General features: G+C 35.5%; 7 protein-coding genes, 2 long non-coding RNA genes and 2 pseudogenes across 11 annotated transcripts; 5 read left to right on the forward strand and 6 right to left on the reverse strand.

Moving 5' to 3' along the window:
• Positions 1 to 10947: 10947 nt before the first annotated feature.
• LOC120180690 lies at positions 10948 to 15161 on the reverse strand. 2 transcript variants are annotated; one of them, XM_039185987.1, is made up of 8 exons: positions 14886 to 15161; positions 13560 to 14057; positions 13108 to 13270; positions 12422 to 12704; positions 12238 to 12310; positions 12062 to 12152; positions 11598 to 11677; positions 10948 to 11344 (listed from the first exon to the last, which is right to left on the reverse strand). In XM_039185987.1, the coding sequence occupies exons 1-8, from the start codon at positions 14967 to 14969 to the stop codon at positions 11087 to 11089; spliced, it is 1530 nt and encodes a 509-aa protein (XP_039041918.1). In that variant the 5' UTR covers positions 14970 to 15161; the 3' UTR covers positions 10948 to 11086. The 2 variants fall into 2 exon arrangements, with proteins under 2 accessions (XP_039041918.1, XP_039041909.1); XM_039185978.1 differs by having other exon boundaries at positions 12416 to 12704; positions 14886 to 15159.
• A 4923-nt stretch (positions 15162 to 20084) lies between these two features.
• On the reverse strand, positions 20085 to 23080 carry LOC120180702 (SNF1-related protein kinase regulatory subunit beta-1-like). Of its 2 annotated transcripts, XM_039185994.1 has the most exons (5): positions 22620 to 23080; positions 21408 to 21586; positions 21137 to 21299; positions 20470 to 20783; positions 20085 to 20126 (listed from the first exon to the last, which is right to left on the reverse strand). In XM_039185994.1, the coding sequence occupies exons 1-5, from the start codon at positions 22812 to 22814 to the stop codon at positions 20111 to 20113; spliced, it is 867 nt and encodes a 288-aa protein (XP_039041925.1). In that variant the 5' UTR covers positions 22815 to 23080; the 3' UTR covers positions 20085 to 20110. The 2 variants fall into 2 exon arrangements, with proteins under 2 accessions (XP_039041925.1, XP_039041932.1); XM_039186001.1 differs by lacking the exon at positions 20085 to 20126 and having other exon boundaries at positions 20466 to 20783; positions 22620 to 23079.
• A 7773-nt stretch (positions 23081 to 30853) lies between these two features.
• On the forward strand, positions 30854 to 51700 carry LOC120180716. The gene is made up of 3 exons (XR_005521704.1): positions 30854 to 31746; positions 46790 to 46797; positions 51688 to 51700. It is a non-coding gene; the product is annotated as an uncharacterized LOC120180716 (long non-coding RNA).
• Positions 51701 to 57232: 5532 nt separating this feature from the next.
• Positions 57233 to 59012, forward strand: LOC120181241 (lamin-like protein). Its single transcript, XM_039186410.1, has 3 exons — positions 57233 to 57289; positions 58385 to 58586; positions 58678 to 59012. Exons 1-3 carry the CDS (start codon positions 57233 to 57235, stop codon positions 59010 to 59012), a joined length of 594 nt encoding a protein of 197 aa, XP_039042341.1.
• An 11436-nt stretch (positions 59013 to 70448) lies between these two features.
• On the forward strand, positions 70449 to 73824 carry LOC120180723 (protein ETHYLENE INSENSITIVE 3-like). The gene is made up of 2 exons (XM_039186021.1): positions 70449 to 70746; positions 71553 to 73824. Exon 2 carries the CDS (start codon positions 71685 to 71687, stop codon positions 73521 to 73523), a length of 1839 nt encoding a protein of 612 aa, XP_039041952.1. The 5' UTR covers positions 70449 to 70746; positions 71553 to 71684; the 3' UTR covers positions 73524 to 73824.
• A 5078-nt stretch (positions 73825 to 78902) lies between these two features.
• LOC120180735 (NDR1/HIN1-like protein 13) lies at positions 78903 to 80228 on the reverse strand. Its single transcript, XM_039186028.1, has 2 exons — positions 80142 to 80228; positions 78903 to 79750 (listed from the first exon to the last, which is right to left on the reverse strand). Exon 2 carries the CDS (start codon positions 79724 to 79726, stop codon positions 78944 to 78946), a length of 783 nt encoding a protein of 260 aa, XP_039041959.1. The 5' UTR covers positions 79727 to 79750; positions 80142 to 80228; the 3' UTR covers positions 78903 to 78943.
• An 18830-nt stretch (positions 80229 to 99058) lies between these two features.
• LOC120179721 lies at positions 99059 to 104942 on the reverse strand (annotated as a pseudogene).
• On the forward strand, positions 102470 to 103931 carry LOC120179735. Its single transcript, XR_005521641.1, has 3 exons — positions 102470 to 102790; positions 102994 to 103068; positions 103153 to 103931. It is a non-coding gene; the product is annotated as an uncharacterized LOC120179735 (long non-coding RNA).
• A 1845-nt stretch (positions 104943 to 106787) lies between the features above and the next one.
• Positions 106788 to 108936, reverse strand: LOC120180745. Its single transcript, XM_039186035.1, has 3 exons — positions 108643 to 108936; positions 107981 to 108308; positions 106788 to 107169 (listed from the first exon to the last, which is right to left on the reverse strand). The coding sequence occupies exons 1-3, from the start codon at positions 108788 to 108790 to the stop codon at positions 106965 to 106967; spliced, it is 681 nt and encodes a 226-aa protein (XP_039041966.1). The 5' UTR covers positions 108791 to 108936; the 3' UTR covers positions 106788 to 106964.
• Positions 108937 to 123238: 14302 nt separating this feature from the next.
• LOC120180770 (60S ribosomal protein L30-like) lies at positions 123239 to 124867 on the reverse strand. The gene is made up of 5 exons (XM_039186069.1): positions 124750 to 124867; positions 124537 to 124642; positions 124165 to 124266; positions 123613 to 123681; positions 123239 to 123520 (listed from the first exon to the last, which is right to left on the reverse strand). Exons 1-5 carry the CDS (start codon positions 124768 to 124770, stop codon positions 123480 to 123482), a joined length of 339 nt encoding a protein of 112 aa, XP_039042000.1. The 5' UTR covers positions 124771 to 124867; the 3' UTR covers positions 123239 to 123479.
• A 5724-nt stretch (positions 124868 to 130591) lies between these two features.
• Positions 130592 to 137401, forward strand: LOC120181249 (annotated as a pseudogene).
• The last annotated feature ends 6778 nt before the right edge of the window (positions 137402 to 144179 follow it).

Genomic DNA, 144179 nt, shown 5'->3' on the forward strand with positions numbered 1-144179 from the left:
CTAATGATTTCAGCTTCCCGAACTTTTTTCATCTAAAGGCTCTATGCCCAATACTGCATATGCCTAGCAAGTAGCCTTCGGGATTCATATACCTTATGTCTTCGTGTGAATTTATTCTCCGCATAGACATAAGGGAATGTGTCCTCTCGAGTTTAACTTAGTCCACGCAAGCCTGTGATGGGTTTAGGACTAAGGGTCTGGTAAGCCCAAGGGGGCGCCAGCAAGGAGAACTCGGGTACCGTTTTTAGAACCTAAACCGAGAGACTTTAAAGAAATAGAGCCTACCCCAAAACCACATTCCAAAACCTAGGACATTTCTTTCCTAACCATGTTTTTTTTTTGCCATTTTTTTTTATTTTTTTATTTGTTTTTATTTTACTAACTGTTTGCCTTTGTATTTGTTTTTTAGCATTTGCATCATAACAAGAGGTCATTGATCCCTAAAAGGTGTTTGTTACACATAATAATCTGAATTAATGGATAAAGATGTTGTAATACAAGAGATTAAAAACCCCGAGGTACGACTATGGTCCGAGAAGACTCAGAAGGAAAAGGGAGACAGTCTTCAAGGAAGCTATGTGTCAGAACTGGTTAGCTACGCCTCTATTAACCTAAAGCAGAATGACGTGCAAGAGCTTCGGGACATCTGGGGCAGTTGGAAGAATGATCAGAAACAGAAGTTCAACCAACGGTACGGTGACATCGCATTGTTGCTTCATATCAAGACTGATGAGCCCTTGATCAGAGCCTTGGTTCAGTTCTGGAACCCGGGATACAGTTACTTTACGTTTAATCAGGAGGACATGGTACCCACCATTGAAGAGTACACTACACTGTTGCACTGTGAAAATATCAAACTGGAGCGAGCTTATATTAAACACATCAAGAGTCAGTCTTTCAAGATTGCACTAGCCAAGGTTGCCGGGGTTGACGAAAGATGGGTAACAGACCGAGCTCGGTGTAAAGGCAGTGGGGAAGGAATTGACTGGCTTCATATCAAGCAACTGATGAAGGACCATCCCGATGAGTGGAAGGCAATAGACCTGTTTGCACTGGGTCTGTATGGTCTGATTATATTCCCGAAGACTTTGGGATACATTGATGCTGCTGTGGTAGAACTATTTGAGCAAATTCCGAAGCGAGTAAACCCATCACCTGCCATCTTAGCTGAGACATTTCGTTCTCTTAATCATTGCAGAAGAACTGGTAGAGGAAGGCTCATTTGGTGTGTTCAGCTCCTTCAAGTCTGGATTCACAGCCACTTCTGGAAGATTAACGGGGTTGCTTACCGCCTATTTAGCACCACCTATTCACCTTTGGGAGAGTTCACCACCATGAAATGGCATGAAAGTGCTATAAAGGAAAAATGGATGAAGGTCTTCACGCATCTTCAGGACCAGGATATTACCTGGAGAGCCCCCTGGTTGTTCTTCAGTGATATTCTTTTCAAGTGTGGGAATTCTGACACTATGACCCTATTTGGACTTTGGGGTACAATTGGGTATACTCCGTTGTTGGCACTTAGACAGTATGGGGCACGTCAGTTTGTCCCAGCAACATATGGATTATCTACATCAGAGTTTGTGTATCACAGTGACAGTTATAAGAAGTTGATCAAAGAAGCAGCCGAGTCATGGAAGAAAGTATCTCGGATGGATGTCTAGAAGATTTAGTTCGAACATACCTTTGATTGTTTTTATGTCTCTTACAAGATAAAATATTTTTGTCTGAATAAGGATTATTTATAATAATGGACACTTTTCTGGATCAATGCCTATAAATTACATACATCACACATTACATACTTTGCATTTTTATTTTCATATTTTACATATTTTTACAAGAGAAAGTGCAAACACCAAGTTTACCACCGCAAGCATTAAATACGTATCACCCGCACAATACTCGAGCAAAGAAGAGATAAATGGAGGCCAGAATGAAAAAACTCAAGGAGAACATGACAAAACTGCAAAAAAAACTAAAAGATAAGATGGCTCAAAACAGTCAGAGCACCCTAGAGTCCATCAAGAAAAACCAGGAGTCCTTGGTCGACCAAATCGTGGCCAAGTTATCGGGTTTGCAGCAAGCTAGTGCAGTAGGGGGAAGTCCCTCCGAGGGGGAAACCACATCACCAACCCCACATGTGGTTATTTCACCTGGAATTCTACCCAAACCACAAGAAAATTCTTCTGATGTCAAAGGAAAAGCATCATCTGCTATTTAGGTGCAAATTGAGGTGCCATTAACGAATGGGGCCTTAGTAATTATCAATGCTGAGGAAGATATTGTGGCAAGTGTGACCACGGAGGCCCCATACATCGAAGTAGACGAGGAAGCTGTGGAGTGTTCATTCCACTCCTTGGAATTTGTGAATGCCACCTTTTTGGCAGAAGGAAGAAGGATTCCTAAACCCCGACTTTTTAAGTATACTAGAATAGAGATCATGCAGACTTTGGAAAAATACGCCAGAACTAGAAGAGGGTTTGGGAAGTCTCTGCAAGGGAGGATTAATGCAGTCATTCCTATTTCAAAGCTAGATCAGTTTGGGCTCGATTTTCAGCCCAATTACCATGAAAAGAGAAAGGAAGTTCAGAAGAACCGAGAGAAAAGACTAGCCAGGTTGACTGGAAGTGAACTTCAATGGGAACCTATGACATTCCCGCCTCTCTACCACACATTCCAGTCAGCTGGTTATGTATTTGAGACCACCTTGTCAGATTTAGAAGCAGCTTTGAAGGATTTGAGCATCAATGCCGTAACCACTGGAAATGCTGACAACGAGGATAGATCTGGGATATGCCCTCTACCACCTGGGTTCGTGCCTAGTAGTTGGTCGGTCGAAGAACTACCTGTGGTTTACAAGAGTCTTTCAGAGTAATATTCGAACCGTCCCTATTTGCCTATACCCAGGGCAATAGGTGATCTTTTGTAAGGGTGAATAAACATTATGTTTAGGTTCAATAAAAGATGCATTTTTTTCTTTCCTTTTCCCATGACAAACAAATTTTCCTTTTTTCCCTTTTTGAATTCATCGTCTATCTTCTTCATTTTGATACTTTATTTCCACTTTCTCTTGAATTTAATTCTTGACTATTTCATGTAGGGGATTTTCCTCTCACGCATGCACATTTTTCCTCCTTTCAGATCCCCAGATAACAATAATGTAGGCACTAATGATCCTGATCAGTAGGTAGATTTTGAATCGGCCATTTGTCTCGGGGAATTTGATGAATGCGATATTGAAGAGGAGTGCAACTTGCCAACCGAATTTTTGAGAATGATAGAAATAGAAGATAAACAAATATTGCCCCATAAAGAGACAATCGAAATCTTGAATCTAGGTATTGAAGAAGATCGAAATGCGGTTAAAATCGGCACAACTCTTTCGACTGGAGCAAGACACAACCTGATAGTCTTACTTCGAGAATACAGAGAGGTGTTCGCCTGGTCGTATCAAGACATGCCAGGATTAGACACAGATATGGTAGTCCACAAACTGTCTATCAAACCAGAATGCAAACCAGTGCAGAAGAATCTAAGAAGGATGCGACCAGAAATGCTCTTTAAGATCAAGGAAGAAGTCAAGAAACAATTTGATGTTGGTTTTCTTCAAGTGGCCAAATATCCGGAGTGGGTGGCCAACATAGTACCTGTGCCGAAGAAGGACGGGAAAGTACGCATGTGTGTCGATTACCGGGACCTTAACAAGCCAAGTCCCAAAGACAACTTTCCTCTGCCACACATAGACACTCTAGTGGATAATACAGCCGGGAACAACTACTTTTCATTCATGGATGGATTTTCGGGATACAATCAAATCAAGATGCACCCTGAAGACATGGAGAAGACCACTTTCGTCACAATGTGGGGAACTTTCTATTACAAAGTGATGCCTTTCGGATTAAAGAATGTTAGGGCAACATATCAGAGAGCTATGGTGATCTTGTTCCATGACATGATGCATAAAGAAATCGAGGTTTATGTCGACGACATGATTGTCAAGGCACAGACCGAGAATGAACATATCGAGCATTTGAGAAAGCACTTCCAGAGATTGAGGAAGTTCCAGTTACGACTGAACCCTAACAAGTATACATTCGGGGTAACATCCGGAAAACAGTTAGGCTTCCTGGTCAGCAGAAGAGGCATTGAGGTTGATCCTGACTAAGTTAAGGCTATCCAGAATCTACCACCACTTCGAACACAAAAAGAGGTCCGAGGTTTTCTGGGTAGATTGAATTACATAGCTCAGTTCATATCTCAGTTAACCGATAAATGTGATCCAATCTTTCGCCTTCTCCGAAAGAACAACCCTGGAGTATGGGATAAAAACTGTCAGACTGTATTCGAGAAGGTGAAGTAGTACCTGTCTAATTCTCCAATCTTAATGTCTCCCATCCCAGGCAAACCTCTATTCTTGTATCTATCCATATTCGAGAACTCAATGGGGTGTGTCCTGGGTCAACATGACAAATCTGGAAGAAAGGAAAGAGCCATCTAATATCTGAACAAGAAGTTCACCGATTGCGAGGTCAGATATCCTCCTATTGAGAAGGTTTGTTGTGCTTTAGTCTAGGCTACGGAAATACTTAGACAATACATGTTGTATCACACCACTTGGTTGATTTCCAAGCTAGATCCACTAAAATACATGATGGGTGTACCCACTCTATCTGGAAGGTTAGCTCGATGGCAGATGCTATTGTCTGAATTCGACATCGAGTACGTGAATCAGAAAACAATCAAAAGAAGTGCCATATCAGATTTCTTGGATGAAGACTAGATGACTTTATCCTTAGAAGAAGCAAATACTTCAACAGATAGTTCCTGGAGAATGTATTTCGGTGGGGCATCAAATGCACTTGGACATAACATCGGGGCAATACTGATCTCTCCAGAAGGGAGTCATTACCCATTTACCAGCAGACTGAACTTCGATTGCACCAACAACATGGCAGAGTATGAGGCCTGTGTTTTGGGAATTCGAGCTGCACTGGGGCAAAATGTAAAGACCTTGCGGATATATGGAGATTCAGCATTAGTAATCTATCAGCTCCGTGGAGAATGGGAAACCAAAGATACAAAACTGATGGAATACCGGAAGCTAATATTGGATCTGCTCGAGGAATTTGATGAAGTCACCTTCCACTATGTGCCAAGAGAAGAAAATCAAATGGCTGACGCTTTGGCTACCTTGGCAGCCGCATTCAAAGTTGGCGGGGAATCTGAAATGATGCCAATTGACATGTAGTCGTATGAGTACCGACTCATTGCTACCAGATTGAAGAAGTGAAAGACACCAAGCCTTGGTACTACGATATTTTGCAATATATCAGGCATCGAAGTTATCCAGAGGAAACCACTGAGACCGATAAAAGAACCATTAGAAGGATGGTAGCTGGATACGTCCTTGATGGGGAGATCTTGTACAAGAAAAGCTATAACCAAGTTATGTTAAGGTACGTCGATGCTGAAGAGGAAAAAATGATAATGGAAGAAGTACATGATGGAGTTTGTGGAGCACATGCAAATGGACAAATGATGTCGAGACAAATAATGAGATGCATATATTTCTGGTCCACACTGGAAATTGATTGCATCAACTACGCTAGAAAATGTCATAAATGTCAGATTTACGGAGATAAAATAAATGTTCCACCTCATCCGCTTCATGTCATGACGTCACCATGGTCTTTCTCTATGTGGGGCATGGATGTTATTGGGCAAATCCATCTGAAGGCTTCGAATGGTCATCGTTTCATCCTTGTAGCTATCGATTATTTCACTAAGTGGGTAGAGGCTGTTTCCTATGTCAATGTCACTCAATCTGTTATTTGCAAGTTTTTGAAGAAAGAGTCATATGTCGGTATGGTTTACCTGAAAGGATCATTACCGATAATACTACAAACTTGAACAATAAAATGATGAAGGCTGCTTGCGAGCAATTCAACATAAAGCATCACAATTCTACTACCTACAGACTAAAGATGAATGGTGCAGTAGAAGCAGCAAACAAAAACATTAAAAAGATAGTGGAGAAGACGACCGAGACCTACAAAGACTGACATGAGAAGTTGCCCTTTGTCTTGTTCGCTTACTGAACCTCGGTACGAACTTCTACTGGGGCAACTCCATTTTCACTAGCTTATGGAATGGAAGCAGTGCTGCCCATTGAAGTAGAAATTCTGTCACTATGGGTCCTGACAGAAGTCAAACTGGATGATGCAGAATGGGCCCAATCCAGATACGATCAGCTTAATCTGATAGATGAAAAGAGACTGAAAGCCATTCACCATGGTCAAATCTATCATAAACGAATAATTCGAGCACATGGCAAGAAGGTACGCCCGAGAATATTACGTGAAGGAGATCTAGTGCTAAAGATAATTCTGCCATTTCAGAAAGATTTCCGAGGAAAATGGACGCCAAATTGGGAAGGACCCTATGTCGTGAAAAAGGCCTTTTCCGGAGGGGCCCTTGTCCTGGCTGAAATGGACGGGCCCGAACTGCCACATCCCATCAATTCGGATACAATCAAGAAATACTTCGCTTAGGATGAAAACCCGAAAGGGCGTCCTAAGTTAATGAAAAAAAAACAAAAAAGAACAAAAAGTGAAAAACGTTTAGGGTGAAAACCCGAAAGGGCGCCATAAATTGAAAAAGAGAAAAAAGAACAAAATAAGGTGGGTTCAAGATGAAAACCCGCAAAGGGCGTCTTGCAACCAAGGATGAGTCCAAGTTGAAAACTTGAAAGGGCGATTTGGACAATTCAAGAAATCCAGACAGTTGAAACTCCCCGACATCTAAATTTTCCACAGAATCAACGAGTCGGAGAAAGGTTGCACTCTCCTGAATGTTGTCGCATTCTCAAAGATCCTTTGGTAAAGGCCGTATTCAAGGTCACCTAACGGCTTTTCACCTCAAAAGTTCCCACATTATTGAAATCTAAGACGTTCATTTACACCCCATCATGTCTTCATCTTCCAGAATATTTGCCATGTATTATTTGTTCCTTTTTTCCTCATGAATAAAAGACAATTTTTTTTCTACTCCAATTCCTTTTGAGCATCTTGGATTGAGCTTAAACTTAATGATTTATTTACTTATACAAAAGATATTCGCATATTATTGTACAAAGTTTCATTGAAAAGTACAGGTACTCGGAAGCCGATCGAGGCTCATGCATATAGTTGAGATGGTCGAGAAGCATTTCCCATATCAAGGATATAAAAAAACAAACATCAGATTTGAAAATTGAAGAATTCAAGACTAGGGATTGAAACTTCAAGATTCCAGAATCAAGATTTCAGACAAGCAACCGGAGTTCGAGTTTTCTCTCCAGAGCCCAAAAAAACATATATGCATAACTTTTTCAGATTTTAGCTAGAGTCAATTTCAACTTCGCGACACAATTTGCTCGAGAGATGATTTCAACTTCACGACGAATGATATCTAGCTCGAAGCCGAATTTCACAATAAAGAGGTCATCCACGGTTTCAACTTCACAGCAAAGGGAATCGTGTCCATTCACAACATATGATACTTGGATTTCAACTTCACGACGAAGGATATTCAAGTCAAAGCTCAACTTCACGACGAATGGGGCATCAACGATTTCAACTCCACGACGGAGGATATCGCGCCACTCGAGACAACACAAGTTCAACTTCACAACGAAGGGACGGCTGGTTGTTAACAAACCACTTTTCAGTTTCATTCAGAGCCAATTTCAACTTCACAGCGAAGGATATTGGACTCGGGACAACACAAGTTCAACTTCACAACGAAGGGACGGCTGGTTGTCAACAAACAATTTCCCAATTTCAGAGCCAATTTCAACTTCACATCGAAGGATGTTGGACTCGGGACAACACAAGTACAACGAAGGGACGACTGGTTGTCAACAAACAATTTCCCAATTTCAGAGTCAATTTTAACTTCACAGCGAAGGATATTGGACTCAAGACAACATAAGTTCAACTTCACAACGAAGGGACGGCTGGTTGTCAACAAACAATCTCCCAATTTCAGAGCCAATAGCGAAGGATATTGGACTCGAGATGACACAAGTTCAACTTCACAACAAAGGGACGGCTGGTTGTCAACAAACAATTTCCCAATTTCATGGTCAATTTCAACTTCACATCGAAGGATATTGAACTCAAGACACAAGTTCAACTTCACAATGAAGGGACGGTTGGTTTTCAACAAATAATTTCCCAATTTCAGAGCCAATTTCAACTTCACAGCGAAGGATATTGGATTCGAGACGACACAAGTTCAACTTCACAACGAAGTGACAGCTGGTTGTTAACAAATAATTTCCCAATTTCAGGGTCAATTTCAACTTCACATCGAAGGATATTAGACTCAAGACAACACAAGCTCAACTTCACAGCAAAGGGGTGGTTAGCTATCAACAAACAATTTTCTAGTTCCAAAGCCAATTTCAACTTCACAGCGGAGGATATTGGACTCGAAACAATACAACCTACTTGGATTTCAACTTCACGACGAAGGATATCCAATTCTCATGCTCAACTTCACGACAAAGGGGCCATATACATATACAACTTCACAACGAAGGGTATCATACCCCAACGGATTGACTCAACTTCACGATGAAGGGGTCATCTGTAACATCACAACACCAAAGTCTTCAGGTCAAGTTCCACCTTCACGACGAAGTATCTTGAGCCAGAAGACGATTCAGAGGCCACTTGTCAAAAGCTTTGAGCTCATTTTCAACTTCACGATGAAGGGTTTCGTGCTCAGAATTTTCCAATTTTGACTCAACCTCACAATGATTTCAACTCTACGACAGTGGATATTCGATATGGACAAAATTTGTGTCTTGTAATCTTTGCTCCATTTTTGTTACACGATAATGAGCAAAGAGGGGCAGTTGAAGACACCATATTTTGTTCTGCCAACCGAGGAGTCTTCATTTAACCAAAAAAGAAGAGTTGAATTAGGACTCAAATACTAGTCTAAAATAGAGTTGGATTAGGACTCAAATACTAGTCTAAAATAGGTTTTTTTTAGTACTATAAATAAGCCTTGTAATTATCACACCAGGGGACACGATTATCATATGGGATTACGCACACAAAACAATATCCAAAGAAAATATGCAATAAGCCCCAAAGATTCGCTTGTAATTTTCAACAGAGAAATAAAAGAGGTATTTTTACCTATATTGCTTCGATTCTCGCTTGCATGTGGCTTGTTTCACTTCTTCTTTTACGTTTTTACTTTGAAAGGGCCGATGAACACAAGGGAACCGAGATCTTTTCTCTTAGATCTACGCTTCCCCGAGGCTTATTTTGAAAAACCAGTTTGATTTTCGGTTAAAGGAGGGGAAGAGCTTTTTAAAAATCTATATTAGTCCATTTATTTATTATATGAATATTTTATTCATTTATTTTTATTATTCATGTTATTATTATACGTATATATATATATATATATATATATATATATATATTAAATGATTTTCATTTGATTTTTTTACTTCATTTTATTATATATATATATATATATATTTCTTTAATATTTTACTTATAAGTCTATTATTACTATATATATTGTAATTATCTTTATCTAGTTATATATTTTTTTTATACTTTTAATAGTTTATTTATATACATATTATTAATATATATATATTCTTAATTATTTTTATTTGATTATTTCTTTTTTTACGTAATATATCTTATAACTTTATATATATATATATATATATATTATTTTTTATTATTTTCGTTTTTTATTAATTATTATATTATTTTTTTTAAAATCTTGTGTCTTTATCATTATTATTATTAAACATTATATTATATACTACTAACTTAGAGGGCTCATTTTTTTGTTTTATTTCTAACTAAAATCTCTTCCACTTTTTTCTTTTTGTCTTATTTCTGACTAAAGCCCCCCATTTTCGGTGAAGTGAGAGAGTAGCTTTTCTATTTTTAAATATTTGTTGTATATATATATATAGCTTATTTATTTTATTAATACTTTGATGTATATATATATATATATATATATTCCTTTTTTCAAATATTACTATATATAATTATTACTTTACTATTTTTTCCTTATCTTATTTATTTATTTTATTTTTTCCCTTTTATTTTATTCTCTTTATCTTATTTGTTTTCTTTACCTTGTTTATCTAACATATTTCTCGATTTTTTAAGGATATTTTCAAATCAATCTAAGGTAAGTAATCAGGATCAAATTTTACCTTTTTATTTAAAATTACAATTTTCTTAATTTAAGACAACTGAAAATTATGTGGTACCGAAAAGGCGGTTCAAGGGTGCTAATCCTTCCTTGACCGTAACCGACTCCCGAACTCGACACGTTTCTGGTACAACACAGATCAGGTAAAATGGTGTCCGACCCACCTAAATTCGTTTTAAAGTGGTCGGTGGCGACTCCAATCCACATTTTCCTAAGTCGAAACTCAATTCCGGGACCCAACCGAAAGACGGTTGCGACAATTATCAAATGTTTCATTTTTCTTCGTATTTTCGGATTTAATATTTTATTTTTTGTATGATTTTTTTGTGATTATAGTTCCCATTTTTTTATGTGCTTGTGATTTTGATTCCTTTGTTTCTATTAATGAATTCAAGTTGTCATTGTTAAAAAATACTAATGCAATACTTTTTTTCAATTAATAACACATTTTATAAAACAAATAACATAAAGATATATTTTTTAACCATTCAATATAAAATTTACGAAAACAACCTTGTTTGTTTGTTCAGTTGGGCTTAATTAAGCAGGCAGCAGCCATAGAAATTAGAAAAGAAGAAACTGCATTAAAAAAAACAATGTAAAATTGCACACGCACACGTGTACTCCGTTTGGCAAAGCACACTATAACCTAATTCATGAAAGTCTACTGGGAGATCAAAACATAAATTCGCGGAGCATGTTCGTTTCCGGTCTCTGAACCGATCTCTTTCATGTATGAGAGAGCCTATTTGATTTACATTACAGAAGCAACGATCGTATAAATAACTTAATATAGTGCTAGAACCTCCACCGTCGGGTTTTCGAGTAATCAACCAATTCAGCTCCCCGTGGAAGCTTCTGCATTTTGCTGATTTACAGTAGGACCCCGTTGAGTCTGAGGTGCATTAACACCTTCAGGGGATTGGGATTGAACCTGCGGTTGAGTCATCGTTTGCGGACTATTTTGCTGTTGCGACCAAGCCTGCCATCTTATTCTCCATCGACGGATCTCGACAATGATAGAAGTCCCGCTCATCACAATACCGAATCCCGTAAATGTTGACAGCAGAACTGATAGAATCGTTTGTACTTTCACCTGCAGGTAACAAACATTGTAGATGAATGGATATGAGTCAACTCTGTTCTTTCAAACATAATTTACTTTCAGAATGTTCATAACCGGGGTTTGTATACAAGGATGAACATTGAATTTAACTATGGAATTATCATAACATATTTGTATATATTATCTAGGACTGAAAAATTCTGGCTCAACCATTTACAATCTTACAGTCAAGTTGTTTCAAATCCAAGAAAATCGGTGCTAAAATATGTAGACAATCACATACCAAATTATAAAATATATGAGCAAAGATAACCACCAAAGAAAACTGAACCGATGCGTAAACCCAGACAAATCTCCGCTGCACTGAATACGAATGATCAACAAGTTTAAGTCGGGAAATATTGAGAATAATTTGCAGGAATTTCCCGTAAAATTTCACAGTAGTAACTGTAGTCAGTGTGACAGCATTTTGCAGCCTAATCAACTATGGTTTCTCCTTATCAATTGCAAGTGCCTGCTATATATATGCAAGCATGTGTATGCATGAAACTAGAGTGCAGTTCGGCTTCTAACCTGAAACAGAAAATGGTGAAACCGAAATGGTGCTTCTGAATATAAAATCTAAAACAATTGCTGCTGGCCATGTTCCTACGTTGGATGGACCTAGACAGATGCATCCCGCCCAAAGGAAAAATGAACAGATAAAACATGATGAATTGTATAACCGAAGGATGTTTCCGAGCTTACCCATTGTTGATGAAGTCATGGATGAAAGGAGGCCTAGCATACATGAAAATGGAAGAGATATAGCAATTGCTCCAGTTCCCATTTTTCCAACCTGTAGGTAAACAAATATAAATATATGTGAAGGATATAAAGTAATAAAACGAAGACTATCCAAAAAAAGAAACAGCTTATCCTACCAGAAGCTGCTCAAGAAAACAAAAATATGCAAGCATGCTGACAATAACAAGAACAGGGACCTCCTGCCAAACCCTGCAAACATCAAGCTAATAAGTTCAGCAATCATATTTTTATCGGTATCCTAGAAGCTTAGCAATCATAGGTATATAATTCCATCCATTAATAACGGCCTATTACCTATACCCAGGAGCGTCAGCCTGAAGACCTCTACTTATTCCACCATGAATACTTTGGAATCGTAAAAGTGTGACAGGTAGGTTCTGAACCTCTTGCTTGCACACATCACAGGTCTTGTTGCCTTTGATGCTGAACCATTTCACGACACAGTCTTTGTGCGCCAAAGCGAGCTCGCCTTTGCAGCTGCATTCCATCTTCAGTGTTTCACCTCCTTCGCATAATTCAACCAGACAAATCCTACAAACAGCATCTTCTTCAGGTATGTCCTCACCATCAGGATCACTGTTATCTGAATAATAAGTTTTCAATAAGACCTTGGCTTGTGATGATAGTTAATAGATCCCAAAAGTACATTGTAATTATCTCAGAAAACGATTACTGACAGAAGTTCAAGGTTGAGAATCTTTAAATGTTTTATTTTCTTGCTAAATGTGTTGATAGATATGAGTTATTAGTCAAATCATAAAGGGTTTATCCAACGGTTTAAGATTCCATTTCCGATGCCATTGGCATCTTTGAAACCGAAAGGACTTGAGGGAAAAAGGAGTTTACATTTCTCGACAACAAACTTACAGATGTTAACAAACCTGTATGGATTAAAATAGAGCAACTACTTCAAAACTTACAGTATGCCTTATAACGACTTTCAAGAGAATGAAAATATGAAAATAAAGATAAAGACAATGGAATACCAGCATCAGGCTCCATAGAAGCATTTGAACTAATTTCTCCTTCCTTCACTCGTGGTGTTGAGGGGATCACTCGAAAAAATGAATCCATTTTCCTTAATTTTTCTTCTCTGTCATCTACAGGAACAGAAAACGAGCGAGATATCTGCAACACACTTCCTTTTTTCTGCAAAGGAACTAATAACATCAACCAGTATGCTCGTAACTGCCTAACTTTTGAAAGGAGAAACACAAAATATTTATAGACAAGTTCCACTTCACATTAACACAGTTTCAGATGCCCTTCATTTAACATTAAGCCCATCACTTGGTCAGGTCAATAGATTATGTAAATAATACATTATGCAATGACTAGCAATTAGATACTACGACTTTGCATTAAAGTGAGAACTGCACGCCCAACTAGGCATGATGATGTTCGTTTTCTCGTAGAGAGTAAATATCACAAAACTCACATTAGAATTTACAGAGCCACTCAGGCTTCCACTGCTCGTAGGCTCCAGGTTCGAATTAGTAATACGAGTTACAGGCAACGATGACGTCCTTTTTATCCTAGGAGTAAATATCTTTGAAATTGACAATGTCCTTGAGATGGAGGGCTTCTCTCTTTGTAAAGTAGAAGAAGATGCTAGAGCAATGGCTGCAGCCTTTTCAATATCTAAATTAGCATTTCTCTGCTTGAAGCTTAGTTTTGGTAAGAGATTTTTCAAGGATGATTTGGCTCTAGATGAGGAGGGACCTGGTGAGCTACTTGTTCTTGAATCAGATGGAGTCGGTGTCAACAGAAAGTTCACTTTCCTGGGAGTCGGACTAGGTGTTGGGGGCATCTTTACTACGACAGACTCTTGAGAGGAGTCTTGGATAGTTCTTGAGGGTATCTCTAGAGAGAGATTGTTTCGCCTCCAATGACGAGAACGAGCTGTATCTTCAGCTATTCTTGTTGAATCTTCAACCTGAAAAGCAACCAATAACAATTTATCATCATGCAAGAAAAACATACAAAGATACACTGCCCTTGGCAGTTTGTAACTAAGACAAGCCAACCGGCTTTCTTCTTCAAAGTGTTCCAATACAAGAAATGTTACAAATACTTTGCAATTGTCACATGGAAAAGCTCTGTGGTATAGATTCTTGGACTCACAGAAGTAAAACGTAGAATTCATCAAAAATAGTTCATATTTTCTGGGTAAATGAACCTAAAATCTCTATACAAACCTTCATCCAGCTATGATCTAAGGGGCTAATGTCCCAAGAGAAACTACTTTCATACCAGAAGAAGGCATGGCGGAGTTATTCGGCTCATGTTTAACTTCTTTTCTCAGATTAGTTGTGCAATTTCAAATTCAGCAGTACAAGTATTCCTCTTAAACATTAGAAGATCATAACACAGCTCAGTTGGCCAGTCTAAAGCTAACAAAGTTATGGGACACAATCATTCATAGCAGTACCACATGCAGCAGGTACTGAGATTACTTTGTTATAAAATTAGACTGTATAAGATTAACCAGAGCTCAGCTGGTATGGAGAAAGAGCCAAAACATCACCCAAAACATTAAAAAAAAACTAAATCAAAAGTTGTCAGAAGCCATGCAGAGCACAAAAAGGATGGCTAAACAATCATTTGTTCAAAAAGAAGAGAATCCAAAAATCAAAAACAATCATTTGGTAGCATTAAAAAACTATGAAAATTCTCTTCAATTCTCCGCAACAGCATTCCTACTCGATCCAAAAAAAGAAAATAGAAATGAAAACTTTGAAACAAAGAAGCTGGAAAAAGATACCTGTTGAACTGGAAAAGTTGGACCACCACCAAAACCAGGTTCCTCAGTCACAAGTTTCTCCTGATTCCCCATTTTTCTCACCATAAAAAAGAAAATCCCACAAAAAACCAATAGCCCAAATTAAACAGTCTTTTAAACAAATTTCTTTGCACAACTTTTAAAAGGATACAAACAAATGAAAGGGGCGATAACTGATAAGAAAGGAAGTAGATGTAGGCTTGTGGGTTTATCTTTAAAAGTGTGTGAAACTAAGAAGTAAAGTCAGGAGGAAGAAGTTGAGAAGAACGTTTCCCATTTAAGGCAGCAAAACAAAAAGATTGTGGGCTAGCTAAACAACGGATTGCTTACTCTCTCTCTTTCCCCACCACAACAACATCAACAAATGCCACAAATTAACACACTTTTCACTCCATCAACTTGTCTAATTTCTTGCATCCAATGTGCTTATGGACCAAAACACAAAAACCAAAAATTTTCCCAATTATTGGCTCAATCAAAAGAGACCTTTTTTATACATCTACAAGACTGCTTGTATCCATTGCTCCACATTTTTCTTCTGTTAAAAGCAGCTGAAGATCAGTGTGCCTTAGTAAAGTTGCGTATTGTTCTTGTGTTTTACAGGTGTTTTTATATCTCGAATCTCTCCTTGAGCATCAACTTATTTTTCCTTTTGCGTGAGAATTTTCAATTTTGACCTATACATGGAAATTCTCATATTCCATACATCTATCTGGAAATAGAAACATGTTGCCTTCTTAATACTGTCCATTCATTGGAAACTTGGAAGGTTTATTATTAATGCAAATTGCTAGCTTATTGGTTTCATGCACCCCTCAATACAATTTTTCTTTTCTTAAGCAAAACTTTTATATATCAAATTTTAGTCCTTCGGTTATAATTTTATTCCAATGATAATCTAAAAATAATAGTAACCAACACGAACAAAGTGATTTCGTAATTAAAAGATTGTTGTTATGTCTAGAAATTTCGAATTTAAATATAATGTCTGTAAAAATATTTACACATTCATTATCAAATAAACTAATATTTCCAATAAATTTTAAACTTTCATCTCATTATAATCTTAATCTTAATCTACTTTCCACCAAATAAATTTCACTATGAACTTTTTTAAAAAATAAATTATAACTCGAAAGTGGGTTGAAGTTGAGTCCTCGGTTCTTAAGTTTTAGCCACGATTCGTCGTCTTTAACTTTCTTTTTCTTTTAGAAAGAGCGAAGCATCGAAATAAGAGTGAACACCAGACACTCTTGTTTTGGGCCTTTTTATATTGTTCAAAAGAAGAAAGAAAGATGTCTGCTTTATTTTAAAAATGGTGTGTCACTATCGTTTCAACTCATCCCTTCATCTTTAACCTTAACCTAATCTAATCATACATTGATCAATCCACGTAAGGTTTAACGCTAAAAATAAAAACATGTCAGAAATGGCAATTTGACAGATTTGCTAAAGGCAGATTATACACTAATTCGAAAATTTAAGGGGTGTTTGGATGGTGAAATCCCACATTCTCCCGTTTAGTTAGTCCGAGAATCTCATTTCCGGTAATGTAAGATTACTAATAGTAGATTTTTTGAGGTATATTACCGAGAATGTCATTATCTCCATTTGTATTGTTGGATTTTCGGCGTTTTGGACTAAAATACCCTTAATTTTTTTTAAATATCATTTTTCTTTCATTAAATAATAAAAATTCTACGAATGTTAAATTACAAATTTATCCTTAAACTATTTTAGATTTACAAAAAAGTCTATAATTAAAATTTTATATGAAGTTTAGGGATTAAAATAAAATTTTACCCTTTCATTAAATCTTTTTATATTTTTCAATTTTGTAAAAAAAATTATATAAATTTTATAAATTTAAATTTTTTAAAGAAAATATTTAAATATTTTCCAACTTGTTAAAAAAACAAATATATAATAAGGACAATTTGGTCAAATATACATTCTAATAATCTTTTATTCCTTTAACCAAACACGATAATCTTACATTTCTGCTAAGCCAACCAAATACAAAATACAATATTCACAGTAATTCTATTTCCTGGTAATCTTATATTCTATGAACCAAACGCACCCTAAATGGTATAGTTTCATTTTAATCCTTTCAAAAACTATAAAAAAATTATTTTAGCATAATACTAAAATCATACTCTGACCCTTCCAAAAATTAATTATTCAATTTTGACCACAATTTCTGCCTTTGCTGCGCTTCGCATAACTGATTTTGATGTTTAACTAAATACATTATAGATTTTATCAACAACTCCGTTTTGGGGAGCTAGAGTTTCGGACCAAAACTGAAAATGTGTGTGTTACAACAACAGCAAAACACAATTCTCATATGCAATGGGGTAAGGGGAGGTAGGGTAGTAAGCTGCCCCTAACGTCAGGTTAAGAGTAGCTTCCGTGGAAGACCTCCGGCAGTCAAAAAATCAAAAATATAGATAAAAATGCAATGCATGTATAAATAAATACATAAATACATAGTTGAACAATATTTATATGTAGTCATTAATATCATACGCGCGTCTTTAATGGGAAGTAATCTCTGTAAATAAAATCCTGTGAAAAAATCTTTGCATATAGACAGTAACATCAGATCCGACTAAATTTAAAAGAGGAAATATAAAGAGAATGATACACAGAAAATGTGTGTTTAAATACCTTAAATTTAATTATTAATTTATTGTGATATACTATTGTTTCCTCACTCAGTTAAGGGGTTGATAGGGATTAAAAATGCAATTATACCATTAGCAGAGTACCCTCGTAGCCCTCAGCCAAACGTGGTGAGTGGAAAGACTGGTTGAGACAAGAATGAGGGAAGGGGTTAAATTATTGAAGCTGCAACTAAGGCCATGAGAATCCAAAGGGCAGGAATGAAGGGAAGGGGCCCTACAAAGGGTGAAGTTGACATTACCTTTCTAAGGCTTTTAATGGACTGTTTGACAGGAGGAGGAGGAAACGCCACATCCACTAGCTACGGTTTTGCAATTATTTATTCTTTGATAACATGGTTTTCAGAATTAGACCGGTTAGCGAACCGATCATACAATCAGTTTATTGGTTCAATCGATTAAATCGGTTTGATCGGTCAAAAGAACCAGACGACGTCATAATTATTTAAAAAACTAAATAAAAATATCAAAAATATTTAATAAAAAATAATTTTTATATCACAAGTCATATTCAAAACAAGTCATAACATATATAAGTTAAAAACCATAAAACCAAGTGAAACAAAATGATTCAAATTAACTACAACATAATATTTAATGTAAAACACATTAAATAATAAATATAATTATATAACTATAATTAAAAAATAAATTTAGGGCTAAAAAAATCATAACAAAATGATATTTGTTTGGTTTAATTTAAAAAAAAAACAATCTCACATGGCTAAGAAACATAGAAGAGCATCCCAAAAGTCTAAAGAGTAAAAATATGAGAACAAAACAATCTCACATGACTAAGAAACATAGAAGAGCATCACAACTAACTTCTATAAATAATAGAGGTAATTTGGTATTCAAAATCATGGAACCTTTTGGTGAGCATTGAGTGAACTATTCTTTCACTTCAATCAAGCTTGAATTTTAGGCTTCATTCGAGCTTCTAAATATTTTTTGAGTTCAAGTCTTTTTGAGTTCAAGTTTCAATATTATATTTCGAGTTTGAGTTGAACTTGATAATTTTTAGCTCGTGAGTTTGAGTCGAGTTGAGCTTACTTTTAAAGTTTTCAAGTTCGAGTCGAGCTCAGCAATACTCGAGTTCGACTTGGCTTGTTTAACAAATGACGTCGTTTGGTTTAATTTAAAAAACAAAAACAAAATTGACGATTTTTTCAGTTTTTTTCGATTTTCAGCCGGTCCGGTTCGAACGGTTCTGACCGGTTCACTAGTAACGTTTCAACCGGTGTGGATTGAACCGGACTAGATAACGATTTCCTATTGAACCGATTGGTCCGATCCGATTTTCAAAACACTGCTGGATAGTATTATGAGTATTGCAGGGTGACGATGAAAACATGAAAGTGACATCACCATCCCTCTTATATTTTTCCATATGAATTAAATTCATGATGTTATGGTTTAGCTGCATGATTGATTCCTAAGTTAACACAAACCTAACAAAGCGAGTGGGTTCACCAAAATGACATAAAGCTAAGCCCCACGGAGGGAGGGAGGGGATTTTTGGTAAAAATAATGAAACAAAAGCAATTAGCAGTGTGGAGAAATAAAAAAAAAGTGCTGGACAAAGGTAAAGGCAATAAGATGCTGAGTCTCTGCCAATACTGTATTACACCAAATCCATCGTCCATTCAACTCTTGGAGTCTGTCCACTATATCTCCTCAATGTGATGTGACAATGTTAACCCAATTATTCACTTCCCTTTGCAAGGGGCAGGACTGAATTACCTAGGGATCGCTAGGAGCTATGGTTTTCTAAAATCAGGTTAAATTATCATTAATTCTTTTAAATTTTATTTTATTTTTAAAAATATGCATACTAATTTACTAGATATTTTAAAAACCTCTTTCATTAACTGACTTTTAAAATATAATATTTAGAAAAGATAAAACATTAGAGAAGATAATTATTTTCTTAATATAAAATAATTTTAACTTAAAAATTAAAAGAACACATATTTTACTTAACTAATAATATTCAGGCATAAATATAACAAACAAATATTTTTACATTTTTAAATTCAAAAATTAAATATATTGTCATATTGTATACTTATGTTTTGGCTTCCTCGCCCATATAAGTTGTGGCCCATATAGGTTATGAGAAAAATAATTTATTCATATAAAGCATATATCATATTATTTATTAAAATAGGATTTTCTTATTAGTGTAAAGACGTCGTGCATTCTTAGAGTCTTCTTCATTTACTTGAAGACGTCATTCAATCGTAAAATCTTCTTCATTTGCCTGAAGATGTGTGGAACACCAAGTGTCTTTAAATTAATATTGTGCAATTCACCCTAGATGAAAAAATAATCTCTAGGTTGAATTATATTGAGAATTAAAAAATCTCACATTATCTCAGCTATTTTGCCCGTATGTTTTATATATTATATATACAGCCCAATTCTATATTCATATCTGAAAAAAAACTCAATTTCTCAAAATTTTCCAAGGCTTGCAGAAGGGTCAATCAAGAATTATTGAAAAGTTGGATCATGGGCTTAAACTTTCCAAGTTTTCCAGAAAAATCAACCAAGAATTATTGTAGCCAATCCAAAGGAGCCCGAAGGCTTACTAATCCAAGAAAGCCACGAATTACCATAAAATACAATCAAGATAGACTTACGTTCTATTCTTTCTGGTTTATTAAAGCTTTAGAAGAGCCAGACGAAGCAAAATTAGGATAGCAGTTGCTTAACTTTCAAGCGCTAATAAAATGGCACAATTTACAAACAACGTTAATGTTGTTCACGTTAAAAAGTGTAGAAGCAAAGTCTATAAAACAAGGTACTTTCTTCACCAACAAATGTGAAAGTTACTATGGTTTCTTTACAGTCAGGCATGGGGAAGTACATATTACCTTTTAAGTGGCTTGTAGAGTACAACAGTCACGTATTTGGACTCGAACCTATGGGTCAATCCAAGGGCAACCACAGACTGTGATGCCCATCCTTTCTCTATGAAAAGGTGGTTAAGTACAACATGTTGAGGCTTCGAGGATGATGCTCCATCTTGGTTATCTGAACCGAGGACGGTTACATGTAGCTGGGATGGAACTACAGCAGGCTCCTTCGCGAAATCTTCTTCGGTTGGAAGTGCCTGACCATAACTGGAATTTGGAGATGCTGGAGCCTCAAACTCAGTTACACTATCTAGATTTTCAGGTACATAATCCTACGAGGAACAGTGAGAAGTCATTAAAAATACAAAAGCAATAAAAATTAATTATTGAGATCTTAGTTAAGGCCATAGAACGCGGGGGAAGTAATAAAACTATTATTGATTGTTTTAGACAAGAACCTAAGTAACATACATCTTAGCTATTCCTACTCGTGTGCCTAAAACAATATACCTTAAACCACTCTTTTTAGTTTTTAAGCAACAACATATGTTAAATTTGTAAATGCACAGTTTTGAATGCCAATCATCCATGGAAAGCAGCCCAAGAAGCACCATTAAAAGAAGTAAAATAAACGTAAAAGATTCGAAAGTGAGCAAGAGAGCATATAAGGAGATATGTTACATACATGAACATCAAGAAGATTACAAACATTGCCCATATCATCAGATACAAAAGGCAGATCAGGTGTATATCTCCATTCACCATCAACAATGAACTTATAATGGTATATGCCAGATGGAAGGACCAAAAGAATAGAGTGGTCCTTACCTGCCTTCTGCAGTGTCTTCCTGCAGAAGAATAACAATAGACTCTATTATATGATGTCAATGGTTGGGTTTTGGATGAAAAGAGGAACAACAGATTTCTCATGCATGAAAATGTGACTATAGACCTACCTTGATCTCCAATTGTCCCAAGAACCTTCCACGGACACATCGTTACCACCATAATTCCATGTAATAATGACAGGGATTCCTTTCTCGGATGGACTGTCGGGAACCACAAGAAACTCATGCTGCCAAGTTTGGTTGAAAAAGGAATGACCATCAGCTCTTGGTAAGGGAGCTACAGGAACCTGAAAATGCACACCAACCTATCAGTTGAAAGGCCACTACTCGGACAAAACTCTCTAATTATAGGTGAACCATCAGCATACTTCTCCCTCGCCTCACTTGGCAATCCAAACAACAGACCACGGCATAAGCTGATGAATAAGCGTCAATAAAATATGGCCAAGAGCCCGAATAACATTTAAGAAATAGAAATGACCATCTGACTGGGACATAAGACTAACAAATTAAAAGAAACTTATTGAAATAACAATTTACACAATCAGAACTTGCAAGCAGTGCAGACAATCACCCCTAAAATATTTAAGCGACTAAAGCTCCACACGTAAAAGGGAAACAATTCTCATGGGCAAAAACCAATGTAAACGGAAATGAGATTGGATATTCCAACAACAAAGAAGATTCTGTCCAAAAGTTTAATACTTTAGGGTATCAGCATCGGTTAGTCTTATCATTCACTATTCCTCCTCCTCACCATTTGCCATATAAGTGTTTAGATTAGTTCAAACCAATCATCAGCTCAAACGATGATCATAAAGAATTAGTAACCTCTCTAAAGGGTTACAACATTTGCAAACACAAACTTTCTCAAACATTTTTTTTAAAAAGCAATGAACTGAACTAAATCAAATCATGTTATGCTAAAAGGATCCTACATAAGTAATAGCTTTTAGTTCCATTTTTAAGTACAAGTCACTTTTCTTCTCAAGCTTTTAACAATTTCTCAAAAAACAACAAGCTTAAACTGCTTTTAAAAAAATATCAACACCCTCATTGACCAAATTTTGCAGAATTGCCCAAATATTAACCAAAATACACGCTCAAACGCCATCTACCATGTCTCATTCAATGAAAGCGGAACTATTCACAACTTTTAATTTGTTCTTCAGTTAGTTGTTTCCCATTTACAACGAAAGCTCAGATCTTCCTAATTCAAATATCTTTATTTTACTTTCAGATATTTGACTAATTTAAAATACTGAAAAATACAATAAGTTCAAAGTCCTGAAACGATCATTAAAAATTGAAGACGCCAACCTGAGGAGCGAACAAAAGAGGAGACTGAGACCGGCGAGGACTCTGCGGCGGCGTATTCACCATTGAATCAGACGATGGCACGCGAACTCCCACTGCAGCGGCTCCTCGACCTACGGGGTCGCCGCCATTGGATCTTCCGGATAGATCGTCGACACCGCCGTTGGCCCCGTCTTCTCTTCCGTTTGCATTCCCCATATCTTCAACTTTTTAATATGTAAATTGTCAAAGATATCCAAAGAGAGGACGAGATTAGATTAAAAAGAGAATAAAGGAAGAGAAAAACTTGTTCTGGTAGTTGAATGAAGACAGGGATTAAAAGAACACTGGCTTTGGGTTTATTTACGGAGATTGACACTAGGAACGTGTTCAAATGCAAGTCTGCAATTGCCGGGACACGGTAGTTCTGATCAAAACCTTGTTCTCTCCCTCTCTCTCTCTCTCTCTTTAATTTGTCTTCACTATTTGGATAAAATAAAACCATTCCTATTTCTGTCTCGTGCACCCTCTTATATTTAACGTTAAAAATGACCGACGGATCAGATCAAGGAGATTTTTTGTTGAAAAAAGTCACCTAATTTCTTTTCCTAAATCACTAAAAATAATAACTTGGATGAAAATAAAACTTAAAGCGAAAACAAATGGATATGATTACTTAGGATAATATATAGTTCTATATTAAAAAGCACTGGTTAAAGTGTTGACAACCTATTTTTTTTAAAATATATTATTTATGAATAATCTTTTAATTTAATTAATTAATTTTGTAATTCACCGACGAATCTGTCTTAGTTTAGATATGGATGTATAGGATAAGGGATAATGTCGTTGAATACGCATTCCGTCAGATGATCGTGACATGATGTGTTGAACTTATCATCTTTTTTTTTTACTTTTGGGCCTTTTATTCTTATCTTCTCCCTACTCTTTAGTCCATAACTAACGACAGTAACAATAAACTGCTGGCCTCGGGATTAAACTAGGTTAAATTATCTTTAGTGATTATTCAATCCTTTCTTTGATGACTAAATATTTGTTTAATTTAAAAAGTTTTGCAATCATTTAAAAAGTTTTAAAATATTTAAATTTTATTTAATTATCTTAAAGTTGCAATTTTTATTTATATAATTCTAAATTTTATCATAATCTGAATATTTAAATATCAAAAATAATATCGTTTATAAAAAATATTAAAATAAAATAAGATCGTTTCTAAAAATAAATTAAGATGAATATGTACGTTTAATAAAACTTATCAATTACTTGTTGTCTATAGATACATTTTATGATTAAAACAATGCTAAATAATAATTTTTTAAATTATTATTTTTAATTTAAACCATCAAATGATTTTAGTTATAAAATATAATATTACTCTTTTTAAAATTTTAATTTTAATATGAGTATGGTGTCGATTAGTTAAAAATAAACAGAGACTATTCCGTGTTATTAATTAATTAATATAACTAATATGTTATAAATGTATTGTTTCTATGAATAAAAAATATATTTGAAGATAACTTATTATTTCAATTAATAAGATACTTTTTTATGGGAAAATTAAATTGAAACATATTATAAAAACGTACAAAAACATTTAACGTCTTTATAAAAATATTTTTTTTTATTTTGAAAAACAAATCCTTATCAGATAAGGAAGAGAGGAATGATTACCACTTTTTTTTTTTTTTTTGCCAATAGGGCTTTTAGATTAAAAATTTAGGATTTTATCTATCTTCAAATTTTAATTAAGGATCTATGGTATTTGTTACAGTGTCGGGTGAATTCGTCACCTCGAGATGACGAGTTCATTGAAATATTATTTTTTAATGGACTCAGATGAATGGGTCTCACATGGGCCATTAATCTATTGTTTTTAAGCAAACTCATCATATCGAGTTGATGAGTTCATTATTACTATTAAAAAAATAAAAATAAAAAATACCTCGAGGTGACGAGTTCCTTCGAACTCAAAAAACTATTTGTTGAACAACGGGAAATTGTGCAACGATCACAATATAACCCATCACGTTGATGTGACGAGTTTGCCCGAATTAAATTTAAAAAATAGTTAAAAATAATAATAAATTTTTATTAAAATAACATTGTTTACAAACTAATAAAATTTATTTATATTTTCTAAGTTCTTAACGTTGCCGATGAGTGGTCGAATAATAATAGTGCGGGGCTCGTCGAGTACGTCAGGGTCGTCGGCCTTGATCATCACCGTCGTCTTCATCTTGCCGAGGAGGTGTACTTAACACAGTCTGAGATTCACCTTCGAAAAACGGTGATAGGCTTATGGTATTTGACGTCATCATTGTCGTTACTGAATCAACTTGGTGGCTATGTTGTTGACTATATACGAAATAATCACATTCACCCTCACCCTCATGTTTTGTCGAAGATGTTTGAGTGTGTTGCATTGTATCCCATGAACCTCCAACGCAAGTAGACTGCCTCGGTTGAAGTATGATATGTAGGATAGATATTGAAACTAGCTTGAGATGCATAATAGTAATCTTCAGCTGCAAATGCTGAAGTAGAAGAAGAAGACGTCGATGATTTCTTCTTGGACTTGGAGAATTTATCCTGATGTTGTTCTCATTCTCCACTCTATTGTGGTGTTGTGAGATATGATTTGTCATTTGCTTCGTAATTTCGGAGATAGAGAGAAAGGTTAAAATCTAGGTCCAGCAGTGTAATCTCGTACCGCTGGGGAACGATAGGTGTCGTTGATTCTATAGCTCGATGTAATAAGCGTGCTTCACCGGTCAATTTTCGGTATGTTTCCCATGAGTGTCAATTCTATAGAGCGCGTTCATCTGAACGATTTGTGTAGGAATCGATTGATGCAACGTATATTGTCGTAGCACTCTATCGCGGAGCTCAACAATCGTAAAATATAATAACGAAGTTGTAGCAAACCATAAATCGAACCTCAAAAAATTACGATGGCAATAATCGGTAGATATCGTCGTCAGCATATGGAATCAAAAAAAATATAAATATTAAATATCAAAGTTAATATATATAAAGTTTAATTTTTAAAAATAATAATAATAAAAGAACAAATATATACTGCATATCAACCAGCGATGTCGATCCTCATCCGTATATCTTTTACAGTGACACCTAAAAACTTCGTCTCGGTTATTTTATGGTGCCATCTAAAATATTTAAGAATAGAAAAAGATTAAAAACAAATAAAAATTAATTAAGTTAATTAAATTTTAAAAAAAAGTTAATAAAATTACTTTTCAACAAGAGGAAACTCTATCGCGGCTGTTGTAATTGTCATAAAAAAGGGGAACTGATACTGATAATTTCGTAAAAAGACTATATTTAAGGTCTTTTTACTTAAGTGGTTGATTATCTTAAGGTACATATAGGTTCATTTAGATGCATTTAGGAGCATGTAGTTGCATTTGGTAGATTTATTTTGTCTTAACACTTTATTTTCTGAATGGTGTTATTTTACGGGAAAGGTTTGATTTGGATGTTGATGTGCAGGTTCTAGAAGCAAGGGTGTGTAAGGAGAATTACTATGGTAAACTAGGATGCTAAAGCAGAATGAAAATGTCGTTGCATTGCTGAGCACAGAAAAAAGACAAAGGAGTTGGAGATATTTTCACACAAAGACAACTGTCAATTCATCACGTGTTCTTTGCTGCCAGTCACCCATGAGGGGCCCACTGCCACCTATTATACTACCCCTCACATGTAGGGAATGTACCTTAGGGTACCATTGTAATTTTGGAATAAAATCCTAGGTATATTCCATTGGTATATATATATTATGACACCACAAATGAAGAGAGAGATCTTGGCGGGGGGAAATGAGTTGAATAAGAAAAGAAATGCGGCATCAAGCTTCCAACTTTCTTTCTTTCTTTTTCTCATCTCTTTCATGTTGTTCCTCTATTTTCAAGTTTGAGGGAGCGGCGAACTAGGTGTCCGAGAGGAGCTAGCACCGCTAAAGGTAGTTCATGGTGGTTGAGAGAGCTCCAACAGTGCACGTCATGAGTCTTTCCTCCACCCTTATGCTTTCATTTTATTCACATTTTATGGGTTGTAAGGAACGAATAACTGTTATGGATTATTCGAATCCCACCATAAACTAAACTTTATTTGATGGGGTTCATCACAGATGATTAAGTGTTTTTCTTTAATGAATGGTTAATACTTTCATGTTTATTGCTTTTTGCTTATTGTTTTTAATTACTTAACATTGTAGGAGCTATGAAAGTAGTTTTTCTTAAGTATACTACTTAATGTTCGAGAGAAACTAAGTTATTAATATTTAGTGTTCGAGAGAAACTAAAGGAAGATAGACGTAAGCAATGGGTTTTAGCTGATAACTAGAGCCTAATCCACCGTTAGAGATGAGGTTAGGATTTGAACGACTAAAAGGAGTAGTTGTGAATCGATAGGTTAGATGTTGCTGCTCAGGCCAAGAGAATTTGTCGTGGCATTCTCATTTATCAAATCCCATGACTAGAGATAGCGTAGGAACACTCGTAGTAAACTCGATTGAGTAAGTAAGACATAGAAATTTAGATCATCTTAAAATATAAGACTTAAGATCCCTAAGTGGCCCCATCATTCATTCTCATAATAGCTTGTTGTGTGAGGATTATCAAGTCATCTTACTTAATTTTAATGTTATCAATATGTTTTGCCTTAGCATTTTTATTTGATTGCACTTTAAACAAGTACTTTTTCCACAACATTCTCATTTGTTTAGTCTTCCCGTTATTGTTGAGGTAATTTCAATATTGAGTTCGTATAAAAATAATTTTTTGAGTATATAATGAAATTTTTTTACACTGAATAGTTGGTCATGTATAAGGAAAGATCATCGTGATATACCAGACGAATTGGAAGAAATTTCATTACTCATTGATCAAAATGCTGGTACATTGGTATGTATTTAAATTTTAGGGTAAAGTATAGTAATGGTCACTGAACATTTCTGAAGCTTGCATTTAGGTCCCCCAACTTTTAAAACTTACAATATAGTCCCCCCAACATTTATTCCGTTTGCAATATGGTCCCCCAGCTTAAATCACTGTTAGAAAATTAGGGTAAATTATATAAACGATCATTGAACTTTTTAGGCACTTGAATTTAGGTCCCCAACTTTTAAAACTTGCAAAACAGTCCCCCAATAATTTTATTTTCTTATTAAATATAGATGTATAGAAAATATAAATGATTCAATTTATATTTAAATGTATGAATCATTTATATTTTTGATATATTTTATTTTTCTTGTATAAACTAGTATTTAAAATATGTTTATATTTTAATCAAAATATTTCAATATACGAATACAAATATATTTATATAAATGTATATTTATATTTAGATGTATAAATAAAAAAATATATTCATATATTAATGTATGAATCATTTATATTTTTTGAATATTTTATTTTTAATAAGAAATTAAAATTATTAATTATATTAGAAATACTAAACTTAAGATTATATATATAATCATGAATTATAAATATGAAAAATATAATTATTAAATTTAGTTTAAAAATATATAAATTTTAAATTTATTCTTTTAAAATATTGTATCAACTAATATTTAAAAAATATATTAAATCTAACAAACAATTTATCAAATATAATATTTTTTATTGTAAAAAAATATAATATTTTCCCATCATTTATTGCTTTCAAATTTTTTGCCGAAGTTCAAATCTCATTATTTTCATTTTCCATTATATTCTTTTTTTTTCTGGCATTGGTCATACTATTAGTATATGTATTATTGTATATCTCTTAACACAAACGATGGTGTTAGCTTAGTGGCTCCACCCTGTATCTTTCATTTGCGTGACTGAGGTTTGAGTTTGCCCAAGACCCAAATTTTACTTCTTTGTAACTTAATTTTTCTTCTAATTAGGTGGTGACATGTGTCACCAATAACATATATCATGATCATGTGTTAACACATGTCAGATCCTGGTTAAATGATTAATTTATTAAATTTTATTTAATTTAGGACCAAATTGATAGCATATATAAATAATTAGGTGGTGACATGTGTCACCAATGACACGTGTCATGATCATGTGCTAACACATGTCAGATCCTAATTAAATGATTAATTTATTAAATTCTATTTAATTTAGGACCAAATTGATTATATAAATAATAAAGACTGAATGTATAATAATGTCAATTCCTTTTAACTGCCACTTCATCATTTGTATCAATTGGTAACGACTAGTGGCTTAGTTGAAACAGTTAAATAATTATGTTATATGATTGATAAATTTAAAAGATCGATGACAAAAGTAAAAAGGGCTAGATAGTTAAGTTGTCAACCTAGTAGTTTACACTTTTATTTATACGTCAAAATAACATTTTATAAATTTAAAATTCGAATTATTTTCAACCTCTTCTATATCCTAACTACTTTTTTTAATTAAAAAATTTCTTCAACAGATAAGAATTATACTATTATATTTATATATAAAAAATATGTATCACATGAAATAAGATGAAATTAAATAATAATAAAATCTGACATAATTGAATTGAATTGAATTATTTTGGAATTTAGGGTTTAGAATGAAATTGAATTACTTTGGAAATTGGGGTTTAGAATGAAATTGAGGACTGTTTTGCAAGTTTTAAAAGTTGGGGGACCAAAATTCAAGTGTCTGAAAAGTTTCAATAACCTTTTATATAATTTACCCTAATTTCTAACGGTGGTTTAAGTTGGGGGACCATATTGCAAACGGAATAAATGTTGGGGGACTGTATTACAAGTTTTAAAAGTTGAGGGACCTAAATGCAAGCTTCAAAAATGTTCAGTGACCATTACTATACTTTGCCCTAAATTTTATTACTTACTTTTAATTATCGTTATATAATTAAAATATTTTTTTTGATAAAAATTATATGTATTTATTTTAGTTTCAATGGGCTCCTTATGCTACTGAACAAATTAGGCATTGCATCGCATCTCACTTGAGTGGCCCATTAGTTATATGGATCACGGTGGTCCCTCTAATATATTATGCTATTGTCGAGTGGCATACTACAGATCGCGTGCTCTGCCAATTTGGTTTCGTACAATATATTCCTGAAGCACCTAGAAATATCGACAATTTGTATGTCATCGATAGACTGGGCAAAAAAGAAGTCAACTAGATGATGAATTACAACGAGTGGGTAATGATCTGGAAAGATCAACATGGACGTATTCCCCGTATGGAGCCTATTTATGTGGATCGTTATTCAGTTACAGATGATTATTATTAATGTTTTAACACAAACGGGAAATCGTTCCTACTTTTCGAGGAAACACGAGGTAGGAGCATTCATCAACATTTAGAAAAGAATCAACTGTCACAGCATCATCATTCCCCAACTCATGGACGGAGAGCATGCGCTTCTGGTTCATTCTCAGCTGCAGTACCGAAACCATCATAGCATCCATCATCTACACCAATTTACATTCCGTAACCGTTTCAGATGGGGATGCAACTATTTTAGATGGCACCACAGATGTTTTAGATACCATCGTAGTAGGCCATATGCCACCGAAACCATTTTAGATGCCATCATAGCCTGTTTAGATGCCACCGTTGCAGGGTTTTATGACACCTCCTAGCGGATATTATAGTTCCATACTTGTAGATCCAGCGTGGGCTTCATATGCTGCTTATTTGGCAGGTGATACTTCACCATAGACTCAGCCACATCTGCCCCAGTTTTTGCAGTCATCGATGTCGATTTTTTCGCAGTTTTCACATTTTTCTATGAGCGGTGGGATGGTTAGTCATACACTTCCAGGGTCCTTATTTTATAGAGGTGCTACATCGTTATTCATCCCCCATCAATAAAATATAGCTGCTACTAATGATGATGATAACGATGAAAGTGGGGAGGAAGAACAACTTATACGACGAAACCCTCATCGAAATAAACATCCACCGCCCTGTGAAACACATTCAAGACACAAACATCGATATACTTGTTTAGTTTGTAATTTTTTATTTAATTTTCTTTATTTATCATCAAATGTAATGTTTTTATATAATTGTGGACTTTTTATTTTTTTGTTAATGTTTTTATTATTTAATTATTTGAATTGTATCATTTGTATTTAAGTATTTTTATTGTTTTTATTATTTAGTTTGTAATGTTTTTACTTAATTTTCAATTGTGTAGTCCATTACTTAGTGATGCTAAAATGACATTAATTGAAAGTAAGGTTTTTTGTTAAGTGTCAACAGCATCTAGCAGTTGGCTTGTAATTATTTTCATAACAAGGGCTTTTTAAATGCAGCACAATTGAAAGACAACAGCTCCTAGCATGTTTTACTTTGAAGTTGATTGTTTAATAGTACTGTTTTACAAGCTGGCTATTGTGTTGAGATAGATTAACTCTCTTAAGATGGACGGTGGACATATTTGAGTCTTGACTCATCTATTTTCTGATGACACATAAAGCTTATTACCAAACTTTTGTAACTACTTATATTTTGTTAAGTTCTATTTTTAATTTTAGTTACCTCATTCCTAAAATTATGAAACTCTTGCTTTCATTGCACTATTTTTTGTAGTTTCTCAATGCCAAACTTCAAATTTTAGTTGGTTAAATTATGGTAACAAAAATCTTATTTTGTTTTGCCAAAGGTATAAGAATTCATTTAATAATCTTTCTCATGGATCTTTTTCCATAAATCTTCTGTTTTTGAATTTTTTTTATGATTTTATTCGTTGTGCAGATTCTCTCATAGATGCATCAATCATTTTGTTTTCGACTCTGGTGATTCTGAAGTTCAGGAACTCATGCAAAAGTGGTCTTTAACATTGTATCCAAAAGTTGTTATTATCTGCCCACTTTTAAGATCAGATATCTCAAACCTGTATTTTCATTTCTATTTAAGTAGTGCCCCCTTCACTTGTTTTAAAAAAGATGTACCATTTTGGCTTGAAGACTTGTTTCTTGAAAATTGTGGCGAACAGGTAGAATTTCCTGGCAGAGGACATAATGCCTTTTCAGGTTTTCAACAGTGTTATCCAATAATATTTTCTTACTTTTTTCTTAAATCGATTGATGTTTTATGATGACTATTTCTTATTAATCTAGGTTTATGTCAGGCTGCCTTTTTTTTCTGGGTGTTGTTATTTTTTCTTGACTTGTGATTGTTTTATCTTTTATTAATTGCCTGGAATCTTTTTCCACTTGTATGGTTCCCCCTTGTTTAACTTCATATAGAATAGAGTGTTGTGCTGTTACTTCTGTGATATGCCCTTTAGCATAACAGATTATGGAGTCATTAACTACAAATATTGGATGAGATGAGATTTCAAAATGCAGGTTCAATGGGTATATTGTCTCAACTGCTGCTTTCATGCTTAATGTATTCTTAATGGAAGCGTCTACTAACCTCCCATCCCTAACCCCCTTTTCCTGTATCTGATCCCGTGTCCTTGCGGTGTTTCTATCATTGATCGAGAACCTTTGCCTTAGGAAGGGGAACAAATGGAGTTGTCGGTGTACTTCTTCATTGAAATGGTTTCTCTGTCTTCAATGATAACATTTGTCTGAGTTATTTGTGATGGGAGATGGGATCAACGTGACAGGGAAGGTCCGAGATATTGTTTTGCGTATAAATAACCGGTTGTTTATGTATATATGAAGTTATTTGTCAGGTCCCAACATGATGTCCAGAAACCCCCTCGTCTTGTTTGTGGGACTTGCATTCATGGGGGGAAGAACTTGCTGGTAGTTGAATTGATGGGACTGTCGGACTGGTGAAGCCGAAGAATGTTAGTTGCCGGTCGACTTTCTTGCGTAACTGAAATAACAGCTTCTGATTATTATTGCCCATGATGCATGTAAATCAAGAATCCTGGATAGTTGTTCCTGCATTCGATTTCAAAGAGAACGTTCTACGGTTCTCTGCAAACCTATGTATATTTATTTATAACCATGGTGCAACGTTATACAGATACTACAAAAGTTTTGGATAACTAAGGTATACTATATGTTTTCAAGGGGAATATTTCCATTTAGGGGAATGTGGAGATGGAGATCAAAGTTATTGATTGCATGAGGTGGGAATTAAATTATTGCAAAACACAATTAGACTAATAATTGAAACATATTTTATTAAGAAAACAATTGTTTCTAACCAACGGGTTAATATAAGTGGTTAGGAATTTGATATCGTTTGGGTAAACATCGAGTTCGAGTCCTATGTATGTAAAAAATTCTTGTTGGGAGATTCGTCTTTTAAAGTCGGGTATAAACGATTAATCAAGGTAAAATCCTGATAATAGGGTAAAATCTTGAGAATCGGGTGGTAAATAAATTTATTTTGACACATGATAATTTTATGCGCGTATGATTTATTTTGTTGGTACTAAATGGATAGTGTAATTGTGCTATTTTGTTAGAAAATCGATTCAAAGAACAATTTATATGCTAATACGTTACGTTTTCATTCATAACCTATTTTACATCTTTTATTTAAATTTTGACACATGCATTTGAATTATAATTATTTTGTTATTTGGTATCACAATTTAATTGTTTTTAATATTTTGTGTTGTTTAGTTTATTCTATAAAATTGTAAAATTTTAACTTTGATTTTTTTTTAAATAATTATAATATTTGTCATATGTTAAAAAAGAAAACGATTTTATTAGACGAGTATGTTTTAGTTAATATTTCTGTAATTATAAACTTGTGATATGTATATTTTTAAGATTGTAAATAAATTAGAGATGGTTTTTGAAATAAAATTTTATTTTTTTTAAGATGTATAGTTTCTGTAACAAAAGATGTATAGTTTAGATGAAAATGTCTTTTAACATTTTAAAAATTATAAAACAGTTTTAATTGGATCTATGAATTTTTTTTATACTAAGTAATTCTTTTTTAAGTTTTGATGGGATAAAATTCAGAACTTATACCATATGTTATGTCATCAAAATTTGAAGGGGGAAAAGATAGAAGTATTAAGCTGAAAAGTACTTTTTTTAAACCGTGAAAACTATCAGGCCTAGTTAAATGGCGTTTTTCCCGAAATATTATCAGTGATCAGTATATTTATCGACACCGGTCAGATTATATTTCTCGATCTAACACATGTAGCAGTAAAGTGCCCTCTGACTCGCTTTATACGTTGATTTGGCGCCGCGTGAGGTATAGCGCGCCCCTTGCACCGCGCTATTTGCTGACTGGGTTACACGTGTGGTATAGTGCTCCCCTGAACCACACTATATTTGTGTATTTAGACAATTATATTTAGCGCGGACCCTGATCCGCGTTATACCATTATTACATATACCGTGGTGCAGGTACCGCGCCTTGTATGGCTATATATACCTTTCTCCCTCTGTTATGTTTCTCACATCTATCCTCTCAACTTATAAATTAATACAATAATTTCGTCAATGAGTTAATAATTTTGGCAATATTCTCATATTTAATTTAGAAGTTCGTGCGATTTTTCGTTATAAGGTAATTTTGTTATAAATTTTTTTATTATACTTATTATTTAATCTGTGTCATTTGAAAAAATATTATACTAATTATTTTCAATTATATTATTTAAATTATTTACGTTGATGTGTAAAAATTTATTATGTTATATTTTCGTTCATATATAATTTATTTAATCAGGTTTGTTTCTGTTATTTTTTTGCAGATATAATATTGCTGCACTTTTAAACTCAAAGAATGGCGCGACTTTCAGCTATTGTTTATTATGATAGTGAAATTCAAGAAGATGAAACCGACGTTGTTTTCGTATCAAATGAGCGTGTTAAAATATCATTCAAGATAAACATAACTCTTGAGGAGCTGATAACGAAGATTTCGAGGAAGATTCATATTGTTCGAACTTTCGAACAATGATGATGTTGAAATGATGGTTGAAGCTCGCCGCTATTGAGATGTATGCACATTTTGTTCAAGTGCGTGCTGTTCGGAGTCAATCATTAAGCTCCCACTATGGGCTGGCTGAACAAGTTGATCAAGTTGACAGCCCGACTACAATAATGTGTAATGATTTTAATGCCATAATGGGGAGACATTCATCCGCAACTCCTTACGATATGTACCGAGGTGGGTCCACGAACAATCCGTATGGCAACACCGCGTCCAGTTCAAGGAGAAGGCATTCATCTGCAAATTTCTTTGACCATATGGAGATGCCATCGACGCAACCATCTGTGTAGTTTCCATTTGACACGATGGCTTCAAGCTCCAGGGGGAGGCATTCGACTGCGAGCTTTTTTGATCTCAATGTCGATATGCCTTCCAGTTCAAGGGGAAGGCGTGCAAGAAGTATGTTCTTTGACCTAAATGTGGAGAGCATGCCCAAGACTACAGCAGTAGGAGACATCCGCCGATAGCATTACGCCTGTAGTCAGTGGCTCTACACATCTCCCTGTTCAGTAAAGCCAAAACTGTCGAGCTCCAACTGAATGATCCGGCGAGACGAAAGTCGCTAAGATGTCGCAACCACATGCAGTGAACTAGGTTGCGCGATTTGTCCGGCATCAACAACCCTCCTATCAACTGCAATATGCATGCACGTGCATATATCTTAACCTCATCCTCAGAGGCGTCTGCGCTCAACTCCCGAAAATTGGCATTTAACCAATTTAACGGTATCCTACCTCCGATAAAACTTTCCGGGACACGTCCTAGATTTTACCAGGACAAAGTAGTCCAAGAACCGGAAGCTATCCCTGATATCACATCTCCATCCACCGGAAGCCCCAGGTAAATAGAAACATCCTCAAGTGTGATCGTGAACTCTCCGCACGGAAGATGGAATGTGTGGGTCTCCAGCCTCCACCGCTCTACTAAGGCAGAAATAAGGTCTGGTTCTATCTTACAGTGACCCTGATATTTACCTATGTAACCAAATTCAGCCTTTACTAAATACGGCAAGACACGGCTATGTATCACTAACTTAAGATTCCTAATAAAAGGATCTAATATACGGTCCTTTTCCTAAAAATAAATAATTACAAAAATTAATTCTTAATCTAATAATCATGCATTAAATAAATCAACAAATTATTACTAATAATTTAAATTAAATTAAAACGTTAAAATGTTACCGTATCAGCAAAGTGTCGAGATATATGATTTCCATCTAAGCGAAGTAGATCGCCTTCTATTATATATCTGTAAAAAATTTATATTAGTAAAATATTAAATAAAGTAAAATACTTAAATAAATTAAATATAAAATATTAAAAATATTATAAAATATATCTTAAACGAGAGATTATTTGAGAGAATTTGAGAGAATTTAGTGTGATGAAAGTGATTGAGGATGAGATATTTATAGGGAAGGGTGAGGGTGTGAACGACCGGGTAATTAAAGCTATAGTGCGCCCCCTGCACCGCGTTATACCCCACGTGTCAGATAAATAGGTATAGCGCGGAGCAGGGGGCGCTATAGCCACGTGTTACCCAGTCAACGTATAGCGCGGTGCAAGGGGCGCGCTATACCCCACGTGGCGCCAAATCAGCATATAGCGCGGGTCAGGGGGCATGCTTTACTGCTATGGGTGTTAGATCGGGAAATATAATCTGACCGGTGTTAGATCGATAAATATACCGATCACCGATGATATTTTGAAAAAAACGTCTCGTTAAACACTCTAAGCCTAGTTGGATAAAAAGACATTTGATAGTATTACAAAACAAAGAACGAGAAAACTTCGACAAGACAGACCATAAACAAAAACAGAACCACCCAAAGATTAGTAAGGGCAAATCAACTTCCACAAGTTCCTAATTTATACTCGTTGATTCACCATAAGCAGCATCAATATATAACATCGAATGCACCACTTGAGGAGGCTGGAGATACGTGACCGTATTCAAATTGTCAAAAACCTGTAAGTTTCGTAAGTTGATCCGCAACTTAATTTCCTGAACGCCGAACATGAGTAAATTTTAGTTCCAATTGCTTCTTCTGTAATTCTTTGATAAAATGCAGAATTGTTGGAGCATCGAGACATTCTTTTGAGCTACTCACCATTTGAACGCCTCTCAAACTATCCGTTTCAATGACTAGTGACGATAGCCCAAATCTCAAGCTAAACACATACCAACATACATCCCCCATAATTTCGCTTCTAGAATCGAACAAACCCATATAAATTTATAGAATCCCACACACCATTGCCCGGTATAACCACAATTCACACCTCCACAAGAAGCATTGTCATTTGCAAGATTAACCGCACCATCCGTGTTTAATTTAAACCAATCGACCTCAGGCGGATTTCATCAGTTAGGACTTAGACGAACCCTTGTTGCCATGTTCCTGTTTGTAAGCTGGACATTTAAAGCTGCTTGCATGGTAGTGTGAAGCTGCTTGTTGCGTTCTAAAATAGAGCCATTCTGCCTGTCCTCGTCGTTAAAAACCGCATCATTCCTAGAACGCCATAGCTCCCATAGAACAGCCCCAGAAAGGTCACAATCGTGTGTGTCAACCGCAAAATCAGATACCATGGAAATGTTCGCTCCTACCCAATCGTTCAACTCCATGTTCAGAAAATCAGAAAGTTTATCAGCCTTTATGAGACTAGTCCAAATGGTAATGGCCTTGGGACAAAAACGAAGCACATGGTCAATCGTTTCGTTAGCCGTTTTACAAATCGGACATCGGGAATCCATTGTAAAATGCTTGCGCGCTTTTTTCCTCATCGGTGATGATCTTCTAGCAAACAAGCCACATAAATATCTTAATTCGTTGTATATCACGATACTTATTTATGCGCTTCTAAATCAGCTCATTCGACTCATCCGATAAACCCATCCGAATAGTGTATGCTGATTTAACAGTGAAATTTTTATCATCACTCCTCCAGCCAAGACAATCCGATCGAATGGTTTCTTTAGGCAATTTGAGTGCAGCTATGCGAAGCAAAACATTCCAAGACGACATATATTGAAATAAATTCCATCTCCAACTTCCATCTGCTTCATCCATGTCAGACACACATGCTTTAGGGAGATTACTAGCAAGAGAAGGCGGAATGTAAGCAGCAAGTTTACCCATGTTCGACACCCAATCATCCATCCAAAAGTCGATATCTCTCCCATTACCAACTAACCAGAAAATGTTACTCTGGACATCATTCCAAACAATTCCCACTCCTTTCCATAGTCTCGAGCAACTTCCAGAGCGCAATTGAACCGGGATATGTTCCACGCATTTATATTTAGCGCGAAGGAATCGAACCCATAAGGCCTTACGGAAAACAATTAAATTGAAAGCAAGTTTCATAAGAAACGCTTCATTTTGCGAAGCCAACTTACAGAATCCCAAGTCACCCTGAGAAATAGGAAAACAAACTTTATCCCAACGGACAAGATGAGTACCTTTGTTATCCTCCGCAATACCCCAAATAAATTGTCGAATCACACGTTCCAATTCCATGCAAATCTTCTTTGGTAAAACCGTTGTCTGCATAACATACGTCGGAATAGCTGACAGAACAGCTTTAACAAGGGTGATTCTCCCCACAAGAGTAAGAGTTTTAGCCTTCCACCCACTCAATTTCCTCTGGACCATTTGAATTAAAAAATCATATGAAGTTGCGGTAACCCGAGAATGGAGTAAAGGAAAACCAAGATATCTCCTAAGATCAACGACTTCAGTAAATCCAAATGAAGTGTTAATATGTCCACGGAGGGCTTGCAGGATATTCTTCGAGAAGTAGATTGTCGTCTTTGCAATATTAACTTTATGCCCTGATGCTTTACAATACTCCTCCAAGATTCTCTGTATAGTCATAAATTGTTCTTGGGAGGCTTCGGCAAGCAAGATGATATCAATTACAAAAAAATGTGGGATATAGCTGGATTTTGTTTAGATGGCAGAAATGGTTTCCAGTGCTCAACTTGAATTTTATGAGCTAATCTCTCCATACATAGAATAAAGAGATATGGCGATAAAAGCTTACCTTGTCTAATACCTCGGGTAGGCCGAAAAGATTTGGAAGCTGGAAGGTATTAAATGTAGAAATTAAATATTATTTTGTCCCTTAAAAGAAACCCTTTCTATGAATGCATCCTAATCTTGATTGAAATAAAACTGTTAAAATACAATTAAATAAATATATAAATATGTAAATAAGAGTTATAGAGAATCCGGGTAATTTTTCCAATAAATCACCAGTGATCGGTATATTTACCGATTTAACATCGGTCAGATTATATTTCTCGATCTAACATCCGTAGCAGTAAAGCGCCCCCGAACCGCGCTATACGCTGATTTGGCGTCACGTGGGTATAGCGCTCCCCCTGCCCCGTGATATACGGTGATTTGGCGTCACTTGGGTATAACGAGCCCCCTGATCCGCGTTATACCTGCGTATCTGACACGTGGGGTATAGCGCGGTGCAGGGGGCGCGCTATACCCCTAAATACCCGACCCCTCACATCCCAATCCTCCTTATAAATATCCCCTTCCTCAAATACTTTTATCACACCAAATTCTCTCAAATTCTCTAAATTTCTCTCAAATACTCTCTCTTTTTAAGGTATATTTTATAATATTTTTACTATTATGTATTTACTTTATTTAATATTTTACTAATATAATTCTTTTGCAGATATATAATGGAAGACAGTCTACTTCGCTCGGATGGAAATCATATATCTCTACACTTTGCTGATACGGTAACATTTTAACGTTTTAATTTAATTTAAATTATTAGTAATATTTAGTTGATTTATTTAATGCATGATTATTAGATTAAGAATTAAATATCTCGACATTTTGCTGATACGGTAATATTTTAACGTTTTAATTTAATTTAAATTATTAGTAATAATTAGTTGATTTATTTAATGCATGATTATTAGATTAAGAATTAAATATCTCGACACTTTGCTGATACGATAACATTTTAACGTTTTAATTTAATTTAAATTATTAGTAATAATTAGTTGATTTATTTAATGCATGATTATTAGATTAAGAATTAATTTTTGTAATTATTTATTTTTAGGAGAATGACCGTGTATTAGATCTTTTTATTAGGAATCTTAAGTTAGTGTTACCCAACCGTGTCTTGCCGTATTTAGTAGAGGCTGGATTCAGTTACATAGGTAGATATCAGGGTCACTGTAAGATAGAGTCATACCTGATTTCTGCCTTAGTAGAGCGGTGGAGGCCGGAGACCCACACATTCTATCTTCCGTGCGGAGAGTACACGATCATGCTTGAGGATGTTTCTATGCACCTGGGGCTTCCAGTGGATAGAGATGTGATATCGGGGATAGCTTCCGGTTCTTGGACTACTTTGTGTCGGGATAATTTAGTACGTGTCTCGGAAAATTTTATCGGAGGTAGGATACCGTTAAATTGGTTAGATGCCAATTTTCGGGAGTTGAGCACAGACGCCTCTGAGGATGAGGTTAAGATGTATGCACGGGCATGCATACTGCAGCTGATAGGAGGGTTGCTGATGCCGGACAAATCGCGCAACCTAGTTCACTGCATGTGGTTGCGACATCTTAGCGATTTTCGTCTAGCCAGATCATTTAGTTGGGGCTCGGCAGTTTTGCCTTTACTGTACAGGGAGATGTGTGGAGCCACTGACTACAGACGTAATGCTATCGGCGGATGTCTCCTGCTGCTGCAGTCTTGGGCATGGTATCGATTGCCCTTTTTATGTCCCGTTGTGAAGAACCCATTCGTATTTCCACTACTTCTGAGGTAATTATAAAACTGATTTTGTATATTAATAATTTTATACAGCGTATAACAAATTTTTTCCTTGAATAGGTGGTCTACTGATAGGAAAAATCATCAAGAGCTACCTGATGATTTAGAAAAAATTAGGGTGCTAATCGATCAGAAGGCTGGCACACATGTATGAATTTTAATGTTTAAAAATTGATTTTAGATTATAGTTATATAATTAGATTATTATTTTGATAAAAATTATATATTATTTGTTTTAGTTTGAATGGGTGCCATATTCTACTGATGATGTGAAGGCGGTGATCCCACCTGAGTTGAGGGGTCCATCAGATGTTTGGATGGCGATGGTCCCTCTTATCTGTTATGCGATCGTCGAGTGGCACTCCACTGATCGCGTGCTCCAGCAGTTTGGTTGTTTTTAACCAATTCCGGAAGAACCTCGTAATATGGACGAGTTGCATAGCTTATATAGATGCGGCAAGACAGATACAGATTGGCTGGTGAGACATCATGAGTGGTTCGTGTTGTGGGAGGATCGACATCGGCGTCTTCCACGTAGAGAGCCCATTTTTACTGACTTCTTGATGTATGTTGAGAATTATTATGAGTGGTTCAACAGTAACGGGAAACCGTTTCTACTTCCCGAGGATGCACGAGGGCAGACCTTTCCACGACGTAGACAGAGACGTTTACCGACACAGCATCATCATCCCCCGACTCGTGGACGGAGAGTAGGTGCTTCCGGTTCATCCTCAGCTGCACCAGCAGGACCTTCCCAACAGCCACCGCAGCCATATATGATGTCGCAGCAATATATGATGCCGCCATCGCCTTTCCATTACCAGATGTCGCCGCCACCGCCTTCACCTGGTTTTATGACCCCACCACCGTCACCGTCACAGATGACCCCTCCTGGAGGCTATTATGGGTCTGTATTTTCATATCCGACTTGGGGTTCATATACTGGATATTTGGCGGGTTCAGCCTCATCACCCATGGCCGCAGCACAGACACCTCCTATACAGTTTTCACACTCAGCGATGTCTGGGTTTTCCCAGTTTTCGTAGGCCGGTGGGATAGTCAGTTATACACCTCCAGGGTCCTTATTCTATGGAGGTGCTTCATCGTCATCAACTCCTCATCAACCTAATGTACCTGCTCAGTACGACGACGACGACGATGACGACGATGGTGACAACGACGACGACGACGATGATGACAGCGAGGAGTCAGAACCAGTGATACGAAGAAATTCTCCTCGAGATCGACAGCCACCGCCCTGCGGAACACATTCGCGACACAGGCATCGATAGATTTTTTTTATTATATTTGTATTTACTTTATTTTGTTTAATTGTAATTTTTTATTATTTCTCATTTAATACTTACTTTATTTTGTTGGATTTTTTTTAATAAATTCCAGTTAATTTTGTTTATTACCATTTAATATCAGTTATTATAATTTAGTTATCATTTACCATTTAATTCTTATTGTAATTTTATTGTATTTAAATACCAAATTGTTATTAGTTTGATAAAATTTAATGATTGTGTTCGTTTTTTTAATTTTCATCAGCGATTATCGAATGGCATTAACTTGAAGTAAATGCAAATTAAAATACAAGAATTATTATTTGATAAACAAATACATCATTTCCTCATCAATTGTTACTTGATGACAACAGAAGTAGACATGTTTTTCTAGTGTGTCCTGGGTTTCTACAATAGCCACATCTTCTGTCTTGTCTAGATCTTTCTCGAATATCCATATCGCAATGAATTCGGTTGGATTTTGGACGACCACACTCCCTCAATAAACTCGGATTTGGTACAATCGGAAGTCAATCTTGAACCTCATCAGGGTCTTTGTCATTACCTATGGGGGGAAACTCAAATTCGTATACCTTAAAAACTTCAAATAGTAGGTATACAGGATCCACAAAATGGTTATAGTCTTGACGTGTATACAAGCAAGATGTTATCACATGAGAGCATGGATACTTCAGAGCTTGAAAAAACCCGCAGTCGCACGTTCTGTCCCTTAGATTTACTCTTAACGACACAGCTTCAATCCCTTGAAGAGGTCGCGGCAACTCTGTGACACGAAATATTTCATGCCTTCTAGAGAAGCTTGTTACAGACATTTCATTTGATGCAGCAATTTTTTTCTGTAGATCTGTAACTAATCTAGGGTGATAGACATGACCGCCTTGCATCCAGGTTTGAGCTTGTCCCCCGAGCTTCGCAAAAAGCGCCCCCAAACAAAAATATGTAGTTTTTACCAAAGCCGCTACAGGTAAGTGACGTGCACCCTTTAAGGTTGAATTAATTGCCTCAGCTAAGTTGGTCGTCATGTGTCCATATCGATATCCACCATCATATGCGTTCGTCCACATTTCTTTATCGATGAGGCTGATATAATCGTATCCTTCCTCGTTCTTCGTCCGTAAATCTTGAAGCATTGATTCAAATGTTCGAGGAAGTAATTCGTAACCTGATCAAAAAATGTATAACTTACTAACTTGCTTTCTTTGCAAAATTAAAATGATCAAAAAATGTATAACTTACTAACTTGCTTTCACTTACCCATGCGCACAATTAATTGACGCTCATCATTCTTCTTGTACCTTCCATGATAGTTCGCAGCAATGTGTCAGAGACAATACCTATGTTGGACAAATGGTGGTTGCCACATTGGACCCAAAGACTCCATTGTTGCTTTGATCCCAGCTCCGCGATCTGAAATGACACAAATTTTTTCCCTCGTGATAACATGTGCACGTAAATTTTAGAGGGAAAAAGCCCAATAATCTGTATCTTCTCCTTCGACAAGAGCAAAAACAACTGGAAGAATGTTGCGATTGCCATCTTGGACAACTGCCAATAATAAAACTTGCTTGTATTTTCCATACAAGAAAGTCTCGTCGATATGGACCACAGGCTTGCAGTATTTGGCAGCATTAACGCACTGTGGGTAACTCCAAAAAACCCGGTAGAATTTGCATCGATCATGAAGAACTCGATCATTATGGTATGTATAGGAGGTTTCGAAGTCCACAATTATCCCAGGATTCAACGTCCGCACCAGCCTAAACCAACCTGGAAGTTCGTTGTAAGATGCATCCCATTCGCCATGAAGTTTGACAATGACATTTTGTTTTGCCAACCAAGCTTTTTTTATAGGAGACGGTGTACCTATACTGCGATTGTATAGCTGAAATCAACACTGCAACAACTATATGAGAGCTTGCTTTTACCATGGGCATGATGACTTGGCATATCACTTCAGAGTCCAAGTTGGGATGATCTTGGTTGACCCCTCCAGCACAACATGTGTGAGGACCGTTGTATACTGTTAGTTCCCATATGTTGTTTTTCCTCTTTATTTTCGATACGCGAACCATCCAATTGTATCCGTTTTCGCGTCGGGTACAATAGCATACATATTTTTTTGTCGTGGATCGGTTGACTCTGGACTGAACAGAATTACGGATATTGTAATTTTTTATAGCCATCATCGCTTCTTCTTTGCTTGAAAACTCCATGCCTAAAGATAACTCACCATTATTTATTGATGAGTAATATCCATAGTCACCGAGATGAGGCATATCCGCAAATTTTGGCCCGTACATTGCACCATAATCAGCTTCATACATGTGTGCAGGAGGGTCAGTTTGTGCCACATTTCTTGGAACTTCATCATCATCGGAGTTGAATTGCAGTGATTCTGGTGGAGATGATGGTTCCTCCATGCTCTCCACATTTAGGTCGAAGAACCTACTACTTGCACGCCTTTCCCTTGAACTGGAAGGCATATCGACATTGAGATCGAAAAAGCTCGCAGTCGAATACCTCCCCCTGGAGCTTGAAGCCATCATGTCAAATGGAAATTGCACAGATGGTTGCGTCGATGGCATCTCCATATGGTCAAAGAAATTTGCAGATGAATGCCTTCCCCTTGAACTAGATGCGGTGTTGCCATACGGATAGTTCGTGGACCCACCTCGGTACATATCGTAAGGAGTTGCGGATGAATGTCTCCCCATTATGACATTAACATCATTACACATTACTGTAGTCGGGCTGTCAACTTGTTCAGCCAGCCCATAATGTGAGCTTAAAGATTGACCCCGAACAGCACACACTTGAACAAAATGTGCATACATCTCAATAGCGGCGTCTGAATAATTACTTTGAGCTTCAACCATCATTTGAACATCATCATTGTTCGAAAGTTCGAACGCTGTATAAGTTAATGGCAACAATGATGTTGGAAATCTGTATTGCAACGACGACATTCTTCTATTACTTCCAACATGAATCTTCCTCGAAATCTTCGTTATCAGCTCCTCAAGAGTTATGTTTCTCTTGAATGATATTTTAACACGCTCATTTGATACGAAAACAACGCCGGTTTCATCTTCTCGAATTTCACCATCATAATAAACAATAGCTGAAAGTCGCGCTGTTCTTTGAGTTTAAAAGTGCGGCAATATTATATCTTCCAAAAAAATAACTTAAAAAAACCTAATTAAATAAATTATATATAAACAAAAATATAACACAAAAAATATTTTACACATCAACGTAAATAATTTAAATAATATAATTTTATATTATTACCTGCACCGCAAAACTATTTCGACATATGCTCCCGCTTTTCAATTTTACAAACATAAAAATTAATTAAAAATAATTAGTATAATATTTTTTCAAATAATGATAATAAACAATAAATATAATTAAAAAATTATAACAAAATTACCTTATAACGAAAAATCGCACGAAGTTCTAAATCAAATATGAGAAGATTGCCAGAATTATTACTCGTTGACGGAATTGTTGTATTAATTTATAAGAGAGAAGAGATGTAGGAGATGTGAGGAGAGATGCGGTATTTATAAACATATAAGGCGCGGTACTGGCACCGCGTTATATGTAATTATTATATAGCGCGGATCAGGGACCGCGTTAAATATAATTTTGGTACGGCGTATAGCGCGGCCCCTGATCCGTGCTATACCCCTACGTGGCGTATAGCGCGGAGCAGGGGGCGAGCTATACCCACGTGTAACCAAGTCAGCGTATAGCGCAGTACAGGACGCACGTTATACTCCACGTGGCGCCAAATCAGCATATAGCGCGATTCAGGGGCGCACTTTACTGCTACGGGCGTTAGATCATAAAATATAATCTGACCGATATTAGATTGATAAATATACCGATCACCGATGATTTTTGGGAAAAATCGCCGAGAATCCGGGCCATTTTAAATATGAAAATAATCTAGGGTTTTTGACAGTTACAGATCGTCGTAAACGCACATGAAAACTACTTGTAGCTACTTTCGGTCTCCAAACGCAAATACATTGTCTTTAAGCTTCCTCCTTAATATACACAAGCTTTTGGTCTATTTTATTATCAGGAATATGGCCAATAGAATTTTGCTTTCTATTTGTCGTGTTTTTTTTTTTTGGCGGCTGGTGAGAGATCATGGTGATGGCCGAGAATGAAGCAGGGAGTGATCGTAAGGAGATCAAGTCACCGTGGAAGACTCCGGTGATTGACGCCCAGAAAGTGGCTGATGCTACTATTATGGGGACCGAATCTTGGCCTGATCTTGGAGGGACCCAACAAACACCCGACAAACCCTCCGTCGTTGCTGATGAATCTGCTAGAGCTCCATCAGTAGAGCAGGTTAGTTATTGTCCTTCTTTATTTTGGTTTTGGGTTTTTTATTTAATAGGTGATCAATCATATGAGTGTAAAATTTGGTTAATGTTAAAAACATTTAGGAGTAATCTGAGTTGGTTTACGAAAATTAATCTCAAATGGACGACTTGAGTATGTTGAGAACCGATGGTTTATTGCTTTTTTTGGTTTCTATTCTTTGATCATTCTGTGCTAGTAAAAATTTTCAGGAGAGAGTAAGCTCTATTGATCCCTTCCCATCTTAGAATATTATAATGATTATTGTAGTTTTTGTTTTGAAATAACAGGAAGAATTTAAACATAATATCAGATGAAAATTTGTAATTTACCTTAATGGAATGTAATTTCTCTATGAACCTCCCCCCCCCCCCCGCGTAATTTAACCATCTGTGAATCTGGGTCCTGTTGAGTGGGGATGTTTTTTTATTGTTGGTAATTTACTTTTCTTTGTTTCATCCTTTTGTATCTGTATCTTGAGAGTGCTAGTTTAAGGCATTTTTATGGTTTTAACATTATGAGTCAGGTTAAGAGAATGTGTACAGACATACAATTCATCTTTGATGCGCTGCTGGGTTATGGATGTAAAAAGGATAGGTCCGAGAGTTGTCATGAGATTTTTTTTTTTTTTTTGACAAATGAAACAAGTCATTCTTAGAGTAGTTTTTTTGTATTAGATACATTTTGTGATCAAAATTAGTTATTGTTCATATTTAAAATAATATTTTATAGTCAAGACTGTGAAACAAATGGAAGTTATAATTTTTTTAATTTAGAGACATCAAGGTGAAACAAAGATCATGCCAAGCTAGAGGCAGCAAACGGCTCATTCGGTCTAGATTGGGTTTGGGTTTGGGTCGGGTCATTTCGAGACGGAACAGATCTTGTTCGGATTTAGTTTGGGTATAAGGTAAATCGGGTCATATCGGATCAAATTTTTTGATGGGTCAGTTTTCCGGTCGGGTGATTATCGAATCAGTTTTTTTGGTTTGAATTAATATCGGATATGTTGACTTTTGGTTCGGGTCAATATCTTATCAATTAGAGTTTAGGTCGAGTCAATATCGGATCGGATGATTTTTGGATTGGGTCAATATCAGATTGGTTAGATTTTGGGTCGAGTCAATATCAAACTGTTGATTTTCGGTTTGAGTCAACCTTTGAATTAGGTCAATTCAAGTTGAATTTGTTATGAGTCTAATCAAGTATATATAGAATTATTGATATATTATTGTAAAAAAATATGTATTCTTGTTTGTTAATCTTATCGCTTAGGCTTAATTCGGTTATAAGTCTAATCAAGTATATAGATTTTCGATTTGGATTGCTTTCAGTTAGGATTAATTTCGGTTTGGATTACTTTCGGATCAGGTTAAATTCAATTTAGGTTAAATTCAATTCAGTTTGCTTTCGATTCAGGTTATTTTCGGTTCAGGTTAATTTCTGTTCGGGACAATTTCGGTTCAGGTCAAATTGGATATGGATCCATATTGGGTCAGCTAAAATTTTGGATCGAGTATGACTCTGGTCGGGTATGGTTTGGGTTTCAGATTAAATTTGATCATCATGTTCAGGTTAATATCAAGTATTGGATCCGATAAATCAATTCGGGTAATCAAGTTCGGACCAAGTTTACCAGAGAAAAGAGTAATAAAATTCATTAATAAACTATTCTTATGTTTAACATTTTATAAACAAGAATCACAAAATATTCACCAGATACTGTAGACACTCATTTTCGTCCATATTTTTAATTTTTATTTTATACATATATATCTATATATATATATATATATATATATATATATATATATATATTATAGTTTTTAAAAAAACGTTTTTTGAAATACATACAATATATAGATTTGAAAAATATTTTTCCAAAACTATATATTATATGGTTTTAAAACATTTATTTATTTATTTATTTATTATTACTATTATTATTAATTTATATATTACAATTATTTTGTAGGCCGATGTGGAACCCCCACCGTCTGATCTTCCCAAATGTTAATTTTGATAATTGTTCTTGGTTCCAGTTTCGAGTGTTCCCGAATCTTTTGCAATTCTTTTGTTGCATCCTTTTGGTGATGTACAATTCATCGATGTATGAACGGATGATTTGTTGGGTCGAAGGAGTGAATGTACAGCAGTTGAGGTGTTAATGGAGCACATGAGATGAAAACCAAGATAAGGACCAATGTGGCCACGTGAGTTTCCGAGTGGTGATGCCATGCATAAGGCACATGTGGAACCCTACACATCTTAACCGTTTCTCTTCGTGGGAAACTCGTTGCACCCATTATCTCCTCACCTGACATCTTTTGCTGAGGACGTGGGGTCTTATTTTTGGAATATAAACAAAATTCTGGAAGTGTTTCAAAGGGGGGAGCAATAACAAAGAAAAAAAGAATTGAAGAGAGAGAGGTGCTATGGCCTCTCATAGCACGAAACCATCCAGCAGTATACTCATGCCACCAGCTTCCTCAACCTTGTTAGCCTCCTCTGAGAAAATCTACATCCACGGCGTCAACGCCCTTAACCAACCCACACACCCCTCTCCTTCAGAAGACTAATCAAAGCCATGCCTTTCTCAAACCCAAAACCACCTTCCATTATGGAACCTCACCCATGCCCTTCTCCATCTCTTGTTCATCCACCATACAACCTTCCCTTCAATCCCAATCTCAAGAGCGGGTTTTTAATTTCGCCGCTGGTCCCGCCACCTTGCCCGAGAACGTCCTCCTCAAGGCCCACGCCGAGCTTTTCAATTGGCGCGGATCTGGAACAAGCGTCATCGAAATGAGCCACCGCGGGAAGGATTTCTGAGGCCGATCTATGTGCGCCTCTCGACATATCCGAAGACTCCGCCGTTTTGTTCCTCCAAGGTGGGGTGACAACCCAGTTCGATTCTGTCCCTTTGAATCTGTCAGCCTGATGACACCGTTGATAATCTTGTTACTGGTTCGTGGGGAGACAAGGCTTTCAAAGAAGCTAAGAAATACTGCAAACCCAAAGTTGTTTGGAATGGGAAATCGGAGAATTACGTGAAGGTTCCCTCGTTTGATGGGTTGGAACTAAGCCCGAATGCCAAGTATTTGCATATATATGCGCCAATGAGACTATTTATGGGGTCAAAGCATCAGAAAATTTGTATACACAGGAGTATAAAGGCGACACAAACACAAACAAAAAGGCAGGGAGGAAGAGAAGGAAAGACAGTCCATTCACCTGCACTCACGGGTTGCAAGGGTTTATGGTGTTTAATGCTGTCGGTGGTGGTACTGGATCTGGTCTGGGATCTTTGTTGGAGCGTCCGTCAGTTGATTATTGGAAAAATTTGAAGCTCGGGCTCAGTCTGCAAGAACTGCTATAAAAGTAAATGAGATGGTGGGAAATGTCTACACTAGTAGTGCTTTGTCTTTGAGAAGATGGAAGAGTAAGTTTTAGCAATGGAGTCTGACGTTGAAGCTCTTGGGCGGTTGTCCACCAATGATCTTGACGGGAAGGTATTGACTACCCTGCTTTTAGTTTTACAATCTTTCAATCCAATATACACTTTCCATGGCCAAATTTCCATTGTCGGATGTAATCATTTGCATTAATTGTTGGCAATGGCCATTATAGGGCCAATTTTAACAATGTTAATGGGTTTTTGTGGGCGTAACCATGAAATGCCAACTTAGCTTTTGGCTCGGTTATACTGAATTGAATTATTTTGAAATCGAAGCCTACTTTCTGAAATATTTTCTGTGAGTTTATCCAAGAATATGAAATATGGACCAAAGAACGCTCCTGCTCTATTGATTTACTTGTTGTCATTTGCTAACATCAGACTTTTTGAAATTCAACAGCGTTTTGGTGTTGTAAGTTCTATGAGTTCAGTTGTTTAAATGTATGATAGCCTAGAATACATTTTAACACTTGTAGTATTCCATGATCATAATTCCCAACAGGAAGGCCATTGGAACCAAATTGTTATTGTTGAACCGATAGTCTTCAAATTACTTACCCTTGTTGGACCACATTGTTAATAGTCTTCGTATTTATTTATTTGTTTATTTTGATTCTTAATCTAACATTCTTTTTGACTTTTTTTTTTCCAACTCAATCAAAGGTAAGTAATTTGAATTTAATTTTTAATTTTTAATTTAAATTTCAATTTTTCGCAACTAAGACAGTCGTTAAATTAATTGGTACCGAAAGGGCGGTGCAAGGGTGCTAATCCTTCCTTGACCGTAACCGACTCCCGAGCCCGACACATTTCTGGTAAAATGCAGATCAGGTAAGATGGTGTCCGATCTACCTAAATATCATTTTAAAATGATCGGTGGCGACTCTAACCCAATTCATCAATCCAAGTCGAAGCCCAATTCCGGTTGTCAACCGAAAGACGGTTCCGACAGCTTGGCGACTCTGCTGGGGACAGGTAAGTGAGTCAGGCCAGAATTAACTTTCGGTTGTCTTTTTAGGCGAAAATGGTAAATTTAAATTTTAATTTATTTATTCGATTCCAATTATTTACCTTTGATTATTTTTTTCAAATAAATAGTTGTACTGACATTTTTTTCAATGGTTTCAGATTTTTGAAAAGTTTCTATCGTTGGCTCTATACCCGAGCTCCAAACCCTTTTAAGTGGGGGCGAAAGCGACGCCTTCGTGTGAATTTATTCACCGTATGGGCCTAGCAAGTAACCTTCGGGATTCATATACCTTATGTCTTCGTGTGAATTTATTCTCCATATGGGCATAAGGGAATGTTTCCTCTCGAGTTTAACTTAGTCTACATAAGCGTGTAATGGGCTTAGGACTAAGGGTCTGGCAAGCCCAAGGGGGCACCGGCAAGGAGAACTCGAGTACCGTTTTTTTAGAACCTAAACCGGGAGAGTGCAGGGAATTAGAGCCCACCCCAAAACCTCATTCCAAACCTTAGGCTATTTTATTTCCTACTTTATTTTCTGCTCAAAAGCATGTGAACTAGACAAATATGCGGTTGGGATTTGTTTGAAATTAGCATGCGGGATAGAGATCATGTCCGGGTAGGAATTAAAGCATGTGGGGTAGATATCATGTGGGGTAGGATTTTTTCATTTTTATTATTGTTTTGATTTACCTCACTAACTCTTTTATTTTTTGTTTTCTTTTATTCTGTTTTCATCATTCGCATCATTTAAAACGGGGTGTTGATCCACCAAAAATGTGTTTGTTAAACATGAATAATCAGCATTAATGGACAAAAGGGTTGTAATACAAGAGATGAAAATGCAGAAGACAGTCTACAAGGCGACTATGTGTCACCTTCAATCCAGAGGATGTGGTGCCCACAATTGAAGGGTATATCATCATACTGCATTATAAAGGACTCAATGAACCGGGTCTACATCAAGCGCAATGAAAGTCCATCTTTGAAGAATTGACTGCCAAAGGTTGCAGAGCAAAACGAGGAAAAGGTTACAGACCCGGACGCTCCTTTCAAAAACTACGAGAACAAGACAGCGAAACCCTAGCTGAGCTGAATGTCATTGCTGACGAATTCAAGAAGAAAACTTTGATAGAGGGTTCCAATGGTGTTGCTGCTAAGGAACAGACTCGGCAGGGAGTGAAAGTCGGAGATGCAGTCCTTCGAGACCTTTTTTGGGGCAAGCAGCTCGCTATTTGCACATTTTAGCCAAAGGAGCCGGAACGGTTTGACAGGGTATTCAACCGGTGACAGACGAAGGCAGAAGACTAGTCAACCTATCAGAAGCTGTTCGGGGTCTATGCCTTCAAGATATTTTTGTCTCTTAAGACGTAACACTTTTGTCCCAATAAGGATTATTTATAATAACAGATACATTTTTTTGGATCAATGCCTCGAACATTTCATGCATCATGCATTCCGACATATTGTGCATTTTGTTATTTTTCTTTACATTCGCATTATTTTTTCCCTTTTTTTATTACATTCACATGTCTCATAAAAAATGAGAACATTTCGATCCTATGACATATAAGGAGCTTTACCAACAGTTGTTTGACGACACGTGGTGTCACCATATCCAGAAAAATCCATGAAGCCCCGTACCCCAAGTAGTATGATGAGAACACTCATTGCAAAAATCATAGCGGAGTCTCAGGGCGCACTATCGAGAATTACTCCACAATCAAGAGAATCATACAGAAAATACGTTACAAGAATCGGATCGACTTCAACAACTTGGGGGTATCCAAGTGGAGAAGATCATTTCATCATTTGAGGTATTCTGTTTGAATCTGTTTTTTCATTATTTCTCAAGTTTTTGTAAGGACTTTTAAATAAATTTATGTTGCTTTAATAGACTTCAACAACTTGGGGGCATCCAAGTGGAGAAGATCATTTCATCATTTGAGACATTCTGTTTGAATCTGTTTTTTCATTATTTCTCAAGTTTTTGTAAGGACTTTTAAATAAATTTATGTTGCTTTAATGATGGCGAGCAATGAATCACATTTGCAAACTTGCAATTCTTTGAATATCATCTGAATTAAGAAACTCTATAAATGGTTCAAAGTTACAGATCTTTGACAAGTAACATAATCTGAAATAAGGACTTTAACCTTACCCAGAATATACACTCAAACACCATACCATGCTCTTGCAATTAACCAATGTAACCTTTTCCTTTCATAAGGTGCGAACAACATGGGGCATCATTTGCATATGACCATTACTATGCTTTTTATTTAGGACGTTCAGTGATGATAATGATCTTCACAGATGGAATAGTCGAGTAAATGAATCTAGTTTAGGGCAGTTGCTTGAAAATTGAACTCTAAAGATGAAATTTTTTACTTTCAACAAACACCTAGACTATAATAGGTTCTTCTTGACAATCTTAGGAAATTAAATCCGTAAAAACTGAGCTATTCCGCTAAGGCAATTGGTTATAAAGGAAACTTGAAAGCCCTGGCCTTATGAGTAGATTACGTTCAAACCATGACATTGCTCGGACACTTGGCAATTCGGTGTTTGCTCCACTGCTCGTGTCAGGCTGAAGACTCTGTGATGAGATGAACCCTTCAGTTAACTTGATAACTGTGATTATAATATTAAGTTGTCCCTCTAAAGCAATTGGTTAAACGCCCTGGCTTTATGGATTCAACTAGCCAGATAATGACAAGTTAAATCAAATTTATCTAAGCAAGAAATTTTCGGTAAAATGGACTAAGGGAGTTAAGAAACACCTGTTATAGTCAACTACACACGAGCACTCAAGAATTTCGTTTTTAGACCGATGTTTTTGCACTGCCTTTGTTAGAGGAGCCTACAAGGCTTGAACAAATAGAAGATTTCAGAGGACTGAAATAAAAGGTCTAGTAAGTGATCATGCTAGTTGCGTCTTTTTGTCCGCACCCAATTGAAGTGCCAAAGCATGTTGCGATATTTAAAAAAAATGACATTTTTTTTCCAAAACCTTAGAAAGGAGGTCAAGCTAAAGCCAACCCATCCATTTGAACATTTGTCAAAGAGCTGTAACTCTGAAAACGTTAAAAGAGCTATTGATTCCTTTGATATTCTTTGAACTCACGTTTATAACTTGATTCAATTGCGAATAATATTTTACAGCATTTTTATCATTTTCTCTCCTGAAACAAGAAAAATGAGAAAAACATTTTCAAACAGAATAATCTCAGATATGAAATGTCTGTAAAGCCCAAGCTCGAGAAGCAAATGGGACACGATCGATTCCATGGACCAGATTGGTAGACAAAGCACGAAGAGATAACACATAATTCATTCATGTTGCATGCATCTTAGACATACTTAGGTGCATCACATTCCTCATTTTAGCATACATGATTTTGCAGCTTTTAGAGTCAAGGATACTTGATTCGTAAGCGTCTTTAAAGAACGATGGTGGTTGCTTAGCTCGGCAGCAAGAAGCTACACTTCGACCAACTCGACAGATTGAAAATTTTCTCTCAAACTCACAATTTGCTCGAGAGTAAATTTCAACTTCACAACGAAGGATATTGGACTCCAGACAATGCAAGTTCAACTTCACGACGAAGGGACCGCTGGTTGTCAACAAACATTTCTCAATTTCAGAGCCAATTTCAACTTCACAACGAAGGATATTGGACTCCAGACAACTCAAGTTCAACTTCACGACGAAGGGACCGCTGGTTGTCAATAAACATTTCTCAATTTCAGAGCCAATTTCAACTTCACAACGAAGGATTTTGGACTCCAGACAACGCAAGTTCAACTTCACGACGAAGGGACCGCTGGTTGTCAACAAATAATTTCCTAATTTCAGAGCCAATTTCAACTTCACAACGAAGGATATTGGACTCCAGACAACGCAAGTTCAACTTCACGACGAAGGGACCGCTGGTTGTCAACAAATAATTTCCTAATTTCAGAGCCAATTTCAACTTCACAGCGAAGGGTATTGGACTCCAGACAACGCAAGTTCATCTTCACGACGAAGGGACCGCTGGTTGTCAATAAAAAATTCCCAATTTCAGAGCCAATTTCAACTTCACAGCGAAGGATATTGGACTCCAGACAACGCAAGTTCAACTTCACGACGAAGGGACCGCTGGTTGTCAATAAACAATTTCCCAATTTCAACTTCACAACGAAGGATATTGGACTCCAGACAACGCAAGTTCATCTTCACGACGAAGTGACCGCTGGTTGTCAATAAACCTTTCCCAATTTCAACTTCACAACGAAGAATATTGGACTCCAGACAACGCAAGTTCAACTTCACGACGAAGGGACCGTTGGTTGTCAATAAACAATTTCCACGGTTTCAACTTCACGACGAAGGGAATCGTGCCAACCAAAGACCTTCGAGTTCGACTACGCTCAGCTCCAAGGCACATCATTTACAGCATAGCTTAAGTCGAGAAGGGTTATCTGTCAAACAAAGACCTTCAAGTTCGATTACAATCAGCTCAGAGGCAAACCAGATTTACAGCATAGCTTAATGCAAGAAGGGTTATTTGTCAAAAAAAAATTGTCGAGTTCGGTTCCATTCAGCTCGATGACACCTCAATCACACTACTGTCCGGTTACAATCGAGGTTTTCAAGACGAGAAGAAGACCCAGGTTAACCGTGTCTCAGTAACAAAAAAACATTTCCCGACAACATTGCTATCTGTCAACGAAGACTTTTTCGAGTTCGATTTCATTCAGCTCGAAGGCCTATCAACCGCACGGAGGAGTCAAAGAACTATTTTCCAATCGAATTTTCCCAAACAAGGTCTTTAAACCGAGAAGAAGACCGAAAGACAACGAGAAGTCGCATCCCGATTCAAATCTCGAACTGCGACTTCAATTCTATATCATTTCAAGATGGACTCGACTTCGCGACGGAGGAGCCATCCGGAACTCAATTCCACAAGTTATTCTTTAACTCCACCGAACGAAAATTTGTGTCTTTTTATCTTTGTCCTATTTTTCGTTTCACGAAAAAGAACAAAGAGGGGCAGCTGTAGACACTCATTTTCGTCCATATTTTTAATTTTTATTTTATACATATATATATCTATATATATATATATTATAGCTTTTAAAAAAACGTTTTTTGAAATACATACAATATATAGATTTGAAAAATATTTTTCCAAAACTATATATTATATGGTTTTAAAACATTTATTTATTTATTTATTTATTATTACTATTATTATTAATTTATATATTACAATTATTTTGTAGGCCGATGTGGAACCCCCACCGTCTGATCTTCCCAAATGTTAATTTTGATAATTGTTCTTGGTTCCAGTTTCGAGTGTTCCCGAATCTTTTGCAATTCTTTTGTTGCATCCTTTTGGTGATGTACAATTCATCGATGTATGAACGGATGATTTGTTGGGTCGAAGGAGTGAATGTACAGCAGTTGAGGTGTTAATGGAGCACGTGAGATGAAAACCAAGATAAGGACCAATGTGGCCACGTGAGTTTCCGAGTGGTGATGCCATGCATAAGGCACATGTGGAACCCTACACATCTTAACCGTTTCTCTTCGTGGGAAACTCGTTGCACCCATTATCTCCTCACCTGACATCTTTTGCTGAGGACGTGGGGTCTTATTTTTGGAATATAAACAAAATTCTGGAAGTGTTTCAAAGGGGGGGAGCAATAACAAAGAAAAAAAGAATTGAAGAGAGAGAGGTGCTATGGCCTCTCATAGCACGAAACCATCCAGCAGTATACTCATGCCACCAGCTTCCTCAACCTTGTTAGCCTCCTCTGAGAAAATCTACATCCACGGCGTCAACGCCCTTAACCAACCCACACACCCCTCTCCTTCAGAAGACTAATCAAAGCCATGCCTTTCTCAAACCCAAAACCACCTTCCATTATGGAACCTCACCCATGCCCTTCTCCATCTCTTGTTCATCCACCATACAACCTTCCCTTCAATCCCAATCTCAAGAGCGGGTTTTTAATTTCGCCGCTGGTCCCGCCACCTTGCCCGAGAACGTCCTCCTCAAGGCCCACGCCGAGCTTTTCAATTGGCGCGGATCTGGAACAAGCGTCATCGAAATGAGCCACCGCGGGAAGGATTTCCGAGGCCGATCTATGTGCGCCTCTCGACATATCCGAAGACTCCGCCGTTTTGTTCCTCCAAGGTGGGGCGACAACCCAGTTCGATTCTGTCCCTTTGAATCTGTCAGCCTGATGACACCGTTGATAATCTTGTTACTGGTTCGTGGGGAGACAAGGCTTTCAAAGAAGCTAAGAAATAATGCAAACCCAAAGTTGTTTGGAATGGGAAATCGGAGAATTACGTGAAGGTTCCCTCGTTTGATGGGTTGGAACTAAGCCCGAATGCCAAGTATTTGCATATATATGCGCCAATGAGACTATTTATGGGGTCAAAGCATCAGAAAATCTGTATGCACAGGAGTATAAAGGCGACACAAACACAAACAAAAAGGCAGGGAGGAAGAGAAGGAAAGACAGTCCATTCACCTGCACTCACGGGTTGCAAGGGTTTATGGTGTTTAATGCTGTCGGTGGTGGTACTGGATCTGGTCTGGGATCTTTGTTGGAGCGTCCGTCAGTTGATTATTGGAAAAATTTGAAGCTCGGGCTCAGTCTGCAAGAACTGCTACAAAAGTAAATGAGATGGTGGGAAATGTCTACACTAGTAGTGCTTTGTCTTTGAGAAGATGGAAGAGTAAGTTTTAGCAATGGAGTCTGACGTTGAAGCTCTTGGGCGGTTGTCCACCAATGATCTTGACGGGAAGGTATTGACTACCCTGCTTTTAGTTTTACAATCTTTCAATCCAATATACACTTTCCATGGCCAAATTTCCATTGTCGGATGTAATCATTTGCATTAATTGTTGGCAATGGCCATTATAGGGCCAATTTTAACAATGTTAATGGGTTTTTGTGGGCGTAACCATGAAATGCCAACTTAGCTTTTGGCTCGGTTATACTGAATTGAATTATTTTGAAATCGAAGCGTACTTTCTGAAATATTTTCTGTGAGTTTATCCAAGAATATGAAATATGGACCAAAGAACGCTCCTGCTCTATTGATTTACTTGTTGTCATTTGCTAACATCAGACTTTTTGAAATTCAACAGCGTTTTGGTGTTGTAAGTTCTATGAGTTCAGTTGTTTAAATGTATGATAGCCTAGAATACATTTTAACACTTGTAGTATTCCATGATTATAATTCCCAACAGGAAGGCCATTGGAACCAAATTGTTATTGTTGAACCGATAGTCTTCAAATTACTTACCCTTGTTGGACCACATTGTTAATAGTCTTCGTATTTATTTATTTGTTTATTTTGATTCTTAATCTAACATTCTTTTTGACTTTTTTTTTTCCAACTCAATCAAAGGTAAGTAATTTGAATTTAATTTTTAATTTTTAATTTAAATTTCAATTTTTCGCAACTAAGACAGTCGTTAAATTAATTGGTACCGAAAGGGCGGTGCAAGGGTGCTAATCCTTCCTTGACCGTAACCGACTCTCGAGCCCGACACATTTCTGGTAAAATGCAGATCAGGTAAGATGGTGTCCGATCTACCTAAATATCATTTTAAAATGATCGGTGGCGACTCTAACCCAATTCATCAATCCAAGTCGAAGCCCAATTCCGGTTGTCAACCGAAAGACGGTTCCGACAGATACTAGTGTGATTATTGGACCATGAAAATTTTATTAGCTTTGATAGTTGGTCTGGCCATGCCAAAATGTGCTCTGCTTATAACCGTCAATTAATTTCTTGAGAGTTCTGTGATAATATTTATGAATGCAAATGTGAAATGCATGCGTTCGTGATTTTCTTTAGCCTTAGATATCACCAATTGCAATTGAGTGTCAAGCTTTTGGAAGAGCTGTTAAACAAAATGAAGGGATTTCTCATAAAGTCAACCTGCCTGGTGCTGCTGATGGTAACAGTAGAAAAAACAGAGAGCAGGGAGCCAGTTCTACATAGGGTTGGAGGTGGAAGGTTTTCTTGGAAGCCAAATGTTAACTTCACGGATTGGGCAATTCATGAGCAATTCTTTGTTGGTGATTGGCTTTGTGAGTTTTCTCTTTAGAACACTTGATCAGTGCCCTGTTAGAACCTTTGTTGCAATTGGAAATTTTGAAAATTGATTTGTTTTCTAGGTAGATTTTGGATTCAACAAGCAGTTATACAGCGTCCTACAAGTGAACCAGACAAGTTATGACAATTGCATCGAACAAGATTCCATCAAGAACATAACAAAGGGAGGAAGGGATGTGTTTAATCTCACAGAAGCAAAACCATATTACTTCATAAGCGGCGGAGGCCACTGTTCGATGGGAGGAATGAAAGTTGCCCTCATCGTCCAAGACTACATTTCTGTACCATCACCTCTTACAAATGCTTCCTTCCCTATTACTGTCAGCTCTGCTTCAGAATTCCCTGAAAAACTGTATCACTTTGTTTTGGCTGCAGTGTTTCTTGCATGCGTAATGCTATGATAAAAAAGCAGTTGCTTTGACATTGTCATGGATTTACTTTACAAGCGATATCAAAACAAGGATTTAAAATCTTACTTACAATAATAAAAAATATTTAAGAAATAAAGATTAGAAAATTAAACAAAAGGGTACAAGTTAATCATTTTAACTGATAAATCTTAAACAAGACAGCCATAAGACACTAGATAAGTGGGCCTTGGTTAGTCAACAAAAACCATTTCATGTTGAGATAAGGCACTAGAAACAACATCCAAAAGCACAGGCCTAGTTGAAAAATAACTTAAAACGTCTTAGGATGGGTATATCCAGAAGCCTGTACAAAATGATGGGAGCCGAGGTTCTTTCTCAGCAGAAGAACATGAAGCTGCTGACATTTCCATGCAATCCGGTAAGTTGGGGGATGACAATGGCTCCAGTAGCAGTCACACTGCCAGGGCTCGAAGATGTCTCTGAAGCATCCTCCAACTTCATGAATTGCCCCAACTGAGAAGCTGCCGAGTGAGCGTAGCAAATAGGAGCAACTGCACCAAATGGATGTACATGGTCGGATTAGAAACAACTACTTTTTATGAATCGGAATTACAAAATCAAGCGAATAGCAAGATTTCGGCAGAGTTATTTACATTGACGATAGTAAATAGTTTCAAGAGTGGGAGAAGCGAAAGAGTCTCAAGTGCAACTTTCCACCGGCGACGCTACAGGAGGCAACGTGAGATCTTCGACCGGCAACGAATGGATAGCTTTCGTCGACAACTTAAGCAAACGAGTATCTAGATGAGCATTATGGGAGTTGTTCAGCCATCATGGAAGGGTTATCAAGGTGTTCATTCCTCACATCAATAGAAGACCGAAATACAAGTTTTTGACCTTTGAGTTCATTCACTTCGCGAATCAAAACGATCAACAAAATGCCATTGATAAGGTCAACGACACTCAGATTGACGAAAGGAAGGTAATGGTGCAAAAAGCTAGATATCAGAGGACTAACAAAAACCAGCAGAAGATGTCGTTCAAGGAAGGGTGAGCAGAAAACAGGTCTTGGAGCCCAGGCTCCAGCAAGAGTTTTCTCTCAGTTGAGAGATGGCAGGTCATATAAGGGAGGCAATAGAAAATAACATTCAGAACAGCTTACCTAATGACAAGCAAGAGTCTAAGGAAGAACTTATTGGCGAAGAGCAGGGGAAAAGGGACTCGATGAACCTTCCCGTTCCAGCGAAAGAAACTGAATGGAACCTTCCCGTTCCAAGTATTTGGAGTAAAAATCATAACTTTAACCAAGTACACATCAGCATTACCTGGATTAAGCGAAAAAATATCGAAAAGTCACTACCTTTAGCACATCAAGAGCCAGCCAGACAGTATAGACTAACAATTGCAAACGAAAAGTGAATGTAGATAGTAAAACCATGCAAACGAAGCTAAAAAAAATAGATGAAATAAAAATATGAACTTTTACAAACGTAGAACAAAACTCATAAGGATGACAAAAAACACCTATTTTAACCTTTAAAAACAAGTAAACAAATAAAATAAGATATCAAGGTCTACTAAAGTAAACAATATTACGTTGAGCTAACCTTTTTATTAATTATTTTCCGCGCGTCTCTTGTATACTCAATGGGAAATCATGTATAATTTTTTGTTAATATAGGACGATTATAAATAGTAATATATATTTTAAAGAATTTTAATTATTTAACGATGAATATTTAAATATTTTATAATTATTAGTGTTCAAACATATAACTTTTAGGATAATTATTATTTTCTTAACCATTGAAGTAATTTGATTTGTGTAATAATATACAGATCTTTTAAGATAGCGGTCAAGCTTATACAAATTGAAATTAATTATAATGAGTCTATCAAAAACGTGGATTTAGACTAAACTATTACGTTAGATTGAAAATCACGTCTTTGATTTTATCTTGATAATTGATGGGATTGCTTGCATACGATTACGGGGTAAAAGAGGAAAAAGTAGTGTGGAGACTGTGTAGTGGTGATAAAGGAATTTAAATATTTTGAATCCAAGGTATTTCATACGTGTGTGACAAATTTTGGTGGAAGTGATATCATACTTTTATATGTTAAAAAATTAAATATGAATAATTATTTTATGCTAATCGCCATAAACTTGGTAGAAGATTGATTCTTATAATGATTTTAAATATTTTATACTTTTATATGTTAAAATTTAAATATGAATAATTTAATACATATCAATAATAGAATAAAATACATGTCTAATTGATAGGTTTTTCTTTAAATTATATTATTTATTTTAGTATCTATTTTTATATTAAAAATGTTAATTTATATTTTCAAAAATTAAAAAATTTATAATTATTTTAGTATCTATTTTTCTTCTAGTGATGTCTCAAACCATGATTTGTGTGGAACGATTCCTACCAATGGATCATTTGAGCACGTTCCTTTGAATAACTAAGCTTACCCTCATTTCTTCCCACTCTTTATTCATTTTAAATCGGGTTATATGTCATCGTCATCGGTTATATTAATAACATATATTATTTAAGGTAAATTAGGAATTTAGTATTTAAAATTATTAGTTTTGATTTATTTTAGTACTTAAATTTTTTATTTTAAAATTATACCTAACGTTTAGTTTTTATTTCATTTTAGTACCTCACCGTTAAAAACTTGACATGTTTAGTACATAAACTTTCAATTTTTCCAAAACTTAAAGTTAAATTTTGAACGGGATACTAAGATGAAACAAAAACTAAAGTTTCTAACGGTGGAGTACTAAAATAAAACAAAAACTAAATTTTAGGTATGATTTTAAAAAATTAAAAGTTTAGATGTAAAACATATTAAAATTGATAGTTTAAATAATAAACGCGTAATTTATCTTAATATTCATACGAGATAAGAAAAAAATAAAATTTTAGATGAATATGATAAAAATAATTAATTAACTGAAAAATTTTAAGTTTAAATGTGAGCACGTACTTAATTTAAGCCTGTTATATATGCCACTGTCAGTTACTACCGTATTGATTTAAGCTGGTCTGGATAATCTGAGGCATATATATCTAGACTCCGCAGGGCTGTACGTGCCATTCAAATTCAATGCCCAATAACATCAAATCCTAGTTGATTACGTGTGTATATATATAATAATATAATTTAAAGCTGTCATATCAATTTTCGTTCTACTAAATTTTAATATCTATGGCGACGTTAGATTTATAGCTTTCACAATGGTTTCATTGCAAGTATGATATAACAATCCGATGTAGGCTTATGTTGAAATGAACTAATTATTCATAGTTTTCTATGAGGTTAAATTCTTTATAATCTATGTCACTATGTGGTTCCAAGTACGAGCTATTGATTTAAATCAAATTAAACGCAAAAAATATTTAATCGGACATTATGTTGTAATTAAACATCGATAATGGAGTTGCTTGTGTTGATGGATCTTATCGACTGATAACCGTCGTTTTGTTATCAAAATAATTTCAGCTTTTTAAATAGAAAAGAAAAGATAGTATAAAGAAGCATGGTCGATCCATAGGGACTGTGGTGTTTCTGATTTAGTAAAAGTGTTTCTTGATTTTAGGAAAATATAGAATTCCAGGTAAAGTTAAAAAGATTTAATTAAAAAAATAAATAATAATAAATAAAAGAGAAATAATAAAATAATAAATAGTAATAGTAATAAATAAAAAAGGGGTTTTAAATTGTTTAAAGAAGTATACTCAAATAAAAATTAAATAAACAAGTAAATAAAATAGCTAAATTGAGATAAAGAAAACTTATTGTGAAAGCAGCCTCACACTTCAGCTTTGCCTTAAATTTCTCAGATCATCGAAACAGATTTTTACTTCAAGATTCAGGTCAACTTACAAGGACAATTCTTTGTTGCCCACTCGGATTGTGTCGTTTCAACAATAACTGATTTTGATCTCTGTTTTCTCTTAGTAAACAATTTTGCTAAGTGTGTTCTCGGGAAGTTGAATATGCTTCAATAAGCAAATCATTCTACGAACATTAACCATAACAATATCCGGACCAATGTCGAAATTGTATTGATTTGAAAAGTAAGCTCAGAAAATATAGAGAAAATCCGAAGCGATTTAAGTACCTTATAATTCTCGCGTTTGGAATTAAGCCTTCGCTTTAGCCTTCAGCTTAAAAGAAAATTAGCTAAGCATGACCAAAGTCATATTTAGCATAATTGAAAAATATACGAAAAATATAGAGAAATCTAGAGAGAAAAAAGAAGATTTTATTCTCAGATGAGATAGATATGTTTATAGGCTTACCCTGAAAGGGTATTTATAATCTTCAATTTCCTAAAAGCAAGCTAAAACATCTTAAATCTTAATTAAATTACTAAAACATATTTAAACTAAAATACCTAAAACAAAGATAAAATATAAAAATAATATTCTAAAACTTAATTAAAATACTAAAACATATTTAAAATAAAATACCTAAAACAAAAATAAAATAAAATATTTAAAATATTATCCTAAAACTTGAGTTTAATTCAAATCTGAATTCGAGAAACGTGTGGCCAATTCATTCGTTCTTCTATAAACGCTGACTGTATCTTCTAGAATGTGCTTACGTCATCACCTCGTCGGATGTTTCATGCCCGAATTCATGTCCACTAGTTCAGCTTCGATCCGAAAATAAAAAAAATATAGAATTTCGTACTTTTAGTGCAATTTCCAGAATCTAAAATCCTGCACAGAAAATGAATGAAACGAATATTTAAGCCACAAAAACCAATGATTAAGGAATAATGTAAAAGTAAAATATTGACTAAATTAAGCACTTATCAAATTCTCTCTCACTTATTCGATGATTGTCCTCAAGATTCATCAATTAACATATCAAAATCATAAGTTGTCATCTTAAATTTCATATTATCTCTCAAACTTCCAATCAAACTAAGTCCGTGATATTTGTCGAATTTAAGTAAAAATCAAGCAAATATACAACCAAGAAAATTTAAAGTAAGCAAGATATCCCAATTAATTGCCGACTTTAATGAAACATGACTCAATACCTCACAAAGAATCACACATATCCGCTCAAAGAATTTGGGGTAAATGAAATCGCTCAAACCGAAACTAACCAAAATATTACCATAGGCTTGGAATCCAATCAAGTCTCTACTACGAAAAATGAATATAATGCAATAATCAAGGGGTCTTTAAACAAGGTGTAATGGGGCTTAGGTTAAGGTAGGGAAAAGGACAAAAGAAATGTTTAAAATACCGAAACAAGAGATAAAAATAATTAAGAACAATCCACGAATTAAAATGAAGCGCAATGAAGAACAAAACAAGGAAAAATAATATATGAAAGACAATTGAAGTGGTCGATTTTTCCTTCCCATTTTTTTCTCGAACAAATTGTCTTTTTTTCTTCTTCTTTTTGTTGTTGTTCGAAACAGTGAACAACTTATTTTTTTCAGTTTTTTTAAACATTAATTTTTTTTTTGTGTAACAACAATGATACAAGATCTCAAGTCTCGGCAAGGGTGTGAGAAGAGAGGAAAAATAAAAAGAAATGTTTCGGGTTTAATTATGAGGTGTAAAAAAAAGGAAATAGACTCAAATGTGGTTCACTAGTGGATATATAAACGGGTAGGCCATTTTGGGAAGAGTGAGTTTATCCTAGGTGCCCCTATCACATTAAAACATTATGTTCAACATGTAGGATCGATATTTATTATGATTACAAGTTCTAGAGTTCGGCACACACAAGTCAAACAATGAGCAAGAAAAAAAATGTATGCTCGTTAGGCTCAAATCTCACAAGAAAAGTTTATATGCATTAAGTCAAGTTCATCTCTATGGACAAAAGCATGAAATATCAATAATCAACAAAAAATTCACCAGCTATATCAATCACCGATCATGCAAATTAAATTCGATAAAAAAACATGGTCATAATCCAAAAGGAAGCAAGAGTATAAAGTGAAATTCAAGACTAGCAACCGACGATCTCAGCATATCATCATCAGAATAACTCAATTTCAAACAATTAAACAAGTCAAGGAAAATTTTGACACATGTTTATCCTTCCCCCCTCACTTAATCCGTTTTGTCCCAAAACGTATGTCGAATTTAAAAACAAAGAAGGGAAAATGAATACTCCCCAATATAGTGGCGATCGCGGCCATGGTCATGTCGAGACGAGCCCGGGCGAAGGTAAGAAATATTCGATCGGAATTCAAATATGTTCAGAGAAAAATAAAATAAAATTAAGTATCTGATAAAATAAAATAAAATAAGTGGAATGAAATAAATTTGGCTAAAAATAAAGAAAAAATAAAATGAAAATAAAACGATATGGGTTGCCACCCATCAAGCACTTTTGTTTAACGTCGTTAGCTCGACGACCTGATTCAGACTACAGGTTTTAAGAGAAATACTTCTTCCACTTCATACACTTTTTCCAACTAAGAATTTCCTTATTAGAAATTCTACGATTGTATAATTCTTTTATTTTCTCCTTGTAAAATTTGACATTCTCATAGGTTATTATTCGGATCTTTTTTTAGCTTTGACAGCTTATCCAAATAACCGATGAAGTAGCATTTTCTCCTAAAAGACACTTTTAAGTTTTTTGACATTTATTTCAGTTCTATCTTAGGTGCCTGCAAAATAGATGGCAGAACATTAGACTTAGCAGGAATCAATTTTAGATCGGCAAAATCTAAAAATATTTTTTCAACTTCCTGATTTCCTCATCATGATCTTCTAACTCCCTACATAGATTAAAAGAAAAATTAGTTTCTACAAACTCATTTTACAAATGATCAATAATACCAACATAATTTATGCTCGCCACTTTGTCTGGGTGTTTCATTTTCTTATACACATCAAATTTAACGATCTCACCATCAAACTCTATGGTTAAAGTTCCGCTTCTTACGTCAATCTTTTTGTGCGCAGTACTTAGAAAAGGACACCCCAATAGAATATCGAAAGAAGTGTTGGTGCGATCATTCTCCATGTTAATAACATAAAAATAAGCGGGAAATATTAAATCGTTTACCTCTACCAGCACATTTTCCAATAGTCATTCCGGGTAAATGACAGATCTGTTGACAAGCTGAATTGATATTTTTGTATCATTCAAGGTCTCATTAGTAATCATATTGTAAACAGAGAGAGACATTACATTAATAGAGGCACCAAGATTACACATGGCTCGTTTTATCCCAACTTTACCAATTTTACAGGGTATTACGAACATACATTGGCCTTTCAGTTTTTGTGGTAACTTTTGTTGGAATAAAGCTGAGACATGTTCTCTTAGATTTACCTTCTCATTCCCGGTAAGCTTTCTCTTTGTTGTACAAAGTCCTTCAAAAATCGGGCATATCTTGGAACCTTTCGGATAACCTCAAGGAGAGGTATATTGATTTCCACCTTCTGAAATACGTCTAGTATTTATTTTTCCTTAGTTTGTTTATCCCTTTTTACTAACCTCGACGGAAAAGGTGGTGACACGTCATAGGGAGATGGTGTTGGATCTGTTTGTACTTCGTCACTCTTTTTCTGGGATCCTGAATCTACATTATTCTACCCTTTTTGGATTGGTTCATCTTTTGGAACAGGTGGAGCCACTATTGTACCACTCTGAAGAGTGTCTCCCTTAGATTTACCTCGGTTTGATAATGTAGTCTTCCTTGTGATTCCAATTTCCCCATTGTTTGAATTAGTCGGCTTACTTGGTTATCCAACTTTTGAAGATGTGTCTCAGTTCGACTTTGGAACTTTTCCTGGGATGTAACCAGCTTTTCTTGTGCAATTGCTAACTTTCCTATGAGTTCCTCCAATGATGAGTTTTGCGTTTGCTGTTGAGGAGGAGACCTTAGTTAATAAGTTAGTCTTTGATTTACCGCATAGCTGAATTTGGATGGTCTCACCATCCTGTATATTAAGTATTATTGTATGGGTTGTATTGTCTTTGTGGAAGACTTGGAAAGTTTCCTACTGCATTAATTTCTGTATTGCCTCATTCTTGTATCAGCGAGCAGCAATCTTTCGGATGGTCTAGCTTTGTGCATATCCCACATGCTCTTGTTGCTCCATATTTTCCTGCAACAAGTGAATTAACTACTTCAATTAATTTATCTAACTTATTTTCAAGGAAAAATATACGTATCTCGTGAACCCGTCGGCTGGGTTCACTTGAAAACTGTTGAGAGTTGGTTGTCATGGTTGAAATCAATTCCTTTGTTGTTGTTGGGGTCATGTTGACTAATACTTCTCCAATGGCGGCATCCACTATTTTCATCTCCATTGGTAAAAGACCTCCATAAAAGTATTGAAGTAATGTTTACTCACTTAATTAGTGTTACGGATAACGTGCGCAAAGCTTTTTAAATCGCTCACAATAGTCATAAAGACTTTCATCGCTCTTTTGTTGAATGGAAAGAATGCTCATTCGTAACTCGCTTGCTTTAGTCGCTGGAAAGAACCTGTCAAGAAAAATTCGATTCATGTCAGCCTATGAATTAACTGAATTGGGAGGTAAACAAAATAACAAATCTTTAGCCAAGTCGGCTAAAGAGAAAGGGAAAGCTCTCAATTTAATTTGATATTCGGTAACTCCCTGTGGTTTCATGCTAGTACAAACCATGTGGAATTCCAACAAGTGTTTGTACGAATCTTCAGTAAGAAAGTCGTGGAAAGTGGGAATAAGATGAATAAGTCCCGTCTTTAATTGAAACGGAGTACCACCACTAGGAAAATTGATGCATAATGGCGTCTGAGTGACATGAGTTGTGGCTAGTTCTCGGATCATTTTTTCTTCTTCTACCATCGAAATGTTGTATGCGTCTGCTTTAAAGTCTGGATTTGATTCTATTTCTGATCTTTACTCTTGTTCTTTTTGTTTTTTTCTCTTTTCTCGAAGCGTTTGTTTGTGGATTCTTCGTGCTCGTGCTTTGATCTCTGGATCTAGATCTACTAATTCACCTGGATTTCTTCTGGTCATAAATCAAAAACTAGAAAAATAAATCAGTACTTGTCGTTAGTCCCTGACAACATCACTAATTTGATAACCGTCGTTTTGTTATCAAAATAATTTCGGCTTCTTAAATAGAAAGAAAAATATAATATAGAGAAGCAGAGTCGATCCACAGGGACTGTGGTGTTTCTGATTTAGTAAAACTGTTTCTTGATTTTAGGAAAAGATAGAATTCTAGGTAAAGTTGAAAAGATTTAATTAAAAAAGAGATAATAATAAATAAAAGGGAAATATTAAATAATAAATATTAATAGTAATAAATAAAAGGGGGTTTTAAATTGTTTAAAGAAGTATAACAAATAAAAATTAAATAAACAAGTAAATAAAATAACTAAATTGGGATAAAGAAAATTTATTGTGAAAGCAGTCTCGTACTTCAACTTTGCCTCAAATTCCTCGGATCATCGAAACAGATTTTTAATTCAAGATTCACGTCGGCTTACAAGGACAATTATTCGTTGCCAACTTGAATTGTGTCATTTCAACAATAACTGATTCCGATGTCAGTTTCCTCTTAACAAACAATTTTGCTAAGTGTGTTCTCGAGAAGTTGAATATGCTTCAATAAGCAAATCCTTCTTCGAACATTAACCATAACAATATCCGGACCAATGTCGAAATTGTTTTGATTTGAAAAGTAAGCTCAGAAAATAGAGAGAAAATCCGAAGCGATTTAAATACCTTACAATTCTCACGTTTGGAATTGAGCTTCGTTTTAGCCTTCGGCTTGAAAAAAATTAGCTAAACATGACCAAAGTCATATTTAGCATAATTGAAAAATATGCGAAAAATAGAGAGAAAGCTAGAGAGAAAAAAGAAGATTTTATTCTCAGATAAGATAGATATATTTCTAGGCTTACCCTGAGAGGGTATTTATAGCCTTCAAATTCCTAAAAACAAGCTAAAACATATTAAATCTTAATTAAAATACTAAAACTTATTTAAACTAAAATACCTAAACAAAGATAAAATATAAAAACAATATACTAAAACTTAATTAAAATACTAAAACTTATTTAAACTAAAATACCTAAAATAAATATAAAATAAAATATTTAAAATATTATCATAAAACTTGAGTTTAATACAAGTTCGAATTTCAGAAACATGTGGCCAATTCATTCGTTCTTCTAAAAACGCTGACTGTATCTTATAGAAGGTACTGACATCATCCCCTCGTCGAATGTTCGTGCCCGAATTCATGCCCACTAGTTCAACTTCGATTCCGAAAATAAAAAAATATAAAATTTCATCATTTTAATACAATTTCTAAAATCTAACGTCCTGCACATAAAATAAATGAAAATAAATAATTAAACTACAAAAATAAATGATTAAAGAGTTATTTAAAAGAAAAATGTTGACTAAATTAAACACTTATCATCGACTTAGCCTGAATCTTGGACTTTGGGCTGGGGAGTAATAAAATATGGTAAATAAAAGAGGGATATTGGTTTACGTGTCCAAATAGTGGTCCACAACATTAACTGAATAAATTAATACTGTGTACTAAATCATGTGTTAATCTGTCGTAGTCCAATCATTTTATTTCAGTTTTACATTATATTATTTTAGGTTTGAGTACAAACAAATACAAATGTCCCTAACTTTGTTCCGATACAACTGTTTATTAGATTAAAAAATTATATAATATTCCCTCCACATCAAAAAGTGGAGAGAGTAGTGGGTAAGTTATTGTATATGTGTTTATTTTTCTAGGTTCATGCTTTTGAAGTATATTTCTGTATTAAATTATAAAAAGATTATCTATTTAATAATTCATTCATAGCATATTATATTTTTTTCCACCATATGTGATATTTCATCAGAGTTGAAAAGGAAAGGAGTTAGGCACGATTACTATTTCCCACACAACAACGATTCTATTTATTAATTATAATTATGAACAAAACATATTCCAATGAAAATATAAATATATAAACGACTGTACGAAAATAGTCTTTATATTAAGTATTTAAAATTATAAAAAACTAAAAATAATCATAAAAAAGATTATTACATAATAATTATATTATAACGTATTAAGACACTCATAAATGAAATCCTATAATGGACGAAAGAAACACGGTCGAGCCTCTGCAATTTTGCTCATTTATCTTTGGTAATTAATAAATTCACACGAAAATTTATGATGAAATTTAGTAAAGAAAAGAAACGATTATCCCAAGAATCAGATGAGATTAACCTGACCTGAACTTCATTTAATTTTCCCTCCTTTTTCACTTTCTTTTTCATCTTGTTCACTATTTAATCCAAAGTCTCGCTTCCCCATACCTTCAATTTTATTACACCTTTTTGTTTGTAAAATATACATTTTGCTTTTGCGAATCTAAAACAGTTGCTCCCACTTCCCCTCTCTTTCTCTCTCTCTAAATATGCCACCGCAATCACCAAACTTCCTCTCTCTTTCTCTCTCTCTCTCTCTATATATGCCACCGCAATCACCAAACTGGGAGGGAGGCAGCCCATCCCTTCACTTCTTCCCCTCCAATAATTCCCTCGTTTGGGGTACCAGAAAAGTTCTATCTTACACTTCTTGAAAATAAATATTCCTTTCCTCCCATTCTTCTCTTTCTTCTTTCTTCTTTCTTCTTTCTTCTTCTTTCTCCTCTCAGTTGCACTATTGACTTCTTTGAGCTTTGTGGAATAAGCCAAAATCTGTGTTTTGTTTCTCTTTTTCCTTGTAAGTCTTTCTTGGACTTGGCTTTGAGTGGATCTATGCGTGTTTTACTTGATCTCTAGTTCTTTTTATGGCGTTTTCTGCTACTTCTCTGATATGGGTTCCTTTTTTATTTACTGTTGGTTTAGAAATTTGAGGCCTTGATCTCTGTTTTACTTCCTCTGATAATTTATCCAGATGGGGTTTTTAATATTGGTTGATAAGGTTGAAGTTTCGTTTTCTGGATTGTTGTTTTTCTCTTCCTTTTCTGATTTGGGTTTTGCTTACTGCTTGGTAAAGTTGGTTTTAAAAAAAACAGAGCTTTTCTACTTTTTTTATATAATTCAAATTTTGTTATCGATTGGATAGATTGAAGTTTTGATTTTTTGGGGTTTTCTACTCTCTTGGGTACTGTTTGTATCAGATCCAATGGATTTGAGCTTGGTTCAATTTTTTCAGTTAATTCTTCATTTTATTTATTTACTGAAGTTGGTGTCCGGAGACCTGACTTTTTTCTGATTGTTCCTCGATATAAAGATTTATGGATCAGATTTTGTTTATTTTGGTCTCTTTTATGTAATGATAACTTGAAGGGTATGGAGCTGGTATTGCTTGTAGGATAGTTTGATGTGTTGGATTTACTTAAAATGTTTGGTTTTGAGAAATTAATGTTTTTGGACTAGTTAGTAATCTATGCAATTCAGCATCTTTGTTTATGCTTTTCTGGGTTTGGCTTGGTCAGTTAACTGTTCCGATGCTGCTATTTTATCAGGGATGTTTACAGAGTTTGCGTGGTTTGTTTTAACCAATTTATTTATTTTTATGAGCAGGTTAAGTTAGGCGTGTGATTTGAAGTTGTCTGTGTACAAGCAGATACTAGCTGAAAGGGTAGTCGGAGAAATTTGACTCTGAGGTTCCCTCAAGTTTCAGACTTATCTTTGGGGGCGATCTGATCTTGGAATATGATGATGTTTGATGAGATGAGTATTTGTGGAGATATGGATTTCTTATGTGCTTCCCTTGGGGGAAAAGATGTGGCGGTATCACATACGGAAGCGGAGGTTGCCGTAGGGGATGATTATACTGATGAAGAGGTTGATGTTGATGAACTTGAGAGGAGGTTGTGGAGGGACAAAATGCGACTAAAACGGCTTAAGGAACAGCATAAGGGCAAGGAAGGGACCGATCTCGCCAGACAGCGTCAGTCCCAAGAACAAGCGAGGAGAAAGAAGATGTCAAGGGCACAGGATGGGATATTAAAGTACATGTTGAAGATGATGGAGGTTTGCAAGGCTCAAGGTTTTGTTTACGGGATTATTCCTGAAAAAGGAAAGCCGGTGACTGGAGCATCTGACAATCTTCGAGAATGGTGGAAGGATAAAGTCCGGTTTGATCGTAATGGTCCTGCTGCTATTGCAAAGTACCAGGCGGATAATTCGATTCCGGGCAAGAATGATGGCTGTAACGCCATCGGCCCAACGCCGCACTCCTTACTAGAACTTCAAGATACAACGCTCGGATCTCTTTTGTCTGCACTGATGCAACATTGTGATCCCCCTCAGAGACGATTTCCTTTAGAGAAAGGTGTTCCCCCACCATGGTGGCCTACTGGCAATGAGGAATGGTGGCCACAGGTTGGATTGCCCAAAGATCAAGGGCCTCCTCCTTATAAGAAACCTCATGACTTGAAGAAAGCTTGGAAAGTCGGGGTTCTCAATGCAGTAATCAAGCATATGTCTCCTGATATTGCCAAGATTCGCAAGCTTGTAAGGCAGTCTAAGTGCTTGCAGGACAAGATGACGGCAAAGGAGAGTGCAACATGGCTTGCTATCATTAACCAGGAGGAGGCTTTGGCTCGGGAGCTTTACCCTGATTCCTGCCTACCTCTGTCCTCACGTAGCGGAAGTGGCACTTTTTTTATAAATGACTGCAGTGAGTATGATGTTGCAGGGGCTGAAGTTGAGCCAAACTTTGACATGCAAGAGCTTAAACCCGGGAATCTCAATGCATCCAATTTGGGTATGGATACAATGAGCACCGCTCAACAACACTCGTATCCTATCAAGGGAGTTGTCGATAATTTGGATTTCATGCGAAAGAGGAAACCATCCGATGATTTTAACATGGTGGAACACAAGATCTACACTTGTGAATTCCTCCAGTGCCCTTATAGTGAACTTCGCTTGGGCTTTCATGACAGGATTGCCAGGGACAATCATCAATTAACTTGTCCACACAGAAATGCTTCTTCACAGTTCGGTGGTTCTAATTTTAACGTGAACAAAGTGAAACCGGTGATTTTCCCTCAACATTTCGCACCATCCAAGCCGGCTGCCCCATCTGTTACATCTGTTACAACACCCTATGACCTATCAGGACTTGGACTTCCGGGAGATGGACAAAAAATGATCAGTGGGCTCATGTCAATATATGATAACAACATTCAGGGCAACAAGAACATGAATCCTGGAAACAATCCAGTTACAGGTCAAAATCTCCTCCACCCGAAAATGCAACAGCAACGGGGAGAATTTTTCGGCGGTCAAGGTGTCATGATGGATGGAAATTTCTTTGAGGAGTCCAGCATGCCTCGTAACCACCAGATATTTTCGCAAGGGGAAGGCCAATTTGACCATATTAAGGCGTTGAATTCTCCGTTTGAGGCCAACCACAATAACAACAGCAGCTTCCAGTTGATGTTTGGTTCTTCATTTGATTTGGCTTCTTTCGATTACAAGGAAGATCTACAAGCAGTTGGGGTGGATACCATGCCAAAGCAGGATGTTCCGATCTGGTTTTGAGTAACAAAGTTCCGGTCCAAACTGGTTTTCTCTCGACATACCGCAACTTTCTTGCAGGAAGATCTACCTTTTACTTCCCCTAAGGTCTTTCTACACAAGCACTAGCTAAAACCCCTTTTTTTCACTTGGTTTTTGTATTTTTCTTCATGCTTGTAGCTGTTAGAAGCTATAGCAAGTTTAGCAGGTCTTCATATGGGCTTTCAATAAAAACGAAGGCTCCCATAATCCTGCTACTGATTTACATAGAATGTTTCTGTCTCATAAATAAGTTTTATGTATTGTCTCAATGCTTCCGTTTTCACTTTTTGTTTGAACTTGTTATCAGTTTCTACAATTATCATGTTTTGTGGGACTCTGTTTTTTGTCCTGTAAAGAGAACATAGGTGTTTAATGGAAACTGTTGCCTTTTAGTGCAATCCTATCCTGTTGCTGTGCATCTCATGTGAACTTTAGATCCCACATTAGTTAAAGATGGTTTAAGTTTCACTCGGATCCTGTCTTTGGTGGAAGATGGGGAATGGAACTAGTCTGGTTTTGTGCCAAGTGTGCGAGTGTTTGGTACTGGGGTCACCTTTCTTTGTCACCGTTCAAAGTTTGGAACTTATCATTTCAATGGTCCCCATTTATGAAAAAAAATATAACAAAAGCCAGGCAATTAATGAATTTATTTCCACCTAAAGGAGAAAAAGATCAAAGGGAAAAGGATAATGGTTGGGGGTGTTTGGTTGGCAGCCTATTGAATTATTAGGGGAATAGAATATTATTCTTTTGTTTGGTTAGTAAACATTTTCAATTCCTTGTAATTTTTTATTTTCAACAATGATATTTTAGACGTATATTATCGGGAATGTGAATATATTTTTTCTTAGGTATTATTGGATTATCGACGTTTTGGATTAAAATGTCCTAAAATAAATCTTCAAAAATATCTTTATTATGTAGTTGAATAAAAATAATTATACGAAAGTTAAATTATAAATTTATTCTTAAATTATTTTAGATTTATAAAAAAGTCATAATTAGAATTTTATATGAATTCAGGAGTTAAAATAAAATTTTATCCTTTTATTAAACCTATTTATTTTTTTAATTTTGTAAAAAAAATTATATAAATTTTATGAATTTAAAATTTTTAAAGAAAATATATAAATTAATTATAGTAATATTATAGTATAATTCAACTTGTAAAAAAATATATATAATAAGGACAATTTGATAAAATAAACATTCTAATAATCTTTTATTCCTTTAACCAAACACAGTAATCATACATTTATACTAAACGAACCAAACAAAAAATACAACATTCCCAGTAATCTTATTCTCGCCGGTAATCTTATTCCGATTGGTAATCTTACATTCCGTGAACCGTAACCTTAACCTTGTTGGCACCACATTGTTGTTTGTATTGCTTTCATTGTTGGGTTTATATATATATATTGCAGATGAGGTTTTATCTGCAAAATTCATCTCCCCTTTCAATGTTCTGGGTCCTTTCTTACATACAAAGAAAGTACATAACTAGATCACACGGGCAGGGTATTTGGCTAAAGTATAATTTTATTTACTCAATCCAGAAAGCAGTTTCATTTTAATATAACAGGGAGTGATGTAAAGGCTCTATCTTTAATATAAGGTATACAATAATTGACTTCTTTAAAGTATAAATTGCAGGATCATAATTGGTTTGTGCTGGAGGAGACTTCCGCTTTAAGTATTTAATTTGCCATATCTGTAGATAAAGCAACAATGAGCATGAAAAATAGAAAAGGTGAATTGCAGGAGACGATGACAAAATTCAAACAATTCAACTTTTTATCTGAAATTTGCAATTATAAATTTGTCGAGGGAAATTACACACGACGCCCTCAATCTTTTGTTGACTAATAGATTCGTCAAAGATAATAATTCTAAAAGTCGAGGAAGGAACCAAGAAAATTGTGATTTTTTCATTAAAAGAAAGTCTCAAATAATTTAAAAGTAAAATTATTATATTCATACTATCAGCTAAGTTTTTAGTCTTTTCGATTAGGACAAGATAGTGATATTGATACAAGTTTCTTTTATAATTTTTCACGGCCACTGAATTATTATAAATGGACACATTTGTACTGTGATTAATTATTCATACGTACCACGTTTTAAAAATTATTCCTATATAATATAGTAAATGATAGCTATAAATATTGATTACAAGTTTCTTTTATAATTTAGATGGAGAACTATTAATAATGGTAATTGGATGGATTTAATCTCTGATCAAAAAGGAAAAAAATTGTTTAAGTTTTAGTTATTTCTTTCGGGCTTAATACATTTTTTAGTGTTCAAATTATATCATAAAATACGTTTTGGTATTTAAATGATTTTTGTTGTTGTTAACAATAGGTGTTTAACGTTAAGTGTCTAGACCGTAACGACTGTTAATTTAAGTCGTTATTTGATACGGGTCGCGGATATAAAATTTTAAAAATTATTTTATTTAAAAATTAATATTATAATTAAAAAACAAAAAAAAAACTCAAAATTTACATCTTTTACCGTTGATAGGTCACCGTTAACACCATCAAAACCGTTTTGCCGCCGCAACAAAAACTCTGTCCCTAACCCACTGTAATACTGCGCTGATTGTCGTGAAAATGTTGTAAAGGATCATCGGTTTTCTAGGTTTTTCCATATTATTGTTTTCATAATTTTGACAGGTACAATAGTCCGTACGTCACACATCGCCACCGTCAACCGTGGGGGTGAGAGGGAGAGAGACGATGAGGTAGGAGTGTATCTATGCTTACCTAGGTCATGACCCCTATGCTCAAAAAGGGTAAATTGCTTATTAAGTTACCCATTATTACTTAGTTTCTATTTTGGTCATTCAACTATTATTTCTTTTAAATCACCCTTAATGTTACATTTTAGTTATGTTTTGGTCTCTCATTTTTAAAAAATTTGTGGTGATGTTGATATATCATCCTAAGATAATATTATGTCATGATTGAAAAATAATTAAAAAAAGTCATGTTAATATCATTGTTATTTTTAATGATAGGTGATCAATATATATATATATATGATTTTTTAAATAAATTTTTTATTATGTTTATATTAGCCGAGTCTATAAATTTTTTATAGATTTGTCACTGAGTCATAAGGGGTTTGCTTTTTTCTTTTTTTAGCAAAATAATATTTTTATTATTAAAAATTTACAAAAATGAAAAAATATAATAATAAGTACCTAAAAGTGTAACGGAAAAAATTATAAACACTTAAAAGTGTAACTAAAAAATGTTAGACATATATTATTAACAACAATTCTTTAAGTATTAAATTATATTTTAAGGTATAATTTAAACACTAAATAATATATTTAAGTCTTTCTTTTAAATAACGGCTTCCTCGCCCATGTAGGGCGTTGGGAAAAAAAATTCCTCATATAGGGCTCTACCCAAATTATTTCTTGAACTGGGGTGTTTGCTAAAGTGACCTCATTGGTCACCAAGTGCTCCTTACGACAAAGCTTCATCTTTTGAAGCAACTCTTTTCTTTTCCCTCGTTGTTGCAGCTCCATAGGTCGTCAAGTGCTCTATAGGTCGTCGTGTGCTCCTGGATACCTATGGAGGTCGTTATGTGCTCCTGGAGACCTATGGTGGTCACTGTAGAAATCACCCTACTTAAACAAATAATTATTCGACTGCACTAAGTAAAAATTTTTTCCATTGCATTATTCAAACACTTTTTCCTTTAAATAACTGGAGAAATATTTCTTACGGTAATTTTTTTTAGATAATGGTATGGAATTTTTTATTGGTTCGAATAATGTTTGCTTCAGATTATTTTCTCAAATAGGATTATTACTACAGTAATGAGGGGTAACGTATTGAGGTTCAGGTAGTGCGCTTTACGGGTTGACGCTTAGACAGCAGTGCGTCTTCCTCCCACTGCTCGCAGAACCTGGCCATTGTTGGAGCAGCATGTTTTTTTGCAGGTTGCAATTGCATGCACCCAAATAAGGACTTAATTAAAAATAATAATTTTTTAAGAAAATTACACTATTATGTTCTGGTCGAATTTAAGTTTTTTCATCTTCCATCCAAATCTTACCCGACTCGATCCGAACCTATTTTTCTTAATTGATCATATCAAATCAAGTCGAATCGAAATCTGTCGGATACGAGTTAAATTACACTCCTAAATCCAAAATGCCCCCATAATAATTTCCTATTTTTCGCTTTTCAATATATCTCCAATAAAAAATCGACTTGTTTTATCTCGTCCCTATCTCTAATAATGATATTTAAAACTTTATGGGTGATGAATGGCTTGGGTTGGCTGGGCAATTTTTATTATGCAACAAAAGGCCTAGGAGAGCATACTTGGATTTGAGCCAATAATCAAATCACTTTATTATACAAGTCCAATGGGTTTCACGCAAATTCAGGTCGAGATTGAATCGTCGTTGCATGCAAAAGTCACTAAAGAAAACAAATATGTTGGTGTTAGAAGCCGACTTCACCCCACATTTTTATTTGAAATCTCGTCTTTAATAATTAAATTTTTTATTTAAAATAAAAAATATCTAAGATTATGAAGATTTATGATTATAATATTAAAATAAGTATATAATAAGATAATCTCCTATAATCGTTAAAAGAACACTAGCAATTTAACCATACAAGAAAAGATCATAACCTAATCAAGAAACTCAAACAAAGACAAACGAACCACAAAAATAAATCAAACTATTAAAAGATCAACGACAAACCACAAATCAAACTCAAACTCAAACCACATAAAAAACTATCCACGAATGCCTAATAGGTATCCACATCTAATCCGATTATCTAAAACAAAAAATATCAACAATATAATAGATAAATATAATTTTATTAGTCGTGTTAATGTCAAATCTCACCGTCGTATTGATGTCAAATCTAATTTGTTTCTTAATTTTTGTCATCAAACAATTGTTTACGTGAAAACTTATTCAAACAACAATTACATTAAGTCATGGAACACATTATATAATGCAACTCTTGAACTAGAAGTCGTGACATGCATGGCCGATTGATGATCAATTTTGAAAATAGAAAAATTTACTAGTGGATACAATTAAGGGACGATTTTTGTCCTTTCGAAATATACCTTTTTACATTGATGGACTTCATTTAGAATAAATTTTAGTGATAAAATAGAAAAATATTCGAACTTTAGTCATCATACTTGTTGTTTATATTTTATTTTAAAAGTGTTGAGGTAAATAAAAAATAAATATAATAAAAACAACTAATTTAATAATTAATATCATACAAATTTATTTAATTGAAAATCTGTCATGTATGCCACTAATATGTATATAATAACCACAAGTTTCCCAAGAAATAAAATATTATATTCATGGAGCACTATCCCTGCTCGTATTCCAATCATTACCAAAGATCCACTCCATAATCACAATCCTTTGACACAGTCCTGGCCGCCGCCGCTAACCTGTCCACCGTTATCTTACACTTCACTTTAACGGTAATCTTCCACGTCTTAACGGACCCCACTTTGATCTTAACAGGCACTCTCAACCTCAAAATAAATGGCACCACTCCTCTGTTTTGCTGGTCGGAAAGAGACCTAAGCGCGCCGTTGGTTAGTTCAATTGTAGAGCCCTTTAAAGCCGTTCTAAACAACGTTACGTTATTCGTCGGCTGGTAAAAGGCCGGCAACGCACCGGTACAGAGGTTAATATCTTCGTAGTAAACTCTAACGGAGCTGCCTTTCTCGTAGTAAATACCAATTTTATCGTTGGGATTGTGTGCCCGGACGGTGACGTCGAATTCAGGCGATAGCGGCGATGATGACGTCAAGTTGAATCCCCTGATGGCAACGTTATCGACTGAGTAATTTGGAGACTCGGGCTTGAAAACAAAGTAAATCACCGCGGCAGCAATGGCGGCGGTCAGGAGGAGAACGAGGATGGTAATCAACAAACAGCAACAGCAGCTGCGACAGGTACTACGACGAGCTTTCCGTTTGGATAGATGCTCATATCGGCGCGCGTTCTCCGGCGGAGGGACGCGGTAGATTTGGTCCTTGGGAATTTGGATGACGTAAGTTCCAGGTTGTGGAACAGGTTTCTCGGGGGACGAGGTTGCTGATTTCGGCGTTGGGTGTTCGCCGGAGGTGGGTGGAGAATCAGCCGGGTGGATTCGTTCTGCCATCGTGCAGTTAACTCAGTTGACTCACTACAACAAAAAAAAATCGAGAAAGCGGCAGTTTAGTGTTTTGAATGTCGGAGACAGAACACACAGCTTTAATACATGTATTTAAATACTAAAGATCAACGCGGTTTAAGAAGAAAAATCAGGGATTTCATTGAAACAGGAACGTGTAATTGACTGTAATCTTAATCACTAGAATCACATTCATCTACATTAACCATTGCACTTTCCAAAGACAGAAACAAACAAATTAATGATAAATAGTTCCCCACTTCACATTCCGCGAATTAAACGGTACATTGCTTCGACACACCGAGTGAACGCGTAATGAAAAGAATATTCCATCGAACCAAACACGCCTTATATAACCAGATAGAAATCGATCTTAAAGATCTATAACAAAGAAAGAACATACCTGAAACCAGCTTTTCTTTTGGGGTTCTTGAAGAATCAAAACAAGTTTCAGTTTTCGTTGCTCAATGCTCTGCTGGAAATAGATAACCGGGGATTGAACAAGAAAGGGTCTGAAGAGTTCACGAATCAAATGGATTTTTCTTGCTTTTGTTGTCACGTAAGCGTGTGTATATATGATGGAATGGTTTAAGGGGAAGGTGAAGAAATAGTAAAAAGTGGAATACGGTTCAGACTTGGATGTGGGATAATGAAATGATTTAAATGGATTAAGACTTTAAGGTATTTGTCAAATTTGATCGATAATTAGAATTAAAAATTATAACCTATGGATATAATTTTAATCTATATCTTAATGTATATAGAACATATCTTAGAAAGTATAGTACTACTTGAACTAGTCGTAATTACTGAATTATCGTGTAACTATTAAATCTGACATATCTACGACGAAAATGTTTATTATAGTTTTAATTGAATATAATTTTCTTCCTAATTGTAAATGTTTTTCAACGAAGGATATAAAAATGGTTTACTTGATGGCCATTGGCCAGTTTGCAGGGTGTGAGTTTAAAATCAACATCTCACCAAACTCTTTACATTTCAATTGAAACAAAAGGCTATTTTAGTTGACCCCACCGTCTGTTTTTACACGTGAGAGGGTAAGTTTGCCATTTACGCCAATGATTAGTTTAAGACTTGGCAAACCCTAATAATTCATTTTTTAAACCTACCTACATACCAATAGTTTACTAGTCTACATGTATTATTCTAAAAATATTTTTAAATGATATTGTTTAAGTGTGTTTGAAATTTCAAATTATAATTTTTAAATATTGAACTAATAATAATATAAATCAAATTTAAACTCAATTAATTATCTACGTATTTTGTATTTATATATTTTTATAAATTTAATATCATAACCATATCACGTTTGATATTTCAAGTGTTTGTCGGTCCTTTGAAAAATTAGACAGGTTTAGCCTCAAGCCATCGCTAGCTCATTTTCTTGGCACCTTCTTCCCTCCTCTTTTTTCTTACTCGATCGTTGAAATATTCTTACAAGAAATATACAATATATTAATATGCCCACCAACCTGATTTTTATGTAAAACAAAACGTTTTGAGATAATTTCAGACCATTCATAAAAAGGAGAAGCAATTTCACTTTGTCCGCAACAAATGAAACAAGAAACATACATTTTTAGGGTGGCTGATCTGCTTAGTTAATCATATGGGATTACACCATTTTTAACATTATTTGCTTGCATCATTTTTTAATTAATCACTTGGTATCCGATCTATTAACCGACTAATCCAGATCGGGTATTACAGAGGCGAGGACGACCATCTCAACCCAATTTTACCTATTCGCAAACGCCAGAATTCGAACCCTGACCTTGCTTAAGGGACCTAGTGTCTCATCCCATGTAACATCCCAAACTATGGATTAGTGATTAAATTGTAAAATTTTAGAATTTGGTGATTAAAGTGGAAAAGTTGAAAGGTTCAATGATTTATTTGAAAGTATTTCCTGAAAGTTTTTAGTAATTATCAAAAGAAATAAAGGGCAAAATGATCATTGAACAAATAAGAGAATAAAATAATATATAGGGTTATCTTATAACCCACGTGGAAGAAAAATGTGGGAAACAAATGTTTCCAGACATTTCTCTCATCTTCTTCTTCCTCCTCCCGTGAAGGCTCCAAGGCAAAGGTGAGTTTTATGGTTAATCAATTATTTGTTGATTTTATGAGTTAGTTTTGATCATTAGATGATAACTAATCTTAAGGAAAGCTTAAGTTATCTTAAAATCAAAAGATGAAGAAGTTATGAAAGATTAAAGAGAATGAGTTTCTAAATGAATTTCCGAAAAAGAGTTGATAAATTGAATTTGAAGTTAAATTCGACTTGTCATTAGCTTAATTAAGAGATATGAAGTGATAGAATTGAATTTAGAGTACATTGAAAATTGGGTATGATTTTTGAAGTTCATAAAGAGGAGAAGATTGTGAGGTTTAAGATGTGATAAATGAGTAGAAATTAGTTTAAGTATGTATATTTGAGTTAAGAATATGAAAGGGAATGAAATATGAAGAATTGAAGTGGAAATAGTGAATTTTCGTGCAATGAACAATTATTTCTGGGCTTGAACGAAAATTCCAGATTGTGCAGAGGGAACAGATACCCCCTAGGGGGCATCGATTCCCCCTAATGGAAAAATAAAATTTTGGTTCTTTAAATCGGCTTAAGTTATTAACATCAAATTTAAGATTTAGGCTTCTGATAATTGTTTTGAAATGTTATATTTATATAGATATTGAGCCTAAACAAATTTCGGAATAATCAAAGGATTAGGATCGAATCAAAGCAAGGCTAAGGTGAGTGCAATTTAATTTGTGCTTATGTTATAGAACAAACATTGACTTGCGATGAGCCAGTGATGGAGTTACTATGGTAAAAAGTAACTCTTAAAATGTTATGATATGTTTGACATGTTGTTCTATGTATTGTGATATATATAGATATATGAACATAGAAGATTAAGTGAATGAACATAGACGATATATGAACAAGTTATGTGATAAGGATATAGAGAATGAAATGAATGACATGAAATGTATGTATGCTTGATTATATGAGTGGATATATTCTTGTAAATGCTATGTGGCTTATGTAAATAAATGGAAAGGTGAGATAAAATAAGTAGTATTTACTGATAAGGTAAAAGGACATCATATGAACAAATACTATTGATAGAGCACATAAGACTATATGTCTATCTTTTAATGTAATAAAGTGAAATAAGTCAAATGATATTGAAGTATGTGAATATAGTATATGGGATATGAGATTATGTGACAATAAGTTATATGAGGTGAATGATATAATAAGAAGTTATGTGATAAGAGGATATGGGTTTATGCGATATAAAAGTGTATATGTGAAATGACATGATAGGTGATAAAACCGCGAGCCTATATGAATATGTGATATGAATGTGATATATGTGATGTATGCGAAGCATATGAGATAAGATAGACATATGTGGTTATATGAGACATGATATGAAAAATAGGAGAAATGAATATGTGATATGTGAAAGTGAACCATATATATATATATATATATATATGAATATGAGAAATTATATAAGCTATGTGACATGATCTATATGATTACATGAATATGCAAAATGTGATACATGTTATATGACATGAGATAGATGTTTACACATACATGTGGTATGTGACAGAAGAGAATAAATATGTGATTACATGAAATGTGATAAAGAGCTATGTGAAAAAATGATGTGATATGAATATGTGAATATGTGAACTGTTATAAATGATAATGCCCATGTTATGTGATATGAGAGCTAGGGGTATAGTTGGCATGCCAAGAGTTGAGGGCTTACCTATGTCTTTCGGGACATATGGACAGGATTACCTATGTTCTAAAGAACATATGGACAGTTTACCTAGGTTCTTCGGGACCTATGGACAGCTGCCGAGGTTCTTTATGACCTCTGGATAGGTCCTTCGGGACATTTATACGAGCTGTGGTGACAACATTAGTACACAACCTCAATGTACTCACATACCTTCAGTTCTCAATAGTGTACATGGGCTAACAAAGAAATTTAACAAGTATACTGAATATGATATGTATATGTGATTTGTTATATGGAATAGAACACAAGATTTATGTTATAGTGTATAAGAATTAATGATAATGAATGTGAAATGTTAAACGTATTGAAAATGATATATGTGTTTCATGATCTGTATAAAAATGTTTAGTATATGTTATATGATAAAAATAATTAGTGACATGTGTACATGGATTAATAAGAGATAATAACAAATACACTATATGTGATATGTACATTTGGTAATGTGAAATATGTTATAGAAATTATGTGATGATATATTTATTCCTTGGAATAGTGATATATGTGTTATATGATGAATATATGGTAAGTAAAAGTGATTAATGATAGTATTTGCATATGTATGTTGTTTGTTTATATGAAATGGTATATGGTTATATTATATGTTTTGTATGCTTCACTAAGTCATCGACTTAGCGTGTTATTGTTTCACACGTAGGTTTGAAAAGTGGAAAGAGAAGTAAAGAGGAATGAGACAAGTCAGTTCTCCTTACCGAAGATCAGAAATGTAGATCGAATTACATGTATTTTGTTAGAAAGAATTTAGTTGGCATGTAATAAAAAGGATTTGTATTAGATATGCTCTGATCGAGTTTTGGAAATGTTTTAAACGTATATATGCAAATGGTAAATGTATAATGATGAAACCTTGGATTTTTATGAATTTATACGTATTTTATGGAAGTACTGTAGCAGTACTGTAACAAGGGATCGATTCCCTGTAGCAGGGGAATCGGCTCCCCTATGTCAATCTGGATAATTTTAACATTCGGGTACTGTAGCAGTGTGTTGTTCATTACTGTTCACGCTACTATTCATACTGTATTTTACTGTTCATAAATATATTTTTGCCTCAAAATTTTATAACAAACACAATTCAACAATATATGATCGTATTTTCTTAAAATGAGTTCAAATGTTTTGATATTTTGTAAGAATATCATTTTTAAAAGTCAATGTGACATCTCAGACTCGTATTCAGGTCGGATATGGGTTGGGGTGTTACATCCCACTTGGCCAACTGGTTGTTGGTTGGTTGCATCATTTTTAATATGGGAAAAACAACTCTATGCAAACTTAATTTTTGCGTGCTCTCAGTTGTCAAAGGTGTTTGTATATATTAAAATGCTAATGGTTATTTCTTTCTTTTAAAAATCTTTTAAATTATAAAGGGTAAAATTTCCACCCACATGGTGGTAAATTGGTTCTCATGGATATTGAACATCGAGAGTCGATGTCTCGACAAGGATAATTTTCAAATTATGTACAACCTTCTACTTTATCTTTGTAGGCAATGTTCTGTGTTCCACTATGTCGTAGCCGTCTTTCGGTTGGATCCTAAATTGGGCTTCGACTTAGACTAAATGAATTGGGAGTCCCCACCGACCATTTTAAAACGAATTTAGGTGGGCCGAACACCATCTTACCTGATCCGCGTTGTACCAGAAACGTGTCGGGTTCAAGAATCGGTTACGGTCAAGGAAGGATTAGCACACTTGAACCGCCCTTTTGGTACCAATTAATTTTTCGGATGTCTTTAATTGCGAAAATTTGAAATTTAAATTTAAATTTAAATTTAAAAACTTGATTCGAATTACTTACCTTTGATAAAAAAAGGTCAAAAATGTTAGATAAAGATTTTAAAAATGGTAAATAAATATTAAATAAATAAAAATCATAAAAGATGAAAAAACAAAATAAAATAAAAAGAAAAAAACATTTAAAATGGAAAATATGATATTTAAAGGACTAAATAATAAAACCAGTAACTTAAAGAACTAAATTAACAAAAACATATATTTAAAAAAAATAATTATTAAACAAAATGCAAAATGGTGACTAAAGTAAATATTTACGGCAAACTAAGGGGGTTCTAAAGCTAATTCACCAAATATGTTTAATATATATACTACATTATGGCCATCTTAGGTAAACTATAACCTAAACACATAGCTGCCGCCTCTCACTTTGTATCCTCTCTCAAACCCTCTGCCTGGCCAACGATCGGAGCCACAAAGCCACACTGGCCGCCAAGGCTTCGACTTTCACAACTCCGTCAACGAAATCTTAGACTTCGACGAGGCCTCCTTCAACCGAGGTAAATAACTAAACCCTATCTGTTTCGAATGAAGTACATGCAAAATTGAAAAAAAATGTTGCTGATTTTTGTTTTCGAAAATCAAGAAAATACCTTAAAAAATGCTTTATGTTCCTTCAACGGTTTCGTTTTCTCCTCTCTTTTTCCTGTTTGAATCCCTCCGTATTTCTGGTGTAATTCTGCTCATATTTTTTGTGTAATTTGTGTGTGGATCTCGTGTAAAGCTCGTAGTATTCACTGTCTTTTGCTCGAGTATTTTGTATGTATGGGTGTAAAAAAAAGAGCTTGTATTTTGTACGACAAAATCTCTGTATATTCCTATGAATTCTCCCTACAAATGGGGTTGATTATATGCACTTATAGAAGACACAACTCCTATTTTTAAGAGTTTTATTCCTAGTGAAATACTAATATTTAGTTCGTTCGTGTTTGTTGGTGATTCTCCATGCTCGCCGGATGGTTAGGGGTTGGAGTCTCATATGCTCACGATGCTTGCCACCGAGAAGAACGGGGAAAGGCGTGGGGCGTTCAGACAGATGCGGTGCTAGGGTTTCCTAGTTCACTTGGGTTGTCCTGTTGGGTCTGTTGGGCCACACAACGGGCTGCAGAAGGCCTGCATCATGTAATAAAATATTATCATTGCAAATATGTATATATTTTCGTTAAATAAACATATATTATAAAAATGAGAATGGGACGAAATTATGTGTTCACAGCTGCCCCTCTTTGCTCGTTATCGTGAAACGACAATAGAGCAAAGATTAAAAGACACAAATTTCGGCCATATCGAATACTCTCTATCGTAGAATTAAAATCTGATATTGAAATTGGTTTGTCAACACGAAATGACTCCCTCGTTGTGAGGTTGAGTCAAAACTGGAATATTTTTAGCACGAAATCCTTCTTCGTGAAGTTGAAAACGAGCTCAAAGCTTTTGGCAAGTGGCCTCTGAATCGTCTTCTAGCTCAAGATACTTCGTCGTGAAACGAGGATAGGGCAAAAATTAAAAAACACACTTTTCGTTTAACATAAATGTTTCCAAATTCAACACCATCCATATAAGGGTTAAATCCCATCGAATATCCTCTGTTGTAGAGTTGAAACCCGATAATCGGATTAAATCACAAAATTACTCCCTTGCAGTGAGGTTGAGCTGAACTGGAAACTTCTGAGCATGATACCCTTCGTTGTGAAGTTGAAATCAAACTCAGAGTTTTTGGCAAGTGGCCTTTGAATCGTCTTCTGGCTCAAGATACTTCATCGTGAAGGTGAAACTTGACCTGAAGACTTTGGTGTTGTGGTGTTATAGATGACTCATTCGTCGTGAAGTTGAGTCAATCTGTTTGTGAAGTTGGAATTGTATATGGCTCATTCGTCGTGAAGTTGAGCCTGAGAATTGGATATCCTTCATCGTGAAGTTGAAATCCAATACAAGTCGCGTTGTTTCGAGGCCAATATCCTTCGCTGTGAAGTTGAAATTGGAAAGTGTGTTGACAGACACTCCTTCTTTGAGTTGAATATCCTTCGCCATGAAGTTGAAATCCACTCTAAAGATGGGTGTTGTTTGTATGTACGATTCCCTTCGTCGTGAAGTTAAAACCGCGGGTGACCCCTTGGTCGTGAAGTTGAGTCTGAAATTGGATATCCTTCGTCGTGAAGTTGAAATCCAAGTAAGTTGTATTGTTCCGAGCCCAATATCCTCCGCCGTGAAGTTGAAATTGGTTTTAGAACCGGGAAATTGTTTGTTGACAACCAACCGTCCATTCGTTGTGAAGTTGAACTTGTGTTGTCTCGAGTTCAATATCCTTCGCTGTGAAGTTGAAATTGGCTCTGAAATTGGGTGTTGACAACCAGTCGTCCCTTCGTTGTGAAGTTGAACTTGTGTTATCTCGAGTCCAATATCCTTCGCTGTGAAGTTGAAATTGGCTCTGAAATTGGGAAATTATTTGTTGATAACCAGTCGTCCCTTCGTTGTGAAGTTGAACTTGTGTTGTCTTGAGTGGTACGATATCCTCCATCGTGGAGTTGAAATCGTAGATGTATTGCTCCGAGTTCAATATCCTCCGTCGTGAAGTTGAAATTGACTCTGGAACTGGGAAATTGTTGGTTGACAACCAGCCGTCCCTTCGTTGTGAAGTTGAACTTGTGTTGTCTTGAGTCTAATATCCTTCGTTGTGAAGTTGAAATTGGCTCTAAAATTGGGAAGTTATTTTGTTGACAACCAGCCGTCCCTTCGTTGTGAAGTTGAACTTGTGTTGTCTTGAGTCCAATATCCTTCACTGTGAAGTTGAAATTGGCTCTAAAATTGGGAAGTTGTTTTGTTGACAACCAGCCGTCCCTTCGTTGTGATGTTGAACTTGTGTTGTCTTGAGTCCAATATCCTTCGCTGTGAAGTTGGAATTGGCTTTGAAATTGGAAAATTGTTTGTTGATAACTAGCCATCCCTTCGTTGTGAAGTTGAACTTGTGTTGTCTCGAGTCCAATATCCTTCGTTGTGAAGTTGAAATTGGCTCTGAAATTGGGAAATTGTTTGTTGACAACCTGCCGTCCCTTCGTTGTGAAGTTTAACTTGTGTTGCCCCGAGTCCAATATCCTTCGCTGTGAAGTTGAAATTGGCTCTGAATGAAACTGAAAAGTGGTTTGTTGACAACCAGTCGTCCTTTCGTTGTGAAGTTAAACTTGTGTTGTCTCGAGTGGCGCGATATCCTCCGTCGTGGAGTTAAAATCGCTGATGGCCCCTTCATCGTGAAGTTGAGTTTTGACTTGAATATCCTTCATCGTGAAGTTGAAATCCAAGTATCGTATGCTGTGGGTGGAAACGATTCCCTTCGCCGTGAAGTTGAAACTGTGGATGACCCCTTTATTGTGAAGTTTGTTTTCAAGCTAGATATCCTTCGTCATGAAGTTGAAATCTACTCTCGAGTTGATTGTGTAGTTTTGAGCTCAATATCCTTCGCTGCGAAGTTGAAATTGACTCTAGCTAAAACTTGAAAAAGTTATGCATATATGTGATGAGATGGATGCAATGCTCTTAGGTATGCCAAAAATGAAAATGTAACATATGTTATTTTTGGGCTCAGGAGAGAAATCTCGATATCCGGTTGCTTTTCTGGAATCTTAGTTCTGGAATCTTCAAGTTCTGATCCCTGATCTCAAATTCTTCAAATGTTCAAATCTGATGTGCATATTCTATTTTTTGGTTTGAGAAATGCTTCTCGACCATCCCAAGTATGTGCCTGAGCTGAGTGTAACGGTTCAGATGATGCTTCAAGAGAAATTGTCTCGAAAGAGACAGAATTCGTTTCAAGGGAAACGATCTTAAATATATCTGTTGTTTCATGAGAAACGGTCTCAAGGGAGACGAAATTTGTTTTAAGAAAAACTGTCTCAAGAGAGACAAAACTTAGTTCCAAAAGAAATTGTCTCATGGGGAGATGAAATTAGTTCCAAGGAAAACATATTCAAAGATTTTGTTTCAAGGGAAACTGTCTCAAGAGAGAAAAAAATCATCTCAAGGGAAATGTTTTTAATGTTTATGTTTCAAGAGAAACTTTTTCAAAGGTTTTTTGTGTTTCAAGAGAAACGATTTCAAAGGTTTTTTTCTAAGGGAAACTGTCTCAAGAGAGACAAAGTTTGTTTCAAGGGAAACTGTCTCAAGAGAGACAATGATGAGCACGATTCCCTTCGTCGTGAAGTTGAAACCGTGGGTGGCCCCTTCGCCGTGAAGTTGAGCCAAGAATTGGATATCATTCGTCGTGAAGTTGAAATCCAACTTGAAAATGCGAACTAGATCGGTTCTGAATTAGCTCTCAAACTCGTCTGAAGTTGATTCTAAGATCTGTCGATCTTTCAATATGTCAAATTAGTTGAGGTGTAGCTCCTCGCTACTGAGTTAAGCAACCACCATCGATTTTTTACAAACCCTTTTGAATCAGGTATCTTTCACATTGAAGTTGAAATGTAACATCCCCAATCCGTATCCAACCCGGATACGAGTCAGAGATATTATATTGACTTTTAAAACACAACTCTTACAAATAATAACAAAATACTTGAACTTATATTAAGAAAAATACAATAATATACATATATTAATACAAGTTTATCAAAATACTCAGAGCATGCACAATTTAACCCTATATCCCTTTTTATAACAAAATGACCTACTGATTAAGTTGCTTCTGATCTGATAGTTGCAGGAGTAATGTTATCCAGCTGCTTAACCTCGATCGTCTACTTTATCGGATCCTACGTGTGAAACACTCACACGCTAAGTCATCGACTTAGTGAAGTAATATAATAATAATATCAATAAATATAGAGTAATTGCCAAATTGGGATGGGTTGCAATGATAAGATGTATGTAAATAATACAATAACCAGAACCATGTTTCTTACACATATACTTATCAAATTCATATTCATAAGTTCACCTTAGTAAGTTCATTAGCCCATGGTACCATACAGAGAACCTAAGGTATGTGAGTATTGTGAGGTTGTGCACTATGCTGTCACCACAGCTCATATAATCACACCGAAGTGCCACGTAGAATTGCACCAGAGTGCCGCGTAGAATTACACCGTAGTGCCATATAATAATGTCCATAAGGACCACATATCAATCCTTAAGAATCATATACATATACTAGGGATCAAGTATGTGTCTCACCAGACTTCACACATGTTCCAAAGAATACATATATGTCCCGAAGGACCACATATCATTCCTTAAGAATCATATACATATGCCAAGGATCAAGTATATGTCTCACCAGACTTCACACATGTTCCAAAGAATATATATATGTCCCGAAGGACCACATAGACCCTCTACCCTTGGCATGCCAACTATACCTATAGTTCTCATTTATATAACATGGGCTTTCACAATTTATCTTACTTGTATCACATAGACATATTATTTTCATACCTTTATCACATAACTCATATAACTTTTTCTTGCATATTCATGTCCCATAATGCATATGGTATGGATTCATGTCATATATCATAATATGAAATACTATCATGTATCAAAATATTGAATCTAGACTTATCACAAGTCTAGAACTGAATAAAATACATATTCATGCTATGCATATGCACTCACCTAGATTTCTTTGTCTTTCCCTCGATTGATCCTACTTGTTGATGGTTCCGGAACTCGTTTAGGCTCGATATCTACATAGTAATTCATTGATACTTATAAGTATACTAATTAATATATTCTAAACTATCATTTCTTAGGCTAAAAGAAAAGCCATTTTCATCTTTTAATGGAGGTATGCATCGATGCACTACACCATGCATCGATGCATAAATCCTATTCGATGTTTGTATTTAATGGGGATACATCGATGCACTCCTTATGCATCGATGCATAAATCCTATTCGATGTTTTCTTTTTAAATTAATGCATCGATGCACATACAGTGCATCGATGCACCTTAAACAATTTCTGGGATTTATCATCGATGCATCGGTGCACAATGAATGTGCATCGATGCACATTGCCCAGAATTGTCATTTTAGCACGAAAATCTCTTCTTAGTCTACTTAACACTTTATATTTCCCCTCTTTATATATCCTTAACTTGCATAATCTTACTTAAACTAATTATTATCCATCCCATACTTTTGAAACTTAAAAATCCAATTCTCCATGTATAATTTAAGAATCTAACCCAAATTCCAACATGTTCTAATTTGAATTCTAACACCTCATACTTCTTAGTTAGCTTTATGACAAGTCAAATCCCACTTCTAATTATTATCAGGAACTCTAATCCAAGATTTCACTTTTCTACTTCCTTTCTTTGATTCTTCATATTCTCCTCATCTTATGGTTTTAAGATAATCTAAGCTTTCCTTAAGCTTAGTTATCAACTAAGGATCAATAAGAAACCTTAAATTTATCAAGAATTTAATCAACAAGAAAACTCACCTTTAGCTTGGTCTCTCGATGGAGAAGAATAAGTGAAGAAGAAGAGAAATCTGGAAACTTTTGTTCTCTTCATTTGCCTTCCACGTGGATTTAAATATCCTCATCTAATATTTAATTATTTCCCCTATTAAAAGACTCATTTACCCCTTTAGTTCCTCATTCTTTGTTAATTGATCCTACACAAAACATTCCCATTAAATCTTTCAGCTATTCAATTTATCTACTTGGTCACTGAATTTTATAATCACAATTTGATCACTAACCCGGTATGGAGGATGTTACATGAAACTTGACTCTAAAGCTGCAAAAATTATGTATGCTAAAAATGATAAATGAGATGCTCTCAAGTATGTCTAAGATGCATGCAACATGAATTAATGTCATTTATCTCTTGGATAGAGCCTCATTTTTGCCTACTTGTTCCTGCATGTGGAGGAAATGCCTTCAGAAGGTCTGATAATTTGCATTAGGATGTTGAATCCCCAAATATGCCCCAATATCAAAAAATATCCCAATATTTCATGTTGAATCTTCAAAGATGCCCCAAATGTTCCTCATTTCTTGCTTCAGCATTGATTCTGAGTATGAGTTTTGTGTCTAAGAGTCACATGTCATTTACCAAGATCCACTCTAGAGAGACTGTCTTGTTTGAAAAAAATGTTTTTCTTTCTCTTTTATTTTCAAAGTTATGAAAATATCAAAAGTTTTGAAAATATTGCCCCTTTCACGGTTTTACAATTGAGACGAATTATAAAACTAGAGTTCATTGGATATCAAAGAATTAATTATACTGTTAGTCCTTCAATGAATTATAACTATTTGACAAGTGCTAAGATCAAAGCTATTTTTGGGAAATGGTTAAGTAAGGAAATGATAAAAAAAATCTCAGGTTATTATGTTTGGTCAAAGGTTTGGCATTTGATGCTCAAAGGTTTGATGGGGTAGCTTGCATGGTTCTCTACTGGAAGTGTTCTCTGACTCCTAACCTTCGTTGTCACACTCGGATTTTGTGATGCCTTATCAAGGAATTTGTGCGAATTTTTATATTCGAGTCACCTTTTCAGGTTTTCAACTCGAACCCTCCTTTGGTTTCAAGACGTTATTCAGGATTTACGTCTTAAACCCCCCTTTGTTATTTTTCTCTACCATGCATTAATTACACTGTTTTTTGCAAACAAAGATTAATCCTGATGGGCGGGATGAAATCTGAAGATAGTCTCTTCTGTTTAGAAATCCATGTATGATTAGAAGAGACTTTTAAGGTACGTAATGTAGGCCAGGGTTCATGGTTATTAAAGAATATGATAAATAGGTCCAAACAAGTGTTTCAGGGTGTTGAACCAAAGATCAATTCATTATGATGTCTTCAATCTTGTCTTGCTCAAAATGTTTCTCTCTCTTGATGCTCTATGATCTTCGAGTGAAGTGATTCAGGAATGATTGTGCTTGATCAATCTCATAGTTTGAAGCTTGATGTACCATTTGTCTTTAGGGAATCTTTGCATGTGCTTTTTGTCCCTTTTTCTTTTTTATTCTTGTTTCTCTTTTTTTCTTTTTTCCCTTTTTGTTCTGATTGAATCTTCGCACTTGGTATTTGGTTCACCTTTTGGTATCTCATCTGAATCAATGTCTTCGCTCGTGCGAGCAGATTTTCTCCACCTTGCCCCCTAGTGTGGAGGGTGATCCTTGGTTAGGGTTGAATCAGAAGAAAAATACTATAGGCTCATGTTGTGAAGGGATAAAGAAAGAAAGTCGTTCATCATTTCATACATGTAAGTCTTCAATAAAGAGGTATCCCCAGGGGGATATATTTTCAGGATTAATTCTATTCACATGAAAATAATGTAGTTAATGCGTGATATAATTATTTCGAATGAATTGTTTTTTTCTCCTTGCTCCCAATATGTCTCAATGTTCAAGCTCCCGGCGAGATGCCCCAAATTGTGTCTTAGAAGAATGCTCATGTTCAAATGAACAACTCAATGCCTTGGGTTTTAATGGTAAAAAAAGGTTAATTTTGAGTCTAAAAAAGACAGTGGTGTGATCTTATTGACTCAAAGAAAGGTATGGGTGCATCAAGAAGATAAAGGCAATGTTCAAGAATTTCAAAGGGAGGTAATGTCAAAATTTGGTTTTTTTGGTAATGACCATGAGTTATTTTGGGTAAAGAATCAAGGTATTATATTTTGGGGTTTAAGACAGGGTAAGAAAGGTCTAATCTTGCCATATGTCAAAAATCTATAATTCTTGAAGAATTAAAAGAATCCTTAATTCATTTAATATTCGAAGAACTAAAGATTAAAATTTGTTCAATTGCTCCACCTTAGAAAGTAGCATAAATTCAATTGTTTAAAAGATTAAGCAAAAGATCAAAGACGTGTTCAAACAAAACAATCCTCTAAGTGCAAATGGTATATGCCATGCCCCCTTCTTCGACTGTCAATGACCCTAAATCCATCAGGGTTTGGATCTTGCGCTTCAGTGCCTTACAGTTTTTAGGGGAATGTTTGGGGCTTCTTATGTGGTAACAACTTCAACATCGTAGCGCTTAGGAGATGAGTACTCTTTCCTCAGATCTTCCTGGCAGGCTTAGTCCTATAATCAGTTGATCCATCTCCCACTGTACTGATTTCAATTTTTTCTTTTGATGTTACAATCTTGCTTTTTTGTGGTGTCATGTGGTTAAAACCACTTCATCGAATCCTCCATGAAGAAATTTAATGTTTATGACAATGCTTAAAAATGAAACGTAGATACAAAATGCAAAATGCAAAAATGCATGAAATGTTCGAGGCATTGATCCAAAAACATGTCTGTTATTATAAATAATATTTATTGGGACAAAAGTGTTTTATATTTTAAGAGACATAAAAATAATCAAAGGTATATTCGGACTAAATCCTCTAGACCCCGAACAGCTTCTAGTAGGTTGACAAGTCTTCTATCTTCATATGTCACTGGTTGTATGCCTTGTCGGACCACTCCAGCTTCCCTTACCAGGCCGTGTAGATGGCGAGCTGCCTTCTGTACTTGATCCAGGAAGTCTCGGATGACTGTGTCTCTGGCCTTCACCCTTTGTTGTGCTTGCTCTCAACGGAAACACCACTGTAAACCTCCGTCGAAGGGCACTATCTGAAGCTCGCTCGCTCGCTTCTTGAACCCATCTACAATAGCTTCTAACTCAGCTATTGTTTTTCCATCTCTCTCATGTTGTTTCTCCAGATCAGCCATCCAGATTCTCAAGCATTGGTTTTAATACTGACTGTCTGCTAAGCACCTCTGGGAAGTCTTCATCTGTTCCTTCCAAGCTCTCTCATCAGGCCCTTCGAACTTTCTTTTTAGGCTATGAGCTTCGTCTTTCCAGTATTCAGAAGCCACTTTTAACTTGGAGTTATCATTGACTTTATCTTGATACCTATTTCTCAAGTCTTCGAGCTCAAAACGAACTTTTTTCTGTTCTTTTTCAAGTTTGTCTGCTCGATCTTTCTGAGAGTCGGCATCTAGCTTCCACTGATAGCACTCAGCTTCAAGCTCCTTTATCCTCTGCTTCAGCTCGTTATTCACAGCTTCAAACTCTGTCTTGGCTATCTCAAGTTCAGAAAAGATGGGCCTGAGATGTTCTTCCAGGGTTCGGGTGTCCTCACAGTCTGACACCGGAATATTGTCATTTTTTTCTCAATCTTCGCCACTCCACATAGTCCGGAGTAAGCATGTTTCTGGCAGCTACAACATACATCCGGAATACTTTCTTCCATGAACCGACTGCTTCCTTTATCATCTTCTTATAGTTGTCACCGTGATACTCAAACTCTGATCTAGCTAGTCCGCATGTTGCTGGAACAAACTGACGTGCCCCATACTGTCTAAGTGCTAACAATAGAGCATACCCAACTGTACCCCAAAGTCCAAGTAAGGTCAGTGTCAGAGTCCCCACATCGGAAAAGAACGTCATTGAGGAACAATCAGGGGGCTCTCCAAGTAATATCTCGGTCTTGAAGATGAGTGAAGACTTTCATCCACTTCTCTTTTGAAGCGCCTTCATGCCATTTCATGGTGATGAACTCTCTCAAAGGTGAATACGTAGTGCTAAATCGACGGTAGGCAACCCCATTAGTCTTCTAGAAGTGGCTGTGAATCCATACTTGAAGGAGCTGAACACATCCAATGAATCTACCTCCGCCAGCTCTTCGGTAATGGTTGAGAGACCGAAAGGTCTCGGCTAAGATGGTCGGTGTTGGGTTGACTCATTTCGGAAGTTGCTCAAACAGTTCCACCACGGCTGCGTCGATGTATCCCAAAACCTTAGGAAAGATGATCAAGCCATACCAACCTAGTTGAAAAAGGTCTATAGTCTTCCATTCATCAGGGTGGTCCTTCATTAGTTGCCTTATGTGGATCCACTCAATTCCTTGCCCGTTACCTTTGTGTCGGAGTCGTCAGTCACCCACTTTTCATCAACTCCTGTAATCTTAGCCAGTCCGTTCTTAAAAGGCTGACTCTTGATGTGTTTGATGTAGGCTCGCTCCAGTTTAATGCTTTCACAGTGCAATAGTGTAGTATACTCCTCGATGGTAGGTACCATGTCCTCCTGGTTAAAAGTGAAGCAACTGTATCCCGGGTTCCAGAATTGAACCAAGGCTCTGATTAAGGGCTCATCAGTATTAACATGAAGCAAAAGTGCAATGTCACCATACTGCTGACTGAACTTCTGTTTCCGATCATTCTTCCAACTGTCCCAGATGTCTCGAAGTTCTTGCACATTGTTCTATTTTAGGCTGATAGATGCATAGCTAACCAGCTCTGACACATAGCTTCCTTGAAGACTGTCTCCCTTTTCCTTCTGAGTCTTCTCGGACCATAGTCGTACCTCGAGGTTTTTAATCTCTTGTATTACAACACCTTTGTCCATTAATGCAAATTATTTATGGTTAACGAACACGTTTTTTTTGTGGATCAACACCTCTTTTAAATGAAGCAAGTGATGAAAATAAAATAAAATAAAATAAAAGAAAGATGAAAATAGTTAGTGAGGTAAAAAATAATAAAAAACTATCATAAAAATGAAAGTCCTACCCCACATGATATCTACCTCACATGCTTATTATTCTTACCCGGACATGATCTCTATCCCGCAAGTTGATTTTAAACAAGTCCTAACCGCATAAATTTCTAGTTCACATGCTTTGAACAGAAAATAAAGCATGAAATAAAAATAGTATAGGGTTTGAAATGAGATTTTGAGGTGGGCTCTATTTCTCCATAGTCTCCCGGTTTAGGTGCTAAAAAACGGTACCCGAGTTCTCCTTGCTGGTGCCCCCTTGGGCTTGCCAGACCCTTAGTCTTAAACCCATAACAGGTTTGTATTGACTAAGTTAAACTCGAGAGGAAACATTCCCTTATGCCCACACGGAGAATAAATTCACACGAAGGCATAAGGTATATGTATCCCGAAGGCTACTTGCTAGGCCCACACGGTGAATAAATTCACACGAAGGCGTCGCTTTCACTCCCACTTAAAACGGGTTCGGAGCTCGGGTATAGAGCCTGAGATGAAATTTTAAAAATCTGAAATCATTGAAAAAACGTCAGTACAACTATTTATTTGAAAAATAATCAAAGGTAAATAATTGGAATCCAATAAATAAATTTAAATTTAAATTTACTATTTTCGTATAAAAAAAACAACCGAAAATTAATTATGGCCTGACTCACTTACATGTCCCCAGCGGAGTCGCCAAGCTGTCGTAGCCGTCTTTCGGTTGGACCCCGAATTGGGCTTCGACTTAGACTAAATGAATTGGGAGTCGCCACCGACCATTTTAAAACGAATTTAAGTGGGCCGGACACCATCTTACCTGATCTGCGTTGTACCAGAAACGTGTCGGGTTCGGGAGTCGGTTACGGTCAAGGAAGGATTAGCACCCTTGAACCGCCCTTTCGGTACCAATTAATTTGTCGGTTGTCTTTAATTGCGAAAATTTGAAATTTAAAAACTTGATTCGAATCACTTACCTTTGATAAAAAAAAAGGTCGAAAATGTTAGATAAAGATTTTAAAAATGGTAAATAAATATTAAATAAATAAAAATCATAAAAGATGAAAAAACAAAATAAAATAAAAAGAACAAAATATTTAAAATGGAAAATATGATATTTAAACGACTAAATAATAAAACCAGTAACTTAAAGAACTAAATTAACAAAAACATATATTTAAAAAAAATAATTATTAAACAAAATGCAAAATGGTGACTAAAGTAAATATTTGCGGCAAACTAAGGGGGTGCTAAAGCTAATTCACAAAATATGTTTAATATATATACTTCATTATGGCCATCTTAGGTAAACTATAACCTAAACACATAGCTGCCGCCTCTCACTTTGTATCCTCTCTCAAACCCCCTGCCTGGCCAACGATCGGAGCCACAAAGCCACGCTGGCCGCCAAGGCTTCGACTTTCACAACTCCGTAAACGAAATCTTAGACTCCGACGAGGCCTCCTTCAACCGAGGTAAATAACTAAACCCTATCTGTTTCGAATGAAGTACATGCAAAATTGAAAAAAAATGTTGCTGATTTTTGTTTTCGAAAATCAAGAAAATACCTTAAAAAATGCTTTATGTTCCTTCAACGGTTTCGTTTTCTCCTCTCTTTTTCCTGTTCGAATCCCTCCGTATTTCTGGTGTAATTCTGCTCGTATTTTTTGTGTAATTTGTGTGTGGATCTCGTGTAAAGCTCGTAGTATTCACTGTCTTTTGCTCGAGTATTTCGTATGTATGGGTGTAAAAAAAGAGCTTGTATTTTGTACGACAAAATCTCTGTATATTCCTATGAATTTCCCCCTACAAATGGGGTTGATTACATGCACTTATAGTAGACACAACTCCTATTTTTAAGAGTTTTATTCCTAGTGAAATACTAACATTTAGTTCGTTTGTGTTTGTTGGGTTCAGACAGATGCGGTGCTAGGGTTTCCTAGTTCACTTGGGTTGTACTGTTGGGTCTGTTGGGCCACACAACGGGCTGCAGAAGGCCTGCATCATGTAATAAAATATTATCATTACAAATGTGTATATATTTACGTTAAATAAACATATATTATAAAAATGAGAGTGGGACGAAATTATGTGTTCACACACTAAAATGTAAAGTATCGGGAACTATGAGATAAAGGTAAAGAAACATAGGGTTATAAAAGAATGGTTAACCCACCATCTACAATGAAACTTAATTCCTTCCTACTCCCAATGATATTTGCTATATGAATTCCGGACCAGTGCTAGAACTTAGCAACCAGGAAATCAATCTGAGACATGAATTCCATTTTATTAAAGTAAAGAACCAATAAATGGGGGGTTAGTAGTTAAGCTACACAGATACAACCCATTTTGTTTTATCTTTTTCAAGCACGATTACCGAGAGACCTTCATAAACTGATTTCATATCGGGCCTCTCTTGTGCCGGTAGGATGCATTTCAGAGCAACCTGTAGTATGGCATCGAGCGTCCTTTGTGTGTCTTCGACGTTACCCCTTTTCAATATCACAGGATCAAAGCAGTCGCCGGTACGGTTTTTCGATGCTAACAAACTCACCCAGTCCGTTAGATCAATCATACCTGTGCTCCCTGAAACTCTCTCTCCCGAACATTTTCCTGTTAAAAGCTCCATCAATATGACCCCAAAGGCATAAACATCACTTTTTAAGGATGGACATGGTTTACTCGAGCTAGCAAACTCAGGGGAGCGATAGCCGAGAGCACCTGCATTCAGAACTTGTACAGCTGTGGCTGCTGATGTTATATCCGATGGAGACTGTAATCAGTGAGGCGTGCAGTCAAATTTGGAGTTTTCAAAAAAATATTCATCGACTTGAGGTTGCCATGGGGTATTGCTCTCTCGTTTGTAGGTAGTCCAGACATCGAGCCACATCTATAGCGACCCTAAGCCGTTCATCCCAAGATGAAGACGGTGGTTTTCTTGTCTCTGTCTCTGCAGGAGAATTTATGAAATAATTCAAGATTAATGGCTTATGTAATGGTATTCTAGCATACAATTCAATCTAAAGGATCAAATGATCTTAGCTTGAACAAAATCTTCAATCACAAATGATAAAAGAAGTCTATAATCACACACTGAACAAAATCTTACCTTGAAGATAGAATGCCAAACATCGTGCATTTATGTTATTTGATATGATCAACTTCTCGTGCTCATTGGGACCCCAATAATAACCCTGAAGAGGAACTAAATTTGGGTGTTCGATGTGCCCGAGTTTCTTCACTTCCCTTGCGAATTCCCTTTTACCTTTTGCTATCCCTTCCTTCAACCAGAGTCAAGTGCAGCTTTATACAATGTCCCGTGACAATTCCTTCCAATAATTTCAGCTGGAGCACGTGAAAGTTCCTCTGCAGACAATGCTAGAGATCCATCAAAGAGATGCAGATTCCCATCTAGTTTATCAGGGGAACAAACTTCTAGTGGACTCGATCCCTCAAATGGAAATCGGTCTTTTGAAGGAGATACATTTGAAGATGACAGGATAGACAAGGGTGAAGCCAATCCTTCATCGCTTCTCGTGGACTTGAGGTGACCGAGGTATTTAGGGTCATTTAAGACGAATGAACTGTTTCCATGATCATATGAAGAACCCTTTTTGGTTGATGACAAAAGCTCTTGACGGAAACTAAATGAACACGATGATGAATCCTTGCTTCTGGAAGGAGTTGATGTATGAGAATGGAAATACTCTCCTTGAGGTACGGTTTTTCTGCCGTTGTTTCCTTTCATACCCTCGCTTGTAGTCTCCTGCCAGTGGTTCCTATAATAAATCATTACACACACGAGCTGCTACAGCAGAAGCACCAACCAAGCCTACAATCAAGGTAATTCTGGTGACAGGTTTCAGCTGAGATCTGTGAACATTCAAATTCAGGTTGAAAGAACCTTTTGGTGACAGTGGAAAGGAACCAAATTTCAATAAAGAGTTTCCAGGATGGAACGATGAATCAGGAAATTCCCTCAAGTTGTCTGGTACAGTACCGGAGAAATTATTAAAAGACACATTGAATCCTTTCAGTTCACTAGGAAGTTTATCAGGGATGCTGCCCTCGAGTTTGATGTTGGATAGGTTAAGAACCTCCAAGCTATGGAACTTGGCGATTTCTGGGGACAAGCTGCGTGTTAACGAGTTAATAGGCAGATCAAGAGTCACCAGGCTCAAATTTTTGGCAGAACTTACCAAAAGCATGTTCTTTATTTCCTGAAGAGGTATTGAACCAGTAAAGTTATCGCCTGAGAGATTGAGATCAGTCAATTTAGTTGACATAAAGAAGCAATGAAGGAGAGATCCATTAAGGCGGTTGAGGCTAAGATCAACGACCTTAAATTCTGGGTATGTGCCTAAAATTTCAGGGAGAGTACCTTGCAATGTGTTGTTTGATACCTTGAATGTATTCAGCCTTAGAAATTGAGAAGTTTGGTTCGGCAAGGTCCCGGTCATTGAGTTTATACTCAATTCAATAACTTCCACATAATCCCCCCAACCTTGGATTCTAGACAAGTCCCCTGAGAGCTTGTTATTACTGAGGTCTATTACAGCACAATGACCCATCCTATAGGGCAAGGATCCCGAGAGTGTTTGATGATATGTTGAGCTTCGTTAGAGTTGATAAGGTCATACTTCCTACTGGCCCTGACATGGATGTGAATTCATGAAGAAAAAAATCATTAAAAAAAGGGTGAAAATATAACACACTGAACCGAAAGTAATTGGCATATGGAACCTCGAAGAACTGACTTTGAATTACACATCCTTCACTGATAACTTGTTTCCAATTTTGGGAAGCCAGAAAAAGAAAAAGAAAACATATTTTCTACCCCGCTTTAATTGAAGATATGAAGACTACAATACTTTCCAAAAGCTGGAAGAAAAGGGAGCATCTTATATTATCAAAGGAGCAAATGCCTTAGGTAAAGAGGCATAATGGGACGCCCCAAGAATGTGCACATAGCTTAATTAGCAAGGCATGGTAAATTTTATAATATAAAGCAAACCAGGATTGGCACAATACACATTGACAGATACAATTGCTCACTGAAGTTATAGAATAAAGAGAGTAAAATAACATGACACAGGCTGTTAAAAAGGGAACACTTTCAAGTTGATTACTGCTGAGATCGAGTTTGGATAAGATCATGGAGCTTTCTTGCAAAAGAGCTTCCGGAAGTGATCCTGACAACTGGTTGTTCCCCAACCAAAGAATCCTCAAAGAGACTATAAAATTGAAAGAAGGTATGGTTCCCAATAACTGGTTATTACTAGCATCCAAAACTTCTAAACTGTCAAAATATGGCATTCCATCATGAGAAAATATCTAACACCCCAATTTTTACCAAATCTTGAAACCCTAAAATTTGGGAAATTTTAACCTAAACTCCTAATTTGAAATCAGTGGTTACATTGAAAACTTATAGAGTTAGGATCCATTTTCGAAAATAACTATAAAGTTAAATGGCCTACCTTGAAATTATACCAATTTTATTGGATATCAAACTCTCCCCTCCCCCGTTTATAACTCTGCGCAGCTCTTCCCTTTTATTTAAAAAAAACCCTAGCAGCAGCCCATCCCCCTTTAAGAATCCGCCGCTCACTTCCTCGCCGCCATTCACGCCATCCGACCGGTTAGGTAAGCTCGCCGACCGTCTTCTTTAACCCTGTTCTTGTTGCCGTCGACCTGAAGCCTCGTTCGCACGAAATCAGCAGGCTTTGCTCGCGAATCATCCGTCGCCATGGCGTGTCCAGAAGTGGCGAGTGGAAGGCCTAACTGGCCGGAAATTTTCCGGGCAGACCCTCGTCGGCCTTGTTTTAATTCTATCGCCGTTTGGAAGCGAAGGGTCCTTGGTGGCCGGCCGTTTAAGCTCACGGAGAGCGTGGCCGTGAGTTCGCTGGCCCTCTTGTACTACTTTCGGCGCACCCTTGTCGCCTTCAGCCCTTATTTCCATTCTGGCAGATTGCGTTATTCGAACCAAATACCGCTGCTAAATTTCATTTTGAATTGGAGATCGTCGTTTTCGTAGTTAAATTCAATCTGAAATATTTGGGTTAATTAGATATTGATTCGGACGTTGTAATGTTGCAGGAAACTCTGAGCCGAGAATAGAGTTGCCGACTCAGTTACCCACGAACTTCAAATCGAGCCGTTTAGCTCGTGATTGTGAGTATTAACCGACGAGTTTTAGTATGTTATTTTCGTAGCTAAATTTTAGGATAATTTAGTTGATTAAATTATTTGTCGTAGGTATTGATTCGGACCGACCTCCTGTTCGAGTTGACGGTGGGAGACGTAGTTATCGTTAGTTATTTTTGTCGAAGTGTGTCTCTAAGGTGCTAAATCTTGTTTGTGATAATTATTTGATTGTCGGAATTTGAGTGGAAGCATGATTATTTTATGGTAATGTTGAATTGATTATATTTCAAATAGTATGTTGATTGAAAGTTATTTTCGAGTATGATGGTTATGTGACATTGATGTATAGGTTGAAATTTAGAAAAGTATCATATGTGATATGTGTTATTTATCGACTTGGATTATTTGTATATGTAATTATTACATTCGATTTATATCAAAATTCGGATATATGATATTATAGTATGTGTTATTTATATATGCGTTATTCGGATTGGATTGGATATTGGATGTGTGCGCCATTTGCATAATATATTGGGACGAATTTTGATGGGGGAAGTTTGATAGGATGAATTTCACTTCGGATTCAGTGACTTCTGTTTTTGTGGTGGATCTCACTTCGACTGGTGTTAGTAGTTAGAGTGGTTCTAGAGTGGTTCTAGGGAACCTACTTTTTGGATGAAGTGGTGAAGTATGGGTGGGTGTATGAGTATTTGCATATTATTCAAATATATGGTTATCATTATTGATTCGGACTATGATTAATTTTGGTTAATTCGGATTATACTATGACTTATGTTTGTTTGCACTTCAGATGCACACTAAGCTTATTAACTTACATCCTATTAGTTTATCTATTTCAGATACTCGGACATAGGAGATTCGATACTTGGAGAATCATATTTAGTTTCAGATAAATTATTATTTATTTTTTGTTTTACTTTTCGTTTATCAGATATTAATTTATTTTTAGAATTATTTTTATTATTTGTAATTGGACTTGTACATTACAATTAATTTTGGAACTGTTTATGCATGTTTCTAAATGATTATTGTTTCTATAAGATTTTTCACGGACATTTGCTTTAATAAAATCTTGAAGTTTGAATTTGAGGAATATTTCATAACAATAGTATTAATTTTTAAGTTTTAAATTAAGCACGCATTTTGTGGGACACAAGTTTCTTCATGACTCTCTAGATTCGACTTAATATCTTTTAGGTTGGATTTAGGGGTTACAAAAGAGCTCTCCACCCACCAAATTCCAGCTTATATTTAAATACCGAATCGAGGAAATAAAACTGGAGCTTCCAAGTCCCGAGTCCAGTGAACCAGATAACTGGTTGCTGCTCAAGTCCACATGAACTGCACTGCACTGCACTTTCCAATTGGGATAAAAGGTTCATGATATCCCCAGAAAAGCAATTAGATCTAAAATCTAAATATTTCAACCTCTTAAGGTAGCTAAATCCAGGGGAAATGTGCCATCAAAACTATTTGAAGAAAGATTAAGCAGAACCAAATCTTTTAAATAGGCAACGCTTGATGGTATAGCCCCATGAAAGGCATTAAGCGAGAGGTCCAAAAACTCGAGAGACTGAATCAAGCCGATGTTCAAGATAGTTCCCATCAACTGGTTGTTTGAAATGGATAAATTTCTAAGCAACTTAAGACCAACAATGATAGGGAAACTGAAGTTTCCAACCAAACCCAAGTCGTTTAGAGTGATTGAAGTCACATGGCCTTCATTGCAGGTGATGCCAAACCAATTCTTGGGACACCCATCAGATGCCAAGGACTTTCTCTATGCCTTTCTTGAGCTCTAAAAGTGCTTCAAAATCAGACTGTGCTAATGGAGTCACTATTAGGAACAATAAATATACAAAATTGAATCTCTGCATTCCTTAAAAAAAAAGTCTCCAAGCTCCTACCTCCACAAATCTCAGTGAATATATCAGAATGGAACAAGAGCAATAGAGAGCTTCTACAGCAAGTTGCAAATCTGGAATGAGCTTAAAGACTACACATAAATGTAGTTACTTTAAGACTGAAAGAATTCGACTACATTGACAATGGGATACTTACAAAAACCAAAGATGCTTCCTTTTGAAACTAATCTAAGGGACAAATTAATGAACTTCAAAACCCATGACCATTGAGATAAACTGAAACACAGACCAAGTGAAACAAGCTCGAAAGCGCCAGAAATATCAGAGACTCTTACATCACACTAAGGAGCTGAGCCTGAGAGTGAGAATGGAAAATATAATGCTTGGCAACAAGGGAAGAAGAGACAAACCGTGGAGAAAGGGTAGCCAAATGCCTAAAAGTAAGAATCTTGAACCGTGACTTAGGAAGTTGTAAAGGAAGTACACCAAAATGTAGTGAGATTGGAAGTTATATATCAAGTAAAGAGTGGTCGAAGATGCAGGGAAAGACCAGAGACAGGGGAGAAAAGCTATGTAAAGTGGGGAGAGAAGGCAGAGAGAGTGCGATCGAAATGTGTTAGGTGGTCTGGTTTTTAATTTGGTCGTAAATTGCAGACGCATTTAATGAAGAACTCTAAAGAAGTAATAAAGAAGAACACTGATTTGTGCTTCGGGGAGTTGAATAGTTCTTAAAATCAGATAACTAGCTGGTAGAACATAGTAACATAGTAACATGCAATGAATTGATGAACTAATAGCTGGTAGAGTTGGTGGTGCCTTGTTGTTTGATTTTGACCTTAGAAAGTTTTTTATGCAGGTGGAAATATTTTACTACTAGCTTAGCTTTCACCTAAGAATCTTCCATTTAATTTTGATCCACCATTAGTGATCCATATATTTATTACTTTTTTCTGATTTTATCCATTAATTTATCAAAAACCCATTCAAGTTTATCAGTAACCGAACCACTTTAAAGAAACTTAAGGCCCAAATAATGAACGGATATGACCTAGCAGTGTTTTTTTTTTCCTTAATAGGGTAAATAGTTTTATTAATTAGCCCAATAACATATATAGAAGTTTATTTTGAGATTAACGGTTTTTTTATAGTATTCAAGAAATTTATTATGTTAAGGTGACGAGATTACTTAAATAATATTTTTTATTTAAATTTGTCACCTCAAAGTGACGAATTCAAATAAAATAAATTTTTTTATTAAATTTATCACATCGAGATAAAAAGTTTGAATAAAAAATATTTTTGAATGGAACTAGTCACTTTAAGGTGACGAGTTATTTATCACTGTAACAAATGTCATAGATCCCTATATATTAGACTAAATAATTATCCCGCATGCGACTAAAATTGCCACCTAACACAGCTATAGAAGAGTTAATATAAAACCAATTATTTTATTTTTTAAGTGGTAAAAGTCCAATCTGGGCAAAAACAAGTATAAAATGGCAAAAAAAGCTAGGAAACACAAAATATGCCATGTTATAAGACAAAACAAGCTTCACACTTTCTTAGTTACTCTGGATACCTATCTGCTGCAGTTCAAGACAAAAGTGATGAGCAGAAGAAACCGTTCCCCTTCCTTTGTTGCTTAGATGTATATGATTTATACAATAGCTTAGAGATAACGTAGATAAACTGAGAACTAGTGGCCGACCTCAGGGATCAAATCCCTTCCCCGGCTTGACAAAAAACAGTGAAGGTAAAAAAAAGAATGAAGACAATTCATTGTATCTGCAGATCATTCAAGTCATATAAGCATTTTAATGGCTTTTTATAAGATTAATCTGTGTAAGTGATCAATTAAGAACAAAACAACATCGACCATTGCCAGCAAAGTGACCATACTATAAACACAGACCAGACTGGCTAGCAAGAAGAGAACAATCTAGTAATCCACTTAAGGCACAATGATGGTTTAAATTGGATGATGCCATCCTCTAACAAAAAACATAAGCTTGTTGCAGGATGTTGCAGTCCTCAAAGACCAATAATTTTCCTGTGCACGTGATGCCCATGCAAGCCTTCGTCTCCATCATGATCGTGAAAAATGAGTGTTAAGATCCCTACCAAGCATAGAACTGAACCCACGAGAACTTTGTCATATCGCTCCACCCAATGGAACTTGAGCTGGCTAGCACCATAGAAGGATAAAGCCACCAGGGAAGTCATCACTGCTATGGTGCTGCAAGGGCAACGTCAACATAAGAAAGCCTTGTGAGTAAAGCCTGGCTTATAGGCTTATAGCAAATCATGTCATCTATACATCATCTTGTCTGATTAACCAGAACCTCAGTATACCCATAGATTATTGACATTCAATATATCTCGGGTGAAACACAGACAAGGGCTAGTGAATTCTTACATGCATGTAGAACACTATTTTTTATTTGACCTAACTTAGATCAGCTCCTCATAATATTAAAATCTTACGCAAAGAACGCTATAGTTACCAATTAATGTTAAGAATTTCAATGTAGATTATATGGTTGAAGCTAGAGTCGGTTGTAGAAAATTGTTGCAGAAAGAGTTAAGTATAATGTGAACATCTCAGGTCCAAGAAAATGGTAGATGCTACTGAAAAATACAAAAATCATTCAAACTGTTTTCAAGAAACAAAGTAACTGGTTTTAGATATCTTCCACAAATTCTTTAAATAGCACAGATCAGCCTCTAACCCCGTGCAGTTATGTATTCTAAGTTCCTGCCAAACATACATATCAATAGGATCAAAACTATCTTCATTTGCTAATGTACCTGAAAAAAATTATAATTAATATGCATGATGAAGATATACATCAAAACTAATTGGACGGTACTAACACCAGTTTATGGATAACTGACAATGCTATATACCCATTGGAAACACACGAAAACAAACTCTCTTTATATTACCACCATTACCAAATGCCAACTAAATCTATATACAAAAATCAAATTGAATAAACAAATCAAAAAATAAAAATAAAAAAATCAGAATCCTTGATCATGTATACCTGAATAGCAGCACTATGATGGCAAGTATCATCATCGCAGACGAATTTCCGACAGCTAGAAACACAGGGAGAGTGGTTGCACAAGGAGACAATGCCGGGACAAGGACAAGGCCAGCTACGGCCATTTTCTCCATGGGTTGGTTATGGGAATGACTATGTCCACCCTTACCAGACAAAAACAACAATATATAGCTACCACCAAGAACTATGAGCAAAAGTGAAGCAAGTTTATGCACTGTTTCTTCGCCAGCAATTGTGTTCGCCATAGTTATGGCTGCTATACCTAGAATCGAAGTGGATATTACATGTAGAACTGCTCCAAATGCGGCTGCGCATATACAATAATACAAAGATAAAGAACAATCAAAGCAATGCCAAGAGTTTAAACGTCCAACAATATTTGGTTCCCTTATATCTAACTATCTGCAACAAAATATCTTAGTTTTGCTAAAATTAAAGAAACCCATAAAGCAAATCCACTGCAAATCAACATATTAGAATCAATTGTGATACTTAAACATGGTAATTTATGGTCACAAGAACTAAAGAAACGACAAATTTCCCAACTGTAAATAAAGTGTGTGGGTGTGTTTTAAATCTGGGTATAAGTATATGCAAATTAGAGATCTAAAAGCAAATACAGTGAGATGAAGGGAACTTACTGACGAAAAGGGTACGAGAAAGGGTCCATTTTTGCGCACGGCCGACGATGGAGAATGGAAGCCAATGGGTAGGAATGAAGGAATGAAGGAGAGACACAGTCGCTATGCCGCCTATGGTTGACAGATCTTCAGCGCTGAAACTCTCCATGAATGATTTTGAATCAGCTTGAACGGATACGAATTTGGGATTCCCTGGTAGTTAATTTGATTCAGAAAAATACTTTTATATATTACCTTGGTAATTGTATTATTTTTTAGGTAGAGCAATGGTGGAGAGATAAATGAGTTATTTCGGTGCAGCTGAAGTTTCTGAAGAAGAGATCTGGAAATGAAATTAAGTTAGGTAATATGATATCAGAAAAACGATGGGATTTCGTACCAATTTCTTTAAATTTTCCATTAAAATTAATCCATTTCTTATTTTAGGCTTAAATATAAAATAAGTGCTTAAATTATACTACTTTTTATAATAGATTTTTAAAGTTACAAATGTTATCATTTTAAATGGTCGAACCGTTAATGGTATTAATTTTTTCTATTAAATAACATGTGTAACAACAACAACAACAACAAAACCCTATTCCTATATGCAATGAGGTAAGGGGGAAGTAGGGTAGTAGGCTGGCCCCAACGTCAGGTTGAGAGCAACTTCCGTGGAAGACCTCCGGCAGTTAGAAAATAAAAAATAAAGACAAAATGCAATGCATGTATAAATAAATAAATAAATACATAGTTGAACAACCTTCATATGCAGTCTTCATATGTACGTCTGTAATGGGAAGTAAACCCTGCAAATAAATCCCTACGTAAAAATCTCTGCATATAGACAACAACGTAAGACCCGACTAAATTTAAAAAGAGGAAACCTGAAAGAGAAGGATACACAGTAGTCAACAATAGCAATGTACGAGAAGGAATAAAGTCAAATGGGTTAAAACCTAAACTAAGGCAACACTACTCTGCTACCCTAGTTCTAAGCCTTCATAAATTACAATGACAGAAACGTATAAAAAGTAGAAGTCATGGGAATTACTACAAAGGCATTAAAAAGAAGACATAGATGTTACACCCTATGGTTGTGACCCACACTACTCGGTTACCCTGGTCTTAAGTCTCCATACTTTCCTATCAGAGGTCATGTCTTCGGTAAGGGCTAAATCCTTCAAATCAGATCTCAAACAGTCTTCCCATTTTCGCCTTGGTCGTCCTCTCCTTTTGGCACTGTCGAATGTAATCGACTCTACCCTCCTGACCGCATCTGACGGTTGTCGCCTAAGGACATGCCCAAACCACCGTAGTCTTCCCTCCCTCAATTTTTCGGATACATGCACCACCCCTAAGGACATCCTAATAATAGAGTTTGGTGTCATCTCCCACAGAGTTCTACAACATGCCCATCGAAGCATTCTCATTTCTGCGGCCTCCATCCTCCTTACGTGATCCTTCTTGATTGCCCAACATTCTGATCCATACAACAACGCTGGTTGTTGAGTTAATCGATTGACGGAATCGGCGAAGAGGGGGGTGAATTGGCAATTAAAATTTTGGTGGAAGCTTTTGCAGAAAATTGAAAGAAATTGCACAGCGATTTAGAGTGGTTCGACTTTCTCAACCAAAGTCTACGTCCACTACCTTAGCTATCCACACTAAGGATTTTCCACAAATTCACTAATTTTTCTTTCTTTTGAGGACAAAGAGTAACCTTACAAACCTCAAGAATTATACCCCAAATTCTTGAGAACACTCTCTCCCAAAGAGAACAATACAAATTTGCAAACTTACAAGGAAATCCTCACAAGGTAGATTGTTTGCACAATTCTAGAACAAAGAAAAGAACACTCAAGAATGAATACAATTGAGCACAATAAGTGTTCTTGAAAGCAAAATGAATATTGAATGAAAAATAGGCTTGAAATGCTCAAACTTGAGGTTTGATGCTTTCTCTTTGATTCTCTCTTGATTCTAGTTGCTTGATGTTTCTTGTTGTTGATCAATGGCTTCTAAGATTGCTTAAATACACCTTGAATCACTTCTGAACGTTGGGGATGATTAGTGGAGTCAATATAGCCGTTTAAGTGTGAAAACAATTAATTAAAACAATTGGGAATGTCAGTGCATCGATGCATACCCATGGTGCATCAGTGTAAAGTTTAAATATTTTGACCGTTGGACCCTTAGTGCATTCGATGTTTCAAAATAGCCAGAGTGCATCGATGCATGGCTGGTGCATCGATGCATCAAATGCATTCAATGTTTTCATAAAATCCTCAGTGCATCGGTGCATGGTATGTGCATCGATGCATGAAATGCATTCGATGTTCAATTTAATTCATGGTGCATCGATGCATGGATTGGTGCATCGGTGCATCACTCTGAAAAATTGATTTTAGGCTTGATTTTGGTTCAAAATACTTTGTGAAAATTGTTTCAAAAATATATTAAGTATAAAACACAGTTTTACACATTTAGTAAGGTTTGAAATTGATCTTAAAAGACTTGGAGTAATAATTTGATATTCAATTAATTAAATCGAATATACTTAGAAAATCATTTGTAAAATCTTAAAATTCATTTAAATTTAATTTGTTATATCGAAACACAAAATGTTTTCAACAATCTCCCCCTTTTTTATATAACAAAACATTTGTGTTATTTTAAGATTTTCTAAAAATTTGAAAAATTTGAAAAATTACTCCCCCTTACAAAAACACTTCTCCCCTTTAAAAACATTTCAACACTTAACATCTCCCTCCCTTTTTGTTAAATTAAAAAGCTTCAAAATGTTTTAAACAAGTTAGTGAAAAACATAGCCAATTGATTAAATAACTATATATATATATATATATATATATATATATATATATATATATATAGTTTAAGCTGCTAAGATCACAATCAAAAGAGAGTTAACCATTAGTTTCATAATCAATATTCATAATAAAAATGTGAAATGATAAATTGATCATATTTCAACTAAAAAAATAAATGATGCATATGTTGTAACAAACCAAAATATATATAAAATATCAAACAGTCATCCAACAATCAAAGAAAGATAATCCAAAATGTTTTAACAATTCAATTTCATCCCAAAATGAAAGATAAGTCTATTCATCCATTGAAGGATCGGGAGGAGGAGAAGGGTAACGTGCTCTCATCTCAAGTGAGAGTGCATCCAAACGATCATTCATATCTTGTTGTCGAGCTCCCAAGGTAGAGAGCTGGGACTCAATGAATGTGAAGCGCGAATCCATGGACGCATACCGTAAATCAAATGTCTCAAAAAATGAACGAAAATACGGAGGCATTTGTTCTTCTTGTGGAGCTGGTTCCGGTGCAGGCTCGTCATCATGTACGTGATCATCGATGTCTTGCATAAGTTGTTGAAATTCAGGATCATCGTCATCAGCCGGAGCTGGAGGAAGAGGAGCACGAGAGGAACTAGGAGCAGCTCGTGAGGAACTAGCTCCCGGAGTTTGCTTTTCAGGTCTAAAAACCCATTGACCGGTAACCTCGTCTTGCTTCCAATCCTCTTTCTTCAAGGATGTGAGATTGATTTGATTTTGAAGTGGGATAGGATTGTCAAGAGAAACGTCTAGACCAAGTTTGATAAAGAGGTTACTAAGAAGACATCCATAAACTAATGTTTCGACATGTTTTGAAGGAACAATGTTTATGACATCAACTAGTTGACTGAAGATAATGTGGGGTAGATTGATTTTGATTTTATTTTTAAGATAATACATCCACCATAAATCCCTAGCACGAAGTGTGGAGTACCTACCTCCGGATGGTCTAAACTACCAACAGATCATCAAATGGAGAAAACGATCGTGATGAGATCGTAGAGTACTAACACTTGAGTTTGGAACATAGGGATATTCCACATTTTCACTTTCATTATATACACCATTATCATCTAACCCAAAATGAAAAGCTATAGTCTCGGGGTCAATATTAATATATTGGCCTAAAAGATAGGATCTAATGGCTATAGTTCCACATTGAGTTTTATTTTGAATACATACCGCATTGGAATAGAAAGTGCGGACCAATTATTGATAGACAATGGGTTTAAGTTTAAGCAATTTATCAAACTTCCAAGCTTTAAGAATCGGAAGGTATTAGAAATCGATGTCAACCATAGCTTGAAGCGAAGGAATACACTCTTCACAGATTCTATAAGTTTGGAAAGAGTTTCTGTACCTAGAGTACAATTCGTCTCTACGACGCTCAGGTATGTTAAAATAAGACCCTAATAGAGATAAAGGTGGAGGAGGAACGAGATTAGGAGGTTGAGGAACGGGAGGACGGTTTTGGTTTGATCGACTCGAAGATGACCTAGGTCGTTTAGGATTTGACATGATTAAAGGAAATTGGAATAAGGAATGTCACCTGCAATTTGAAACACATGTATGCATAATCAATCCCAAAACTCAAATGAGTCCTCAATAATTCAAGGTTCTCTAAACCATATCCTAATGGGCATGTTTTGAAAACTATTTTGATAATCATAATATAGTTTTCATGAAAACAAAACAATTAAATAAAAAATCTTACTAATTTTCGAAATCATAATATTTTTTTTTTAAATTTCGAAATAAAAAAATTTGAAAAATTGTTTGTTTTTGACGAAATTGGTAGTAAAATCTAGTTTAGAACCAACAAACAATCAATGACCGATATAATGTATATTCTAGAACTAATCAAAACTAGTTCTAAAATCAAAAGTTTGTAAAATAGAGGTGTTTAGAAAAATACCTTGAAAATTCGGATTGAGAGGGATGAGCAGTTGTTTTGCACGATTTAATGATTGAAGCAGGTTTGAAAGTTGAAAAACTTGAAGATTCTAACAAAAAATCGTTGATTTTGAGCAAGAATGGAGATTTTTAGGGAGAGAGGGACGAACGACTTGGAGAGTTTTAGTTTTAGGGTTTGAGAAAATGAAGAAAATAAAGCATTTTAACCCAAAACCCGACAGATGCATCGATGCATGACCATGTGCATCGATGCACATTCAAGGCGTGCATCAAAATGATGAATCGATGCACATTCAAAGGGATGCATCGATGCACTGTTAAGTGTATCGATGCACTAAGCATAGAAATGTCAAAAATCCGTTTTAAAACACTCAAAATGCTAAATTAATTAGGTCTAGTGGTATTGACAACTCAAATATTGAAAATTAATCATGTTCAATCAATCAAAATTATCTTTAAACAACAATTGAACATAAAATTAATTTTCACCAAATAACATAAACTCCCCCTAACTAATAGCAATGAATGCAATAAAAAATTATCATTATAAGCATTTTTCATTTATTCTTAAAATTGCTAAAATTATTTTAAGCACTAAGTGAAGATAGGTCAGTTAAACCTAATTCTCTCCTAAGTGTCCAAAATATTTCCTTATCTAAAGGTTTTGTAAAAATATCCGCTAATTGGTGCAAAGTATCAACAAATTCTAGAACTACATCTTCCTTAGTGACATGGTCTCTAATGAAGTGATGTCTTATTTCAATATGCTTAGTTCTAGAGTGTTGGATGGGATTTTTAGTGAGACAAATAGCACTAGTATTGTCACACTTGATAGGAATGGTACCTACTTTAATTCCATAATCAAAAAGTTGTTGTTTCATCCATAAAACTTGTGCACAACAACTACCAGCTGAAATGTATTCGGCTTCAGTGGTAGATAATGCAACACAATTTTGTTTCTTTGAAAACCAAGAAATCAGCATATTTCCAAGGAATTGGCAAGTACCGGAGGTGCTTTTCCTATCTAATTTGCATCCTCCATAATCCACATCAGAAAAAGCATGCAAGCTAAAGCTAGAGTCTCTAGGATACCAAAGTCCTAACCTAGGAGTGTCCTTAAGGTATCTAAAGATTCTCTTAACAGCTAGTAAATGTGATTCCTTAGGGCATGATTGAAATCTAGCACATAAGCAAACACTAAACATAATGTCCCTTGCAGTTAGATAAAGTAGAGATCCAATCATTGACCTATATAATTTAACATCTACACATTTACCTCCTTCATCTAAGTCAAGCTTTGTTGAAGAGCTCATTGGAGTGTCATGAGGTTTGCCATTTTTCAGTCCAAACTTCTTGAGCATATCTTTGATGTACTTAGCTTGATTTATGAAGATGCATTCTTTTCTTTGCTTGATTTGGAGTCCCAAGAAAAATGAGAGCTCCCCCATCATGCTCATCTCAAACTCACTTTGCATTAGCTTAGAAAATTCTTGGCAAAGAACATCATTAGTAGAACCAAATATTATATCATCAACATAAATTTGAACTACTAATAAATCTTTACCTTTATGCTTTAAAAACAATGTAGTGTCAACCTTCCCTTTTGAAAAACCTTTTTCAATTAAAAAGTTTGATAATCTTTCATACCAAGCTCTAGGAGCTTGTTTTAAACCATAAAGCGCTTTTGTCAATTTAAGAACATGATCTAGAAATTTTGAATCTTCAAAACCTGGAGGTTGTTCCACATACACTTCTTCTTTTATAAAACCATTTAAAAATGCACTTTTAACATCCATTGGATATAATTTAAATTCATGAAAACATGCAAATGCTAATAACATTCTAATTGCTTCCATCCTAGCTACGGGAGCATATGTTTCATCATAGTCTATTCCCTCTTCTTGAGTATACCCTTGAGCAACAAGTCTAGCCTTGTTTCTCACTATATTACCACTCTCATCAAGCTTATTCCTAAATACCCATCTAGTACCTACAATAGATTTATTACTAGGCCTTTCAACTAATGTCCATACTTTACTTCTCTCAAATTGATTTAATTCTTCTTGCATAGCCATAATCCAATATTCATCTTTTAATGCTTCTTTAATATTCTTAGGCTCTATGCATGAAATAAATGCAACATAATTACAAATATTTCTAAGAGAAGATCGAGTTGTTACCCCTTTGGATGGATCACCTATAATCTCACCATCCTTGACATAGTTGTACTCTCTTGGATAAGATACGTCCCTTTCTTCAATGGTTGGATTCTCAAGAGGATCATGAGTTACCTCATCTTTTGTTTATTCCTTTGATGATGGTTCTTCAACGTTATGTCTAACTTCATTTGTATTTATAACACCTACATCATCATTCACACAAGAATCCTTCATCGGAAGGGGATTATCATCGAAAACAACATGTATAGACTCTTCTACAACTAAAGTTCTTTTATTAAATACTCGATAAGCTTTAGAATTTAAGGAATAACCCAGAAAAATTCCTTCATCACTTTTAGCATCAAATTTGTCAAGGTTTTCTTTACCGTTGTTTAAAACAAAACATTTACATCCAAAAGGATGAAAATATCTAATGTTAGGCTTTTTATTTTTGAAAATTTCATATGGAGTTTTCTTTAAAATATGCCTAATCATCACTCGATTTACAACATAACAAGCGATATTTGTGGCTTTCGCCCAAAAATATTTTGGCAAATTATTTTCACAAAGCATGGTTCTAGCCATTTCTTCTAAAGTTTGATTTTTCCTCTCAACAACTCCATTTTGTTGAGGGGTTCTAGGTGCTGAAAAATTGTGACTAATACCATTAGAATTACAAAACTTAGTAAATCCAAGATTTTCAAATTCAGTGCCATGATCACTCCTAACACTAGTCATAGAGTAACCTTTTTCGTTTTGGAATACATTTGAAAACGTGATGAATTTTTCTAATGCTTCATCTTTAGTACTTAAGAATAGAACCCAAGTATATCTAGAATAGTCATCTACCAAGACAAATGCATATTGTTTTCCACCCAAGCTAGTAGTCCTAGTTGGCCCAACAAGATCTATATGGATCAATTGTAATACTCTACTAGTTGATACATCATTAATGGATTTAAAAGAAATTCGCTTTTGTTTTCCTTTAGCACAAGCATCACAGATTTTATAATTATCAAAATTAATCTTAGGCAACCCTCGAACTAAATCACCTTGAATTAGCCGTTGCAAAACACTCATACTAGCATGTCCTAGTCTCCTATGCCATAACCAACTATCATGATCATCCTTAGCAACTAGGCATAAATTAATCATATCAATAGAATCTAAATGCACCATGTATATGTTTCCTATTCTATGACCAACAAGCATAATCTGATTAGATGCAATGTCAATGACTTTACAACCATTAATATCAAACATGACATTGAATCCCTTATCACAAAATTGACTAATACTCAATAGATTATGCTTTAATCCATTCACATATAAAACATTCTTAATTTGTATGGAAGAGGTATTACCAATAGTATCAATACCTTCAATGTGACCTTTTGAATCATCACCAAAAGTCACTTCTCCTCTATTTTTGGCGTTAAGCTCAATGAACCGGCTTTTGTCTCCGGTCATGTGTCTTGAGCATCCACTATCAAGGTACCATGAATTTGGATTTGTTTCCCGTGCCTTGTAGCAATGCTCCTTTTCCTACAAACATAGATTAATTTCTAATTTTTGGTACCCAAATTCTTTTGGGTCCATATTCATTAGTTTCCAAAATCCTAGTCCCCTTAGGTATCCATTTGTATAGGATATCCTTATCTTTAGTAGTAATGAGCTCTTTAGGAACCCATATACTTCTAATAATATTAGAGGTTCTTTGGGGACCTCTATGATTGTAGTTTTTAAAACTTTTTTTAACAAAGTTGAATTTTGAATTTTCTCCATTTTCAAAACGTTTTGTTCAAACTTTATCAAAAGAAGCTTTAAGACCATCAATATTCTTTTGATGATCATCATTGACCTTTGAAAGTGAATTTTGCAAATCCAAAATTTTCTTTTCAAACTCTTCTAGTTTGATTTGCAAATCTTTGATTTTACTTTCAAGATCGTTGTTGGTTTTGGATATGAGTTTATTTTCCTTTTTCAATTTTGAAACATCATTTTTATATTTTAAAAACAATTTCTCATAATTCGAAGACAACCCATTATATTCATCTAATAACTCATCATAGGATAAATCATCAAAATCAGATGAGTTAGAGGTTACCTTAGAATATTCCCCGAATGCCATCAAGCACAAGTTTGCTACTTCTTGTTCCTCTTCATCGGAACCTTCTTCATCGCTCCATGTATCCACATGAGCCTTGTGCTTATTCTTTGATTGACCCTTTCTCTTCAATTGTGGGCAATCATATTTGACGTGCCCCGGCTTTTTGCATTCATAGCAAATGATCGGGTCATTCTCTTTTGGTTCATTTTTGAGGCCTTCATTTCGTTTGAATTTCCTTCCTCGGTAAGGTCTCATCATTTTTCTAAACTGTTTGGCAAACAATGCCATTTCCTCGTCATCATCATCTTCATCCGAATCACTCTCATCTTTTGTGGATTTGAGAGTAACTCCAATGTTTTTCTTCTTCTCCTTCTCCTTTGGTGTTTCTTCAATCTTATCAAGGTCCACCTCATCTTCAAGCATCATTTCATGAGTGAGGAGTAAACCGATTAGCTCTTCAAGAGTTAAGGACGTTAAATCCTTAGACTCGATGATTGCCGTCTTCTTTGATTGCCACGATTTTGGGAGGGAGTAGACTAACTTTCTCACAAGCTTTTCATTTGAAATGATCTCTCCATATGATTTGAGACCATTGAGAATCTATCCGTCATAGCTTTGATATCTTCATTTGGTTTCATCCTGAAATTTTCATAGCTATGCGTTAGAATACTAAGTTTAGATTTTTTTACCTCATCGGTACCTTCATGAGTGACTTGAAGTTTGTTCCATATTTCTTTGGCTGTTGTACAAGATGAAACTCTTCCGTATTCATCTGGTCCAAGAGCACAAAAAATGATATGGATGACTTTGGAGTTGAGCTGGAACATTCTCGTCTCTCCTTCACTCCACAATCTTGGATGAGTGAGAGGCTTGATGTATCCTTCTTCTATTGCATTCCATGCTCCCATGTCACTTGCTTGAATGAAGTACATCATCCTATTCTTCCAATAGGCATAGTTAGCTCCATTGAAGAAAGGAGGCTTGTTGACGGGCATCGAATCGAGTCCGGAGTCGAAATTTGAAGCATAGGTCATTGATGACTTGATAATCGATGTAACTCTTCCCGAATCGACTCAAGAGGCGATTAAACCTTCAAATGAGTGAGGCTCTGATACCAATTGTTGAGTTAATCGATTGACAGAATCGGCCAAGAGGGGGGTGAATTGGTAATTAAAATTTTGGTGGAAGCTTTTGCAAAAAATTGAAAGAAATTGCACAGCGATTTAGAGTGGTTCGACTTTCTCAACCAAAGTCTACGTCCACTACCTTAGCTATCCACACTAAGGATTTCCCATAAATTCACTAATTTGTCTTTCTTTTGAGGACAAAGAGTAAACTTACAAACCCTCAAGAATTATACCCCAAATTCTTGAGAACACTCTCTCCCAAAGAGAACAATACAAATTTGCAAACTTACAAGGAAATCCTCACAAGGTAGATTGTTTGCACAATTCTAGAACAAAGAAAAGAACACTCAAGAATGAATACAATTGAGCACAATAAGTGTCCTTGAAAGCAAAATGAATATTGAATGAAAAATAGGCTTGAAATGATCAAACTTGAGGTTTGATGCTTTCTCTTTGATTCTCTCTTGATTCTAGTTGCTTGATGTTTCTTGTTGTTGATCAATGGCTTCTAAGCTTGCTTAAATACACCTTGAATCACTTTTGAACGTTGGGGATAATTAATGGAGTCAATATATCCGTTTAAGTTTGAAAACAATTAATTAAAACAGTTAGGAGCGTCAGTGCATCGATGCATACCCATGGTGCATCGGTACATCAGCTTAAAATTCAAATATTTTGACTGTTGGATCCTTAGTGCATCGATGCATCAAGTGCATTCGATGTTTCAAAATAGACATAGTGCATCGATGCATGGCTGGTGCATCGATGCATCAAATGCATTCAATGTTTTCATAAAATCCTCAGTGCATCGGTGCATGGTATGTGCATCGATGTATGAAATGCATTCGATGTTCAATTTAATTCATGGTGCATCGATGCATGGATTGGTGCATCGGTGCATCACTCTGAAAAATTGATTTTAGGCTTGATTTTGGTTCAAAATACTTTGTGAAAATTGTTTCAAAAATATATTAAGTATAAAACACAATTTTACACATTTAGTAAGATTTGAAATTGATCTTAAAAGACTTGGAGTAATAATTTGATATTCAATTAATTAAATCGAATATACTTAGAAAATCATTTGTAAAATCTTAAAATTCATTTAAATTTAATTTGTTATATCGAAACACAAAATGTTTTCAACATTGGTTTTATTGCCATTTTATAAAATTTTCCCTTAAGTTTTAGAGGCACCTTCTTGTCACACAAAACTCCAGTAGCAGTCCTCCACTTTAGCCATCCCACCTTTATATGATGTGTAACGTCATCATCTACACCCCCATCTTTATATATCATAGACCCTAAGTACTTGAAACAATCATTTGAGGGGAGAACGTGTCCTTCTATGCATACTTCTACATCTTCATCGTTTTGGTTCTCACTGAAGTTTGAACATAAATACTATGTCTTTTCAATGTTGATCCTTAGACCTTTTTCTTCCAAAGCAATCTTCCAGGTAGTCAGTCTACTATTAGGCTCATTTTTTATTTCAGCAACTAGGACAATGTCGTCAGCGAAAAGCATACACCATGGAACACCGTCTGGTGTCGCACAATAGACGTCGTCCATAATCAAGGCAAAGATGTCATTAATGCTACCTAGATCCTTTTTCCTATTTTCCCTGGATTTTGCAAGCCTGAAGATGCCGTTTTGTCATTCTTTGGTGTCTAATCTCTTGTACATTTCATTATATGCCTTATCCTGTGCTTTAGCCATTGTTTTCTTGACTTCCCGCTTTGCCTCCTTGTATATTTGTTTAGCTCTCGATCTTTCTTCTTCGTCATTGTATTGTAGAAACTCCTTGAAGCAAGTTTGCTTTGTCTTCACCTTAGTTTGGACTTCATCGTTCCACCACTACGATTCTTTATGTTCCTTGACCTTCTCTGACGACAACACAAGGGTGTTTTTTCCCACCTCTCTGAGGGTATTTACCATATTTTTCCATAACATATCTGAATTATTTGAGTTTGTAGTTCCAAAACCCGTATTAGACAAAACCTTACTCCTAAAGTCATCAGCTGTCGCTCCATGTAAGTTATTCCAAAGGATCCTAGGTTTACCAAGTTTAGCCCTCCTATGAGTGCTCCGTCTGTGGCATACGCAGAACACCAAAACCAACAATCTGTGTTGTGATGCACATGCCTCTTCTAGGAACACCTTACAGTCAATGCAAGCCCATCGATCCCGATTTCAAACCAGGATGTAGTCGATTTGGGTACAATGTCCCCCGCTATGGAACATAATCAAGTTCACATCTCTCTTGTTAAAGAAAGAGAAGGATTTAGTGACCACCATATCGTGTGAAGTAGCAAATTCAAGCAACGCACGCCCCTTCTCGTTCCTACTACCAAAACCAAAACCCCTATGAACACCGTCATACCCGTCGGTTGCACTACCTATATGGCCATTGAAGTCTCCCCCTATGAAAACTCTTTGGTCCTCCAGAATGCTCCTAAGTACATCATCTAACTGATCCCAGAAGCAACGTTTCTCCCCCTTCCCCTAGGCCAACGTGTGGGGCGTACACTGAAAGGACATTCACCACTTCCTCTTCTATAATAACCTTAATCATCATGATCCTATCTCGTATCTACAAACTTCAACTACATTTTCCTTAAGCCTAGAGGATACCAAGATACCCATCCCATTTCTAGCGTTATCTACACCTAAATATCACAACTTGTACCCATTACACTCTCTGGCGCGAGCCCCTTTCCACCTAGTCTCCTGAATACATGCAAAATCTATTTTTCTATTACTAAGTACGTCGGTAAGCTCCAGCAGCCTAGCATTTAATGTGCCTATATTCAACGAACAAACTCTAAAACTAGTCTCCTTGACACCACTCTGTCTAGCCCTCCCCCTATACGCCCTATGGGATCTAAAAGGACATGACCTCAAGTAATCATCTATAGCCGAAGCTATGAGGAACTATGAAAAAGGAATCCAAAGAAGACAGAAGATGCACACTCACAGTAATCGATGCTCAAGTAAGGTGTCTCTTTCAATCCTTTAAAACCAAATTGAAAAAAACACATAGAATATGGGAGCTCTTTTTTCCTTCCCACTTCCTTCATTGTTTCTTAGCTACTAAACAGATAACAATGCAACCAAACCCAAAACATAATTACGCCAAAATTTAAAAAATAAAATAAAAACCCATTTTTCCAGTAAAATCACTTACAAAGAACAAAACCACTATGAAATAGTGGCCAATCGACGACGAAACAACATTTAATACCATGCAAACCCTATGATGAAAATCACGATCCCACAGAATTCGAGGATCAATCAACGTCAAGTACAAAGACATATCACTAGGAGTATGACAGAGACTACGTAGACAGCGATAATCGTGGTTGAAAAAGACGGCGACGGCAAGTTAAGGATAGAATTTGGGGATTTTAGGGATTTTGAGTTTTTTATAATTTAAGAAAAGTTAGTATTTTTTATAAATATAATAATATTTTAAAAAAATAAATTTTAAAATACCGAATTGTGACACGTGTCGTTTAACGAAAGAAATTAATGTCATTGACGGTCCGAACACCTAAAATGGTAATAGTTGTAGACACCAAAATAAGTCAAAAAATACTTTAAACACTTATTAATGAAAAACGATATAATTTATACATTAATTTTATATTTAAGCCTTCATTTTATAGTAAAAAAGGAACTTGTCTTCACGTTAAGGGGGAAGATGAACACGTGAGATTGTTTCCAAAATATTTTTATATTATTTTTATTTTCAAATATAAGTTTCCGTATTTATTTAAAAAAAATAAGAAAATATAAATTTTTAATAATACTGTTTAATTATAAATGTGCTTATAATAAATAAAATAAAATAAAATAAATTTTTATATTTATGTAAATTTGAACTAAGATGAAAGATGTATATTTAATTTTTTTATTAAAATCAAATTATCGAAAGATTCGATCAGTTAAAATCTGATCTTAAAAAAAGAATTTTTAGTAAAAAAATATCAGAAGATATAAAAATATTTTAGTATATAGATTTTAAATTTAAATCAGTTCGTTAGGTTAAAAATCATTTTAAAATGTCCTTTATTCCTTGGTTTTCTTTCTCTACCCCCCCCCCCCACAACACACAATAAATCTTTGGCTGTTTATTATTCATACGTTTGTAAAATCATTGATGAAATGTTGTATGGTGGTATTAATTGTTCAAGGATCCTCGCAAGTTAAGAAATAAGTAATTTGATCCTTTTCATTGTGTTTGATATAATTTCTAAATGTGATATCGCCAGCCCGTATCTTAACTGTATTTTTATGGACTTTTGCTTACAAATTTTGATCCATGCTGTGTATAACATTTTTAAATTATCTTATCAAATTATATTATTAATTTTTAATCATTTTTCTTAATTTCCTACCATACAATGATTTTCACTTCGTCAGCCAAATTACCACGTCTCGTCAAGTTCTTCATTTCTCTAAAGCAGCATTAAGAATCCACTACAAAAAGATCATATGAGATGATTTGGAAAAAATCCATCAAAAATACTAATACATGGGAACTGTCCCACATCAAACACTTACAATGAAAGTTCTGAATTTCAGAATAACTTCTCTTTGACATCAACAATGGTTCCAGATACCCAAAAATAGAAACTATCAGAATAAAGCCTACGAAGATGAGTTTTCCCCCTACACCTTAGTGATCACCAGGCATGCTCTTAATGATATCGGAGTCACCTGAAAAACACAGATGATATTTACCACAATCGGAACTTTAGACTGATGCAAAGTAGGGAAATTCAAAATGTTACAAGCATTGTTATATATACCCGGGTCGACAATGCTAAGGCAGCACACTCGGAAATATTTGCCACAAGCAGTGCCTAAGTCTACGTTGTCTGCAACAACAAAAAAGAGCACATACGTTTACTCATGTTGTTGAATACTCTTTAGAATTTGAAACATCAAAGTCATCACTTCATCACCCATTGGTTCACCAAGCAGGCAGCATTACACAAGAAACGTGAGATTGATGAATAATGTATTTAAGATATTAGCGTCGCTCCCTTCATTAAAGGGCTTTGGCATGAAGAATTTTTGCTAGTTGCTCATCTTAAAATTATCACAAATATCTTCAAATGCAGGACTTATGAGTATAACTAAAGAACGGAATGCGACACGGTGAACGAGCGTAAGTTATTCAATACTAGGATGTGCTTGTCGAATATTGTTGTACTGATGCCGGAGCAAGATATAGCTGAACTAATTAGCTAAACTTATTGATAATCTGCTTTGTTTCACTCCCATATACAAGTATTCAAATCATGACACAAATACGTATTCAAGTATGTAGCAAGCGCGAGATAGGTTAAGGAACATACTTCCATTGTAGTGGTGAACTCCAACCTTGCACAACATTGCATAATACTCGATCTCCGACTTTCTAAGAGGAGGGCAATTGTTGGCAATGATAATCAACTTACCTATAAAGCATTAAAATTTATATATGAATATCCATCTTCCAACTCTAAATCGGTCAACAACAGAAATGCAGCAATACAATAATGAAAATAATCTGACAAAACCTCACATGCCATCCATATTATACACTAATTTAACCAAGATGAAATCCATTCAACTTCAATTCACCATAAAAAAATACAACCCCCCAATCATTTGGAGTTATCCAATACTGTCAATCAGATAGCTCTATATTTAGAAACCGTAAATCACTGTGCAGAGTTGTTCAATACCTTTGGAGTTTCTGAGAGATTTGAGGACGGTTTTGTAACCCAAAGTGTATTTTCCACTCTTCATAACGAGAGCCAATCTGTTGTTGATACTCTCATGAGTCTTCTTCTGCATTTCATCAAACACAGCAATATATCTACTCGTTAGCATGTTTTAAAAAAATTACTCATAAGAGTAGAAAATTAAAACGAAACAAAATAGGGATGGGATTTTACGGTCTTCTTGGTGGCAACCATTTTCGATGACGGAAGAGCTTAGTTGAGATTTTTGTGTTGGGGGGGGGGGGGTGAATGCGGCAGCTACAAATGGTTCACCACAACATTGTAAGAAACCCTAAAACCTAAACAAATATAGCGATACCTGAGTTAAGGTTTTAGGGTTGGGCCAACCCAAAGCTACCTTTTATGGCCCAAAATAAATTTCAATTAAAATATATAATTATTTATAAAAATTTACAACGTATAATTTTATTGTAATATTTTTGAAAATATAAATCTATTTTTTCCAATTTGTTGTACTTTCAATTTGATTTTATCGTGAAAATTAAAATTAAAATCATAGACAATTAATTATGATATTATCAATAAAAAAGAATGAAATTAAATATATAATATGTTTTTTTTTGGATAAGTAATTTATATTTCATCCAAAAGAAATGCAACTTAGCTGCTATAAAAACAAGGCAAGCTACAACACTAGATCAGACCCCAGTTTATGAACAAGTGCCTATTAGCATCATTAATCCAATGTATGCAATTTCTATACAATTTGTTTTTTTACAGCCTCTTTTATCCTATTACAATTGTATCAGCAGAACGAGTTAATCCCCTGAAATTCCTGTGATTACGCTCCTCCCAAATGTAATACATGAAACCAGTCCAAGCGAGCTTAAGAACCTACACTCGGAGAGATTTACCCTTCAAGTTCACAATCAACCAGTTAAGACGTTCATCCCAGCTTTGCAAATCGTAACGAATCCCACAAGAAGCTAAAACTGCTTCCCATACTTCCTTAGCAAAGGAACAATCTGTAAAGAGGTGGTCACAGGATTCCAATCCAGAACCACACACAACACATCCATTTTCCATTATCAAACCGAACCAACCTATCTTTAGTAGGCAACTTGTCAATGATGACCATCCACGAAATAAAGGAGAATTTAGGTATATGAGCAGGAAACCAAATGATTCTGTGCCAGTTTACCTTCTCCCTTATGATTCTAATGTTGTCCCATATCCATTTTCCTTTAATTTGGCACCAGATAGCACCAGGAGGAAACAATCTCCTAGCCTCTTCTCAAAGCCTCAACATCTTCTTCATAATCCAACTGAAGTGGCTTTTACAATCAACATCCCAAAAACTCACAGTTTTTAAACAGTACTCTTGTATCCATGCAATCCAAAGAGAACCATCATTAGCCATAATATTTTTTATAAGCAACAAGCATCAGTCTTTATTCCATAGGGTAAGGTCCCTAAGTCACAGGCCACCCTCTGATTTCAGTGAGCAAATATGACTCCAGCCAACACGTGCCCCTCTAGCTGAGGAGTCACAACCTTTCCAGAAAAAACGCATGTAAATCCTCTCAATGTCCATAATGATCCCCTTAGGGAGAATGAGCTGCCTGCTCCAGAAGTTAAAGATATTAAATATGACAGTTTTTACAAGCTGCAACCTTCCACCAAAACTAAGTTTCTTGTTGGATCATTAACTTAGTTTATCTTTGATTCTCTCCAATAGAGCATCACAATCCTTCCCCGTGAGTTTACGAGTAACTAGGGGCACCCTAAGATACCTAACTGGGAGCTGTGCCACTCTAAACCCAATAACTGACTGAATCAAATCTAGAGTATTCTCATTCAAGCCACAAGCATAAAGTTCAGTCTTCAGAGCATTCAACTTAAGACCAGATAATTCATAAAATTTCTCTAAGGTGCTCTACACACCTAACACAGATTCAAGGGAGCCATGACAGAAAACTAATAAGTCATCCACAAAACAAAGATGATTGAGGGGAACTCTTTTACATTTTGGATAAAATCTGAAAATTCCTTGTTTTGCAACAACATTCAACAGAGAGGACAAAACATTCATCACAATGACAAAGAGGTAAGGTGATAAAGGATCACCTTGCCCCCTTAAAATACCCCACCAAGCTTCCATTCAAATAGACATAATACATAGTGGTAGCAATACAAGCCTTGATCCAATTGTAGAACACATAAGGCAACCCCATTGCCTCAAGAACAGTCAGCAAGAAGGTTCGATTAACAGAATCAAAAGCCTTCTGCAAGTCTATTTTGACTGCACATCTAGGAGAAAGACTCTTCCTAGAGTATCATTTCATTACCTTCTGAGCTAACAGAGTATTATCTACTATATTCCTACATTTGACAAAAACTAACTGGTTATGGGAAACCATACCAGGGAAGTAAGGAATAAGCCTATTAACAAGTATTATAGTGATGGTTTTGTATACCACTGAACAACAAGATATATGTATAAATTCCTTAGCCAAGCATGCATTTAAGGACTTAGGAACCAAAACTAAGGCAGTTGTATTAAAAGCATGCAATAAACAAGATGTTTGGAAGAAGTACCTCACAGCAGAAATAAAATCACTACCAACAATGTCCCAGGCAGCTTTGAAGAAACCAGAAGTGAACCCATCAGGGCTTGGGCTTTTGTCCTTCCCCTGTCTAAAAAGGGCCTCTTTGATCTCTACATCACTCACCTCCTTAGTAAGAAATGTAGTAGCTCCTTCAGGCAAAGAGTAGTTCAACAGATCTTTCAGACTTTCAACTGAGCAACCTTTAACTAATTGATCAGGAGAGCCAATGAGATTAATGAAGTAACCCACTAACTCATCAACCATTCCTTCAAAAGAGTCACACCTCTGCCCATCATCACCTTTAATAACTCTTATGGTGTTCCTTTTCTTGTTAGATTGGACCCTATGGTGGAAGAACTTGGTATTCAAGTCTCCCTCCCTAAGCCAATGAACTTTGGCTTTTTGTCTGTAAAAACCAGACTCAACAACCTCCAAGTCAACTAATTCAGCATGAATCATTATTTCTTCATCAATCCTCATCTGATTTGTATGGGCCAGATTAAAAATTTGTATTTGCTTCAATTTGATCCTTTTGTTTCTGACTCTACTAGAAATATCAGAGAAATACTCCAAGTTAAACTCCTTGAGAAGAGGCTTTAGCATTCTCATCTTGTTGAACAAGCGGCTCATGGAAGATCCACTACATTGACCCTGCCAAGAATTCCTGACAGTATCCAAAAACTTTACATGCCCAGTCTAGCAATTAAAAAACTTGAAAGGGTGAGGGTTATTGGTCATGACTCCCTTATGTGTCTGCAATAATCCAAGGCAGTGATCAGAAACTCCATGGGCTTTGAATTCCACAAAAGCTTCTGGAAAGTCCAGCAACTATTGATCATTAACTAAAATCCTATCCAATTTTTGGGCTAAGTAGAAACCCTCTTGTTTGTTGGACCAAGTGAATATAGGCCCAAGAAATAAGTGGTCCATAAGGTCAAGCCCCTCCAAACAATCTTGAAAATCCTTCATATCAGAGGTGCAATGGACACCCATGACATCAAAATCAGAACTCTCCTCAGCTTTGGCAATGATGTTAAAGTCACCCCCAATCAACCAAGAGGAGGAACCAATTTTATTCTCAACAATATTTAAATGGTCCCAAAGAGCCCTTCTAGCAACACCATTGTTACTGCCATAGACAAAAGTAATAGCTGTCTTATGACCATCAACCATCAACAGTCCCAATGATGAAAATAGTTTGGTCACAACATCTCAGAACAGAGAACAACATGTGCTTCCTCCAAACAATCCACAATCTACCCCCTTCAGCAAAATTATAATTCTCAACAAAATTCCATTCACCAGATAGTGCAGAAGTGAAATTAGAAAAATTATCCATTCTAATGCGTGATTCCATCAAACAAAAAACATCAACACTAGAAGACTCTAATATGCTTAACACCTTCAACTGTTTGAGAGGGTTGTTGACCCCCCTGACATTCCAGAAGCTGACAATCATTAAGATAAAGTATGCTGAGCAAAGCTGCCAGTGCCTAAATTAACCACAGTACTCCTGGCATTCTCAAGATGATCCTTCTTTTTTGCCTTTATCTCATTGAGAAGCACAACCACACCCATAGAAGCCACTCGAGCCTTCCTAGGACCATCTTCCACAACCTCCATTTTGCTTGAGGAGCCAGGGATTTCCTTTTTCCTCCCCTTTGTCTTCTTCTTAAGAGAGTCCTGAAGAGAAGAAAAATCCCCAGAATGAACAACTCCCTGCAAATGTTGGTTTTTATCATTACTTTCATCAACATGATACTTCCCACACTCATAGAAATCTGTCATCTTTTGTGTCCCCGAGGAAGACATATCACCATTACATACAACAATATTCTTCATGGCATCCTCCAAATTAGGCTCACAGACCTCCTGCAATGTCTGCACTGTTGTTTCCATAGCATTACCAACTTGTAGGTCCAGATTCATCACCAAATCCTTAGGATTGCTATCACTGCCAGAAAGAGAGTCTGAACTCATCACCTTAGAAGTGTTAGTAATCTCAGAAATCCCCATAACAGCAGTAGAAATTACTGGCTGAGTTTCATTGCTTACAGATTCTGTAGCACTACTGTTTTTTTCCAACAAACTTATACCTCTTTAAGTTTCTGAGGAGGCTGCCTAACCTCAGTACATGAATTAGCATGATGTCCAAATGATTTACACTTATAACAACATCTAGGAAGCCAAGGAACAAGCACTCTGACACTCACAGAGGATCCATCCTTTAAGATGATCTAAATAAACTCTGGAATAATAATTCCAGCTTCAATCTCCGCACAAACCTTTGCAAATTCAAGCCTCTGATTTGAAGTCGTTATAGAGTCCATGTATAAGGGGTTGCCTAATGCACCGACAATGTAACTAAGTCCCTTTTGAGAATAGAGCTCTAAAGGAACGCTATAAAGCTGCACCGAAATCGACATAAAGGATAGATCGAAACTAAGCTTCTGCATACCAGGTACCAATCCCTCAAGACTAATGGCTTGTTCTGGACATGCCAGGGTCCATTTTCTAGAACCCAGTCCCTCAAACCAACATCCAAGAATGAAAATATGTAGAGATTAGGGCCTGCGAGACTAACCTTAACTTGCGACGATTTTCCCCAAATTGTTTCAATAATTCGCTGCATAGATCCAAAGCTCGGACGGAGGTTTAACAATATCCACTCCATCCCGTAGCTTAGGGGGAAAGAAGTTGAGGGACTGATCTTTCGAACCCACGAACAGTTCTTTCCAATCCATATTCAAGGAACCCGATTCCATGCGATTAACAAGCAACAAACCTAGAATACCCTAGGAAGCAAGAATGAACAAGAATTAGAAGGAAAAAGGAAGATCTGAGAGACCATTAGACATGATAACGTGCGCCCAGAGAGCCTCCATTAGAACTTATGTAGTGGAGAATCCCTAAAAATATATAATATGATTAATAAATAAAATATCTAAAATTAAACAAATATTTTTATTTTTTAATTTCGATCTCTAAATTTTAATTTTTTATATTTATATTTTAAACACCAATATAATTTAAATATATTCCTTAATCAACCAGGAAAAATTTATTCCTTGAACGCATTATTTTATTTTATTTTATTATATAATGGAATTTTAAAAGATTTTATTTTAGTTAATATAAGTTCCTTTAATTTTATCTTAAAAATATAAAAAATGAAATAAAATTATCCACATCTAATAATAATTTTAAAAAATCCATTTTTATTAACGACCACTATAATATTCATTCATTTACCTAAACATTTTTGTAAACACAATATTTCACTAATTTAATCTTTATTTCAAAACCAATATAATGGAATAATAGAGACACAAACTCAGTTCCAATAAGTTAAGGCAGTTATAACTGATTTTTGCTACTCCTCCGTGACTCCGCTCTGTGCTCGATCATCACTATCCCAAGAAATCATTTGAACAAAACCATTTCCATTTCATTTATCTATCTTTTTTTTTAATCTTTCTAGGGTTTTGTTTTACCGTCCGTCATGGCGGAAGTCATAAATATGCCGGGCGATTCCTTTGACCACTGTCGCTGTGGCGACCGTAAGGACAGCAATAATAACAACAAACAGCCTCCATCATCTGATGATCCCAACTCCTCTGCTGCATCGCCGCCTCCACCTCGACGGCGCGACCAAGACTCGCGGGAGCAACGGGAACGCGACTACTACGATCGCAATCGCTTTCCTCCATCTCCACCTCCCAGGGAGAGAAACTACAGGCTACGCAGCAGCATTAGCCCTCCGCCAGCACCGTTTAGTTATCGGGATAGAAGGCACTCGCCTCCTCCGCGGAGGTCACCCCCTCAAGAGGTCTAGGCGTGAGGATGGAAGATACAAAGGGAGAAGAGGGAGCCCTACAGGAAGATTTGGACCTGGAAATAGAAGGTAATTTTTTTATTTTAGTTTTAGATTTAGTCTCCATTAGACTGTAAAATAATAGAGCTTAATTTAGCTTAGCTATAAAGCGTTTGAACTATTGGTTTTAACAGTCACTGGTATTTTCTTGTGCTTAATGTTATGAAGCCTTATGAACTTATTTCTGATTTGTTAAAACTTGATATTTTGTTTATTTGATTTAGGCTTTGGAAGTTCTTTAACTGAAAGATTGAGATTATAGATGTAGATTACATTACTAAGGAGTATAACTAGTAGTTTAGGCATTGTCCTGTATTTGATGTTATGCGGCCATGATGTGGCTATTTTTAATACAAATCAATGCTGACAAAATCCTAATGGATACTGCTGAACCTACGAAAGAGCCCTAAAAGAACCCTAAATATGAAGTGTGTTCAAGTATTGTGCTGGTTTCCTTGATAAATTCTTATCATTTTAATTTCTTTGTTGAAAATGCTTACACATTACCCTTTACTAGCATCCCTGGTTTTTCTTGTTACAATAGACTTTCATATTCCTTTTAAGGAAAGCTACGCTGTTATTGCAAAATACTGGACTGCCCGGTGACACTGACTTTTTATTTTCTATAATGTTATCCGAGAGGGATCATCAGTTCAGTTTCTTTGTGTAGCTTTGTATCCAGTAGTATATCTAACGTATATGACTATACAATTCAATATTTTGACTCTGAAATTCTGCCCATGTCCATATACTAATCATTAGTTAGGAGGAATTCATATGACTATACAATTCAAAATTTTCACTTGGCAGTTTTAGGTATATTCAGATTTTGCTCATGCTGTAAAACACTTCTTATGGTGTAGGTTTGGGTATGAATGCAACACCTTACATCAGTACGACACACAATCAACTAACGAGAGTGCTACATGTAACCACCGAAGTAGCTAACCAACAATTTCTCTAACTTGCTTAAATAAAATAACATTCATTGATAAAATCTTTTATAAAATAGATAATAAAATTCATACAAAATAAATTACAGTTCATGACCTCTCATAGATAAAAAAAATCAAAATATACAAACCATGTGTTTAGAACAATTTACTACTCGAATTTACAAAATAGAGACTTCGAATATACATGTCCTCTAAGAAATTCGAGACGTACTCTGCTTTGCTGTCTGGTCTGGATTTCTTCTAGTCAAACAACTCCTCTATTTGTCTTCACCTTATCTGCGTAAGGAAACAAATTTCAAACGCTGAGCTAACTAGTCCAGTGTCACACTAACAACTAAAACGTACTAACAGAGGTACATTTAGAATATGCTTTAATAATTGAATATGAGATAAAATGAATATATCCAAACAATCAATCAAATCATTAGTGAGTATCCTTGCGATACTCACTCTCTACGCTATAGTAGACATCATGGTGCGACTGAGATATATCTGTATCTCGGAGCTCACACACCCCTCTAGTCTACAGAGGATGTGGTCCCCAAAATCTCTGCATCGGACACCACACCCCCGACTAGCCTACCCCTTACGAGTGTCAGATCTTATACCCTAGCTAGTCTTCTTAAGGGCCTTGCACCCTATCTAAGGATATCTGGACTGATTCTATACTTCGACACCCTAAACTAAAGGAACTCGAGCGTCCGAATCGTTTCCCGAGCATCAAGCAAGGCTAGTTTTATTTGTCCCTATTTTATCTTATTTCTACGTTCGAATTAATCTTTATTATTGTTTCACTTGTAGTCTTATTTGATGATATAATGAAGTGTAGGGGTACCTCGACTCTAATTTCCTTAAAATCTAACATTTTTGTCTAAAATAGACTGAAAGTATCGATACTAGCCCTTCAGTATCGATATTCATGCAAAAGTTTCTATACTTTATGTAAGTACCGATACTTTTAAGCGTTTTGTAATGCCCAATATCAATATTTCCTGGGAGTTTCGAAACCATGACCCAAAATTTCGATACTCTTGAAAGAGTATCGATATTCCTGCACAGAAAACATGTTTTTACCTAGAAACGAAGAACAAGTATCGATACTAATCCTATAGTATTGATACTCAACCTGCATGATGCACAGTTCACATACGAAAATGCTATATTTCACTTCCAAAAACCTTAATGAGATCCCCAAACATTCTTTAAAGTCTTGTGTGATTAAAAAGGATCATAAATAAGGCTTTAGACATACTCAAACTTTCAAAACATATAATCTACCATGGATATGCTAAATAAGTTTATTTCTTACCTTCATGTTATTCAATACATTAAAATGACCCACTAATAGTGTGGAGAAGTTGTAGGTGTGGATACTTTTTTTTATCCTTGACTAAATGCTAATCCTCAATCACTCTTGATATGTTTTTTCTTTCCCTTTTGTATTTGAGCTCCACCCACTTCTTTTTCTAAACAAGAGTAACAAAAAGGAAATTTCTAAGTTGTCAATGTATTGAAGATAATATTTAGAAAATTTCTTAACTCTTAAATCTAGCCAAACCACCTTGAATCCTTAGATTTTACTACACTTCTCAAAAACCCATTTTTTGAAACCATGATAAAATCTTACAAAATGAGTCTTAATCTAAAGCTTGTAGAATGAGAATTCATGCTCTTACCTTGGTTTAACCAAATGGAAAATGAAATGCTTGGAAAAATTTAATTTGAGATGGAAGAGGAAGAGAAATGGAAAATGTAGAAGAGAGAAGAAAAATAATATTTGGTAAGATAGTTGGGGCTTTGATTCACGTGAAAAATATAAAAACAAGGGGAATATTTTCGTTTGAAATAAAATGTGTAAACTATACTTTAGGTTCCTATATTTTCAAGCCTATATGAATATCATCACTTTACATAAATCTTTTGGGCCCAACACAGCCCAAATCTAATTAACCTTGGTCTAAGATATTTTTAATAATTATTTTGGATTCTAAAATGAGTTTCGGATTGACCCAAACTATTAACATTTTGGGTGTTACCATGACTACGGTGGTGGATATGATAGTGAGATGATGGGAAGACCTCGTGGCTGGTACTCAGGTCGCTCTTCCCGTGGCTATCAAGGTGGTTCTTTCTTGAAATTGCTTGAGAATTTTAAAGTTTCTTCTAACTTCAATTATTGCACTTGGAGCACTTTTGATATGACCATTTTGTATTTTTATGCCTCCCCCATGTTACTATTATAATTTAAAAAGTTATATGACAATTATTGACTGTCATCTTGCACTTAATTTTTCAGTTCCAATTGTTAATATAAAATCTTGATTTATTATGATTACCATTAATAATTGGGATAATTAACTTTTACATATAATTATTTTTTGAAGCTAGCAAATTCTTCTTGTATGGAAACTTACTATAATTGGAGATATAGAATGGGCAAAACTAAAAACTAATCTTTTGCATTTAGGTTTGCTTTATTGTCTTTATTGGATTGCAGTGTCGGTTTGGAATGTATTGAAATACATATCAACAAAATAATTTTGGGCATCTATGAAATGATGCAAGCATGCAGTTAATGATGACTCTATGATGAGTACATTGTTCCTTCTGAAGTTCCGTATACTGATGTTGCATTATTGTATAATGCAGCGGCGACAAACCTTTTATCCATCTTTTCTATTTATGCCGTTTTATTTTAGTTTGTCAAATGATATTGCTTCTGCAGATTGGGATGCTGGCCTTGGTGGTTCTGGTAATACTTCCAGTTCGAGGAGTACTCAAAGGTTAGCTTTCCATCTTTACGGACTCTCTACTTTTTATTTCATTGCATTGTTGAAATATTCAAATTCTCTTTTATTGAGGTGAAGATCAAATGTTCTTATCATTTTATACAATAATATGACATGATAAGCAATTTTTCAGAGAAGGATTGATGTCATACAAGCAATTCATTCAAGAGCTTGAGGATGATATACTACCAGATGAAGCTGAGAGGAGGTAAAAATGAGAAATAACATTATCTGTTAGGTTTATCTTGTTTGAGACTTGCGGTGTAAACAAATTGGAATATTAACTGACTTATTACTGTGAAGGTACCAGGAATACAAGTCAGAGTATATATCAACCCAAAAACAAGCATTTTTTGATGCTCACAAGGATGAGGAATGGTACATCCCATTGTTAACTAATTTCCTCCTTATTTGTTCAGCTCATTGTTCTAAGTAAAATTGCGTATTTATTTAGGTTGAAAGACAAATATCATCCAACAAACTTGGTCACTGTTATTGAAAGGTTAGTCGTACTTGTATAATTCATGATGTATCAGTTAAGGAATTTGTTTGTAAGCCAAAGATGCCCTCTGTCATGCTTTTGTTGTGATGTTTTTGATGGTTTTGGTGTCAATTTATCATGCTACTGTTGGATTATTTATTTTTTTATATATTTTTTTAAAGGAGGAATGAACTTGCACGTACAGTTGCAAAGGAGTTTTTGCTTGATCTGCACAGTGGAACCTTGGACTTGTAAGATGGAACTTCATGTTCACTTTAGTTTTGAATATTCAACCAGGCTCTCTGCCTCTTATTTTCCAGCTGCTGACCAATACTTTATATTTGTGATGCAGAAGTCCCGGTGTTAATCCCTTGGTATCAAGTAAGCCAGGCCAGGCCAGTGATCCCAATTCTGAAGATGAAGCTGACATTGGTGAAAAAAAAGAAGGCGGCATGGTAAAGGATCTGCAAAATAGACTGATATCCTTTCCTCAGCTCCGAAGGCTCACCCAATCAACTCCGATCCCAGAAGAATTCGGATTGACATCGAACAATTCTGAAAAAGGAATTGAGGGAAATATATATTAGGGGGGGTCTGATAATGACAAATAAATAGAGATAAATCTCATGGTAGTTTGACTGGTCCGGTGGCTATTATATGTGGTTCAAAATTTGTTAAAGGCTTGGAGAGTGTTGAGCTTCTTGATATTCTTATAACTTACTTGTGGCGTGTCCATGGCTTGGATTATTATGGAATAATTGAAACAAGTGAAGCTAAAGGTCTTAGGCATGTGATAACAGAGGGAAAGAGTTCTGATGTTACTAATAACGAATCTGAGTGGGAAAAGAAACTTGACTCATGCTGGCAAGAGAGATTGAGGGGTCAAGATCCTTTGGAATTGATGACTGCTAAGGGCAAAATAGATACTGCATCAGTTGAAGTTTTGGATCCTTTTGTCCAGAAGATTAGGGATGAAAGTATGGCTGGAAGTATAGTTGTGGTTCTAAGAGTTGCACAAAGCTCTTTTTTACTGCAGAGTTTGTGCACAAGCATCTTAAACTTAAGCATCCAGAGTTTGTCACGGAGCTAACGTCTAAAGTTCGTGAAGAGCTTTACTACCAGAATTACATGAAGTAAGTTGTCTAGCATGCTGCATATATTTGTTTTTCATCTTACTGATCTGTGTATGAGATATGTATTGTTTCCATTCACAGTGATCCAGATGCACCTGGGGGACACCTGTTATGCAGCAATCTCTACCGGTATGCTATAGCTGGTTTTGTTTTGATATGAGTTTCTACTTCTATATAACCTCATTTTCCCCTCCTTTTTATGATTTTTTTTCATGCAGAAGGACAAGCCTCCAAGACAAAAAATGTTAGAAAATCGCTTGAAAGATGAACGTGGCTTACGTGGAGTACGTGATAATCGAGAAAATGGTAGTGATAGGTATGATAGGTTTGAGAATCCTCAATCAAGCAATTTTCCATCCAAAAATGATGGAACTGATGAGGGCAATCGTGATGATTCAATGTTTGATGCTTTTGATGGTCGAGGGATGCATGTTAGAGCTCCAGTTTATTCAGATACTGCGCCTCCGCCAGTATTGATGCCTGTTCCTTGTGCTGGGTAGGTATGGTGTTTTTCTACACGTATCTGTAATTAGCTTATCATTTTCTTGTGGTCTTATACACGTGTAATTGCAGTCCTTTGAGGCCCTTCGTTCCAGCTCCACTTGAACTTGCAATTCAGGTGTTCAGAGAACGGGGTGATCCTCCTTTCGAAGGCAATAGTAGAGGTCGACGTCCTGGACCTAATGTAAGTGGACCAACCCCTTTCTTTTGCCTCCTGGATTCCACCAGGATCCTCGTCGTTTAAGAAGGTAAGTTCTCTTGAGACTGTTCTAAAACCATATTTAGTGCTATTGTGTTTGTCATAATTATCGACAGGCGTTATTGGGAGAAAAAGAACACCGGTTAAGCTTCCGCTTTGTCTCGGTTATTTGGTTTTTTCCCCCAACAAAACCATCTTGTAGATCTCCTGATCAGACCAACCAGAGCCGTACCGCTATAGAAAGCAATGGCCGTGACTATAGAAGCCATGGTAGAAATAAGACAAGATCAAAGAGGGCTACGAAGATTGATGAGGACACTTGATTTATAACACCCCCAACTCGTATCCAACCCGGATCCGAGTACGAGGTGTCACATTGACTTTTCAAAACACTTTTCTTTACAATTCAACAAAATCTTAAATTCATCATTTAAGAAAATGAATACTTTAATTATAATCAATTAGGCTTACAAAACATATTAGAGCATATTCAATTCAAATCTAATAGTACACGCCAACTATATTCAAAAGAACAAAATACATATTAATTATTACTTTTCTGATCTGAACTTCGTAAGGAAAGTGCTAACATGTCTTGCTCCTCTTAGCTTATCTTCTCGCTTTCCAACCTACGTGTGAAACATTCACACACAAAGTCGATGACTTAGTGAGGCATATAAAACTTATAATGCACTTTATAACGTTTAAAAATGAATGCATGTTTTATTCTATCATATTATACCAAATGACTTCATTCGATCATACTATATAAAATCATACCAGATCACATATCAAGAAATACATACATACACATAAATCATCATTAACAGTTTATCTTTTAATCACATACTTTTATACATAACCTTCTTAATCAAGCACTATACAAACAACATCATATAATTTCTATAACATTTTTCATATCACAAACATATATTTGTTATTATCTCTTTATTAGCCCATGCACACATGTGAGAACTAAAGATATGCGAGTACATTGAGGTTGTGCACATATGCTATCACCACAGCTCGTATAGAGGTCCACTGAGTGGCATGTGAAATATGTCCCGAAAGACCTATCCATATGTTTCGAAGAACATAGGTAATCCTGTCCATATGTCCCGAAGGACATAGGTAAACTATCCATATGTCTCGAAAGATATAGGTAACCCTCGACTCTTGACATGCCAACTATATCTCTAGCTCTCCTGACACATAACATGGGCATTCTCTTTTATATCATTTCACATATTCACATAGTCATATCTCATATGCTCATAGCTTTTATCATATCATTCACATCGCATAGCTTATATTTTGTGATCATGAAATCACATAACTTAATCATATTTTCATATAACTCATATAATCCTTTCATATAGTTCATATCTTATTGTCACATATTGCATACACATATACTATATTCACATACTTCAATATCCTTGGACTTATTTCACTTTATTACATTAAAACATAGACATGTAGTCTTATGTGCCCTATCAATATTATATGTTCATATAATCTTATTTTACCTTATAAGTAAATACTACTTATTTTATCTCACTTTTCGATTTATTTACCTACTTATTTATATCAGTTCACATGGTTTATTACACAACTTATATCACCTTTTCATGTATTACACATATCTTGTCACATATCTTATATCTTATCATCATATCATTACAAACAAGAACATGTCAACACATATAATCATGCATTCACACAAATCATATCATTCACATACTTATAATCATAGATTCATGCATTCTAACATAGGAAACAGACTTATCACAAGTTTTATTTCCATCTATCATCATATACTAACTAATATGCACTCACCTGGCCTTACTATTCAATATCATTCCCTTTTCTTTTCTCGATGACTATTACTTGTCGACTTGTCCGGACGTTGCTCTCGATCGATATCTACATAATCATGTATACATATCAACATTTCAAATACTATAATTCAATCCTTAATTTCTTCAGCTATAAGAAAGAGTAAATCCCAATTTTCTCTTGCAAGGGTATCAGTACCTCTATAGGGTATCGATACATCCCTTCACAGAGGTATCGGTACATTGCATAGGTATCGATACCCAAATTACATTCGAAAATTTTTCGTTTCAAGGGGGTATCGATACCATCTTTAAGGTATCGATACCCTTTGAATGTCTTCCTGAATTTTTACTCATGAGGTATCGGTACCTGATGAATGGGTATCGATACCCCCTTGCCCAGAAATCACTTTAAAACCCAAAAATCACTCCAAATCCACTTAAACACTTCATGTTTCATCCTCTATCATATTCTTAACTCACATACACATGCTTAAAATCATTAATACCTACATATCACATCTTAAACCTCAAAATCTTATCCACATCATGGAATTCAAGAATGAAACTCAATTTTCAACATGTTCTAAATTCAATTCTATCACTTCATATCTCTTATTTCAACCATTGACAAGTCAAAATTAGTTTCAAATTCCACTTATCAACTCTATTCCAAGTTTTCATTCAAAAACTACAAATCTTTAATATCTCTTAACTTCTTAATCCTTTGAATTAAAATTGACTTAAGCTTTCTTTAAGCTTAAGTATTATCTAATGATCATAAACAACTCAAAAATTCAACAAGAAATTAACCATATAAAAAACTCACATTTGCTTGGTCCTTCACGTATGAAGAAGAAAGGAGAAGAAGAGAACTCTGGAAACGTTTTCCTTCCTTCCTCATCTCCAACTTGTTATATAGCCTACAAAAGAAAGATAAAAATATTTCTTATCAAATGACGATTTTACCCTTCTTTCTTTCAATCTTTAGTAAACCATCCTTCATAAAATATTTCCAATTAAGTCCTTGAACTTTTAACTTATTTCAAAATTAAGCATAAAGCTTACAGAATTTGCATTTTAGTTACTAGTCCTGTTTTGAGATATTACAAATCTCCCCTCCTTTAAAGAAAATTCGTCCTCGAATTTTCACTGCACACCTGAATAAGAATATATCTTCTAATCTTCTCATGTTGTTTTCTCTACATTATTCCTTCTCAATTGCAATCAATGATTTGCCTTTAATTTCCAAAGAACCCAATCCATATCTGTCTTTTCTCTCATTCAATTCTACATTTTCCTTTGACTTTTTTTTTAAATCCATTCTCATCACTCATAATCATAAATCTATCTCTAATTACCTTATAACAATAACCAAACTATTATTCCATCATCATTTGACCGAGAACACAACCTTAAATCTTCTTCAATTGTGATTAAACATATACTTTACGAAATTAAACAATCATTTCACATTACCTTGCACACATTTCTTACTTCAATATCAAACTTATCATCTATATTTCCATATAACACTTGTCATACTTAATCTTTTTATTTTCCTTATCCATTTATCCTTTCATAATCAAAATCTCCTTATAACATAACTAAACCATATCTTTCGTCCATACTCTCATACTCTTTCATATCGTTTATACTTAGTTCATTGCATACATCATATCTATATAATCAGAATACACAACCATATCCAGATCCACATCATACTTAGTTAGCCTACCCTGACATCATCTTCTAATCCTTTAACTTTAATACACTACTATCTCATAACTCTGTTAGTCAACACCGGTTCTTCCAATCTAAAGCGTAAATCTTCATCGAACCATTCATATACATTCTTTTCAGTCGGAATTATCCTATCAATAATTTATTTAACTTATCAAATTTGCAATCCTTTCTTATACACCATGCAATTTCTTTTGCTCAATCTCAACATTCATCTTTCTTTGTCTTGTAAACTAATCACTGATGTACCCATTCTTAAATTATTTCGAACAATATCTACATCATTCTCATTCAAATTAGCTTAACTATAATTCACTCAACTTATAAAACTACACTCTTATCCATACACATTACAATTCCACTGTTTCAAATTCATGAGTTCTGGCTTCATATATCTGATAAACTTATCACTGAATACTTATTCTCGAACTTTTCTAAACTAATAATCACATTACTGAATCTTCTATCATTCTCGTGATAATATTTGTTCACTATACTTCAATTCCTTCGCATAGTAACTAAACTATTTCATCTAACTTCTCCACTTCAGAACAATGAAGACCATATAACATTATTCTAACATGTTTTCAGGTTTTCAACTTCCTGAAAACAACCTTTGCTATTTCAAAGCATTTCCTAAAGTGTCCTCTCTTCATCCTGCCTGGCCAGGGAAGGTGAATTACTACCACCATCAGGTCTAGCATCTATCAACTCACTTCAATAATTCTTATAATCAATTTCTACTATATCATACAAATCTTATTCTATAAGTAAGACAACATACTCCTTACACTATTAAATCAGAACTTTTCACTTTGAGTTGGCATGTACACATTTTAAAACTTCTTTGACTTCGATTTAAGCCTAGAATCGGCTAAGCTTTAGCTATGATACCATTAAATATAACACCCCCAACCTGTATCCAACCCAAATCCGAGTACGAGGTGTCACATTGACTTTTCAAAACACTTTTCTTTACAATTCAGTAAAATCTTAAATTCATCATTTGAAAAAAAATGAATACTTTACTTTAATTATAATCAATTAGGTTTACAAAACATATCAGAGCATATTCAATTCAAATCTAATAGTACATGCCAACTATATTAAAAAGAACAAAATGCATATTAATTATTACTTTTCTGATCTGAATTTCGTAAGGAAAATGCTAACTTGTCTTGCTCCTTCTAGTTTCTCTTCTCGCTTTCCAACCTACGTGTGAAATATTCACACGCTAAGTCGATGACTTAGTGAGACACATAAAACTTATAATGCACTTTATAACGTTTAAAAATGCATGCATGTTTTATTCTATCATATTATACCAAATCACTTCATTCGATCATACTATATAAAATCATACCAGATCACATATCAAGAAATACATACATATAAATAAATCATCATTAACAATTTATCTTTTAATCACATACTTTTATACTTAACCTTCTTAATCAAGCACTATACACACAACATCATATCATTTCTATAACATTTTTCATATTACAAACATATATTTGTTATTATCTCTTTATTAGCCCATGTACACATGTGAGAACTAAATATATACGAGTACATTGAGGTTGTGCACATATGCTGTCACCACAACTCGTATAAGGGCTCACTGAGTGGCATGTGAAATATGACCCGAATGACCTATCCATATATTCCGAAGAACATAGGTAATCCTGTCCATATGTCCTGAAGGACATAGGTAAACTATCCATATGTCTCGAAAGACATAGGTAACCCTTGACTCTTGGCATACCAACTATACCTCTAGCTCTCCTAACACTTAACATGGACATTCTCTTTTATATCATTTCACATATTTACATAGTCATATCTCATATGCTCATAGCTTTTATCAGATCATTCACATCGCATAGCTGATCTTTTGTGATCATGAAATCACATAACTTTAAATCATGTTTTCATATAACTCATATAATCCTTTCATATAGTTCTTATCTTATTGTCACATATTGCATATCACATATACTATATTCACATACTTCAATATCCTTGGACTTATTTCACTTTATTACATTAAAACATAGACATGTAGTCTTATGTGCCCTATCAATATTATATGTTCATATAATCTCATTTTACCTTATAAGTAAATACTACTTATTTTATCTCACTTTTCGATTTATTTACCTACTTATTTATATCAGTTCACATGGTTTATTACACAACTTATATCACCTTTTCATGTATTACACATATCTTGTCACATATCTTATATCTTATCATCATATCATTACAAACAAGAACATGTCAACACATATAATCATGCATTCACACAAATCATATCATTCACATACTTATAATCATAGATTCATGCATTCTAACATAGGAAATAGACTTATCACAAGTCTTATTTCTATCTATCATCATATACTAACTAATATGCACTCACTTGGCCTTACTATTCAATATCATTCCCTTTTCTCTTCTCGATGACTATTACTTGTCGACTTGTCCGGACGTTGCTCTCGATCGATATCTACATAATCATGTATACATATCAACATTCCAAATACTATAATTCAATCCTTAATTTCTTAAGCTATAAGAAAGAGTAAATCCCAATTTTCTCTTGCAAGGGTATCAATACCTCTATAGGGTATCGATACATCCCTTCACAGAGGTATCGGTACACTGCCTAGGTATCAATACCCAAATTACATTCGAAAATTTTTCGTTTCAAGGGGGTATCGATACCATCTTTAAGGTATCGATACCCTTTGAATGTCTTCCTGAATTTTTACTTTTGAGGTATCGGTACCTGATGAATGGGTACCGAATACCCCCTTGCCCAGAAATCACTTTAAAACCCGAAAATCACTCCAAATCCACTTAAACACTTCATGTTTCATCCTCTATCATATTCTTAACTCATATACACATGCTTAAACTCATTAATACCCGTTTATCACATCTTAAACATCAAAATCTTATCTACATCATGGAATTCAAGAATTAAATTAAAATTTTAACATGTTCTTAATTCAATTTTAACACTTCATATCTCTTAATTCAACCATTGGCATGATCCACGACAATAATTGAAGTTGTAGGCATCTTGAAATTGGGACCAACTTGACGATCTATTGATAGAGCTTGGACAATTGTTATGGTGGATTGAATTGCTATTGACATTTGAAGAAATACTCTACTTGACCATAGTGGCCAAAGTCTTATAAGAATTTAGAGATATTCTACTTGTAAACTGCATAGTTTCCACGGTCTTGCTACTGATCCATCTGAATTAATGTCTCATTCAGTTATTATAGCAGGTTGGTTCAAAAAGCTACGTTAAGGGAGAATACATGTCAACTTGATTCGAATTTCATACTTGTTAAATGCCATTCTTAGGGCATTTGCTAGAGACTAAGCAATGGATTCTTAGTTCATAAGACCCCAAGTTTCACCTTAGAGGGATCACAGAATAGGCTTTAATGATTTATTGGCAATGAATATTGATGGAAATTTGGAATTAAAATTGTTTTTA

This window comes from Hibiscus syriacus, unplaced genomic scaffold (genome assembly GCF_006381635.1).
Source record: "Hibiscus syriacus cultivar Baekdansim isolate YM2019G1 unplaced genomic scaffold, ASM638163v2 tig00003715_pilon, whole genome shotgun sequence".
Classification (NCBI taxonomy): Eukaryota; Viridiplantae; Streptophyta; class Magnoliopsida; order Malvales; family Malvaceae; genus Hibiscus; species Hibiscus syriacus.

Bases quoted from the DNA above. Each gene is read 5' to 3' on its own strand.
- LOC120180723 (XM_039186021.1), top strand. From the start codon at position 71,685: ATGATGATGTTTGATGAGATGAGTATTTGTGGAGATATGGATTTCTTA.
- LOC120180745 (XM_039186035.1), bottom strand. From the start codon at position 108,790: ATGGAGAGTTTCAGCGCTGAAGATCTGTCAACCATAGGCGGCATAGCG. The intron at 108,309-108,642 runs GTAAGTTCCCTT...GTATATGCGCAG, and splicing joins TTCTCGTACCCTTTTCGTCA to CCGCATTTGGAGCAGTTCTA. The intron at 107,170-107,980 runs GTATACATGATC...TTGCCCTTGCAG, and splicing joins ATCATAGTGCTGCTATTCAG to CACCATAGCAGTGATGACTT.
- LOC120180735 (XM_039186028.1), bottom strand. From the start codon at position 79,726: ATGGCAGAACGAATCCACCCGGCTGATTCTCCACCCACCTCCGGCGAA.
- LOC120180770 (XM_039186069.1), bottom strand. From the start codon at position 124,770: ATGGTTGCCACCAAGAAGACC. The intron at 124,643-124,749 runs GTAAAATCCCAT...GATGAAATGCAG, and splicing joins TGGTTGCCACCAAGAAGACC to AAGAAGACTCATGAGAGTAT. The intron at 123,682-124,164 runs GTATGTTCCTTA...TTGTTGTTGCAG, and splicing joins AGTTCACCACTACAATGGAA to ACAACGTAGACTTAGGCACT.
- LOC120180702 (XM_039185994.1), bottom strand. From the start codon at position 22,814: ATGGGGAATGCAAACGGAAGAGAAGACGGGGCCAACGGCGGTGTCGAC. The intron at 21,587-22,619 runs GTTGGCGTCTTC...GTGCATTTTCAG, and splicing joins CTCTTTTGTTCGCTCCTCAG to GTTCCTGTAGCTCCCTTACC. The intron at 21,300-21,407 runs GTAGGTCTATAG...ATTCTTCTGCAG, and splicing joins TGGGACAATTGGAGATCAAG to GAAGACACTGCAGAAGGCAG.
- LOC120180690 (XM_039185978.1), bottom strand. From the start codon at position 14,969: ATGGTGAGAAAAATGGGGAATCAGGAGAAACTTGTGACTGAGGAACCT. The intron at 14,058-14,885 runs GTATCTTTTTCC...GTTGCTTTTCAG, and splicing joins CAACTTTTCCAGTTCAACAG to GTTGAAGATTCAACAAGAAT. The intron at 12,153-12,237 runs GTAGGATAAGCT...GTTTACCTACAG, and splicing joins GTTTTCTTGAGCAGCTTCTG to GTTGGAAAAATGGGAACTGG.
- LOC120181241 (XM_039186410.1), top strand. From the start codon at position 57,233: ATGGAGTCTGACGTTGAAGCTCTTGGGCGGTTGTCCACCAATGATCTT. The intron at 57,290-58,384 runs GTATTGACTACC...TTGAGTGTCAAG, and splicing joins CCAATGATCTTGACGGGAAG to CTTTTGGAAGAGCTGTTAAA. The intron at 58,587-58,677 runs GTGAGTTTTCTC...TTTTCTAGGTAG, and splicing joins CTTTGTTGGTGATTGGCTTT to ATTTTGGATTCAACAAGCAG.